Below are 144179 nucleotides of genomic sequence, written 5' to 3' on the forward strand. Positions count from 1 at the left end.
TCAAACTCAAAATAGAGAATTTAAAGAATCAAAAAGATTATTTTATCGTATTTTAATATAAAAAAATTCACATTTTCAATATATTCTAGCATCCCTTAGCACGCGATGCATGCATTAAAAAAAATTGTAAACGTTTTTAAAATTTATTAAAATAAAAAAGTAAATAGAACATGAGAGAAAAATGTAATGCAAACCTTTGATTAGATCAGGAAGAGAGGGTTTACACGCATGAGGGAAAATGCCGAATTTCATTTAGTAACCAAGTATGACTCCCCTGTTATACATCGCCTCTCTCGAAAATAATCAAAAAATTATATGTATAATAATCATTATTTTCAAGAGGATGAATGGTTCGAAGGCGAGTCAACTTGGTTACTTCACTGCCCTTTCTTTCTCATGCTACTCCTCTTCTCTTCTTCCCTCTATGATTTTCAAATGTCACAAAAAAGTAGACAGTAAAATTTAAGAATATCAAGACGGAAACTAAATTTTGCGCGATTTTTAAAAATTGGCTGTTATTTCTGCTATGATCAAGCCATATCTAATTATACTATCGTGAACTTTTTCGATAGGAACTTCTTCGAATAGGTCAATTTTCTCTCATTCATGGAATGCGATCAGGGATTTGTTTCTATTGTAATATTACCCATCTTAACTGAAAATTTTCTGGTTTTAAGAAAAATAATACCAAAATTTCCTTTTCAGTTATTTATTTTACATATTCATTAAAAAAATCAAGAAATAAATAGTCTCACAACATCCACGGTCATTTTTTTATTACTTATAATCGTCTTAAATGAAGTTAAATTACACCTACTGAATGTATTCATACTTCACTATATGCGCCATCGACGTTTGTTGTGAAATACAGAAACATTAATATTTGATTTTTTATTTAAAATTGTTTTGATTAGCATTGATTGATATGGTTGGTTATATATGAATGAAATATCTTATTCTTTTATTATTTTGTTAAATTAATATTATCAATTTAATATTTTGGCTTTCTAGATTAAAAAATCTTACTGATTTATCTCTAGATATTATATGATTTGTTTTTAATATGATTTTTATTTTAAAGATATTTTATCCTTATTTAAAAGAGTTTTATATGTAACGAAAATCTTGTTTTTATATTTTCAAGGAGTCTTTTATAGAATGATTTTTAGGTCAAGCATGAGACATAAATATAGAGGGACTTACAGCCGTGTGCGGCTTTTGAGCTGATCTACTATAGTTTTTTGAACATGCACGAATTTCAGGATTGAAGATTTTCGGGTGAAGACTTTGTGTGATTGATTCACATAATTGCGGTCTTGCTGATTGGTTTTGAAGACAATTGAAGAACAACACTGACGCAGAGTGTTTATCGAATAGTGTTCTTTATTTGTTTAAGAAACTTCATTCTATGCATCTAGTTTTTAGTTTGGTTTATTTTGATACATTTTAATTCCTTGGAGTGTCACGTAATTTGGTTTTGTTATTTTTACTAGTATTGTTTTGTATAAACGATTTACATATTCTTCTAGTGAATTTTGCCATGAGGCGTTGTACCTGTGTATATCATATTTTAGAGTTGTAGCACAGTGTTGTCAACACGAGTGCACAACATGTAGCGGAAGTTAATATATTTATTTCCTGTATTTTTATGATCAACAACGTCCTTTCAAGTAATATCAGAGCCAAATCTTGATATACTAAGTGACTGATTCTTGTTTACTGTTGGTTTTACAGGAAATTCAACTATAGCTCAATGGACGCATTGGCTTCAAGTGCTGCCTTTAGACCACCTGTCTTGGATGGATAGCATTAATCGTTTTGGAAAGTCAAGATGAGGATGTACATAAAACTCATCGAGGAAAGAGCTTGGCAACGGGTTCTAGACGGTTGGTAACCACCTAGAATTGTTGATGCGGATGGTAACAGCCGAGTTGACATCAAATTTCAAATCAAAGGCACTCAATGCCATCTTTACCTCTATTGATGTCAATATATTCAGCCTTATCACAAGTTGCACATCTGCCAAATATGCGCACTGTGAAGGATCAGAAAGTGTTCGCAGAACTAAACTGAGGATGCTGACCTCCGAATTTGAAAGCCTTAGGATGAAAGAAAATGAGACCATTTTTGAATATCATCTAAGACTTCGGGACATAGCTAATGATGTTTTTAGTCTCGGAGAACCTTTGTCTAATGAAAGGCTTGTCAGCAAGGTACTGAGATCCCTTCTAGAACGGTTTAACATCAAGATCTGTTCCATAGATGAGTCGAAGGACACATTTACATTGAATCTGGAAGATTTGATAAGCTCACTTAGGACATTTGAGATGAATTTGGATCTACAAAGAAGAGATAAGGAGAATGCCATTGCATTGCAAGCTTCTGATGACTCCTTCAAAAATCTGATTCAGGAAGCAAATGAATATGATCTCAGTGAGGAGTCAATCTCTTTGATTACTAAGAAATTCGGTGATTACTTGAAAAGAATGAGAGACAAGAAGAAAATTATACAACCACCGAAACCTTTTTTTGGTCCTTCTAACAGAAATAAACTACCTACACCTACTCAAGGGTATTTTAAACTGAGAAATGAAGTGATGACTCAACCAGAAACTCAAATATTGGACTCTGTACAGTGTAGAGAGTGTTCTGGATATGAGAATTATGCTAATGAGTGTGCCAATCGACTCCGAAGAAATAAAATCATGACAGTTTCCTTGAGTGATGAAGATTCTGATGAAGAACTTAAATCCAGTAAAGGAGATGATTTTACATCACGGTCTGTCATTTTGAAGAATACATGCAGACTGTAGGTCAATCCACTTGGTGTTGCTATAATTGTTGCAACACCGGGCCGCAACACTATCTCAAAGTCACTATGTCATAATGCAAAATCTCTTGGGAACTTGGAACTGTGAAGAATTCAGGAATATGACCAAGAAGAGCTAACTGTAGATATTGTCTAGATGATGTATTAAGAACTGTATGATGATTGGCTTAAAAGAAACGAGACAAATTCGATTCTTTCACAAGAAAATGTTGAGTTAAAAACAGTTTGTCTCGACTAGAAATCTTATTGAGTAGAAAGGATCTTGAACTGTGCAAAGTCAAGGATGATCTTGAGAAATTATCAAAAACTCTTGCAAAATTCAACTCAATTTCATCAAAACTTGACTCAATGCTAACAATGGGCAAGGATAGCAGAACTGGTATTGGATATGTTGAAAGCGCATATGAACATGGTGAATCTTCCAACTCCGGATCAAAATCAACTATGTTTGTGAAGGGAAATGAAGACAATTTGGTCCCTTTAATGGTTTGCCCTCATGTGAAGACTCTGTCAATCTCAAAGCTAGTCTCGGAACAAAGGCCGAAACATTTGAAAGTTAATCCTCCAGTGAAGATGTCACAATCCAAGAAGCTAGTGTCAATTTCCAAACAAAGCAAAGAAAACAACGGTTTATCTGCCACTATTGCCATAAGTTTAGGTACGTCAAACCCTTCTGCTATAAACTAAGAGCTGAATACTTGAATTATCAATCAAATCGGGTGTTGCACAACACGAAGCACAACACCACCTTGTGCAACACCGCAGCCAAGAAATCTCCTGCAAAGAAAATATGGGTACCCAAAGCTGTAATTCGATGTAATGTCATTTATACCTCCTTAAAAACTAACATTGAAGGTTCATAGTACTTTGACAGTGGGTGCTCACGCCACATGACCGGATCCAAAAAACACTTCACGAATTATGTTGAAGTAAAAAGTGGCGTGAAACATATGGTGGTGGTGCTAAAGGAAGAATTGTAGCGAAATGAACCGTTAATGTTGATGGGCTTCCTGAACTTCACAGTGTTCTACACGTTGAAGGACTTAATTCGAATTTAATAATCATAGGTCAACTCTGTGATGACGATTTGCATGTCAGGTTCAGTAAAAATAATTGTGAAGTTTTTAATGATATCAATGTTTGTGTAATGTCAGGTGCTCGATCTGCTGACAATTGCTATCAATTGAGAGAAGGCGATGAGTGTCGAAGTGATAAGTTAAGTGATTTGGACCTATGACATCAAAAATTGGGACACGTGAGCTTCAAGACTTTGAATAATCTGTGTAAGCATGATGCTGTGAGAGGTGTGCCCAATTTAACGTCGGGAAATACATATGTCTGTGGACCTTGTCAGAAAGGTAAACAAACCCGTGTTGCACACCCGGTGTTGCAATACTTTGGGACAACACGGTGATTTGAACTCTTGCACATGGATCTAATGGGTCCAGTGGATGTTGAGAGCTTGAGTGGTAAGAAATATTTGTTTGTTTTTGTTGATGATTTTTCCGTTTTACTTGGGTATGTTTCCTTAGAGAAAAATATGATACTTTTGATGTTTTTAAGAAATTGCATGCTAGAATAACCTATTTGCATGAAGTAAGGGTGGTTAAAATAAGAACTGATCATGGTAAGGAGTTCGAAAATTCTCATTTTATTTCTTTTTGCGATAAGAAAGGTATCACTCATGAATTTCCAGCTCCAAAGATCCGTCAACAAAACGGCACAGCGGAAAGAAAAAATCGAACCCTTCAAGAAATGGCTCCGGTCATGCTAAATTCCAAGAATATGTCAAAACATTTTGGGACCGAAGCTTTAAATATGGAATGTCACATTTCCAATCGTGTATTTTTAAAGAATGCATCTGCCATGACATCTTATGAAATCATCATGGGAAGAAAACCAAACCTTAAATATTTTCATATCTTTGGTTGTGTTTGCTACGTTTTAAATGATCGAGATCATCTTCCAAAATTTGATTCGAAAAGTTATAAAAGCCTATTTCTTGGACATTCGATGAATAGTCAGGCCTATCGTGTGTTTAATTTTAGAACTAGGACAACTATTGAATCAATTAATGTTGTGTTTAATGATTTTGTAGACCTAACAGGAAAAACCAAGGAGGATGATGCTGAATGACTGCTGGATGTAAGTGAGCCAATGACCATAAAGGTTGCCGAGTCTAGTGTTGAGACCAATGAGACAACACCCAGCACAACACCGCCTCTGAATCAAACAGAAACTTTAGAGGATGATGACAATGATGATGAGGTTAATAATGAAGGAAAAGACATTCCAAGCAAGATTCAGAAGAACCATCCTTCATCGCAGATTATTGGTGAGGTGCATGATGATGTGCAAACAACAAAGAAAGAAAAAGTGGACTACCGCAAAATGATTAGTTTAGTCTGCATGAGCTCCACATTTTCACAGATAAGTCACTTTTGTTTTGTGTCTCACATTGAAGCTAAGAACATTAACGATGCAATAAAAGAAAAATTATGGGTCAATACAATACATGAAGAACTTGAACAATTTGTGTGCAATGATGTATGTGATCTGGTTCCTAGACCATCAAATACCAATGTTATTGGAATAAAATGGATTTTCAAAAATAAAACAGATGAATCCGATAACATTGTTCGAAACAAAGCTCAGTTGGTAGCTCAATAGTATACGCAGGTTGATGGGGTGGATTTTGATGAAACCTTCACGCCTGTAGCCCGTATTGGGTCAGTCCGACTGCTGCTTGCTATAGCATGTCATATGCACATCAAATTGTACCAAATGGACGTGAAGAGTGCCTTTATGAATGAAATTTTGAATGAGGAAGCTTATGTTAGTCAACCAAAAGGATTTTTAAATCCACATCACATGGACCATGTCTACAAGTTGTAGAAGGCTCTATAGGGAGTGAAACAGGTTGCACGAGCGTGGTAGGTTGGCTGATTATTTGATCAACTTGGGATTTAAACGAGGTGAAGTTGATGAAACCCTATTTAATTCAAAAATTGAAGCACGATATTTTGATTTGCCTAAGTTTATTTAGATGACATTATCTTTGGTGCTTGATCACAAAAGCTTGTTAATAACTTTGTTGAGTGCATGTCATCGCAATTTTGAAATGAGTATGGTAGGAAAATTGAATTTCTTCCTTGGATTGTAAGTTAACAATTGCATGATGTTATATTTCTGTGTCAATTCAAGTATGCTAAGAATTTGTTTAAAAAATCTTCAAATGATAGTTTTAAGCATGTGAAAACTCCCATGGGGTCAAGTGAAAAACTATCTAAAGATGATGTTGTCGACGGTGTTAACAACATCATGTACCGCAGAATCATTGATAGTCTTCTGTATCTAACTGTCACACACCTCGATATTATGTTTAGTGTTTGTTTGTGTGCTAGGTACCAAGCAAATCAAAAAATATCACACTTAAAAGCTGTGAAACGCATCCTTAGATACATAGCAGATACATCGGAATTAGGAATGTGGTACACACAAGAAACAAACACAAATTTGGTAGGTTTTTCTGATGCTGACTGGGTCGGAAACCTAAATGATAGGAAGAGAACATCGGGTGGGTGTTTCTATCTAGTGAATAACTTTGTGTCTTTGTACAATAAGAAGTAAAATTGTGTGTCCCTATCCATCGCTGAGCCTGAGTATGTAGTAGCTGCTAGTTGTTGCTCACAACTTGTATGTAGGAATCAAATGATAGAGGATTATGGTTCACACATTGACATCATGACCGTATATTGTGACAACTCCAGTGCTATATACATCTAAGAACCATGTTCAACACTCTCGAACAAAACACATAGACATAATACATCACTTTATTCGAGATTTGATAGAAAAATGCATACTTCGACTGGAATTTGTTAGGACTGAATACCAGATGGCTGATATATTCATGAAATCTTTGGACTTTGAGAGATTCTCCAATCTTCGAAAGTCTCTCAGCATGTGCGTACAATAATTACACACCCATGTTGTTATTGGTGTTTCCAACATCGATGACAACACCATTTTTGCATGTATATTTTTAGGATGATAGGCATACTGCATAATCATAATCATCTCATTAAGTGTAATGTGTACAAGTGATGGCAATCTCCTAATTTGCATCCTGATAGAGATCAAGCTTCCAATCAAGTTTTGTAGGTGTTTGATGCTCCTCAAATCATCAAATAATTAAGGAATCTTGAGATCTTTTTGATCATGTCCAATATGAAAATGATGACTTGAAAAACTTGATAAGTTTGGTGAAAAACATAAAAGATGAAGAAAAGAAAATAATCCGATCAGAAGAAAACGAAAAAAGCTACCTAGAATAGTCTTTTGACGACCGTTCTTCTAGTGTGGGAGTTACCACTTCTAAGTCAAAATAAAAATGGAAAAAACTACATTTAAGAGTCATTTGAAGACCGTTCTTCTAGTGTAGGAGCTATCATATCTAAACCAAAACATTTTTTTGTGGAAGTATTGACTCATAAACAGTGGTCTTGTCAGAAAGTGTTGCCAACACCTAAGTTCAAACATTACACAATTTATACAATGTCTGACATTTTGATATTCATCATATTGGAGGCATATTTAGGATATGCATATTGATTTTGTTTCGTGAATTCATCATGTGCAGTGACATATCAGTATTTAACCTATGACGGTTGATAAAAACCTTAATTACCCAAAATTTGAATTTCTATGACTAATTATGTCAGTGAGTTATAGTAGATGTGGAGTTATATTGATATTATCCATGAAATTTTACTGGACAAAGTTGACATTTTCTTTTACCATTTGGATTTAATTTTGAAAAGTTACCGTTAGAGGTTACTGCGCGGCGATGCTTAGAAACGGAGATGCGATCATTGCTGATTTTAATACCGTTATACTTTAGGCTTATTTAGGTTGTGACTTATTAACGTTTTGATCATTTTAATGTCACCAGCATTTGCCCTGGAAGCCGTTCCTTCGGAGATTATTGCTCCAGGAGAACCTGGAAATGCATATGATGTGGATAATTGGCCTTTATATGAGGTTCCCCAAGAGTTTCCTCCACCACCACCAAGATGCTGATCGAAATGTCAAGCCGGGTATGGACTAGATTTTACTCTTGCGAAGAAATCGCGTGTCTCTCCCTTCTCCACAAATGTCCTCGATCCCGATTTCTCTTCGGGAGATGACTCTCATGATGAGGATATTTAGCTGGTTGCACGCCAGTGACCCGCTGTTGCCCCGAAGCCGTCCACTTCTACTTCTGCGGAACAGCCTGAGGACATTCCAGATCAACCACAAGAATTTGCTTTTTCTTCTGGGGATGAACAGTCCTTGGTAGACTTCCTAAATAGCCTTAAAGAATCCAAAATCAGAAAGTAAGCAGTACTCCTAGTCTGATGATGAGCCTGATGAGGAAATGGCTCGAGAATTCAAGGAGAATCGCCTAAATTCAGCCTCTAGTCCCTCATCCAATTCAGATTTTGAGAATGGAGAAGAACAAGTGGCTGAGTATAGACTACTACACGACGTCCACATCCACCTCCACTCCTAAAGGATATGTCACGCTCTCTGCCTCTCATCTACAGGCACAAATTGACTTTGGTTTACAACAGATTTAAAAGGACCAAATATGTCATTGTCTACTACAAAGAACAAGTGGCTGAGTATAGACTACTACTGGAAGTTGGCCTATATTCTGGCCAAAAAAAAAGAACAGAAAGAACCAAAAATGACAAAGAAAGATAAGGCTGGAACATCTGTTGGAGGAGCTAAGACTGATGGAATTTCAGACATCGAAGAAGATAAAGAATAGATGATTTTCTGTAGTCCGTATTGCTGCGTTTTTCTTTTGTTGGTTCGCTCTTATATCTGTTTGTTGTTTAATGAATTTTGATTTCATATATCTTCTTATCATATGACTTCTTATGTTTTTCAGTGTTCCAAGTTGGTGTTGACAACATTGTCAACAACACCAATGATCTAACATGTTTAATTCGGGGTAGAGAACTTTAACTCTGTGGGAGATACACTCTAAATCAGGGGGAGCTTAACTAAGTGCAGTAATACCAAGATTATCATTTTTAGATGTTTTGTACAGAAAGACAAAAATGAGGAGATTGAAAGAAATAATTTATTCTTTTATTATTTTGCTAAATTGATATTATCAATTTAAGATTTTTTCTTTCTAGATTAAAAGATCTTGTTTCATTTATCTCTAGCTATTATAGGTTTTTTTTTAATATGATTTTTATCTCTAAGATATTTTATCCTTGTTTAAAAGAATTTTATACCTAATGAAAATCTTGTTTCCATATTTTTTAGGAGTCTTTTATGGAATGATTTTTAGGTCAAGCATGTGATATAAATATAGATGGTCTTATAGCCGTGTGCGGCTTTTGAGCTGATCTGCTGGAGTTTTTCTGAACATACAGTAAGTTCAGGATTGATTTTCGGGTGAAGGCTTTGTGTGATTGATTCACATAATTACTGTGTTGTTGATTTGTGTTGAAGACACTTGAAGAACAACACTGACGCAGAGTGTTGATCGAATTTAAGCAACTTCGGTCTATGGATCTTCGAATTTAAAAACAACAGTGACGCAGAGTGAAGATTCACATAATTTTTCGAAGAGTGTTATTTTGTTTTAAGCAACTTCGGTCTATGCATCTAGTTTTTAGTTTGGTTTATTTTTGTTGAGGATCGGGTTGAGTTTAGAAGGGAGGGTTGAATAAACTCAACGACAAACATAACCGATTTTTCGGAATGATGTGCTAGAGTCCTGTTAAAGACACTAGCAGATTCTTGTTCAAGTTTAAAGACCAGCAGATCACAAGATAATGTGCGTAAACGATCTGTTGGTTAGTAGGTGAAAAATAGTGAAACATAAAAACAGTAGATGGCACAAGGTTTGTTTCTGGAAGTTCGAAGATGAATCTTCTACGTCTCCCCTTCTTCTGTTTCCAGAAGGTATCACTAAAAGACTTTGGTGAATACAATAAACCTAGTTGTACACACCCACTTCAACAGGACTTACCCTTCGCCTATCGAAACTCTTAGTTTTACAACTCAACTTCTTGAATGATCTTAAGTTCTGGAAAAGACTATTTTCCAGTTACAAATTCTTCTATCAATGAAATAGTGAAGTGAATAGCTTGAGAAGATATAACGAAAATAGCTAGCACAATATGATCCCAATGATCAAGAGTATGCAATGAAGCGTGTGCTACTTTTTCAGTGTTGAGCTTTTGGGATGACTGAAAGTTCTAACGATGCTCAAATGATATTCTTTGATTTAGATTCGTTCCACTTCCCCTTTGAAAAGTGCTTCGTCTCCATATATATAGACTTTATCCAACTGTTAAAATCTGAACGGCTCTTTTGACTTTTCAGTGGTTCAGCTTTATTGCCGAAAATGGACCCTGCCGAATACATTAAAGCAATCAGTCTCAGTTCATACTAAAAATGGTAAACCGTCTTAAATGTTTTTGTACAACATTTAATGGCATTTAATGAAGCAATAAATGCTAGTATCACGTTAATAGATCAACGGTAATATTTAAAGACTTTGAGATACGCAAAATTCTGTTAGTGTATATTTCGAGTTTTGTATCCCTTCTAGTTATGATTTTAGCTAAGAAGCAGTACTTGGGAAGTGCTGCTACTGGTCTTTAGCTCGATACAAATGCTTCTGGTTTTCTGTTATTTTACATCTACTGGTTTTGTACTAAGCCGGCATCTACTGGTTTTTACTAGCATCTCCACTTTTACTAGCATCTCCACAACAAATTTAAGTCTAACAATTTCCCCCTTTGTGGTGATGCCAAAACCTAGATGTTCCTTAGACGTTAAGATGAATAGATAAAACAGATTACGAAGCAGATAAAAACAGTTATTATCTAGAAAAATCACGTAAAGCACAAATTAGTTAAGACAAGAAAATAAAACTAATTTGTTCCAATATCTCTGAAAGTAGCTTCATCTGGATTTTGATCCCTTCCAGAAGAATGAGGTCTGCTGCTACTCGCTCCAGTTCTATCTCCAGTTCTATCTTCTTCCCCCTTTTTGGCATCATCGGCAATGACCCTAGCAATTAAGTCATCCATTCGCCCAGATAAGTTGTGAATGCCATTAGTCAACATCTCCAGATATGGAGCCTGATTAGAAACTCGATCATTTAGAGCGGTGAGAGATTGAGATTGAGAATCGATCTTGGCATCCATTAGGTCCATGGTTGTGGAGATTGAGCGAAAAAGACCATCATGCTCGGTGAGCCGGGTAAGTATGTCAGATTGAGCAATCATGAGCTGACTGGAACTTCTGGATATAGCTTGTCGAAAAACAATATTTTCAGCATTCATTTTATGCACAGATTCCGCCGTTTTATGTATTTCCTTGGACATACGGTCTCGGAAAAACTGAGCACCACTGATTTCCACGGCATTCTCACGAGATAGCCACTTGACTATATCATAAAGATTCTGTAGCTCCTTTTGTAGATTATCAATCTGAAACTCTAAATCAAATGGTTCCACAACTGGTGAAGGGGTTCTTGCAAGCAATCGTTGTTTAATGTCTTCCATTCTGGCGATGCACTCAAGAGACTGTAGAGAAGGAATAATAAGAGCAGTAAAGTGTGCAACTTCTGCTTGAGTGATAACAGCTGGTTCTGGTTCAGCAGAAGGTCCTTCTGAAGTAGTAGATTGATCTGTTGGCCTTTCTTCTGGTTGCTGCAAATCAGCAGCAGGTTCAGGTATGGCTTGTGGCTCAACAGTAGACGGTGAAGTATGCAACAAAGTTGCCATTTAAGCTTGATGAGCTTCTGAAAAATGCTCAAGCTCTGGAAGAGATGAAGAAGCAGTAGCCGTAATAGTAGCAGTTGCAGATTCAAGAATGGATTGGACTGGAGGATGATCAGCAGAGGTAGAAGTAACGGGCATTGTGTCATCCTGTGCTGTTTGAGTCTGTACAATCGATTCGATCACCTCATCAACCGATGCCAGATCATGAACAGAAATCAGAGAGGATGATTGAGTAGGAACTTCTTGATGTGCAGGAGTACTGGAGACCTTGACTTCAGAAGAAGCTTTGGCCGGTTCCTCAACTGACTGAGTCTTCAAATTGGTGGGGACAGTGGTGACACTGAATTTGGAGGCTGAGAAAAAGCCTTTTCCTTAGTAACAATTTGCTCAGATAGAATCGTCAGCTGCTCCGACAAATTTTGAATGACATTCTGATCATGAAAAGCAGTAGGACCAGTAGAGTCAAAATTTGACTTCAACGTTGTTAGAATAGTGTCTATCTTCTGCTGTTTGATTTTATCCAGAATGTAACTTCGGCGATTGATGGCTTCTATCACATTTTGTGTGTTGGCAGCAGCAAAAACCTTTTTCTCATTTTCCACAGTTTGAGTATAAACACCAGTAGTTTTCAAAAAAGTGATTGGATGGTAGACTCTTACCTTGAGCCAATCGTCAAAGAATTTCATGTCTTCTCTGGTTGAATTATCAATTTCTTCCAGATGAAGATCAATTGCTGTTTGAATGGTTGATGTTGCCACTAGCTGACTGAGACAACTCAGTAATCTTTTCTTTCCCTTTTTCAGAAGTAGCAGGGACTACTGGTTTAAAAGTAGAAGAACCAGTAGCAGATTTTCTAATGACCACACCAGAAGTTGGTCTGAAACTTGGAGCAGTTGAAGGCCCTGATTCAACGACTTTAGCTTTGGTGAATGGGACAACTGATGGAAAAACTTGTCGAAGAGGAACATTCTCTAATTCAGCAAGAGCTGCTGTTTTCTTGATGCGGATGGTGGTGCGAGGTTTCTTCTTGGATGGGGTGGGAGGCAGTGAGGCTTGTTGAGTGGGTGCTGCTGATTCTCCAGATTCCGTGCTCTTTTTCTTTTGATATTCTTCTGCCCCTCAGTCTGAGATTCCCCTAATCTCCTTCTTTATGGCCACAAATTCATCAACTGTTGGCTTTGGCCTTAAGGCAAGCACATTATCAGCATAAGTCATGGTGACCGAAGAGCCATCCTCTTCTGTTGTACCAGGAAAGCCAGCATCTTTCAACATCTTACTGATTTGTACAGAAAATCCAGTACCTTTCCTTAGAATCATATCCTTCATAATTCAAAACAGAAAGCGACCCCAATCTACTTTCTTTTCTGAAGTGATGGCTATCATCACTTGAACCTTTTCTTTGGTCAGTTTGTCGAATGTTCCAGCCTTAACCAACAAGGCTTTTGCCACGATATCAGCGAGTACCTGGTACTCAATTTTCAGTAGCTTCTTGAAGCAAAAAGGTGAGAGCTCTTCACCAGTAGCTGAAAAGATGGTTAAAGCAGTAGACATTTCTTCCTTTGTGATATCCGAAAGCTCGGAAGGTCCAGAAATCGGTAGAAAGAAGGTGGAACCGAGAAATGCAACATCAATGGAGATTGATGCATCTCCTGTGTATAGTTAATCTTTCCTTCGACAACTTCTGCTTCGGCATAGAAATCTAGAAGAGCAGACTTGTAGATAATAGCAGGCGATTCCAAGAATTGGCGAAGTCCAGATTTTTCCAATGATTTGAACATCTTAACAAGGTTCTCATCCTTAATGGTGAGAACAGATGCAAAATTCACGTGTCAATATGTTTAAGGTTGATATAGAGAGAGAAACAGGTGTGTCAGTTACTCTACTCATTTCAAAAAATGGCGGGCTATCCGAGGCGGTTGCTAAAAGAAAAACAGAAGAGAGTTTGTCGTTTTATGGTAACGTCTACTGCTAAAACCAGTAGACTTGTTGTTTTATCAAAAAGACAGACATTCTATCTAGTTTTCTAAAAAGGATAAGAAAATATTAGTCTGACTCGGATACTGTTCTCCCTCGATAAATGCAACTAATAAATGCAGGGATATGATATCTGAATCGCCGTCTCTTTAGTTTCCTCGAAACTCTATATAAATGTCTGAACATTCACAAACTAAGTCATTCATTTACTAAATTAATTCAAATGATAGGTGTGGATGATCTCTCGGAGTCTTCTCCAGAGTCAGAATCAGCAGAGGAATTCCAAAGACAACTTGAAGTCTTATGTAAGCAGATGTTTGAAGACATCTTTTTCCAATACATTGGCGCTGGCAAGACCCAAGTTTGCTGGATTCTTTTCGAAGAAGACCATCCTTTTCCAAGTTATAAGGATTAGGAAGAAAATCCTCAGTTTATAAATCCTTAGTCTTTAGATAGGTTATTGCTGAAGTACTTTGCAACAAGAAAAGTACTTCAAGCTGCTGATATCCACAAAAGTAGTAGATAAACTCAATGTAATGCTTATGGTTTTATGAAAGAATGTTCTTGTTTTTGACATATTTTGTTTATCTACTGCTTTTAATGAATGTTAGACAATAATAATGAAAATAATAAAAGATAAGAAAAACTTAGTCTGTTTAAATCAGAAGACGGTTATGTAGACTTGAGATTTTTCACTTCTGCATCGTTTAATGTACTGGAATGGTTTCTAATAAAATTTCAGTTGAAGTACTTGGTGTTCCTTTATTCCTTTCTGCAAATAACTCAATGTTAACTGAATAAAGTAAATAACTGATAGATAATGAGATAAATTCAGAAGGGAGTTGGTCGTCCTATGATAGCTTCTACTGGAAGATAAAGAATGCCTTGTTTTGTTAAAAAGACAAATCACCTTCTGCATCTGACAAAAATCACATATAATCGGAATAAAGTTCCCCCTAAATTAATGTAATTATTAAATATCACATCTTGGTAAGTGAACTGTCGATGGCTTGATTCAGAACGCTTCGCATTTCATGCTAAAGTTATGATTACCTCGATCTCTGGAACCTAGTTTATCATCTATAAATATAGGCATAGAGGTTAGCCATACAGTCACTTTTAAACAAAATAGCAAGAGAGAATAGTCCTGATTTGGCCGAGGAGTTCATGAAAGAGGTGACCGCTGCAAGGAAGCAAGCGATTGAAGACAAGGTGCTGGAAAAAGTACTTGCCACCTGGACTAAGGTTCAGGAGCTTCAGTCCGCCTTTGAAGATGGGTTGTTGGCTACTACCAAACAGCTGGTAGCAGTGGAGAAGTATTATCGACGTCTCCATAGTGCTGACAGCGAAGACGTCTTCTCTGATGATGGCGTCTACCTCCTCATGCTCTTAAAGGAGCAGAGGACTCTGAAAAAGATTGCTTTTTCAGAGGAGTTTCTACGTACCTCCACCGGAGAGCTGACCACTTGGTTGGCATTCTGGAGGGAGTACGTTAAAAAAGAAGTAAAGAATGTACGCCCCGCTTTTATTATTTATGAAATTTTACATTTTGTCTACTGATTGTCTCTTTCGCTCAACTTTTATTTTCTGCAAACTAAGACTGAACAACCAAACAAAATTAAGCCACAATATATATAACTGAGATGAAGATAACAAATAATTAAGTTAAGTCTATCAATCCAAGTGTATTTCGAAAATAAGAAAACTTATTCTCAGGCAGAGGTTTCGTAAATATGTCTGCTGCTTGCTGATCAGTAGGAACGTATTCTAGACGAATGTTCTTCTTTTGCACATGATCTCTAATCAAATGATATCTGATATCAATGTGCTTAGTTCTGGAATGGAGTACTGGATTATGCGATATAGCAATTGCACTGGTATTGTCACAAAATATAGGTGATTCAGAGGCTTGAACTCCATAGTCTTTAAGTTGTTGTTGTATCCAAAGTATTTGAGAACAACAGCTTCCAGCAGCAAGATATTCTGCTTCTGCAGTAGACGTGGCTATGGAAGTCTGCTTTTTGCTAAACCAGGAGATCAACCTATCACCAAGAAATTGACAAAAACCACTTGTGCTTTTCCTATCCAGTTTACATCCTGCATAATCAGCATCTGAGTATCCAATAAGATTAAACGACGAGTCCTTGGGATACCAGAGGCCTACATTTTGAGTTCCTTTCAAGTACTTCAAAATACGTTTAGCATCAATATAATGAGATTGTTTGGAGTTAGATTGAAATCTCGCACTAATACAAACAGCAAACATAATATCGGGTCTACTGGCAGTAAGATATATAATGAGCCAATAAGACCTCGATACTGAGTTACCTCTACTGGAGTTCCCCCTTCATCTTTATCAAGTTTGGTAGACGAACTCATAGGAGTGGAAGCAGCAGAACATGCTTCCATCCCAAACTATTTCAGTAGTTCCTTTGTATACTTAGCTTGATTTATGAAGATTCCAGTATCACGTTGCTTGATTTGAAGTCCTAAGAAAAATGTTAATTCTCCCATCATGCTCATCTCGAACTGTTCATGCATTAACTTAGCAAACTTTGCACATAATTTGGGGTTAGTTGACCCAAATATGATATCATCAACATAAATCTGAACTAATAATATGTGCTTGTTTTTTACTAGGGTAAACAAAGTCTTATCTACGGTGCCGACGGTGAAATCATGATTAAGAAGAAATTGTGATAGTGTGTCGTACCAAGCCCTAGGTGCTTGTTTCAGACCATACAATGCTTTGTGTAATTTAAAAACATGATTCGGTAACAGATGATCAGAAAAACCTGGAGGCTGTTCAACATAGACTTCCTCTTGTAGTAAACCATTGAGGAACGCACTCTTCACATCCATCTGATATACTTTGAAATTTTTGAAAGCAGCAAAGGCTAAAAATATTCTGATGGCTTCGAGCCTAGCTACTAGTGCAAAGGTTTCATCATAGTCTATTCCTTCTTCTTGTCTGAATCCTTGTGCAACCAGTCTTGCTTTGTTTCTTACAACTGTTCCTTCCTCATTTAGTTTGTTTCTGAATACCCACCGGGTTCCAATGACAGCTTGGTGAGATGGTCTAGGTACTAGAAACCAAACTTTATTCCTCTCAAATTGATTCAGCTCTTCTTGCATAGCTTCTATCCAACTGGGATCCAGAAGAGCTTCTTCAATCTTCTTTGGTTCATCTTGAGAAATAAAAGCAGTATGCATGTATTCATTCATCATTTGTCTTCTGGTCCTTAGCGAAGCTGCTGGATTTCCAATCACCAAAGATGGAGGATGAGATTTTCTACAAATAAAAGGATTTAGATTATCTTCATACAAAGCATTAGATTGTTTTGGAATATCAGTTGCTGGTTCTCGAAGTTCAGTTGCTGGTTCTGGAATGTCAGCTGCTGGTTCTGAAGTGTCAGCTGCTGGTTCTGAAGTGCCAGCTGCTGGTTCTGCTATATGAATGTCTGGTTCTGGATTTTGAATATCCTTAACTCTTGCTTCTGCATCATCTTCACTGTCTAGTTTCAGATGAACCCTGTCTAACCTGTTACTTAGATTATATATATTAGTAATCTCGGGAGCACTGCTGTCTTCATCAAAGACAACATGAATAGATTCTTCAACATTGAGTGTTTTATTATTGAAAATTCTAAATGCCTTACTAACTGCTGAATATCCAAGAAATAAACCAGTGTCAGATTTTGAATCAAATGCAGCTAAATGATTTTTATCATTATTGTGCACAAAACATCTACAACCGAAAACATGAAAGTAAGATACATTCGGTTTACTTCCTTTCCATATTTCGTAAGGAGTCTGATTGTTTCTCTTGTTGATCATTGTTCTGTTTTGTGTGTAGCAAGCAGTATTAATAGCTTCTGCCCAGAAGCGCTGAGAGATGTCTGCATCTGCTAGCATTGTTCTAGCAGCTTCTTTAAGTGTTATGTTTCTCCTCTCAGCTACTCCATTTTGTTGAGGCGTCCTGGCAGCTGAATATTCATGATGAATGCCCTGTTCGTCTAGATATATCTCAAGAGCCTCGTTAGTAAATTCAGTACCTCGATCACTTCTGATTCTAATGACAGAGACTGATTTCTCATTTTGAATCTTTTTCAGAAGTTTGATCAGGAGGCTACTGGTTTGATCTTTTCCAGTAAGAAAGATTATCCAAGTAAATCTAGAGAAATCATCAACAACAACAAGGGTGTATCTCATTCCCCCTAAGCTCATGATAGAAATTGGACCAAATAAGTCCATATGCAATAATTCTAAACATCTTGAGGATGATTTGCTGCCTTTATTTTTGAAACTAGATCTTACTTGCTTACCAAGTTGACATGCAGAACATACATGATTCTTAACAAATTTTATGTCTAGCAATCCGTCGACTAAGTTCTGCTTTTTGAGATTGTTGATAGACTTGAAATTCAGATGATTCAATCTCGTGTGCCACAGCCAGTGTTTATCACTTAGATATGCAACTAAACATGTAGGAGCAATGATATGATCTATGTTCCATGAAATTTTATAGGTGTTGCCTTTTCTAACTCCGGTTAGAACAGTAAAGTCATCAGCATTTTTGACTGTGCAAGTGTGCTTCTGGAATGCTACTGAAAAAGCACTATCACATAATTGACTAATACTGATCAAGTTATAACAAAGATTTTCAACTAAGAGCACATCCTTAATAGTGATGTTACCATGGATAATCTTACCCTTACCCACGGTTCTACCTTTTGAGTTGTCCCCAAAGGTTATTTCTGGACCAGCACAACTCACTATTCCTGATAGTAGACTTTTCTGTCCAGTCATATGTCTGGAACATCCAGTGTCCAAATTTCATGTTGAGCTACTGATCTTGGTTTTCTTTACCTGTACCTGCAAACACAAATTTTATTATCTGGTACCCAATCTATTTGGGTCCAAACCTTATTAGTCCCTTTGGAACCCACATTTGTACAATTCTTGTACTTCGGGTATCCATGGAGGTGTGTGCAACGAAGGGTCTGTTATTTCTCACATTATGCATCTTAAAAAGTTGTTCTTCCCTTCTGTTTCTATTGTCTGTCCTGTATCTCTTTTGAACATGTCTAGAATTAGTAGTACTGGTAGCTGTTAACCTTCATAGAAAATTGTCTTCCTGAGTTGAATCCTCTACTGGATCCAGAACTCTGGTCAACTCTTTCCTTAGCTTTAACATAACCCAGAACATAATGCATCCTGTTGTTCATCTAATTTACATTCCTCTCAATTGAAGCAGTAGGTACTTCTGGTTTCTGTACCACACTGGATTTCACAAAGTGAATGTACTTCCCTTTGCACATATCCAGTTTTGGCTTAGTATTCGTTTCAGAAGAGCCTTCATTATTACAAAATCCGAGACCACTCCTATCTCCAGATTGTTTTTGTAACTCTTGCATCTTTTCGAGTGAAATAGAGGACTTGTTCCAAGCATTCACCAGTAGCGATAGCTTCTGATTTTCCGAAAGCATCGTATAGTAATCTGCTATTACTCTTTCATTCTCAGTTTTTAATTTACTCATCTCAACTTGTAGATCATTACAGCTGTTTACTTGCAAGCAAGTTAACTTACTGTTCTGATCTCTTAAGTTCTGATTTTCAATTTTAACTTCCTCGAATGATTGAGAAAGTCTAGAATACTCTTCTACCATGTCGTGTAATGCATTGACTAAATCAGTGAGTGTAAATTCATCAGAGTCAAAGTCAAATACCTCTCCGGATGTCGAGGTTGACTCAGTATTTGCCATCAGACATTTGATCTCATCTTCATCACTTTCACTTGAATGGCTTTCAGAATCAGAAGATTCAGAACTTGAGTCTGCCCATTTGGACTTACTTTCTTCTGCAATCATTGTCTTTCTGTCTCTTCTGGTCTTTTTATCATTGCGTTTGACACTCTTCTTCTTCTGGTCATCCTTCTTTAGTTTTGGACAATCAGCAATAAAATGTCCAACTTTTCCATAGTTAAAGCATGTTCTGTGATTCTTTTTCATGAATCTGGAAAACTTCTTAACAAATAATGACATTGTGTCATTGCTTATCTGTTCAGCACTTCTCTCAGAAGTATTCTCTATAGCAGTAGCAGATGATGAACTTGGGACAACTGTAGCAGTAGTAGCTGCGAGAGCTTTGGTTGGTAGAATTGCTAAGGGCTCTTCTCCACTTCGAACTTCAAGTTCAAACTCATATGCCTTCAGATCTGAGAACAAGTCATGCAGTTCCAACTTGTTTAGATCCCTGGAAGCTCTCATTGCCATCGTTTTGACGTCCCATTCTCTGGGTAGGGCTCTCATTACCTTTAATGCAACTTCCCTGTTGCCAAAATCTTTCCCAAGAGCTGTGAGTTCATTGACAAGGCTGCTGAAGCGTTCATCAAACTCATTCATAGTTTCTCCAGCCTTCATCTTCATATTCTCAAACTTCTGCATGGCTACAGAAAGTATGTTTTCCTTAGTTTCTTCGTTTCCTTCACAGATCTGAATCAATTTTTCCCAGATTTCCTTTGCAGTAGGACACATCTTGATTTTGCTGAAGGTATTTTTGTCGAGTGTCTTGTACAGAATGTCCTTCGCAACGTTGTCAAGATTGGCTTTCTTTTTGTCCTCACTTGTCCATTCCTATCTTGGTTTTTCCAGCATCTGAGGTGCGCCTTCGGTGATAGCAATAGCTGGATTTGGCTTTAAGATCTTTAATGGACCATCTGTGATGACATACCACTTGTCATCATCTTGAGCTACAAGATGGGCTTGCATTCTGATTTTCCAATCATCAAAGTCCTCTTTTGAGAACATTGGAATTTTGCTGAAGTGAGCCATGTCTGTTAAATATTTTTCAGAACAAGAATAACATGCTCTGATATCACTTGTTGAGGATCGGGTTAAGTTTAGAAGGGGGGTTGAATAAACTCAACGACAAACTTAACCGATTTTTCGGAATGATGTGCTAGAGTCCTGTTAAAGACACTAGCAGATCACAAGATAATGTGCGGAAACGATCTGTTGGTTAGTAGGTGAAAAATAGTGAAACAGAAAAACAGTAGATGGCACAAGGTTTGTTTCTGGAAGTTCCAAGATGAATCTTCTACGTCTCCCCTTCTTCTATTTCCAGAAGGTATCACTAAAAGACTTTGGTGAATACAATACAACAGTTGTACACACCCACTTCAACAGGACTTACCCTTCGCCTATCGAAACTCTTAGTTTTACAACTCAACTTTTTGGGATGACTGAAAGTTCTAACGATGCTCAAATGATATTCTTTGTGTTAGATTCGTTCCATTTCCCCTTTGAAAAGTGCTTCGTCTCCATATATATATAGACTTTATCCAACGTTAAAATCTGAACGGCTCTTTTGACTTTTCAGTGGTTCAGCTTTATTGCCGAAAATGGACCCTGCCGAATACATTAAAGCAATCAGTCTCAGTTCATACTAAAAATGGTAAACCGTCTTAAATGTTTTCGTACAACATTTAATGGCATTTAATGAAGCAATAAATGCTAGTATCACGTTAATAGATCAACGGTAATATTTAAAGACTTTGAGATACGCAAAATTCTGTTAGTGTATATTTCGAGTTTTGTATCCCTTCTAGTTATGATTTTAGCTAACAAGCAGTACTTGACAAGTGCTGCTACTGGTCTTTAGCTCGATACAAGTGCTTCTGGTTTTCTGTTATTTTACATCTACTGGTTTTGTACTAAGCCAGGCATCTACTGGTTTTTACTAGCATCTCCACTTTTACTATCATCTCCACAACAAATTTAAGTCTAACAATTTTGATTCATTTTAATTCCTTGGAGTGTCAAGGAATTTGGTTTTGTTATTTTTAAATTATTGTTTTTTGTAAACGATTTACATATTTTTCTGGTGAATTTTTTTCATGAGTCGTTCTACAAGTATAAATACTTGTACATAATTTAAACATGTCCTTTATTTATTAAAATTATATTTGTGTGTTTATAATTAACTTCTGCTGCATGTAGGGGTGTCAATCGGGTCGGGTGGGTCAGGTTTCAGGTCAACCCGCGGAATTTTTTTATTTTTTTCAACCCGAACCCGAAGTAACCCGAAAACCATCAACCCGAACACGAACTCGTCTAACACGACTCAATCCGTCTAACCCGCCTAACCCGAATTTTATTAATTTTTTAAAAAAAAATTAATGAAAAAAATTCGAAATAATAAAAAATAATAATAATATTTTAATTTAAACACATAATAACAAAATTTTCGATTTAAATTTGAAAGTTTAATCGTAGAAAATTAAAGTATATTTACTAAAACAAATAAACAATTGTTAAAAAATAAAAATATACAAAATAAATATTAAATGATGAAAATTTATCATATAAAAATACAATAAATTTTGTTCAAACATACAATATATAAAAGTATAGGTAATATTTTCAAAAAAAAAGTTTTCGGGTCAATCCGCGACCCAACCCGAAACCCGTCTAATCTGGCACTAACTCAAACCCACCCAACCCGAACCCGAAAAACATCAACCCGAACCTGATTTTTTACATGTTGGGTCGTGTCGAGTTGACGGGTCGTGTTGGATTTTGACACCCCTAGTTGCATGTTGTGCACTCGTGTTGACAACACTGTAGCGCAACACTAAAAATCTAATACACACAATATATTTATTTCATATACTTTAATGATCAGCAACGTCCTTCAATATACTAGAATGATTTTTGGGATAAAGAATTTATCACAATATTTATATAAAATATTATTAATTTATTATAGGTAGTTAAGTGTTTTATTACGATTTGCCTATAATTTCCCCCCTTACATAAAAAATTATCGTCTTCTTCCAATTCCATTTCTAATTATTCAATTTCCAACTATCGATTCTATCTGGAGATTATAACTTACAATTGAATTATAAATTCGAAGCTATCGTTCACGCCCAGAAGTTTCATTTCAAGGACCATATCGAAAGTCGAAACATAACCTAAACATTTACACATATTTGCTCAGTTACTAAGGCAATTGTCAAATTAAATGACATTCATCATCAAATTTTACTATATAGTAATATAATTTAATTACTATGTTGTTTTAGAAAAATAACTAATTTTTAGTATTAGTGTTACCCTAATTATTTTATTTTATTTTTGAGTGGAGTGGTACAATAAAAAGGTTTTCAAGGAAAATATAATCTTATTAATTTAGTAAAACTTTAAATTTAGAGTAAGTATCTCATGATCCTTGAGACCTGTCGACCCGGTCCATACCTACAGTAAATATTTTTAACATAAAAATTAATAATGTTTATGAGCTCGTTTGAATATCTGTCCCATAAAATTAACTCGTGATACATGAGTTTTTGTGTAAACTTATATAGATTATATATTGTATTTTGAATTTTTTTAGTGATATACCATGGGCTTGGACTCTTGATCCATCCATATCTTATTCGAAAAATATATCTAAATAACAATAATAATAAAAATAAATAAACTTAATATCTATATATTATATTTAAGAACAATAACTTTTATGAAACCGTCTCACGAGTCAATTTTTTGAAAAAGATCACTTATCCGACCCATGCCATTAAAAAATATTACCTTTTAAGTAAAATTATTACTTTCACTCTGGATATGGATTAGATCGACATGTTTCATGAATATATATCTTTGATAATATTTTACATGAGACCCACTCATATTTAAGTTAGAGAATTCTATGATCAAAATTATTCTGAGTCTTTAATAATAATAATAATAATAATAATAAAAGAAACAAACTTTTCCATCAATTGTTTACTTCCATCATATAAAAATTATTTAAAAATTTAATTGAAAAATTGTTTAAATATAATTATAATTTAATTTATAAATATATGGTGATATATTTATATACGGAAAATTACAATTTTGATACGCTGACATCATACATTACATTAGAAAAATGACCAAAATTTTCAAAACAAATGTAACGAACTAAGATTGAAATTTGAGACCACATGACATGAATGACCAAATCCATGAATGACCAAATCCAATATATATATCGTGTCATATGGTCAAATTTCAGTTTTAGTTTGTTATGTTTGTTTTGAAAATTTTGGTCATTTTTCTGATTTAATGCATGATGTCAACGTGGAATAAATAATTGAAATTATTTAAAAAATGAAAGATGCATAACTATTATTTAATTTTAATAATATAGAGGTTGATTAATATTGTAAAGCTACTTGGATTCTGTTAATGTTGCGTTTGGATAGATGAATTTCAAATATAATTTTGTTGTTCAGCGGATAGAGTCATTGTTTATTAGGGTTTAAGGTTATAAGTTCAATTCTTATTCAGGTAATTTTTTTATTCTTTTATTTTTCAATTTATTTTTAATATATATCAAAATTACAGTATAGTCCCTCATTATTTTTTATAATTATATTTTGATCCTCATTTAAATATAAATCAAATGAATTATAAAAAATATTATACAAGCACGCAGCGCGTGCGTCGGTGTACTAGTATGTAAATAAGTAAGAGATGTATTTAAGATTTGATCTATTATTTCATCATAAATAATAAAATTATAATCGAAATCCATCGATTTCAAATTCTTCTTTTCAACTATGGCGATCTATTATTTACTTATCCCATCACACATACCAAACGGAGCGTAAAAGTTACGACGATCCAGTAGCTCCCGTAGAATCGGAAGTAAGTAGAAATTATTTGACGAGTTCTCCGACATGTTGGAAAGAGATATATCCGATCCCCGAGTGTACATGGCATCAGCTTCTTTTTTGCAGAATACACGCATATGACTGGTTTTAACTTATGTGTTGAGGTCGAATCTTGCCGACATATATTCCATATTTTCTGAATTTTTCTTTTCCTTTTAGCGATAATTTGCATGGGGTTCGTTTAATTTTTAGCGATAGAAATTACATGTAAAATTTGATATTTTTGGACCTCAAATTGGTTAATCATTTATATGTATCGTCTTGGGATCTATAGCTAATTAGCTATATGATCATATATATATATATATATATGGTAATTTTGGGTTCTTACGAAAACAAAATAAAGAAGACTCCAAAGTATTGGCCGTAAAATTCTCGAGAAACTATAATTAATTGTGGATGAAAAGTATATCACTTATGTATACGTATAAAATGATTTTTGTATCTCATTTTTTGGTCATTCAACTACAAAAACTCATGACCCCGAGCACAACAAAAGGTAAAAACAACACAAAATAATGTATCTTTGAGTCCGAGTCCACGCAAATTGCGACGGACGAACAATCGACTCTTATATCAACTATTTCGAATCCATGGCAGAAATGGTCGGTCGATCTAATTTGCTTAAATCCTTTGTAACCATATGTTTCAAACATTCATTTTAAACAGATGCAGAAGAAGGGCGTTACATAAATTTCGTTAAACGAATTAAGTAAAAACACAAACTTTTCAATTATATTATATATATATATATATATATAATAAACAAGACAAGAAAATATTTCACTATATAAAATAATTTACTCTAAATTAAATGCATATCGTTATAATATAGATTCTAAAAATGATACAAATTGAAAATACTGCTTTGCTTTTTGTCTTCGATCGATTCTCGATAAAAGAATATTTGATACGAAGTAAAAGCAAAAGGACCACAAAGCATCTTAACGATAACAGTTGTTTCGGTAAGCTGAAATACGTCCCATCGAGTTGAAATTTGCATTGCAATAGACTATGTGAAAATTATTATTTCTTAACTTTATGTATAAAACTATTTACATTCAATGAATTTCAACAATTAATTATAAGTTTAAAAAAGAGATGAAGAACAATTTAAATTTTTTTAAGGGAAAATAAATTTTTTTTGTTCATTAATTTATCCATTTCGGTTTTTGGTTTCAAAGTTTGATTTCGATACACGAACTTTTAATTCTCGATTATTTTGTTCTAATTTCTGACGTGATATCGGACAAGTCAGCATTTTTCAATGTTACATAATCATTTTTCGATTTTATATCATATTTTTTTGGTGCCATGTCAGCACTCCGACAAAATATAACTGAAAGTAAAAAAAAATTTACTAGTTCGAAAACCAAACTTTGAAAACTTAGTAGATCAAAATTTTAAATAGAGAAAGTCAATAAATTTGTTATTTTATCTTGTTTTAATATAACATTCTTCTCATGTTCTATATGTATAAGACCTCATAAAGAATACCCTAAATAATGATACATCAATTTGTGCAAGTGTGAAGGTTGACATTCCATTTTATGGTATGAATGAATATATTCCTACAAAATCTGCAACAAAATGCACCACTTTATTCAAGGAAATGGATAAAGGGATAAAGTTTCGGATAAATCGACAACTTGGCCAAGGGTTGACAAAAAATTTGAAGATGAGAATCTAAAAATGAAATTCAAAAATGTTGGCAATATAAATAGAGATCATGATTCCAATGAAAAAATTCATCACCATGAAATATATCTGCAGGCTTCAGGAAGAGAGGGTTTACATGAGGAAAAATACCCGAGTTTTGTTTAGTAGCCAAGAATGACTTGCCTGCTATCTCGTGAAAATGATATTCGAAATATTATATATATATATATATATATATATATATATATAGATAGATAGATAGAAGCATTCTTTTGAAGAGGATATTGCATGGTTTTGCAGGCGAGTCTGATTGGTTACTTGACGGGTCTTTCTTTTTCATGCTAGTCCTCTTCTTCCCTAAAAAAGAAGATATATCAAGAGGGAAAATGAATTTTGCCCCAATTTTTAAAACTGGTTGATATTTCTGTATAATATTGTGAATTTGATATGAGCGACTCGGGCTTGGTCATTTTTCTCTGTCTCATGGATAGAATGCGATCAGGTATTTGTTTTTACTTCAATGATATTTACATTATATATTTTATTAATCATACCCCGGTTTTACTTTTAATATTTTTAATACAAAAAACACTATTGCGTTAAGCGTGCATGTATAAACGTAGTACTGAGATGAATGACCACTAGAGAAGTTCTCGTCAAGCTGCTGACGTTTTGTCGCTTGATTTGGTTGGCTAGGTGAGTAGTAAAATAATGATGTCAGATCTTAACGGGTGATAATATTTCTTCTGAGAACAAGACTGATGGTAGAGTTATGATCAGGCTGATCTCTAAAGGATTTGAGACGACACTAGAAGATAGAAACGCATCTCTCCCGGCCTAGACTCATAGACCTAGCAGCTCGACCCTTTAAAACCTAAGTATGTGTACTTTGCGCTACCACATGTATAAGGAAATAAAGTTGCGCCTTGGCTAACAGCGATAGCTTTTGGCCTAGTGGTAAATGTTTGATCATAACAATTGGTATCAGAGCGATGTCATATGTTCAAATTTCCCAAGAAGCATTTCGCTTTGATTAACAGTAATAACTTTTGGTCTAGTGGTAAACGATTGATCTTAGCAATTGGTATCAGAGTGATGTCATAAGTTCAAGTCTCCCAAGAGGTATGTATATATACTTCTTGGGGGTGGAAATGTTGTGTTAAGCGTACATGAGTGAGAAAATGTAAGACTGATCTCTAAAGGATATGAGACAATACCAGCAGATAGACAAACACCTCCTCGGATCCATGTGCCTAACCGACCGACTCATTGACACCCAAATAGATATACTTTGCGCTGCGATAAATATAAAGAAATAAAGTTGCGTTTTAACTAACAACTGTAGTTTTTTACTTAGTGGTAAACCTTTGACCAAAACAAACACCATTAGTTACTCCTTTAGTCTTAAAATGGAAATGATATCTCAAATCTTTGAGAAATTTTATTTTAACAAAAAAATTAATTTAAAACAATTTTTGAGATTCATTCAAGAAAAACAAAAAAGAAAGGGAAAATCATAATAAAAAATAATAAAATACTTATTGGTTTTTTAGTATTTAAACAAAATCGAAACTTCAAAATTTTCATGTAAGGTGGCTTTCTTGTTTAATATTATATAAGCTAAAATCAAATTACTAGTTTAAGCAAAGATCTATATAAGATTAATAAACTAAAATCAAAACTAGTTTAAGAAAAAAATTATATCAATTAAAAAGATTATTTTAGTGAAACAATATCATAAATTTTAACTATCTATTGTAAATTTTAATTTTGATAAAGACACTTGATTATTATTTTTTATGATCAAAGTTAGTAATTGATTGTAGTTATCTATTTATAGTATATACCATTGGTGTTCCAATAATTTTAAAAAATAATTAAGGGGTACTTTTGTCAACTTCTAGTACTAAAATATAACTAAGGAGATTAGTAAAATATGGAATGTAAATAACATTATCTATGTTTCTTATAATAATAATATCCATTCTCTCAATTCAAAATTTTCTATTATTTTAAACAATAATACCAAAATGTCATTTCATATATTTAATTTTCATTCATTAAAAAAATCAAAAATAATTAGTCTCACAAGTAGATATGTAAATGAATCAAACTGTTTGTGAGCTATTCGAAACTCTATTCGATAAAAGCTCATTTAATGAAACTCGTTAAAATAAATAAACCAAGCTCAAACTTTATAATATTCAGCTCGCGAACGTGTTCGTTCGTAAGTTTTTGAGTCATCTCTTAGATGAAAAATTAATAATTTTGATATTTGATTTATTAATTTTGTACATTATTTATGAAATATATAGAAATATCTATTAAATTTATTTATTATAATAAATGTACAAATTTTAATAATAATGTTATATTTTTCTCTAAATATATAATTTATTTTTAATGATTCTAATGAAAATTAAAATATATAATTCATATTTATTAAGCTCGTTTAGGCTCGATAAAAGCTTGAATAAGCTCGTGAGCCATGAATATATTCGTTACATAAAGCTCGAGCTCGGCTCGATTATAAACGAGTCGAGCTCAAATATTCAATAATTCGGCTCAACTCGACTTGATCACTGTGGGGACCCGGACGCTAATCATGTTCTTAATCATCATTGGGACTAATTAATCAATTATAATAAACAGGGTATAAATTTTTTTTAAAAATAATGCGGAACGTAGTGACATAAAAACATATATACATCTCAGTACATAAAAGTACCAATTCTGTACCACATACATTTATTTAATTAAGGTTTAACAGCTAATATCAAGTGTCCAACCCTATCTCTAATCCAAGTCCGGAGCCGCCACTCTAATCACGATCTCTCTCTTTATCTCCATGACCCTGAACCTGTCCCACCTGTTGTCATGTACACATACAGACAAGACAACAACCGGATAATTCCGGTGAGAATATAATCCCAGTATAAATCAACGAAACATGCAATCATATAAACAAATATAAAGCATGTAACAGGTAACAGCAATATGTATCAAAATCTGAAACATAACTAATATCAAACTGTCGACAATACTCGTAGCTACACAATTTAGACTATACTCAATCCTAGTCTAGGGATCCCGGTTTTCAGAAGTTGGCATTCCTATATCGACCAACAGTAATAGAAAAGACTCCAGTTCTATCCACGTCGATAAGGTATCGATCACCAGAAATAGAAAAATGTCTGATTCTATCCACACTGATATGGTATCGATCACCAGTAATAGAAGAAACTCTAATTCTATCCACACCGATATAATATCGATCACCAGTAATAGAAGAAGCTCTAATTCTATCCACACCGATACGACATCGATCAACAGTAATAGAAGAAACCCAAATTCTATCCACATCGATAGCCAATCATCCGGTGACAGACTTTGGCACTATCGCCAATACACTATCTTGTGACATCGTGCAATGTGCCCGTGGCGATCCCGCCACTATCAGGCACTTCTGTCACAAGATTACTCGTCTAATACCTGCTATCTATAAATCAAGAGAACAAGTACCTCAATCAAATCAATGCAAATATCGATGCAATAAAGTAAAGTATGTGATTTAGGGAAACTCAAGTCTAAACCGACTCAAGTCGATCTCCCAATACCACATTGACTTATACCTTTCGTTTGTAGTTTCGGTCAGGAATTCAAACTCTGTCAATCCCTCGATGTCCAGTTGTAGCCTGCGTTGATATGAACACAATACTGCAGTCAGATTCAAAATCAGACGGACGGATTTTTCACAAAAGGCGTAAGGATTTTTCACAACTTTCCCCTGACCCTTTCTCGGTTTTCTTCTGAAGAAACGAATTGCATTGTGTGTGTGTATATATATATATATATATATATATATATATATATACGTAACATGCATCAAGGCAAATGGCGAACTCTACGCGCAACACGTCTCGCGCATATGCGCGACCCTTCTCGGCGCATATGCGCGAGACAGTATGTCTCGGCGCGAGTCTTTCCAGCCGCTCGCGCATATGCGCGCCTCAATTCCGCGCATATGCGCGAGGCCCTCTGGTCTCGACCTGTGCAGCTCGCGCATATGCGCGCCCTCATGTCGCGCATATGCGCGAGGTCTTCTGCCCATTTGGCGCATGGGCGCGCACCACGTCGCGCACGTGCGCGAGAGGCACTGTCCTCGCACATAAATTATCACACGCTACTTCAAATCGTGTCTCGGTTAATCCTTTCATAATCATATCATATTATAAATCAATAATTACAGATTACTAGGATTAAATTTCCGGGCATTACAATCACAACATCCACGCACGAAAATTTTTGTGGTGATATCCGACGTTTGTTGTGAAACAAGTAAACATTAATGGTTGAATATTTAATTTTTTTAAAATTATTTGCATTGATTGATGTATATTTCAATCTACCACCTAAAAATTCTTGAGAATTAATATGATTTCGACGTAAAATAGTATAATGATTTCTGGGATTTATGGTTACATTATTTTATTTGAAAGATTGTCTTCGGCATTTTTCAGGAAAATTGTACATTTCGTCCTTATTGAGAGCCCGATTGGTTAAATAAGCTCATGGATTAAAGCATTTTTTTAAAAAATTATTTTCTTAAAATTGTAGTGTTTGGTTACAAAATTTGTTTTAAAAAAATCACTTAAAAAGGTATTTATTTAGAAGCTGAAATTTATGGCTTTTTAGTTTTTACTTCTAATTCTTTTTAAAAATTTAAAACAATCGTATTTTTTAGCATATATCCAACCGATAAAACCGTTTTTGTTTTTTTTAATAAAAACACTTACGAAATTGGATTTATTAAAATGTTTTTTAAGGTACTATATAGCTTTAGAAGGAAAAAAATTATTTTTTAGTGTATTGGTGGTACAATAAAAAAAAAAAAATTGTGAGGAATGATACGATAAAGTTGAACAAATGTTTTCAGCAAAAATATTATTATTTTTATAAATTTAGAAAAAAATAATTTTGGATGGAAACAATTATTATATTTTAAACTTGTCTGTTCATCAATATTAACATGACAAAAACTTGTCTGAGACAGTCTCACGGGTCATATTTTGTGAGACGGATCTCTTATTTGGGTCATCAATGAAAATGTATTACTTTTTAAGATAAAAGTATTATTTTTTATAGTGAATATCAGTAGGGTTGACCCGTCTCACAGATAAATATTCGTGAAACTGTCTCACAAGAAACCTACTCTATTAACGTTATGCAAATTTGAACATTTTTTGGTGATATACAATGGTGTCTTGACTATACTATTTGGTGATTGAATGCCACTTAAACTCGAGATGGAAGTTCTTGGCTATCTTCTCAGTGGTCGACGTCTCCTTATGACGAGACGGGTAGATTCACTAGAACTGAACTTGCTGCTGGTTATGCATTTGTTGCAGCATATGGCTGTAAGTCTTCCCAACCATTTCGCTGATCATAGCTCTTTCTTTTTGTTTCTGTCAAGATTCAACATCAGAACAAAATCTTACTTTTAAAGTCTCCATCGCCATACAAAATGTTTATGAATAACTTGCATATAAAGTGTACAACAATCTACCAATGAGGACATCAAATTTAGCTATGCTTCATATTATATAAGGAGAAACTTCACAATGATGGAAGAGAGACAATTTTGGGTGATGACGACTGAGGACGACGATGAGGAGAGCTTCATGTAGCCTAACCATGACGATGTGGATTTCCAATTTTCTATTGATACAAGGGATCTTATACATGGACAATGCCTTTTACGTGACTTGGCGTTGCGCTTGCGGACCAATAACATGGTAGATTATAGTTTTCTAGCACCTTGATAATGATCGTTGGGGCAACAACATTAATCGCATATTGTTAGCTCCTTATGAAGTGTGTTGTATGCATGGTTTGCTGAAACTTCCGGCTGTTCCGAAACGGGAACGAGACTCACCTTGACGAAGTTCCGGGGTGTGAACGCTGATGCTTTTGGGACGGCGTTACATAGATATAAAACGTCGTGTTATCAGTGTAACGATATGGATCGACGAAACGGCATGAAACGGAACGGTAAAAAGAAAAAAAATGGAATACATGAGCAAAGTATTCTGGAATTGTTTTGGGCATCGAGAATTTGGAGACTGTCATCGGCGTGATGAAGCGTTATCAAATCCACATTCATTATACCACTCCGACTCGTTTCGTTTCCCCGATTCAATCAATATCCTTGTGGACAATACGACACTGATTTATATCCATGACCACATGGTGAAGATCGATTTTCTCACTTAAATTTCGAGGGAGAATATACTGATGATTTATTTCCCGCATGTCACTCTTCTTGTATTAGTCTCGATGGTATGGCATTTGTAGGTATTTTTCTATATTAATATTTTCATATAGTTATATGTCAATATATCATTTTTCAATCCATTTATATTTCAGTTATTATTGTCATTTTATTATCATTGATCTCATATACATTGTGAAAACCTACACATGCAACCCTAATTTAAGATAGACCACTAAAATTTTGGTGTACATATTTTAGATGATAATATTTTGTAATATTTTGGAAATACAATCTTTAATTAAATGGTATTAGTTTATGCATGAACATGCATCTTTTCGAATTTGTGGGATATATTGCACGCTTGGGACCCAAGGCTAAAAGAATTAAGGCATGAATATTGCTAGAAATTTTCGAAAATCCTACTAGATTACATGCCTAATGATTGAGATGGATAGATACAAGGTGAATTGGAAACAAATCATCAAACTTTTGCACAAAAATCCTTACACACAGCCACCATATTTTCGAACCAATTAGGGGCAAGAGATTAAGGAATAAATCCAACATTTCGGGTAGCTAAATAACTCAGTTTTGGGAGGGGATTTTGGAGCCAAAAACGTGAGATTTGAGGCCAAATATGGACATGATTTGACTTTTTTGTTTAGCCTCCTCCCCTCATCTATAAATAGGTCATTACCCTCATTCCACAACACACCACCAATTTCGAAATACTAGCTGCAAATATACGAAATTCCAACAGCATTCCGCCAAAACTCTGCTCAAAAATCGTCCCAAAGTTAGGCAATAAAGTGAGCCGAAGTGCCGCCAAAGTAATGAACGATGAGTGATCCAAGCCAAGCAATCATGCACCCACGTTTTAGCACTCAAAAACCAAGGTAAGTGGGCTTGTTTTAAAGTTGAAATTTCGAATTTATGCATATGTTGTTTTTCGAAAATTCGTCGAGTACAATTATTCTGTTACTCCTTTCATGTGTTGATTGTCATACGGATTTTGAGCACTTGTGATGAATCGACTGTATATGAGTGGTAATCCCAACCATGACATGACCCTTACGCGGTGTGGATGTAACCGCTATATGGCCTCACCTCCTTATAGGAGTAAAAATTAGGGACTGATATCAGTAAACCATAGAAAGTAGATGAATCTCAATGCTTGGTAAATGTTATGCATGTGATACGAATGTTGTTATGCAAGTCATATGTTTTCGAAATTTTATGCATGTTGTTATATAGTGCTCGAACGTCCCTCACTTGCTGAGTATCTCCCAAAATACTCACCCCTTTAACAATCTTTTCCCAGATAAGCCTGAGGAAGAACTCGAGGAGGAAGAGTCGGACCAGTTTTCGGGCTAGGTGAAATTTGAGACTTCAATATTATAGATTAAATTTGAACTTTTACTTCAGTATTAAATTTTCCGCAATTAAACTCTGTCGTTTTGATTTTTGAGTTGTAAAACACATTGTTATCTATTCGATATTATGATATAAACTGGTTTTCGATTTACACTGTGCTACAAGACTTGTTGTTTTCGATTGTGTGATTGCTAAACAACGCCGGTGTCAACCCTGAGTTTTGGGGTATGACATTTAGTGGTATCAGAGCCACCGGGTTCATAATCAGGTTGGGGAAAAATGAGAAAAAAGTTTACAAATAAATTTCGGTGGATTATTTGATAAAGGCAGATGCTATCCCCTCCGAAAAGGCCTCCGAAACGTCGTTTTTGCAGTTTTATGAGATATTCGTAGACCCTATAACTTCTCAAAGAAAATTCCGAATTCGATTCCGTCGATTGTTCTGGAATCCTCTCGACATATGCTTCAAAGCTATGTGTCAATTTCCAAACTTTTCATTTTTGTAAAAAAAATATTTATATACTTTTCGAAAAGTTGCATGTATAGTGCATATTGTCCCTTGTTCTATATTGTCTCTTTCCGATTCTGAGCGTTTCCATTTTTGATTTCAGGAAATGGCTTCACCGACTCCCCTACGATTCCGCACTCGTGCCCAGGCTGCTATTCATATGAAGCAGCTTGCCCTTGATTACCAGTCGTGCCAGATGAAGCGACTTAGAGCCAGACTAGGCGAGAGGAGACGAAAGATTGAGACCCTAGCCACAGAAAAGGAGGAAATACGGGTCCAGCTCAACAAGGCGATCTATCAGTGAGAGCTGGTGAGAGGAGACAACATGTACTTGAGGAAAGTCATAGAGCAGAGTCTGTATCGAGAGGGAAGACTACGAGAAGGTATCGAGCGGTACCGAAAGGAGCTGGATGAAGAGAGGCAACAAAATGCTAGGGGTAAGAAAAGACTGGAGAATTCATGTGAGGCTATGAGCAGCCTTGTGAATGTGACCCACCGTCTGACACAGCAGGTTGAGACTCTAAAGATCCAGGTCAAGCAGAAGAAGACGGAGCGTGAGCAGCACCAATAGCATGCCAGCGATCTGTTGGACGAGGCGGATGCAGAGATACAGGAGTTGAAGGCGCAAGTGGCACAACTTACTGGAAAAAATGCCCAACTCACACAGATGATAGAGCTATTTAACGAAGACGAGCCGGAACAGGAGCCAGAAGAGGAAGAGCCCGTAAGAGATAGAGGCAGATCCCATAGGAGCAGTGGATGGTGAAGAGATAGTAGACTAGAGTGTCCTAGTGACCTTTCTTTTATTACTAGGAGTTTATTTTTTCATGTTGCTATGTTATTTCATTTAGTACGATTCGTTTTTTTGTTTTTAATTCAGTTGTTTATCTATATTTGAAGAAATCAATAAAATAATATTTATTTATCCATTGATTTCAGTTGTTTCCAGCATAACTTATTCATTCAGTCATGTCGTTATACACAACAAATTCTTAGAAACGTTTCAACTGTAGGAAATGGCCGGTAGACCCCCGAGACAAAACCGCAACCCCCGCTAGGCGAACAACAACAACGCCAACGAAGAAGATAATGGACCACCGTCGGGGTTCAGTCTTAACCAGGCAGACTTGATGGACATAGCCATGATCGTGGCAACAACACTTCAAGGGCTAGTGAACCCAAACGCCAATCAGCCACCTCTACCTCCACCACAGCAAGTAATCATGTTTCACTACGAATCACTTCGCAAGGACAGGCGTCCAACCTTCAGTGGAGCTGCCGACCCTGAAGTTAGCCAGAGCTGGCTGAAAAGTGTGGAGACTCAGCTGCGACTATTGGAAGTTCCCGAGGCACTGAAAGTGGACGTGATTGTACCCTTCCTGGAGGATAAAGCACGCAAGTGGTGGGAAGAAATCTCGTCAGCCATGACAGTGGTGGGACCAATCACATGGCAGCATTTTCGAGAAGCTTTTTTGAAACAGTATTATCTAGCCGAGTCAGGCTGCAGAAACTAAGTGAGTTTGAAAATTTCATTCAAGCTCCGGATATGTCAGTTGTGGAATACACCTCCCAGTTCAATGCTCTTGGATCTTATGCTCCGACAATCATGGCGGACGAAGTTTTGAAATTGCACCGCTTTAAAAAGGGGTTGAACAACAGGATCCAATCAGCTCTAGCAGTCTACCAACCTGCCAACTTTTCAGACCTAATGGGCGCGGCTATTCGAGCCGAAGGTGATATTCGTCACACGAATTCAAAACTACTGCATACAATTCATTGCCACTACTAAGTCTTATCCATTTTAAAACATGTGACAAATCAAGATTACCAACAATCAAGCTTACCATATAAAACTTTTCACAGCACTCACATCCGTAAAGATTAGACACGATAGTAAAACTTAAATCATATTCCTTAATATCACATTGGTAACCCTGTCTCCAAACTTTTCAAAACAAAACAACCAAAATTATGGTAAAGAAGCAAGTCATACATCATGGTCGTTTTGTTGGCAACTAACCTTACCACATCTCGATTGCTTCTTAATTCAAATGGGTCAAAAATAGATGGCATTCTCCCACCATCAACACTTGCTTGCCTCCCCATCATGACGCCTCCAGAATCCTACAAAGAAGAACTAACAATGCTCGAGATTGAACCAGCTATATCATCACAATGAGAATAAATTTTTTTGTACAAATTTATTTTAAGGGGTTTATGCAAAAACAAGTAATTCTCGATCTCACCATTTTTTGCCAGCAATTCATTTTTCTTTTCTTTTTTTTTTTGACCTCTTTTTCTTTGATCTCAGTTTTTTCATCAAAATTTTTTATTTCTATGGTCATCTAACTTTTTTGCTCACTCTTTCTTTCAGTCATTTTAAATTCTTTTTCGCTCACTTCAAGAGATTTAAATTGACCTTCAAGAACCACATTTGGATTCAATTGTAAAATAGATACACATTTTTTTCTCAAGACACATTCATAATCCAAAATTGCACCATGTCTACTCTCTTCCTCATAATAGACAACTTAGGCACTTCTTCCATACCTAAGAATTCATTCTCCACATATCATCATTCAACGACATTCGAATCATCGCCTAGTGGACTAGCATCATCAATAACTACAATCTCAACTTCAAATTTAGGCTCAACTACAAGCTCAATCTCAAAAGTACCAGAAATTGACGTTTTAGTCGTACCTTGATAGTCATTCTTAGGAACTACATGTTTTGACTCAATCATTGTCCTATCCACGATTTTCTCCTTCTTGTTGGACCGCCAGGTGGATGCCAATGAATCCTCATACAAGCCACATTTATGTTTTCTATCAACTCCCCTATCGTAGTGATTAGGAACAAATTGCTTCCTCGTTGCTCTTTTCATTTCATCCCACTTTCCTATAGGGTCCTCATTGAATCTCTTCCTATCCCGCACTAACTTAACCCACCAAGTAATAGCATAGTCTGTAAACTCGCTACAAGCTCGTCTTACCTTCATTGTTTCCATATAATCCCGGCTCTCAAATACACATTCCATCCTCCCCTCCCACTCAAGGTATGCATTTGGATCGGCTCCCCCACTGAAAAATGGAACTATCATCTTTGTGCCACTCAGTCTATGCTCTCCCTGACTTCTACATTTAGGACTCTCACCACGTTGCCTATCATCATCCCGACTCAAGTACGACACTCTATTCAGATCAACTCCTCTTGTTATCATATCCCCACAAACTTTCCTATAACATAAAGGCTTAAATTCCTCCTCATCTTCGCCTCTACCCACATTCTTAAGCTTAGACCTACTCCCACTAGTACTAACCTCAAGCCTACCCACTCTCTCGCATAATGGCACCAACTCGGCCCTCATCATCCTTATGATATCATCTAACAACGACTCAATTTGGACGTTGAAAATATTTGTTTCGAGTCATCTCCTACCTCCTTCTCCATTTTTCTTTCGGACATTGTACCTGCAAGAAACGTTAGTAAAATAAATAAATAAAAATTCGTCACCAGAATTCTTACGGTCACTCCAAAGAAAATTTACTCGACTCTTTTTTTTTTCCGAATTCAAATACTCACCAGTTACTTTAAAGAAATAACGCTCGCACTCAAGTATTTTAACTAGAATTTTAGAGTTCTCTCGAAGGTGCGCTCAAGCTTTATATTTGTATATATCAAACCTTCATATTCAACTCATAGACACTGGTAACTATCTTGCTTGGATTGTGCAATGCCAAGAAATTTGAAATAATTTTTTTTTTTGTGAGAGACACTTGAATATGGCTTAAAATAAAGACAATAACAAAATTTAATGCTAAATAATAACACAAACTTTTCGCTTTTTTTTTTGGATTTTCACAAGAGGGATTTTGCAACTCGAAAAACGAAGAATAACTCACAAAATTTCGAGAATCACAAGATTCACGAAACGACGAGAAATAGTAGAATCACGTAGATTTAAAAACAAAACGATAGAACAACGCAGACCTGATAATTAAAAACGAGATACTTACTTGAATCAAACAAAACCAAAAGCTCTGATACCAATTAATGCGATTCTTCAAACACGAAAAGCAAAAGCACTCAAAAACGGAGTCACACCCTCGATTCGATGAAATAAACAAAGTGGGGTTGTCCCGATCTTTTTGAAAAAATTAAAAGTTTGTGATTTTCACCTCTAAGCTACGAAAAATTTAGCAACAAATATTCACGAAGATAAACAACTTTTATCAAACGAACTTTCAAAGAACTCGTCTTTGACAATCCGAGTGAAGAACAATCGACAAACACCACAAAAATTAAATCTTTGTTAAGTTTGATTTTGTATGTACAAAGCAAAGCTTCGAAAATTTTGAGAGAACTTACAAAAGTGTATCCAATCTTCAATTATTTGTTCAATAATGTTTTACAATCTTTTTATATGGAAAAATACGACAAAAATCGTGATCTAGGGTTTTCAACTTCAAACCTGCACTGCAGCGCGCTAGGGCGGCTTGTTTCAGCCGCTGAGGCGCAAGACGCGCTGAGGCTGGATTATTACCCACTAGGGCACGTTGCCCTCGGCCCTGGCGCATCTTGGCTACCTCCCAGGGTCATTTTGCACTCAAATGATTTGTTGCTCGATACGTCTTCATGAGAAGTTTCATTGAACTCCTTCAAGCGTTTTCGAATGCGCTTGATTATTCATTTTTAATCATCATCATGCTTGTACAATCGAGACAACACACCTGTATCTATCTCTCTCCAAGATTTAACACGTCAAGTCCGGTCAGATTCGTAATTGTAATATCCTATCTCACATTGGAATGCTAGGACAATGTGCATGGGTTTATAAGGGTGAAGAATTGGCTATTTTAGGAGTTTGATTAGTTATTTTCTCAAAACGAAGACGGATGTGAAATTGCACGGGCCAAACCCAATGAGCACAAGAAGCCATTGGTCGTGGGGCCTGACATAATAAAACAAGAAAAATAGCACTCTTTTCTTAGTAAGGAAATTAAATAACAACAAATAAATTATTGGTTAAATTACTAATACTCAAATTTTTGCGAACAAATATTAGCTATGCCACAAATTTATGACCAACCATGCATTGAGAATTTTCAAACATTTTCACTTAGCAAAATATTTGCAGCTGTTCCTCCTCCGTAGGAACAGCATATTCCTCCACAACAATTTGACCCACAAATATTCCTTCGATCTCTCATCAGATGAGATTCTAAATAGTCTCGAAAAATTCTCACGAACTTGGCTATATCGTTTTCGCGATTATTCAAGAACATAAAAAATATATTTTTGGTGAAATATACATTTAGTTGTTTTCATTTGCTTGCATTCCCCATGTGTTATGTTCTTTGCCCCTAAATTTTTTTGTACCGAATAGGTCGGCGTGCATGCTCTAAACTTCATGTGTACGTAATAATGGGGTGTGGTGTTTCGCGGATTGATGGTAATGGGCTAGCGATTCCGGTCAAGCTCCAGCCACTCTTCCTTAGCCGGTTAGAGGAGATCTCAAAAAGTAGGCATGGTCGTCCCCTCAAAGATCCCACACCTTCGAAGAAAGAGTTGCTCTTGCATGAAAAGGACGACGACGATGACGATATCTTGAAAACCGCACCCTCATCTCCTAAGGATACCGTCTCCGATGGCACAAAGAGCGAGGACACGAAGAGAATAGGGCACGGAACCGAGGCTGGCGTCATCGCGAGCCTAGGTAAAAAAGATGGCAATGAACATGAGGTGAGTAGAGAATGTAGCACGAAAGGAAATTGCAAAGATGTCATGAAAGAGAGAATGGTAGAAAACATGGAAGCTAAGGAGAAGGATAGGCTAGACAACATGTTGACAGATACCGAAAACGAGGATGACCATGATGACGATGAGAGAATGATCGGCCAGGAGATCGACGATGATGCCTTTCTGGGTTCACCGAGTTTTCGAGTATATTTCAATGAAAACGAAGAAGACGACCACCATGATAGTGGTGAGAAACCATATCCATCTCATATGAGTTGTATCTAATATTGTTTGATATATAAGAATTTTGATTTTGCTTAGTATTTTTTTATCATAAATCCAGGGAACCATGATGTCTTGAAGGATACAACTTCAAATGACGATACACCTTCATCAAAGGTATATTTATGACAATTAGAATCGCAGAAATCTTATTTAATGAACAAATTAATCTCTACATTTACACCATTTTTTCAAATATCAATAATCCATAGTCTTCGGCAAGCAGGAATCATCTGAAAAGCAAAAGGCCAAGAGAGGAAAGAAAAGGAGGAGCTTTAAGTTGCCTAAAGGAGGACAAGTCAAGAATCTATTGAATGTTAAATCATGCTACATGCCATCTCACTCCGCTCCCCACGACCGCGCCCATCTTCTCCTGGCGCCAAAGGCGACTACTTGAACCTTACTGGATCGCGCGAGGCCAGTCAGGGGCGGAGCCATGATTTCGTACGAGGGATACTAGACGGGGTTGGTCTGAAACGAATCAGTGGACTTCGATGACCAATTTTTTTCTTTTATTTCGGTTCGCTATGTTGATCCACCTCCGAGCCTAACGCGAAAAAGGTGGTATAAGAATTGTTGAACAGATCACAGCAGAAATTACTAAACATTGCCTTTGTAGCCTATGCTTTTGGGTACTTTAGCTCTTTTCTTGTGATATAAATAGTGCATTTTCTTACATCGATGCACGCATTGTGTGCTTGTATAATATTATTTATAATTCATTTGATTAATATTTAAATAAGGATCAAAATATAATTATAAGAAATAATGAGGGAGGACACCGTAATTTTTACATTTTATTAATATATATAATTATTAAAACAGACCATGATATCAAAGTTAGTTACTCTAAATATCTCAAACTTAATAAAATAGTATAGATGTTTTATTTCTTTTATCATTTTTCTCAAATATACAATATAATTTCTATATTTAGTAGCATTTTTTTACCTAATATATTCATATTAAATAAATTTTAGGAAACATGCAAATATTTTTTTAATGAATTAAGTAACAATAAAATAAAAAGTTTATTTACATCAATTTAATATTATTCATTTTTCATCAAAACTTAAGTCCAAAATTTTGTCTTAACAAATATTATGGATAAATATAAAGAAATAATTTGTTAGGATATGATAGATATAGATAAGATGCATATTAAAATAGGTTAATATATTTTTATTAAATAAACTAGAATATTTTGTAATTTGACAAAAACAAATATTTTTGTTTTATAAAAAAATATCATACATCAAAATTAGTTATTATAAGCCCATCGACTTTGATAGTATAGCATAGATATATGTAATAAATAAACACACACAAAAATGTCATTTTCTTAATTATATTACAGTAAGAAAATACCTTTGATGGTGTAAGTTTCTAAATAAAATTAAAAAATGTTGTATTAAAAAATTTAAGAAGAATAAACTATATGAACTAAATAAAGTAGATAAATAAAAAGATTTCTATATCAATAAAAAAATCACAATTATTTCAGCGAAAAAATAATAAACAAAATGAACTATTTTATTATTTTTTTTACATTTTTGAAAAATACTGAGTTATTATATTGTAACTGTGAGGACCCGGACGCTAATCATGTTCTTAATCCTCATTAGGACAATTTAATCAATGATAATAAACAGTGTCTAAATTTTTTTTAAAATACAAAGCGGAAACGTTATGTAAATCAATCTGAATTACATATTAAATACAAACATACAAATCCTGTATTGTCTACAATAATTCACTAGGTTCAACTAAATATCAGTACTGACTCCTAATTTACTTCTGAGCTCGGATCTCCACGCTATCTAGTTCAGCCTCGTTCTCTTCTTGACCCTGATCTTGTCCCACCTGTTGTCATGCACACATACAAACAAGACAACAGCCGGATAACTCCGGTGAGAATTATATTCCCAGTATAAATCATGTATACATGTCTTTCATATAAACAATATAAAAGCATGAAATAAACATTCATAACATGTATCAAAATCAGAACATGAATCAAATATTCATCACATGTATTATAATCCTAAACATGAATCAATATCAAGAATAAATTATATTCTAAACATATATCATCATCAAGAACATAATTCCATATCAAGCAATGAATCACTCTCCGTGATTCTCAGACTCGACTCAGTCATAATCTAGGGATTCCGATCGGAATAAGAACATACACCCACCTACACTCCCGATCGGGGTGGTGGCATGTTCTTATTCACGGACTTTGGCTCTTTCCATATCGAACACCAGTAATAGAAGAAACTCCAATTCTATCAACTCCGATATAGCCAAACGTCCGGTGTCTTGACATAACCGTCACAGACTTTGGCATTTTCACCAATATCCTATCTTGTGACATCGTGCAATGTGCCCGTGGCGTTCCCACCACTATCAGGTGCTTCTGTCACAAGATCACTCGTGTACGACTAGACGTATCCGCCTATGACTGCGTACATCAATCAATAAATCAAAGATATCAATATCATTCAATTGCAAATAACAATGCAATAAAATAAAGTATGTGATTTCGGGAGACTCAAGTCAAACCTTACTCGAGTTGTGCAATCCCAACTCAACATTAATTTATACCTTTATCTTCTCGGTCTGACGAAGTCGAAGTCTCAGAGTCAAATCTGTCCATATCAATCTGAAATACAATATCGCATAGGCACAATCTCAATATGCAACTCAATTCAAAATATAGTCTGATCAATACTCAAATCAAACATAATCTGATCAATATCGAATCAAGATACAATCTAATCCATATCGACGATATCACGATATAATCAAAATCACTACCGAATCTGATCAATATCAATTTACTGATTTTCGACGGTATAACAATACAGTCTCGATAACCCCGTCAATCTCAACATCACAGATATAATACCCGAATTCATAATCAATATCGGTACAACTTATAATCAATAACAATACAGTTCTGATATCGAATCTCAATCAAATCAACTCCGAAAAATCATAACTGTAACGCCCCGAAAATTTTAAAGTCCACGCAAACCACGTACATGCAATTATTAAATTCTTTTGTATTTTAATTAAATGTTTTAATTGCATGAATTAATTATGTTTTGCACACTTGCATATTTAAAATATATTTTTCTACATGATTGCATAAAAGTTGTATTTTTTAAGGAATATTCAAGTGGCGATCGAGGAACGGGGACCGAGGGCTGAAAAATGTAAAATGTTTTTATTAAATAATTATTTTTAATTATTTAAAAATATGGTTGATGCTTTTTAGTATTTTTGAAAATAAGGGGTTTTGAGGTGATTTTATACGCCGGGATGAAAATTTTATCGGTGTTGGCTTTTCAACAAAATGCGATCTTTTTGGCAAACCCGGCTAATAAATTCACAAAATTATTTAAACAAACTATTTTTAAAATTCTAATTAAGCACTAATGGACCTAAATTATCTACTTAATGGGCCTAAGCTTAATTAAAGATTAATTAACTATAAAATATTGTAAACCCCATCCCAAACCCTTGAATTTACACGCCACTTTCAGAATTATTTCACCAAAGTTTTCCCTCAAGGACACGGCATATTGATAGGAAATTTTGAAAGTTTGAAGGTTTCAAGGAACTTCTAGGCCAAGGTCGTTCGTCGCCGTTCTTCAATCGCCAACGGTTTTTCGTGCGTAAAATACGCAAAGGCACTCCATATTCTTTCCTTCAAACATCTATTACACTATAGTATTTATTTAATTGTATTTTGCATGAAAAATAAGGGAAACTTGGTTATATTTTCGTTTTTGCATCAAGAAGGGTTTTTAAATCATGTATGTTGATCCAAAATTTATGTTTAACATGATCCTAAGGGGCTGCCATGATTAGGTAAGATTTAAGGATGGTTTTACATGAAATATAGAGTCCTAGGATCACACCTAATACGTTGCAAAACAAGTAAACTACAGTTGGAACCAACTTGCTGTCCTAGTGTTGAAGGGTTCGGTTCTATGGGATTTTGCTGGCTGGGCTTGGGTTGGTTGGGACCAGGGCCTGGCTAGGGTAGTGCCTGGGTCAAGGGAAGAGTCCTAGCCCCGCTAGGACTCGAGTCAAGAGGGCTGGGGAGGAGTCCTAGCAAGCTAGGACTCCAACCCGTGAGATTCAAGGAGAAAGCTGCGCAGGTGGGCAGGAGATTGTGCAGACTTTGTGGCTCGGCCAGGGGCTTTGGGGCTGAGCTGGGCTAGGTCCTTAGGGTCATAAGAGGGTGCACGATGGTCTGGGCAGGGGCTGGAGTGGCTTGGGTAACTGCTGGCACGAGCAAGACATGGAAACGTGAGAGGAGATGGAGTTGAGCGAGGCTGCTGCCACTGGTTCAGTGGTTTGCTGCTGTTGTCCAGGGGCTTGGGATGGTCTGGGCTTGGGTTAGGCGCCCTCCAGGGAAGGGTAGGGTCATGAGGGGTCAGTGGTTAGATGGCTGGAAGAGTCCTAGGCAACTAGGAAACCCAATTCAACATGGACACTACCAACACACACACGTGCAGAATTTTATGGCGATTTCCAGGAAGATTTTGATCGGGCCAGGGCTTATTTTTCGGGCTGGGCTTATACAGTAGGGTCCCTAGATGGGTTGGCTAGGTTTTGGTTCAAGGTGGCTCGGGCGTGGCTCGTGTAAATTAGGAGATGGCTCGGTGTGTTCGTCGAAGGGTCAAAAACGAGATTTTAAAGACAAAAATTGAATCCATGGGTCCATGGGGGTGGCTCATGACTTGGAAGGGTAGAATAAATCTTAAAAATGCTATGTTTAAAATTTGGGATCAAAATAATGAGTTTTGGATTTATTCGGGATTTAATCGCCACATGAAACGCTAATTAAATAACTAATTGAAACACCTAGTTTTATGCCTTATAAAATTATGAAAAATTAGGGTTAAGCTTAAATAATTATTAGAAGTCTAAGTTTTTAATTTGAAAATTTTATATTAAGGTTTGGTTTAATTCGGGATTAAAACGTATTAATACGTCTTATTTAAAGATTAAATTAAAAGTCCTCGATTTAAGCTAAATAAAAATATGAAAAAATTCATGTAGGCTTAAATAATTATTTGGAACATGTTAGAGTCATGAAATCAAGATAAAAGTCAAAACCAAGGAATTTTACGTCTAGGGTTAAAACGGTCTTTTTACACCTAGAAATTAGTAAAGGTCATGGCAGTGCCCTAAATGCTATTTTTACTAAAATATGATTATTTTTAAATGTTTATGAATTGTTCATGATTAAATGATGATTGTTAAATGTCTAAGGGATTTTTATGATTTAAGAAGACATTTAAAATACATGTTGCGTGCTTGGTTTCAAAAATGAAAAACGTAATGATATTCATGATTTTTCTAAAGTGATGTGAATGAAAAATGTTGAAGGATGTGAAACAATTGTGACTAATTCGTTAATGTTGGCGACGTCGTGAGGGTTATGGTCCCAGTGGGAGCCCGACGATCGTGTTTCCATCATTGCGAATATGTGGTAACGGATATGTGGTACCGGTTTTGTGGTAACGGAAGAATGGGAATATCGTGAGGGAAAAAGGCCCCAGAGGGAGCTCATTTATGGGAAAAGGCCCCAGAGGGAGCCCCGACGATCGTATTTCTATTCGAATCATGATAGGCCAGGGCCCAGTTGACCCGTGATAGTGTTGCTGGTGTCCCCCGCCGCCCAGTACTATGGTTTTATGTAGATGGATCCATCGACCCTCATGAGCATGATCAGGAAAGTCACAATTAATGATCTGAATTCAACAAAAGAAAAGAGGAAAAGAAAAGGAAAATGTTCATGATCATGTTAAAGGTTTTATGTCATGTCATGTTGAGGAAAAAGGAAAAAGTTAAGGTTTATGATTGCATGTCATGGAAAAGTATTTTATGAAAATGTTATGTTTAAAGTTTTATGCATCATGAAAATATTTACGAAAATGTTTATGTTTATGCGTCTTCATGAAAACGATATTTTAAGTACAAATATTTTTCACCGTTATATGTTGACTGTATTACGTATTACTCCTTATCAAGATTATGGTGTGTTGAGTCTTTAGACTCACTAGGTGTGATGGATGCAGGTGGTATTGAGGGAGGACTTGATGGGTGATTTGACTGGACTGAAGGCGCACACAACCCGAGGACCAGCGCTTCTACTTTTTCCGCATTATGACTTTTGACTCATGCTTTATGATTAAAGATTTTTAAGATTATTTATTTATGTTTTTGAGAGATTTTTGAGAGGTTTAGTATATATATATATACATCTCGTGCATGTAAGGCAAGTGGCTAATCCTTCAACCTGCACGTCTCGCGCATATGCGCGACATCACTCGGCGCATATGCGCGAGACAATATGTCTCGGCGCGTTTGACTCACGGCAGCTCGCGCATATGCGCGCCCCATCGTCGCGCATATGCGCGAGACCTACTGTCTCGTGCAATGCAACTCGCGCATATGCGCGCTTCCATCCGGCGCATATGTGCCAACTTCTCTGGACATTTCGCGCATGTGCGCGCCACTCTCTGCCTACCTCGCGCATGTGCGCGGCTCACGTCACGCATGTGCGCGCAATGTTCTGTTCCAGCCCCTTGGCTACTGGACACCTCGCGTATATGCGCGCCCTCACGCCGCGCATATGCGCGGGGTCTTCTGCCAAATCCGCGCATGTGTGCGCACCAGATCGCGCATGTGCGCGGATGGCATCTCCCTCGCACATATTTCGCGTCTTTTCTTGTCTTTCACGGTCTGATTCATTCCGTCTATAATCGCATCAATTAATCACTAAATCGTTTCAGATTAACAGGATAAATTTCTCGGGCCTTACAGTAACACTAATCCAAATTTATCAAAATAACTTTATCCAATAATTTCTAAACATATTTGACATGTAAACTAAAAATTTTATTTTTCCAAGTAAAATCAAGCATATGTACACCTTTTTTTCAATAGTAGGTCTCTTGTGAGACGTTCTCACGAGACAAAACTAAATATTATGACAAAACTCTATGTTTAAGTTTTAATATATATATATATATATATATATATATATATATATATTATATGTTTGATATAATGTTCACTCATGTATATTTGCATATTTTACGCCAGTATTTTGGATCGATAGATTTCAAATTAATATATTTAAATATATTTTTTTTAGTTTAGATAAAGAAGATCATAAACATCAGATCAATGTTTTCGATATTTACATGATATTTCATACTATTTATGACGTAATTCAAGTTCACTCAATAACTAATGTTTTCGAAATTCATTCTACTGTGTGTTATAACTGTGTAAATAAGTTAAGTGTCGATTTAAGAATTCATTTATTATTTTATTATTAACAATAAAAATATAATCGAAATTCATATATTTCATATTCATTCATCCAAATACAACCTAAAATAATTTATACAGAAGAAATAGAAATGATCATATTATAATTATTATCTCTATTTCTCATCAACACAAATAAACCGAAAACAAAGATAACGATCCAAAACTATGGTTACATAGACCAAAAATGTAAGAAGAATACGAGCAAGTTAACGAGGGTTCAATACATACGAACTAAAATGGTTGCCAATCGAAATAGGCTATGACACATATCCATCAAGCTTCCTTATTCGGAAAATATCTGATGCAACTATTTTACTAGCATCCATCCATTCACATTTACACACACTAAATCTTAGGTCTTTTCGTTCCGTCATCAATTGACGATTGCTTATTTGATCTATACATACGTATTTGATTTTATGAACTTGTGTGATTATCGTTGACCTGAAATTGATATCCACGTGACGGATGTATGTATATATACGTTCAAGGCTATCTCACTTTGGACAAAACTACTTATAGTTTTACCAAAACAAAAATCATTTTTAACATATGTATATATTTGATTTTTTGCGCACTTACGTGAATATCGTTGATGTGAATTTACATACATACCTTATACATGTATATATATACACATTAAGTCTCTCTCACTTTGGACAAACTACTTTTAATTTTACCAAATCAAAAATCATTTGTAACCACTTGCATTCATTGTACCATTATTATTATTATAATAGAAATTATATAAAATCCAGGGCCATGCATGTTCCATCACCAAGCTTTCCTCTCTGTCTGGGAAGAAATATGGCCACATTCAAAGGAACTGTTTTCTTCTTATTTCTCTTGTCAGTGATTGGCCCTCTCTCAGGCTTCGCTTCATTACAAGAAACATAATGGGAACTTTCAGGTTCTTGATGTCTCTGCCTCGTTACTGCAAGCTCGCCGAGTCTTCTCCTCGGAGAAACCTGCTGCAGACGCTGTAAATCTTCAATCCCTTGGAGTTAGTACCGGTAATTCTTCCTTCATCCTCACTCTCCGGTCGAGATCCTCACTGCTCCGGCTATTTCACCGTACTTTAAAGAATTATACTTCGCTCACTCTCTCCCGACTCGCCAGAGATGAAGCTCGAGTCCAATCGCTGCTCTCCAGGCACTCGCTCTCCGTTTCGGGTTTTTCGACTTCAGATCTCGAGCCGGAAGGGCTGGAAGTTCCGGTGACTTCGGGGATTAGCCAAGGGAGTGGGGAGTACTTTGCTCGGGTGGGGCTCGGCTCGCCCGCGAAGGAAATCTATATGGTTATCGACACGGGGAGTGACATCAGCTGGCTGCAATGCCAGCCTTGCACCGACTGTTACCAGCAGACGGGCCCTATCTTCAATCCTTCTTCTTCTTCGACTTACCGGAAACTCACCTGTGACTCGCATCAGTGCGCCGCCCTCCAGGTCTCCGCCTGCCGTACGGACACATGTCTTTACCAGGTCTCCTACGGGGATGGCTCCTACACAGTTGGGGATTTCGTCACCGAGACGATGTCCTTCGGCGGTGGCTCGGTTTCTAACGTGGCTCTGGGGTGCGGCCACGATAACGAAGGGCTGTTTGTCGCCGCCGACGGGTTGCTGGGGCTGGGCGGCGGTTCTTTGTCTCTAGCTTCTCAAATCAGAGCTACATCGTTCTCGTACTGCCTAGTACACCGCGATTCGAGCGCATCCTCCACTCTTGAATTCAACGCCGCCCAACCCAGCGACTCGATCTTGGCACCTCTGCTGAAGAACTCTTTAATCAGCACTTACCACTACGTGGGCCTCACCGGTATAAACGTCGGCGGCCAGCCGGTGAACGTACCAGCGTCCACATTCGAAATCGGAGGCGACGGTAAAGGTGGAGTGATCGTCGACTCCGGCACGGCCGTGACGCGGCTGAGGACGGAGGCGTACAACGCCATGCGAGACGCTTTCGTAGCCATGAGTAGCCAGAATTTGCCATCCCCCACCACCGGCTTCGCCTTATTCGACACGTGCTACGATCTGTCCTCCAAGACCTCCGTCAGCGTCCCGACGGTGTCGCTTCAATTCGCGGGCGGCAGAGCTCTGCGTCTGTCGCCGAGCAACTATCTAATTCCGGTGGACGACGCCGGGAAATTCTGCTTCGCATTCGCGCCGTCGTCGGGTTCACTGTCTATCATCGGTAACGTGCAGCAGCAGGGGACACGTGTCAGTTACGACCTCGCCAACAAAATTGTTGGGTTCAGCCCCAATAAATGCTAGTCAGTGGCAGCGGACATAAGCAAATTTGGCTGATAATTAGTTTTTTAATATTATTATTATTAAATATTGCATGTGATTTACCTTTAAGCAAAGACAAGGAAACAAAGTTGTAAAATATATTAAACTTCACTACCCGACTCTTTCCTTTCTTTGCCCTTAAAAAAGTCGAATAATAGGTAATGTGAGATGATTTTACTAATTTTTATATATGAGATTGTCAATATTATTGATATTCACACTAAAAAGTAATATTTTTAGTATAAAAAGTAATATTTTTTATGGATGTTTCAAATAAGATATATGTCTCACAAGATAAGACACGTGAGACGTCTCAAATAAGTTTTTGCCGAATCGAATTAAATCATATATTTAAAACATATAGCATATGTACTTAAATAAGGTCAGGTTCGTATTATTTTATATTAAGATAATTGAATTTCACCCTATACTGTACTTATGAATTTTAATATTATATATTTTATTTGTTAAGAGTTTGTTTCAAGTGTTTTTTAATTTTTATGTTTAATTTTCTAATATTTTATTGTTTAAAAACTTGCAAGTATTTTAAATGATTATGGTTCAAGTTCGTTAAACAAAAATGGTTTTAGAGTTCATCGAATATTTTTAATTAAAAATAACTAATAAATGAAATTTAAAATGTATAATTCTCATTTCATAAGATTCAATAATTTACATTTCAATCAAATAGTAACGTGAGCCAAAAATTCATGACCAATAAACTAGATCAACAAACTAGTCGAGTTCGGGCACGGTCTCGGGAACAGGTTCGCAAGCTTAGGAGACAAACAATTTTTAAGTTTGAATTCGGCTCGATAAAATTGTCGAACTCATCAACTCGATAAGCATAACGAACGATCTCAGACGATCTTTTATCAAGTCAAGTTCCGAATAGCTCGTGAACAGTTTGGTTTAGATATACAATAAATACCATAACATTGTGATCTATTAAGTTATGTTCGAATGGGATATTTGATTTGAAGAAAGATTTTATGTATGTATTTCAAATGATGTTTATCTCGAGACAACCGAAATGAAATCATTGACTATGGTGTAAACAGAAATAAATGCTCTCATTTAATTAAGTACCATTTAATTTGGAAGTGAAAAATTGGAGAAGAGGAAGGAAAATAAGTGATTTAATTAATTAATTAAAAATCTGTTGGGGGGGAGGAGTTGTGGGTGTGGGGCAACATTTAAGCCGACGTTTGTTTGTTGTTGGCAGAGAAGAGATATTCAATGTATTTTCCTTTTATATTGAACTGTTTTACGTGTGGTTAGGTACACATTTAATGTAATAATAATGGCACCAAAGCTGCGAGGTCCATGTGATATATATAAGTTCGAAAGTGGATTTGTCTCCTTCCATTCGATGGAGACTTGGATTTCTATTTCACCTTGTTGTATTATATTATATTTTATTATTACAAAAAGGTTAACAATGTTTGTAAATATATTAATTTTAATCATATATATATCTTTTCAGTTTTGAAAATTTTAGTTGTTGGTTTAGAAATTTTTTTATATATATATAGAATGTTGAGGTGACATTATCGTCATTTCATTCCGAGTGAAAGATAATTAAAATCGTAAGAGGTGTATTCAATGTAGGAGATTTATTAACTTTTAATGGCTTTTGTAGATTTTAAAAGTTTAGATGTATTCAATTAAGACTTTTACGGAATATCTCACCCTACCTCATGGGGCACATTGCCCCCATGAGAAGATCAAAGGTCCCAGTTTTAACCACACATATGCGGGGTCCACCAATTCATATGCGGGGTCCATCAATTTCTTTAAAATCAACGGGCCAGATCCTGTGAGGGCACTGCCCTGTGTGGTAGCATCGACACTACCGACTTTTACATACTCTAGAAATCTAGTGGTATTCAAAATAGACTTTCGTAGAGTTTTAAAAAGTCAAGTGGTATTCAACATTGACTTTTATAAGAGTTTTAAAAGTCAATAGGTATTTAAATTTTCAATAGACTTTTAATAACTTCATGGAATTCATTAACATACAAACATTAAAGAGTAAGGTACAACTATAAATTGTAAAAATTGTATTTGGTTCAACCAAAGATTTGGATTGATTTTTAAAACTTCTAACTCATGCACAAGCTATTTATTTCTTTCTGTGTCACTTCACATCACATCTTCTCATATCTTCTCATATCTCATCTATCTCTATCACTCTCTCAAATTTTCGAAGTGTATTTCTATATATATTTTCATATTTTCTTTTCAAATTTTTCATTTTTGACTAATTGTTCATTTAATAATTTTTTATTTTAATATAATACGAAATTTTGAATTCTAAAATTGATTTTATGACTTTTAATTTATGATTTATACAAATTAATGTAATATTCAATAATAATAAAAGATTATCCAAAATTTTTTTGCTTAGTTCTTAATAATTGAATAGCCTCACAACAACCATGATTTTTTAAATTCTTTTTAACATTTTCAATTAACATGTAAGCTATGATATTTTTACACAAAATTATATCCAGATAATGCTAAATAATATTTTTTTTCACATGTATATTATCTATTCAAAAACAATGTTACAGATTAATCAATTGATATATTTTAAAAAATTTACAAACATGAATACAAACCCACACATATATACATGTAAAGATTAAATTATTTAACTTTTAAATAAATAAATTTATTTATTAATATAAATATTGAAAAACTATTTCAAACTGAATATGTTATATATGTCAATTAATTATTAGTTCAAATAAATTAATAAAAAATAATATATTATAATTAAGTACAAAATTTATAAAATTCTATAAAAGAAAAATTCACAGAAGTTTATAAAAATCTTGCAAAAAATTATAAATGAATCCACATAAATCTGTTTATAAATCTGTGATATTCCGTAAAAGTTAATAAAAATCTATCAAATTCATAAAAGTCTATCATTTGAAAAAATCATTAAAAATCATCAAAACTCTCAAGTGAATTTGTTTCACAAAAAATCATCAAAATTGTGATGTTTCCATATGTACGTGGTCGTGTACACATGTTGTGTATGTGTGCAACCCGTTTGTAATAATATTGTTTTGGAAAGAATTTTATGTAATATTTTTTTATGCCTAATTCATCCACCGATTTTCTTATTTCTTCCCAAATTCGTTTAGACCAAACGTTGACGGGGCCATCGGCTATTCCTTCCAAATCAGTCATGAAATGCCGTCCCAAAAATTTGACAACTTCTCGCGTGGAGTGATGTGACACAAATAATTATAATTTCCAAACATGGATGATATATATTGATGTTACTTGATTTTGATAACATAATATATCAAAATTGAAAGTTATGACTATAGATAACCTTTTTTATAATATTTATAATATGATAATTTCTCGTATAAAAACCAACTCTTGTAGTATATATATTGGTTTTTTTTTTTTTTTTTTTGTGAAGAAAAAAGATTTAGATATTTACTATGAAAAAGTAGCCATGGCTTAAAAAAGTATCATCATTTGCAACTAAATTACAAGTTTCTTTGAATGCTTATCGGGGTTGTGACAATAAAAATATTGTATCCGAGAGCTCTCAAACTAAGAAATGACAGTAGCTAATTCCTTTTCTGAAGTAGAGCATCGCTTCGTGATAAACAAATTGACACGCCATGTGAGAACACAAAGCCTTAAAGTGTACTAATTAAGAAACATGAATGAATTCCTCCATCACAGGGGAAAGTTATCGTTCACAAGAAGTAAATAATGCTGATGGAAGATCAATCGAACAACTTGTAACAAGTTCGAAGAAGATGCTATGAAAGAAGAAATTGCATTTTCTGGGGTGGCGAAGGAGTTTCAGAAAATATTATGTTGTCCATGGAGAAATATATTTGCGGTAATATGAAAAAATGACCAAAGCTTTTACTGCTGTCATTATAGACTTTATGATAGAAACAAAAGAATGGAGAAAATATTGGAATGAGGAGAATAAGTCTCCATAAATTGTAAACCTAAAGAGACTGAAAGTAAGTTGTGTGAGGACCAAAGCAAGGGGTCGGGAAGTTATCAAGCAGGTGAAAACCATTGCTTGGAGGAAACACCGATTCTGAGATCTGTCATGAAAGGAAAATATACTCCTCTGTACATGAGGTAAGATGAATTGGGGCTAAGACACCAAAACTACAATAATGGTGAATGAGTGGCATAGGCCAATATATTCCCCACACCCATTACGACAGACTTTAGTCCTTGATTGTGAGACTGTACATGATGTTATTCAAGAGTTTAATGGCCCAAGGGTGGGGCCAATCAATCGAATAGTGTTTCACAAGTCACACCCTGATTTTGTTGATCGTGATAATCCTTATCCACGAGGATACCGCATTCTGACTTCACTTTATATTCGGCGGAAGATGGTCAGTCTAGCGTAGAACATGTAACAAGGCTTACGATATAATGCAGTGAATTTACTATTTTCAATATTATAATCATATTTGATATATTTTGAGCTCATTGTAAAGAAATTTTTACTCATTTTTAGTTATAATTAATTAACTCTAATCATTGCATTGTAATAAAGATTAGGAGTTAAAGACCTCACATATTTTTCGGAACCCATGGACCTTACAGCCTGACAGATAACTCTCAAATAAGTGCATTCTGTGTTGCCATAAGTATGATGAAATAAAATTATGTCTTGACTAACAGTTATAACTTTTTACCTAGTGGTAAATATTTTATCATAAAAATTAATTAATTTAATAATTTTTCTTTTCATCTACCTCTATCAAGCATCAATAAGTTTATTTTAGCATATTCTCTGTGTCATCAAATATAACTATAATTTCCTTTAGACCATTACATCTATCACAAAATTTATTCTAAAATTTTATATAAGTTTAATTTATATGATAAAAAAGTTAATTAATTTAAAAATTAATTTTGTTCGCTTAAATAATTAACTTAGCTATTTATATTAATAAAATATTATAATAAATTAGATATTACACATTAAAAATAATAATAAATTCGATATAAAAATTAAAAATAAATTTAAATTTTTTATATCATGTAATAAAAATAAATTTATTTTTTTATATTGATAAATGAATTAATATAATCATTATTTTCTAAAAAAATAAACTAACAAAAATATTATTAGTTTAATTCATACAAAATAATAAAAAATAATTAATTTTTTTAGTATAACTAAAATAATAAATAAAAAAAATCATAAGGAAAGGTTTTTAGCGCATTATTAACACTCTTCCCAGCTAGATGACATCCAAAAAAAAAAATTTGAGTATGAAAATAAAATTATTCATGTAACATTTTTCACTTTGCAGTTTAAATAGAATTATGATATATGATGTTGGAAATCGGTTTTTTCATGTCCAAAACGTATCATAAGTTTTAAAAATTTTAATTTGACGTTCAAATAACGTCTTCGGATACTCGAATGGTTTGAATAAAATAAACATTCATATGGTATATATGAATATATTTTTAATGAATAAATCACTTGAAACAAGCTATTCCGGGATTGGCAGAGATAGCTCTTGTAGTATTCTCTGTGAACGATTTTTTTGAAATCTTATTTCTTCAATCTCCAATCAAGTACACTATTGAAATAATTGTTCATCCTCTAAATTGCATTAGAAAATTTAAAGGAGATTTAACGTTGAGATAAAAAACAAAACGACGGCTCAAACCATAAAATATTTTGAGATGGCCGAAATTTTGGAGAAGTAGGAAGAGAGTTTTTTTTCGAAAATTTCATTCCATGGAGGCTAGGCTTTGTGGATTTTTAATCCATGAGTCCTTAACCTAATTTTTTTTAATTATAGGTTTATGGTTCCTTAATTAAACAAAGTATTAATGAGCTTTGTAAATTAATTTGACTAGTCCAACTAGTTTAATTAATTAATTTAAAAGTCCATTAAGAACTTTAATTATTTAACATGTTGGACTTATACTCCTAGGAAAGGTTCTCCGGTACAATCATCATATTATTACCCTGTTGGGATTTGTTTTTTTCTCGTGTCCAAATCACAGCGGAAATTTAAAAATTTTTATTTTGACTATCAAAATATTTACACTCTTATGATTTAAATTAAACATAAACATTCATAGGATGTTAGAAGTTATACCTTTAGTGAATTAATTCACTAGGCTCCAACTATTCCGATATTTGCGGATATAGCACTTGTCGAATTTCCCTAAGAAATATCTTCGATCTCCGAATCAAGTCCACGACTGGAATATTTATTCATCTTCTAACTTGAACTAGAAAGCATAGAAAATATTTTGTATTTGAGATCAAGAAAACAAATTGGTTCAAAAGCTTTTGAGAGCAAGAGTGGCCGATTGAAATTTTTTTTTTCTTTTCTTCTCAAAACTTCGGTCCTCTTCTAATCCTCTTTTATTCCCACCGAATGCATGCTCTTTAATAAGGATAAAAAATCTTTATTTTAATACTAATCATTCATTTAATTAATTAAATTAATGAAATATTCTTATTACATGCCAATCATGGTTCTCGAATCAATACATATATATTGAGAATATTATGTATCAATCTTATTTTGCTTTGTGTACATGGTTTTTAAAAATTATGGTATTATGAATATTTTCATATTACATAAATCAATATCATATTTTATAAAAATTAATGGGCTATATTTTAACTCATTTAAAATATAATTTAATTATTAATGCTCATTTAAACTTTAATAAATTATCATGACGTACTTATACTCTTACAAACTCATGATTCATTCTCCCATTATATTAATATTATCATAATCTCGATCGACGATCAACATCATCGATGTGACAATTTTAATTTATTTGTTATTATGATGCACACTTTAATTTCGAGATCACAAATTACAAATTAAGACAGGTGTACTCCTTTTGACTGTTTAAGCAGTCATGCTATCAAAATTTCTATAAGCTTTTATAAAATTTATTTATAAGTTTATCGATTTATCATATCAAACTTATTTCTTATAAATTCAATCTCAACGGGAACAAGTAAACCAGTGTTTGTGTGACCCTCAATGGTTCAGGGATACAGCTAGCTGTGGGTTCACAACTCTCTATGATTCAGGACAATTTTTTTTATTTGGGCTTACCATAATTTGCCCCATTCCATGCACCAACATTTGATCATGATAATGTCAGAAATCATTTTCTAATTAAACCCATCGAATCATGCTAAGAGTGTCTAGTAGCAGCGTCCCAAATTCCCTAGATATCACTGATAGTGCCTGCAAAAACCAGTCGGTTATGGTTAACGTACAGTATGGTCCCTTCATATCATATATCCCGATCGAATCTGGAACCATTGGTTCATCGAAGATTGCATATTAATTCGATAGCTATGTGATACAATTATGCAATATTCATAGTGTCATCTCATGCACAACTAACGAACTCTTTCCCTAATGTACATATCACACTTTGGTCAGAGATTTCATGCACTATTATTTCATTAGATCACATAGGATATCCATACACGTAGATGAGCGGTGAATCCCCGACTACAATGCACCGGCTCCTACATATGTCGCAATTGCACCCAACCTCGCCACCTTGTGACCCTCGCGGAGTCGGTAAACGAGTCAAAGCACAATCCTAGTATGTAGAGCCTCAGGTGTTGTCCCAGGTTGTAAGGACTAATCATGTACAATCACAACCACGGACTTTTTCTCTCGATGAATGATAACCACTTGGAAAGTCCGATGGAGCGTTGTCTAGTACAATCATCGTATGATTACCCATATGTATGATTGGACATCTCTATGTCCTTACCATAAAGACGGTACACAACATCATAGATGCTAGTCTCAATTTCAAGCGACCTTTATCCTTGTTTTAGGCGGCTGAATCGACTAGGAACGAATTTAGAATATACAGTGTTTACAAATGAGTTTCAATATCGAATTACGATTCATTTGTATTAAAGTATAATCAAGGAATTTATATAAGCTGATTGAATGGGTACACAAATAAAGTAAAATGAAACCATAAAAAGTTAAATTATATTAATATAAAGATTGTTTATTACACTTGAGTCGAAATTCCTTAGCTAACCTATAGCCAAATACTTTAACAATCTCCCACTTGCCCTATAGCCAAATATCCATAAACTTTAATCTCATTGCTTCGCGATGCTTATCAAACAATTGTCCTGGCAAGGGCTTTGTAAGTGGATCAACAACATTATCTGCAGAGGTTACTCTGTCGACTGATATATCGCCTCTTCCCACAATCTCCCAGACGATGTGGATTTTCCTCAGTTTATGTTTGGATCGCTGATGAGACCTTGGTTCCTTTGCTTGTGCAACGGCACCAGTGTTGTCGCAGTACACCTAGACTGGATCAACTCTATTAGGAATGACGCCCAACTCTTGGAAAAAATTCATCATCCAAACTGCCTCTTTGGCTGCAGCAGATGCAGCAATATATTCAGCTTCAGTGGTGGAATCCGAAACAGTGTCTTGCTTGGAACTCTTCTAATAGACAGCCGCACCATCGAGCATGAATACAAAACCAGGTGTCTATTTCGAATCATCTACATCACTTTGGAAGCTAGATTCATTGTAGCCTTCCAATTTTAATTATCCACCCCCATAGACCATGAACAAGTTCTTAGTCCTCTTTAGATACTTAAGAATATCTTTTGCGGCCTTCCAATGCATTGGACTAGGGTTCGTATGATATCTGCTTGTAACACTCAGAGCGTAAGCCATATATGATACTACCAATGGCTGACGCATATGGAATACGTGTCATTATCTCTATCTCTTCATCAGTCTTGGGGCACATTGCTTTAGATAGAGTAACATCATGATACATTGGTAAGTATCCTCTCTTGGATTATTCCATAGAGAATCTTTTCAGAATGATATCGATATAAGTCGCTTGGGTGAGCCCCAGCATCCTTTTCGATCTATCTCTATAGATTTGTATTTTCAATACATAGGATGCTTCACCCATGTCTTTCATGGAGAATTTACTTGCTAACCATACTTTAGTTGATTGTAGTAATACTACATCATTCCCAGTGAGTAGGATATCATCAACATAAAGTACTATGATTGTCACTGCACTCCCACTAACTTTCTTGTACACACATGGTTCCTCGGGATTCTTGACAAAATAAAATTCCTTGATGGTGTTGTCAAATATGAGGTTCCAACTTGTGGACGTCTGCTTGAGACCATATATTGATCTCTAAATTTACATACCTTATGCTCACTTCCACTAATGTGTATCCCTCAGGCTGAGACATATAAATATCTTCTTTAATGTCTCCACTGGAGAATGCAGTCTTTAATCCATTTGCCATATCTCATAGTCATATCATGCTGCTATGACTAGTAGTATTCTAATGGATTTAAACATAGCTACTTGTGAAAATTTTTTCTCATAGTCAATTTCTTGCCTTTAAGTATAACCTTTTTCAACCAGTCTTGCTTTGAAGGTCAATACCTTCCCATCCGCCCCAAGCTTTCTTTTGTAAATTCATTTGCATCCTATGGGAACAATTCCCTAAGGTGGATCCACTAATGTCTAGACTTGGTTTGAATACATAGAGTCCATTTCATACTGCATAGCTTCAATCCATTTGAATGAATCAGTATCAGATAATGCTTCTTTGAAGTTCATTGGATCACATCCAACACAAGGCTCATCATAGCCTTGTTCATGAAGAAGCGTATATCTAGCAGGTGGTCTAATAATTCTATCATACCTTCTAGGTGCGTGTATTTCAACTACTGGCTGTTGGGGATCATGTTCAACTTCTATTATTGAGGAAGTATCTTGAATTTCTTCAAGTTCTATCATCTCACATTTTCTATCTAATAGAAATTCCTTCTCTAGGAAGGTGGCATTTCTTGAAACAAACAATTTTGCTTCATTGGGATGATAGAAATAGTATCCAACAGAATTCTTTGAATACCCCACAAAATAGCACAAAATGAATTGACTATTCAATTTGTCTACCCACTGTCTGTTTTATGTAAGCAGGACATCCTCATATTCTCAAGTAAGAATATTTGGGAGTTTTTCCCATCCATATTGTTCAACGGAATATCTATTAATTTTAAGTTATAGAAATCGTTTGCTAATTCACCAGTTCCTACCAAACATTCATTCTTGTAAATATTGCAAACACCTTTAGCAAAAACACAATAATAATCATCTCTATCAAGCATATAAATAGAAATAATATTTTTAACCAATTCAGGAACATATAAAACATCTCTCAAAAGTAACTTAAAATTATTGTTCAAAATCAAAGTAATGTCTCCAATAGCAGTTGTAGCTACCCTTGCTCCATTCCCCAATCTTAGAAATGTTTCGCCATATTTCGCCATCTCTAAGTCTCCTGCTTCTTGCCATCACCTGCACCGGTATCCAATACCCAAGAAGAGGAATTAATTGAGACATTTACTTCTATGTAAAACATACCATGGTCAGAACGCTTCTGGGAAATATACTCCGTGCAGTTACGCCTCCAATGTTCAGGCTTGTTGCAGTGGAAACAGACATGTTCTGACTTGTTGGGCTTTGAGGGCCCCGGAGTGGGTTTCCTGTATGGCTTTTTGTTGGGCTTGTTTTTCTTTGGTGGGGCAGAACGCTTCTTGCCTTTATTTTGGGCTCCTTTTTTTGTACCGGACGATGAGCCCACTAGAATAATAGGCTTTTCTTTCTTGATTGTGGCCTCATAAGTAATACGTATATTGACCAACTCTTCAAGGGTGGCCTCAAGCTTATTCATGTTAAAATTAATCACAAATCCATCGAACGAGGGGGCAGTGACAGTAAGAGAATATCAGTCGAGAGCTCACTAGGAATAACCACGTCGAGTTCCACTAACTTCTCAATGAGCTCAATCATCATAACACCATGCTCATAGACCAAAGTCCCATCTCGCAAACGTGTAATCATGAGTTCCTTAACAGTAGCATGTCTCTCTGAGCGAGTTTGTACACCATACAATTCTTTCACATGAAGGTGAATGTCAGCATTCACCGCCTCCTCGAACCTCCTTTAAAGTTCATTCGAGATAGAAGCCAACATGTATCTCTTAACTTGGAGATCATGGTCCCACTGTTGTAACATTTCGTGTTCGTAATCTTGTTTTTGATGTTAACAAAACTTGTTATTATGTTTCTAATGATTTACCGAGTGTGCAGATGTTGTAACTGATCGAACTGATCAGTTATCGAGCCTAAACTGAAGCTATCGAAGACGTAAACTGAAAAGTGCCACATAATTGATCGAACTGAACCAGTACAACTGAAGTATCAAGAGCAGTTCAACTGATTGTCCAGTTGATAGGTGGTTCAGCAGAAGACCTTCAGAAGCCCGGTCAGCTGATGAAATGTTCAACTGATGAAGAACCCAACTGACCAGTTCAACTGAATCAATGAAATCAGTTCGGCTGACGAGTCAACTGATTTCACCTCACCAGTTCAAGACCAGTTCAGAACATCAGTTAGGAGCGAACTAGTTTGCAGATACGACAAGCTTAATCCAGCTGTCCACAAAGGTACAAAAGCTATTGTACGATCATAGTACAATAAGAGACGTTGCAGCAGCACTTAAAGCCAAATGTTCCAGATATCTATTTGGGGGAACAAATTCAAACTGCAACGGATTCATTCAATGAGTCTCACTGTACGTTCAGCCAAATGCCTATAAATAGAAGCCGAAGTTCAGTGAAGACGATGATATGAGTTGATGGAAAATACAGAGAGGGCACGCTTATTGCATATCAGCTTTAAAGAAGCAATCAACCATGTTTTCCGACGGAACACTTCAACGTGTTAGCAGCTTAAATTAGAAGCATATTTCTCTTAGTGTGTGAAAACACTTTCGGGTAGTTCACAGAGATCAGTTCTCACACACGCACACACCACCACTCAAATTCCGTCTTGCACAATGACGTAAAACATGTGTATGTAGTCTTTCTCACATAGACATTAAAGATGTGTTGGTTGGAAGGTGATGCATTCAGTCTAGACTAGGAGTTCAGTTAGGTAGTGGGTAAGTCCTAAGCTGGGTAGGTTATTACAGTTTGTGTAATTAATCAAAGTTTTCTAGTGGATCCTACCCGAGGTTGTAGAAGGGGTGACGTAGGAGCAGTTGAAGCCTCCGAACATCTATAAACATATCTTGTGTTATTTCTGTTTAACTGCTTGTTTTTGTTCTTAACTGATTTGATCAGTTCAGCTGATATCAGTTCAGTTTTGTCCATAACTGAATTGATATAAGCGATAACTGATCCTTAACTATTTTCAGTCATTCAGTTACACAAGATATAAAATATATTAGTGTTTCTTAACGAAGGATTATTTCGAGTATTTTCCGCTTGGTTTTTATACCAAACTCGATCTGATTCATCGATGTATATTTTCTTAGAACACGAGCTATTGCAGCTCATCATCGTTTTTAGAGGATTTTCCCGATCCAACAATTGGTATCAGAGCTAGCTGTTCTAAGAAGAACATTTGAAAACTGATATTTTTTTTAAAATATGTTTTTAAAAGGTTTTCAAAACCCTCTTATGATGTTATATATGTCTGCCGTGCTATTTTGTTGTTTAGTTGTGTGCAGGATTTTTGAGTTCAACTGACAGTAGGATAACTAAACTGACCAGCGGACAAGATTTTAGTTGCCATCTTACCAGTTAAACTGATCAACAGACGAAAGCCAACTACCAGCTGAAACTGATGAGTTAAGTGGAGCATAATCATCATAAGTTCCGCCGCTTCATTGCCATATCAGATCAAAGTAGATGATCAATGCGGTTCAGCTTCAGTTGAGTTAAGTTTGCATCAGCTAGACCAGTTAGTCAGCACAGAGATCAACTCCAAGGCAATTAGTTGTTCTTATGGCAAAAGAAACTCAAAATCGATGCAGCATTCTAAGCATTCTAGGCGATCAATTGTTGGTACACTCAGTTCTATTTTATATAAACTGACTGATACTTGATGTTATTTGATATGTGCTAAGTGTAGTAGCAATTCCCTTACATAAGATGGTGTGCTTTATATTAATACAAGGGACGCGTAATGGATTAAATTAACATCATATGTATCCAGTTAGTTTGCATGTAACTGAACTGATTTTTCCAGTTTATATGTTGCCTTAACTGCTTGAGTGTTTATTGCTTAAACTCTTTTTAAATCGCGCCAACGATTATATTTTTTAGGGGGAGTTTTATTCAGTTGTTGAGGGGGAGCTTTTCTTTCTGCTATCCCTCGAACTGAAAGTTCTTCTATTCGCTTTATTGTTTTTAATCGTTTTTTATTCTCACAAAGGGAGAGAATTATTTACTGTTAAAATTGTATTTTAAATCGCTTTAATTGTTCATGTTTTGTGATCATCAAAAAGGGGGAGATTGTTGGAATATTTCATGTTCACAATCTTGTTTTTGATGTTAACAAAACTTGTTATTATGTTTCTAATGATTTACCGAGTGTGTAGATGTTGTAACTGATCAAACTGATCAGTTACCGAGCCTAAACTGAAGCTATCGAAGACGTAAACTGAAAAGTGTCAACTGATTGATCGAACTGAACCAGTACAACTGAAGTATCAAGAGCAGTTCAACTGATTGTCCAGTTGATAGATGGTTCAGCAGAAGACCTTCAGAAGCCCGGTCAGCTGATGAATTGTTCAACTGATGAAGAGCCCAACTGACCAGTTCAACTGAATCAGTGAAATCAGTTCGGCTGACGAGTCAACTGATTTCACCTCACCAATTCAAGACCAGTTCAACAGACTAGTTCAGAACATCAGGTAGGAGCGAACCAGTTTGCAGACACGATAAGCTTAATCCAGCTGTGCATAAAGGTACAAAAGCTATTGTACGATCATAGTACAATAAGAGACGTTGCAGCAATACTTAAAGCCAAATGTTCCAGATATCTATTTGGGGGAACAAATTCAAACTGCAACGGATTCATTCAATGAGTCTCACTGTACGTTCAGCCAAACGCCTATAAATAGAAGCCGAAGTTCAGTGAAGACGATGATGAGAGTTGATGGAAAATACAGAGAGGGCACGCTTATTGCATATCAGCTTTAAAGAAGCAATCAGCCATGTTTTCTGAGGGAACACTTCAACGTGTTATCAGCTTAAATTAGAAGCATATTTCTCTGAGTGTGTGAGAACACTTTCGGGTAGTTCACAGAGATCAGTTCTCACACACGCACACACCACCACTCAAATTCCGTCTTGCACAATGACGTAAAACATGTGCATGTAGTCTTTCTCACATAGACATTAAAGAAGTGTTGGTTGGAAGGTGATGCCTTCAGTCTAGACTAGGAGTTCAGTTAGGCAGTGGGTAACTCCTAAGCTGGGTGGGTTATTACAGTTGATGTAATTCATCAAAGTCTTCTAGTGGATCCTACCCGAGGTGGTAGAAGGGTGACGTAGGAGCAGTTGAAGCCTCTGAACATCCATAAACATATCTTGTGTTATTTCTGTTTAACTGCTTGTTTTTGTTCTTAACTGATTTGATCAGTTCAGCTGATATCAGTTCAGTTTTGTCCATAACTAAATGGATATAAGCGATAACTGATCCTTAACTATTTTCAGTCATTCAGTTACAAAAGATATAAAATATATCAGTGTTTCTTAACGAAGGATTATTTCGAGTATTTTTCGCTTAAATTTTATACCAAACTCGATCTAATTCATCGGTGTATATTTTCTTAGAACACGAGCTATTTCAGCTCATCATCGTTTTTAGAGCATTTTCCCGATCCAACACCCACCATTTCTCAAGTTTAGCCAACTCAGTCTCAGTGATGTCCGAAGGTGCTTCCCTCGGTGGCTTCTTATCAAGCACATACACAATCTTTTCCGAGTTCAGAACAATCTTTAAGTTTCGAAACCAGTCATTATAGTTAGGGTCAGTCAACTTGTTTTGATTGAGAATGATTGAAAGCGGGTTACGAGTCATCATCATAAATATACTGAAAACGAAAACAATAATAGTTCCTGATTATTTTAAAATAATTTTAAGATATAAAATATGAATTTTTATTTTATAAATTTTCCTCCCACTATTTTGACATTTCCACCACCTTCTGTTGAAAAAGAGAAATCGTATTTCCTTAGTGGGCACGTAGAGCCCAATTAGACAATTATGATCCCGAATAATATCAGCCAATTATAATTTCTAAAAGTTAGAATCCAATTGCATCCCTATGCAAGCTCTCCGTGTTTTGCCTCACGTTTAATAAGGGCCCAATAATATGACGCCGTTTATTTACGCGTGTCAAACCGATCCGTCAATATTGAATTGTAGTGGACGGTCGCCATGAGTTCCCCCAATAATATGAGCTGAAGTCATGGGAGTTACACTCAATTCACATCATATGTCCAGTGGAAGTCAAAGCTTTCCGGCGTCCAGGCCTCCTCAATAATATAAGCCAGACACTTGCTGCAAGGTAGCTTTCAACATGCAACCACGGTTGATGGAAGGCAAGAACAAATTAAACTTCTTTAATTTTTACTTTTGCGATTTGATATAATTTTGAATCTTATTCAAAATGAGGGATTTTAATTTTAAAATTGTGTGTCATGTTTGTATGTTTGTTGGATTCATGCAACTATATTATTTAATAATATACATACATGCATATTATTATATATCACATAAATCATAATATGACATTCAACAATAAATAAGGATGATCGATCACCAACACTATTAGATCCGTGCGAGCCAGACATGGATATAGGTCCAAAATCTAGGTCAATGCAGGAATGCAAATGCAACTTATTACAAGAGCTTCCAATATTTTACATGTCTTCATCTTGTGTATCGGACCCACCATCTTCCAGTTTTGATTTCCCACTATTTCTAATAATTACATTTAAATAACCATGACACATAAGTGTTACATCTAATGGGGTGGGAACAAGCTATAAACCAGACTCACTTTAATAATATCAAATATTAACAAAATGAATAAAACAATAAAATATCATAACATACACCTAACACATTGGTCAAGGCCCTCGATAATCCTTCATGCATTTAATATCACATATTAAAATCAATTAATTAAACAATTTTAATTAATTGATTAAATCATCCATCTAATAATTTTATTATTAACCACCATAATTATTAAAAAAATAATAAATTAAATAAACACATTTATTTAATTTCCAATTAATTCAATAATAATTGATTCCTTGTAAAACTCACTTTTACCATAAATAATTAAAATGATAATCTAATTATTTATTTTCAAGAAAATTATTAATTTTTCAAAAATTAATTTTCAAAAGAAAAATTGAACTAATTTTCATAAAATATCAATTTTGTCCAAAATTTTGAAAAATCAGAAAATCGCACCCTAGGTCCGAACAATTCAAGCCCATTACCCAGCACGGTGCCCGAGACGTTTCCGGAGCACTTGCCTACGCCGCCCGCCGATCGGGCAGAGGCGGGCACGCTGTGCGTGCCATATGCGCACAGTTGTACGCCCGCTTGCGTGCAGCTCACGTGCGCGCGCTGTGCGCAGCCGTGCGCGACCCGGCGCGCACTGTCTGCCCGTAACAGTTCCGGGCAGATCCGAAAATACATTTTTTTCTTCGAAAATCTGATAAAAATAAAATTTTTTATGGTGCATCAATTTTCTAAAAAAAATTTCTTGTGCGGTTAAAAATATTATTCAAAATGATTTAAACCACACGATAAAGAGAACCTGACTCTGATACCACTGTTGGGATCTCGTCTTTTTCTCGTGTCCAAATCGCAGCGGAATTTTAAAAATTTTATTTTGACTATCAAAATATTTGAACAATCGTATGTTTTAAATTAAACATAAACATTCATAGGGTATTAGAAATTATACCTTTAGTGAATTAATTCACTAAGCTCCAACTATTCCGGTATTTGCGGATATAGCTCTTGTCGAATTTCACTACGAAATATCTTCGATCTCCGAATCAGGTCTACGACTGGAATATTTGTTCTTCTTCTAACTTGCACTAGAAAGTATAGAAAATATTTTGTATTTGAGATCAAGAAAACAAATTGGTTCAAAAGCTTTTGAGGGCAAGGATGGCCAATCGAAATTTTTCTTTTCTTTTCTTCTCAAAACTTCGGTCCTCTTATAATTCCCTTTTATTCCCACCGAATGGCATGCTCTTTAATAAGGATAAAAAATCATTATTTTAATACTAATCATTCATTTAATTAATTAAATTGTATTGATTAAATTAATGAAATATTCTTATTGCTTGCCAATCATGGTTCTCGAAATCAATAGATATATATTGAGAATATTATGCATCAATCTTATTTTGCTTTGCGTACAAGGTTTTTAAAAAATATGGTATAATGAATATTTCCGTATTACATAAATCAGTACCATATTTTATAAAAATTTAATGGGCTATATTTTAACTCATTTAAAATATAACTTAATTATTAAAGCTCATTTAAATTTAAATAAATTATCATGACGTGCTTATACTCTTACAAGCTCATGATCCATGCTCCCATTATATTAATATCATCATAATCTCGATCGACGATCCAACATCATCGATGTGACAATTTTAACTTATTTGTTATTATGATGTATACTTTAATTTCGAGATCACAAATTACCAATTAAGGCATGTGTACTCCTTTTGACTGTTTAAGCGGTCATGCTCTCAAAATTTCTATAAGCTTTTATAATCTTTATTTATAAGTTTATCAATTGATCATATCAAACTTATTTCTTATAATTTCAATCTCAACGGGAACAAGTAAACAAATGCTTGTGTGACCTTCAATAATTCAAGGATACAGCTAGCCGTGAGTTCATAACTCTTTGTGATTCAGGACATTTTCTTTTGTTCGAGCTTACCCTAATTTTCCTCATTCCATGTACAAACATTTGATCATGATAATATCAAGAACACTAAAAGAAAAATGCTAAACGACAACGGAAAATCCGTTGTCGTAGGCCATTTAAAACTGTTGTAACTGAGGGTGTTGTTGAAAATGCATTCAACGACAATGGTTTTAAACCGTTGTCGTAGCTATCATATTGCGAACGATTTTTTTTTTTTGAAAAACCGTCGCTAATTAGCGACGGTTTATGATATGGTTTCTGTCGCTAACTCTTAAACCGTCGCTAAAATTAGCGACGATTTTTGACTATGCCGCCGTTAATTGACTAAGCCATCGCTAGTTAGCGACGGTTTTTGACTAAATCAGTCGCTTTTTTTTACGTAAAATAAAAAAATTACTTTTGTAATTTAATAAATCTACAAAAAAAACTTACAATCTGACAAAATAATAATATTCATGATCTTAACTATCACTTAAAAATTTACCAAGAATTGAAGCGAAAAAAACTTATCCTATTTCGAAGTTAAAATCGTCTAAAAATGAAAAATTTATCGTGTGAAGAAAATGGACCGAAAATCCGGATATTTATAGACAATTTGCGACGGTTTTTGGTTAAACCGTTGCTACCACTATTAATGACTGTTATTTAATAAACATTCGCTAATTTAAAAATTGCAACAGTTTTATTAAACCGTCGCTAAATAACAAAAACCGTCGCTAATTTAAAAATGCGACGGTTTTTGAGAAAACCGTTGTCGTAGATACATCAAAGACAACGATTTTTAAAAAACTGTTGTCTATGAGCGGGTGTTTTTAGGCTACGACAACGGTTTTTGTAGAAATCGTTGTTAAAAGAAAAACACAACGGATTAAAACCGTTGTCTTTGATGTGTTGTTGAATATATATTTTCTTGTAGTGAAATCATTTTCTGATTAATCTCATCGAATCATGGTAAGAACGTCTAGTAGCATCGCCCCATGATTCCGTAGTTATCAGTGATAGTGCCTGCAATAACCAGTCGGTTATGATTAACGTACAGTACGGTCCCTTCATCTCATATATCTCGATCGAATCTGGAACCATTGGTTCATCGAAGGTTGCATATAATTCAATAGCTATGTGATACAATCATGAAATATTCATAGTGTCATCGCATGCACAACTAGGGAACTCTTTCCCTAATGTACATCGCACACTCTGGCCAGAGATTTCATGCACTATTATTTCGTTAGATCACATAAGATATCTATATCCGTAGGTGAGCGGTGAATCCCCGACTACAATGCACATGCTCCTACATATGTCGCAATTGCACCCAACCTCGCCAACCTTGTGACCCTCGCGGAGTCGGTAAACGAGTCAAAGCACAATCCTAGTATGTAGAGCATCAGTGTTGTCCCGGGTCGTAAGAACTAATCATGTACAATCACAACGACGGACTTTTTCTCTCGATGAATGATAACTACTTGGAAAGTCCGATGGAGGGTTGTTCGGTACAATCATCGTATGATTACACATCTGTATGATTGGACATTTCTATGTCCTTACCATGAAACACAGTACACAACATCATAGATGATATTCTCAATCTCAAGCGACCTTTATCCTTGTTTTAGGCGGCTGAATCAACTAGGAACGAATTTAGAATATACATTGTTTACAAATGAGTTTCAATATCGAATTACGATTCATTTGTATTAAAGTATAATCAAGGACTTCATCTATGCTGATTGCATGGTATACAGATAAAGTAAAATGAAAACATAAAAAATTAAATTATATTAATATAAAGATTTTTTATTACACTTGAGCCAATAAATTCTATAGAAAAGCGTTGGCTTGCAGGGCATCTACTCTAACATACCCATCTGCATGATTGGACATCTCTATGCCCTTATCATGAAACACGGTACACAATATCACATATGCTAGTCTCAAGCTTCAAGCGACATTTATCTTTGTTTTTAGGCGGCTGAATCGACTAAGAACAATTTAGAATATACAGTATTTACAAATGAGTTTCAAGATCGAATTACAATTCATTTGTATTAAAGCATAATCAATGTCTTTATTTATGGTTTTAGCATGTCTATATAGATAAAGTAAAAAAAATGAAATGTAAATTATATTAGAATAAAGATTGTTTATTACAACTGAGTCAATAAATTCTTTAGCAAAATGTTGGCTTACAGTGCATCTACTCTAACATATGCATCTTCTATGAAGTTATTTACCTCGATTGTCGTATATAAACCATCGTCGTAGCTACTCGAATATTCGGTTGTTTTTATAATTGGCGAGTTATGTGTTCTGATTTCAATAAATATCTTTGGACTTGGTGTGACCTTGAACGATGACGTGTCTGAGACTGATATATGGTTATGGCCGACGACCGACGACATTATAGCGATTCCGGGAATATTAACCAGTTGGAGGTGGATCCATTGTACAGTACTGCTGTAGTTTAGCTATTTTAATGCAGTATTAAAATTGCATTGAATGCATGAATTATATTCTAACCATGCACTAACTCAATGCAGCTGGATTTCATGTTATGATACTACATATGGATTAACTAAACTTTAATACTATTTTAATACTGCATTGTTTTCATTTAGTGATCTATATACGAAAATTTGAATACTTGTTGAGCAATATTAATATTAATTTCCCGTGATGCATGTAATTGAACTTGACATAATGTTAAAATATATATTTAGGTAGCAGCCTTATATTGACATTTTTTTGGTTCGATCGATGGCAAATGGTTTTATATATAGATATATATCCGTATGTAGACCAGACATTTGGAATTCAAACATGCATTATTCATGTACGACAAAACTATGGAGCAGTGGTCTTCTAAAGTTAATCTTTCTTAGAATGTTAATATTCTTGAAGATAAAGATATATAGGAGAATGCCATCGTACCTCATGCTAGATGATAAGTGTTGCTTATCTTGTTGTTTTTGCCTATATTCGGTTGGAAAATGAGCTTTTGACCCAATTAATCTTTTTGAAAAACAATTCGACAGGACTTTGTCTGATAAATTTTGAAATTGACCAGAAAACTGAAATCTACACTATGAATAGATATATTTGGAATATTAGTTTGCTCAAAATAGCTCAATTGAATAGCACAATATATAGTGTTGAAGAGGTTTTGTATATGTCCATTTTGGGATATTGTGGAAAGAAACTTGGCATTTGCATTATCAATAAATAGAGCCCTTGGGGGCTTGGTATATATGTTGGTTTGATTTTTGCGAAGTCATGGCTTGGTTTAAGTGTGGATCATAAGTCATGTTTTCCTATAAAATTGTGGATCTATATATATACCTATAAAAGTGTTGATCATAAGTCATGTTTTTCAATTATCAACATATAAAAATGACATTTTTATCAATACAAATCCAAAAACTAAATAATGGTATATATGTAAAATTCTAATTTTGTAAACACAAAAATGAAATATCAAAATTTTATATTTATTCAAATTAATATAAAATTAATTAGTAGTCTAACTATTCCACCTAAAATTAATTAATAGTTTAACAAATGCTAATGAATTATCGCTACAATATACATTGATCGTAGTAATTTATATCACTTCAAAAATCAAATGTAACTCCTATATTAATTTTCTCAAATCCATATTTATACTGCATTTAAATCTTTTATCCTTTTAGTTTTCTCTCTACATGCTATTTTATGATTTTAATGCGATTATATTTTTAGTGCAACTTCTAAATAAATTATAGTATTACAAGAAGATATATGAATAAAAACAATTATATGTGCAATAATAGAATAACATGATAAGTATATAATATATGAAATTTAATACTAACATATTTTATAGTTTTTTAACTAAGAACTAGAAGTAAAATGTTTAATAAATTAATAGGAGAATTTATATAAATAATTATGAATCTTAATATATTAATAATATCATAACATATGAATCTCTTATAAAAATTTCGGAGAGTTTGGTTATAATAAGAAAATTAAAAATTTTAATGACACTTTTAAAAAAGTATTATATCAGTCAATTTTTTAAATTTTTCATTAAATAAAATTTGATAGTGTTTGAAACATCTACTAAGAATATTTAAGATTCAAGCATATGAGTAAAACGGTAAACCCAACCATCAATTTCAGAAACAATGAAAAAACAGATCATAATAACATTTTAAAAAAAATTTATATCTCAAACAAATTTATAAATTCAATACACAAAATTTGGTAATGCGGTCTTTTGAATTTAAGTAACATAAATATTGAATATAATTTAACTATAAAACAACTCCAGAACTTTAAAAATAAGTGATTTCAACTGTTCAATATTACAGTTTATTTGATATTAAAAATAAATCATATAAAACAAATAATTTGAAATGTCCAATATACATACATATATATAAGATTACTAAGAACACACAAATATACAAATACACAAATATATATATGTATGTATGTATATATATATATATATATATATATATATCTTAAAGTTTGAAAACAAATATAAATTATATACTTTTAAAAAATTATTTACTAGGATAAGATTAATTTTAGATGCATTATCGCAAGCATATGTAATATTTGCAAATTCTATGAGAGAAAGGAACAGCCAATCAGAAAGATACTGGGAAAGAAAAATGCGTTTTTACATATAAACTGTTTAGGACTTCGACGAATGCCCATGAAATACAATTTTAACAAAAATTTATGTGAGACGATTTCACATATCATATTTTGTGAGATGGATATCTTATTTGAATAATCTATGAAAAAATATTATTTTTTATACTAAAAATATTATTTTTTATTGTGAATATCGGTAGTAATGACCCATCTCACGTATAAAAATTCATAAAACCGTCTTACAAAAGACATACTCTTTAAATGGACCTCAAATCGACATGCTCAGACAATGCCATCAAGTATAATAGTACTCGAAGCAGCTTCACCATCAACGCAGTACTGTTTGCTATAAAATTATGTGTGTCCATTCATTCATATTAACCTTTGTTTAAAGACACGAGTTCTGCATTCTGTTTCGGGCAGCTAATGTGTGTGTGTATACACATGGTACGCGTTATGTAACCGAGTCGAGTGCTATCTCCAAAGTTCAGTCTCTTGCTACTGTTAGTTGTGTCAACAAAACCCATCATCACTGGAGCTTTACAACTTCAGTGCATCTTTTAAAGTTCCTGCCCTTTACCAATAATGTCAGATATATATATATATATATATATAACGGCTATACATCATATACAGGCAACCGCTCTTCGATGCGAATTCGACAGCTCGGGCATTTCTTACATTTCTCTGAACAAGTGCTGTATGAAATTAAAGAAAACTTAACATTAGTATACAATAAAAAAACACATAAGATGACCAAATTTTCGGGAATGATTCAGTTAAAGTCGCATTTGGATGTAGGGAATTGGAATGAAAGGATTTCAAATCAATTAAATGAATCCACTCAAGTTTGTTTAATCTCTAAATCTATGGATTTGAAATTCTTTAGCTGTTTATATCGCTAATTTTTTTATCACAGTGATAAATTTCAAATTCTTAATCCATGGACATTTAAAATCAAATCCTCCAGAATCCAAATGGAGCTTAAGATTATACTGCAAAATATTCAACTTCGTAGCTTACCCGCATAAAATGCGATGCCTGCATGGAAGAAGTACAACACTGATCTCTCCTTCGAAGCAGACTCTGCACGTAATTTTTTCCTGGAAGCAGCATTAGGACAAGCCATTAAGGTGGTGGTACAAAAATTCACTTGTGTTGAGAACCGTTAAAAATTTTACTAAATTTTTACTGTAAATAGCAATATTCACTAAAAGTGAAATGATATGGTTGCCCTTCACGTTATTTTTTATATTCTATCGCGAGGAGTGCGTAAAATAAATCAGTTCACATACCAAAAGCATTAATCATTTCCACAAACATGACTTAGATGGCAACAAGATTTTCATGAGACGCTCTATGACCATTGTACATAACACAGAGCAGCTCACATCAAACATATAAAGAGATCTCCCTCATTATATAGTAATCTTTCATTAATTTTTATTTTGCAGAAATTCGGCCACACTTCAAACAATTTAAACTTCCGAATACACAGAGATTTGGGGTGAGGATAATTAAAGAACCATATAAGTTACCACGGATAACCAAGTGTGCCAAAACCAAAAATAAGGATTGAGATCGTTACACGTTGGAGTTTCTCATACTCCTGCTGGCTGAATTTCGTAATTTGAGTTTGCTCACCGAGTGCTGCTTGAAGCCTCCAAACCTAAAAACAAACGACGAAAACGGTGATGCATTTTGCAGTACATTCAAGGATAGAAACCAATAAGAAAAACCCTGGCTAAGTGTGACCGTGAAACAAAAGATTTGTAATAAAAAAGGTGACATATACCTCCTCCACGAGATCCTTCTTAGGCATTTTCTTCACTATCTCAGGTGGATAACCACAAAAAGTGTTATAACTGATTCATCAGTAAAAGCAACAATCAGAATGTTAAGTCATCCCATAGTATCCTTTTGTTACACCTTCGTTGCATTGTTCAGACCAAAAAAAGAGAAGAAACTGCAGTGTAAGAATTAACTCATAATAAAAATGTTCCAACTGTCGAAGTAACTAGTGCAGTTCACATAATGTCACAACCTTACTGATAATACTAAGTTGATGAAACTATACCAGGTCACTGCGACAAAACCTATAAATTCATAGCTATTAAGTCGTAGACATGCAACTGATAGGTGTGGTTTTTACGTGTTTTATTGCATTAGTTTTGTATGTGTTTGCATTGTGCATGCGTATATTTCATTTACATTTTGTTCGTTTTAGAGTAAGCGTATGAATATGATCATGTCTCCCCTGTGCGTGATGAATTTGCAGGTAAAATGACCGGAAAACTGAAATCGGAGCAAAAGGTGCAAGCCAAGAAGACAATGGGCAGAAAGGCTGGCGCCCGAGCGGTAGAATTTTACCGCTCGGACGCGAGAGGTGATTCGAGGAACTAAATTCCAGAGAGCATGGCGCTCGGGCGGTAATATTTTACCGCCCGAGCGCGAGTGCCGCACTTCCCAAGCAAGATTACAGAGGGTTTGGCGCTCGAGCGGTAATATTCTACCGCCCGAGCGCCACTTAATTTTGGAAAGATTTTTTTGGCCGATTTCTTCCCTTATTTCTGAATGGGAGAGGATATGGAAAGGATTTTTGGACGAAAATTCAGACATTATTCAGCAGCCAAGGAGTCTAGAGAAGGAGAAAAGCTTGGAGCAATTGCTTGAAGTTGAAGATTAGATATTTCCGGGCATCGTTCTTCGCAGATTTCGTCACGTCTAGTATTTCGAGTTTATTTTCTCTTATTTAAACGTTGTTTTGCATATTTCAATCATGACATCTTGTAGCTAATTTACAATATTTGTTGGGATTTAAGGGGATCCTACCTCGAAACTGAATTAACTTATTTAGTTAATTCGTATTTCAATTGTTGGTTTATTCTTGATTATGCTACTGTTTTCATTATAATTATTAAAGTATAGCTAACTTTAATAATAATCTTATATTGCGAGTGAGTTCGAGAGAATAGCTTGTGATAAGAACGAGTAGAATAGCCCGTGGATCTACAATTTACATAGACATGTGAAATTGGAAACGCGCCGTTAGTCATAGTCTGGTCGGGCGAAAACTAGGGGATTTCATAGATCGATATGTGATTCACTTTGGATAAATAATTAAAGACATTTAATTACTTCACTGAGTAGAATTAATTTGGCATAGCTCGAGAGGGCGTGTTCCATTGAATAGAAAATCATGTCAGAAGCATACATCACTATCGAACGAATTAATTAATTAACGAGGGGAAGGTGAACTGAAATTCCTAACAAATCCATTTCTCATCGAAATCTATTTAAGTGGTTTAGAGTTTATATTTCAGTATTTAATTCTTGACTTGTTCATTGAGTTTTTATTTAATTTTAGTAGTCATAAACAACCATTCAAATTTCGTTGCTAAAGATTGGATAACTGAAAATAATAATTGCAAAATACAGGTCTTCAATGGACAATACTCGTACTCGTGTACATTATACTATTACTTGACATCGTGCACTTGCGATTAATTTTCGAGCATACAAAATCATATTTTTATTAAGGATTCCACAGTGCAAGTTTTGCTCCATCAAGTTTTTGGCGCCGTTGCCGGGGACTGTTAATTCACAATTTTATTTTAGTTGTTTTCTTTAGCATTGTTTTATTTTTCTTGAGCTAACACTCCATATTCTATTCCAGATATCTTTTCCAGTGCATGCCAAAGTCACTTGACGTGGAGCTTGAGTAGACCTTGAATTGAAAGAACTTTCCGCAGAAGAAGACAGCAACAGAGACTGAAGGAACTGATGGAGAGGCACGAGCACGAACATGAGGAGAAACACCATGAAGACAGACATGTTGAGATGCCACGCCGCATACCAATGCTAGAGTATGCCCAGCCTTCTTTGGATGATGTACGCCCCAGCATTGTGAGGCCTATTGTGCGGGCAAACCACTTCGAAATCAAGCCAGCTATAATTCAGATGATTCAGAATACAATCCAGTTTGGAGGATCTGCAGTAGATGACCCAAACACGCACATCGCAGATTTCCTTGAAATTTGCGATACTTGTAAATTTAATGGAGTTTCTGATGATGCTGTTAGGTTGCGTTTATTTACTTTCTCCTTACGTGACAAAGCTAAAGCATGGTTAAATTGTTTGTCTGTAGGTTCGATCACCACATGGGAGGACATGGCGAAAGCGTTTCTCATTAAATACTTTCCTCCATCTAAGACCATGAAGCTGCGGGCAGACATAACCATATTTGCTCAATTCGAGCAGGAGTCTTTATATGAGGCATGTGAGCGTTTCAAAGATCTATTGCGAAGATGTCCTCATCACGAACTGCCACTTGGGTTAGTCGTTCAAACCTTTTACTATGGCTTACTCACTCCTAATCGTACTATGATAGACGCTGCTGCTTGTGGAAACCTACAGAGAAAAACTGCTGAGGAAGGATATGAGTTATTGGAGGAGATGGCCGCTAGCAGCTATCATCCTCAATCTGAGAGGAACAACCAGCGAAGAAGTGCAGGAGTTCACCAGGTAACTGACCTTTCCGCTATTACTGCACAACTTGATGTCTTGAACAGGAAATTGGACGGCTTGAATATGGGTGGCACGGCTATGCGTCTTCAAGAGATATTCTGTGATAAGTGTGGAGGTGAACACTTTGCGAAAGAGTGTCAAGATGACAATCCCTTTTATGTGCAAGAAGGGGCACCAGTGAATCAAGTGAGAATCCAAAACCGTCCAAGGAATGATCCGTATTCGAACACAAACAATCCTGGATGGAGGCAACATCCCAACTTCTCATAGGGTGGCCAAAACAGTCAGAATCGACCACAGGGAGGACAACCATATGTGAAACAACCAATGTACAGATCTTGACCCTCCTAGAGAAGAAAAGTCCAATTTGGAGCAGATGATGTCTAAGTTCATCTCATCTACCGAAACTAGACTCCAAAATCAAGATGCATCGATAAAGGGGCTAGAGAATCAGATTGGACAGTTAGCTAAGATGATAGCAAGTAGAGACCCGAGCACCTTGCCAAGTAACACAGAGATCAATCCAAAAGAGCAAGTGAAGGCCATCGAGTTGAAGAGTGGAAAAATTTTAGAGTCTAGAGGGACAGAAAAAATCAAGTATTGGATGAACAGACTGAATCATCAAAAGGTAAGTCTTATAACTCTACACCATCACCCACTGCACAATATAAAATTGTTATCCCTCTACCTTTTCCTGCAGCATTAAAAAAGGCGAAATTAGATGCGCAATTCGGTAAGTTCTTAGAAATATTCAAGCAATTGCACATCAATATTCCCTTTGCTGATGCTCTGATGCAAATGCCAAGCTAAAAATTTGAGGATCACATGACGGGTGCAAAACAAGATCCCACCGAAACTTAAGGATCCAGGGAGTTTTTATATTCCTTGCGTTATTGGTGGTATTCTTTTTCATAAAGCTTTGTGTGATCTTGGTGCGAGTATTAATCTTATGCCTTTATCTGTATCTAGGAAACTCGGATTAGGAGAACCTAAGCCAACAAGGATGTCCTTGCAACTAGCAGACAGATCTGTCAAATATCCGCGAGGAGTCGTAGAGGACGTCCTAGTAAAGGTGGACAAATTCATATTTCCTGCAGATTTTGTAGTACTTGATATGGAGAAAGACATGGAGATGCCCTTGATTCTGGGGAGACCATTCCTTGAGACTGGCAAGGCCCTGATTAATGTTCAAGAAAGGAAGTTGAGATTGAGAGTGGGACGAAGAAGAAATTACTTTTGACGTTTTTAATGCTCTTAAGCACACACTGCACACGAATGACTGTTTTAGAATTGATGATGTGGATTCAAATGTATGTAATTTTGTTCAGGATTCTATGAAGGACCCATTGGAAGCCACCCTCACAACTGAATTGAAGGAGGATGACTTGGACGAAGAGAAAGCTGAAATAGTGGCATACTTTAATGCCAATCATCCATGGAAAAAGTCAATGAGGATGATACTGGAGGATTTGGGAGAGCGAAAAGATTTGACCCCTCCAAAGTCAAGCATCGAGGAACCACCGACGCTTGAGCTCAAGCCACTGCCTCCGCACCTAAAGTACGAATATCTAGGTGAGAATAACACTTTACCTGTCATTATTTCTGCAGCTTTGACTAGATGCCATGGAGGAAAAATTGTTGCAAGTTCTCAAAGCACACAAAAAGGCATTTGCCTGGAAGGTGACAGACATCAAGGGAATAAGTCCATCAATCTGCATGCACAAAATCTTGATGGAAGAAAAGTACTCACCCCTCGTGCAACCTCAAAGACGACTCAATCCAAAGATGCAAGAGATAGTGAAGGCTGAAACTATTAAGCTTCTCGATGCAGGTATTATCTATCCTATTTCAGATAGTGCATGGGTAAGTCCTGTTCAATGTGTGCCTAAGAAAGGTAGGATTACGGTGATCACTAATGAAAAGAATGAACTTATTCCCACAACCAAAACGTGAACCAAACCACAAAGTGAAAGTACTAAAAACAACTAAACTGATGGCGAAACAGCAAACTGACATCTCATGCCTCAGCGGGTTTTTGAACTACATCCAATTAGTCAACTCACAACATCTATTAACACCCCCTTTCAAAGCATCTTATAGCATTTTGATTTGACCAGAAAATGTGGCCGTGTGTGTGTGCTGTGGGTTTCACGAGCTCGTGCTTCAGATAGTTTCATTCGCGAATCATGCAAGTCATCAAATCAACAATTCAACGCAAGTTTCTCTATCCTGAGTTCTGTTTCTATTCGTGACCAACAAGTAAACACAAAGCGGCAGAATTTCATAGTTGTACAACAAGAATTAGGGAGTCAATATCCATAAATGTTTCAAACAGTTCAAAAAGATAGGAGTACATTATTCATTTTCATTATACACTTGTCTGCATTTTTAGCTGACATTCCTCAACGCCTTACATCTCCATCTTTTTAGCCTCGGGATAGGATTTCATCCCTTTTTGGCTCCCCCACACTTTACATCCCTTTTTTTCTTTCACATTCTAATTCTCTTTTTTTTTATAGTGCATAATTTTTACATGTATACTCCCTGGGCTTTGAATATAAGATATGTTCATTTATCTGGCCTAGAGGCGACTTTTGAGGTTCGATGCACGATTGGGACGAATATTATTCCAGGTGGATTAAAGTTTCTACTCGAGTGTATGCCACAGGTCAGTCACGACTGTCAACAATAATTCATTCAAGTTCTACTCGCATCTCATGTTTTTCTAGTTTCCCCACAGATTTTTAAACTCAACTGTCATTTACACTACTACCAAAACCCACTATGTGTGCATATACAAACTTTCAATTCACCGGGGGATTCATAATGAGTGACAAGACTAAGCAACATACAGTTCATTTAACCCAAAATCGTCATTAGCTACCAACTCACTTGTTTCATCATCAACTGACACACATGCAAGACACAAACTAAATGACCCCCTCATACTAAGAGTGTGCAATGTCCCCATTGCACAAAGAAAAAAACTGAAACATATAAACGAACATATGAATGCAGAACATAGGCACAAATGCAAAATAAATGACGGAATGAAACAACAATAAGAACCAAAACCAGAATGCAGTAGAAAATTAAAAAAATAAAAGAAGGGGAAACAGTGAACTCCTCTGATCACGGCTCATCCTCGTCATTCTCTGGCGGTGGCACTCCCGGAGCATCCCCTGCTGCTAATAGTCATACTGAAAATGGAACGGGGGAATGAATGGCGGAGGTGGTGGTATGGTCCCTGGGTCAACGCCCCCGTGCTCGAGCATAGTGCGCATCATGGATTCAACGTAAGCAAAATGGTCATTGACGTTCGAGTTGACCTGATCCGAACCATTTTGTCATTTTGGGTTCGCCTGCGGGGCTGCGGCCGGCTACGTGAGGCTGCTGTGCTCGATCCACCGACATCTCTCTCGCGAGTGGGGAAGTCTATTTGTCGTTTAGCGCTCTTCCGCTGTAAGTCTTCCACATAAATGGGTTTCACCGGTTGCAGCCATTCCTCATCATCCCGAAAAACAACCCCTGCCCTTGCACACAACTCCGAGATGATGGTGGGGAAGAAGAGACAGACATGGCTGTTGTGAGCACTCATTATGATCTGAGAATTCATAAGTTTGCCCACATTGATGTTGTACCCTTCGGTCGATGCAAACAGTAGCATCACCCGCTCTTTTTGCACCTCGCTCTTATGCGAGATCGGCATCATCCTTCGGGCCACAAATAGATATCATAAGGCAATTCCGGCTTTCAAATACTTCTCGTCAAAACAGCTTGGAGGTCTGCCCAACGGTTTCCACATCGCGCCCAGATGGCACAGCGCTGCGAGTATCATATCATAATTGGGGTCGGCTACCAATGCCTCAAATCGAGAGTCATCAACTTCAGCCGTCTCTAATAGTGCGTTAATTGTAACAGAGTCACACGGTACAAATCGACCTCTAACAAAAACCTTACCATCCTTCCCTTCCGCTGCATTGGCATAGAATTCCCGAACCACTGAGACCACTGCCGCCGTAGGTTGATTTCCAAATTGTTCCCATCCACGCCTCTCCAACTCCACAAGAGGATCTAAATATCTATCTTCCATTTGCCTACGGAATCCCGTAAAATGGTCCTGAAATTTCTAAAGAAAAATATTTTTAACAGGTTGGGACATCACGAGCAATCATTAGTGATGGTGGCACCCATTTTTGGAACAAACTCTTTGAAAAACTTTTGAGCAAATACGGTGTCACACATAAGATCTATACCCCCTATCACTCCCAGACGAGTGATCAAGTGGAAGTGTCGAACCGACAGATCAAGCGAATTTGGGAAAAGTGGTAGGTGTCAGTTGGAAAGGCTGGTCTGTGAGGTTAGATGATGCTCTTTGAGCATATAGGACTGCTTTCAAAACACCTATAGGCACACTACACCATATAGGTTATTGTTTGGTAAAGTATGTCATCTACCTGTATAGTTAGAGCATCGGGCATATTGGGCAACAAAAGCCCTAAACTTTAACTTTACTGATGCAGATGAACGACGTCTGCTTCAATTGGATCAGTTGGAGGAATTCCGGAATCCTGGCATATGATCTCGCACTGTCATACAAGGAAAAGACAAAGAGGGCTCATGACAGGCGAATCATCGAAAGGGAATTCAAAGAAGGCGAAAATGTCTTACTCTACAACTCCCGGTTACGACTGTTTCCCGGGCTGGTCCATTAATGATTTCTAAAGTTTACCCATCGGGAGCTGTAGAATTGCAAGATGGAAAGGATGGGACATTTACGGTCAATGCCCAGCGACTGAAGCACTACATGGGTGGCACAGTTGAGCCACAACTTGGAATCACCCGGTTCCAAGACAGTCCGAACTGACATTGACCGACAGGTCAAGCTCTCGACTATAAATTGAGAACTACATCTCTTTCCCTTATCTTCTACTTAATTCGACTTTATTATTTTAATTCATCTACTAAGTTACTTAATTGTTTGTTAGTTTGTTTTTTTTTTGTTTTTATCTCTAGTTTTAATTATTATTTAAAAAAAAAATTGGGCGAAGGTTCGCGACCGAGCGGTAAACATTTACCGCTCGAGCGCGAAAAGCCTCTGACGGGATAAAATTTCCAGAGAGGTCGGCGCTCGAGCGGTAATTTTGTACTGCTCGAGCGCGCCTGGACATAAAATCGGCCTCCCTTTTCCCCTTTCTCATTTTGCAAATGTCTTCCCTCAATCCCTAATTCTCACTTCCACTCACTCTTGTTTTTTTGCAAGCAAAATTCACTCCCAAAATCAAGAATCAAGCACCGTGGCTCACCCTCATCCGTAAGAATCAAGCATCTCCCGCTCTCCGGTCATCTTCTTCCCTCCGGTCACCATCTCCATCATCTACCACCCTGGCACCCAAGAAACAAAAAGGTAATCCCGGCTCTTCCTCTTCATCTTCGTCATTTGATAGACATCGTTTTGTGAGTGAGGCGGCTAGAGCTCGATATGATCACGCTAAGATTCATAGAAACCCAATTGCCGAGATGGGATTCCGTAGGCAAATGGAAGTTAGATATTTAGATCCTCTTGTGGAGTTGGAGAGGCGTGAATTGGAACAATTTGGAAATCAACCTACGGCGGCAGTGGTCTCAGTGGTTCGGGAATTCTATGCCAATGCGACGGAAGGGAAGGATGGTAAGGTTTTTGTTAGAGGTCGACTTGTACCGTGTGACTCTGTTACAATTAACGCACTATTAGAGACGGCTGAAGTTGATGACTCTCGATTTGAGGCATTGGTAGCCGACCCCAATTATGATATGATACTCGAAGCGTTGTGCCATCCGGGCGCGATGTGGAAACCGTTGGGCGGACCGCCAAACTGTTTTGACGAAAAGTATTTGAAAGCCGAAATTGCCCTATGGTATCTATTTGTGGCCCGAAGGATGATGCCGGTCTCGCATAAGAGCGAGGTGCAAAAAGAGCGGGCGATGCTACTGTTTGCATTGACCGAAGGGTACAACATCAATGTGGGCAAACTTATAAATTCTCAGATCATAATGAGTGCTCACAACAGTCATGTCGGTCTCTTCTTCCCCACCATCATCTCGGAGTTGTGTGCAAGGGCAGGGGTTGTTTTTCGGGATGATGAGGAATGGCTGCAACCGGTGAAACCCATTTGTGTGGAGGACTTACAGCGGAAGAGCGCTAAACGACAAATAGACTTCCCCACTCGCGAGAGAGATGTCGGTGGATCGAGCACAGCAGCCTCACGTAGCCGTCCGCCACAGCCCCGCAGGCGAACCCAAAATGACAAAATGGATGAAACCCTCGCCTTCATGGCGCATCAGGATCAGGTCAACTCGAACGTCAATGACCATTTTGCTTACGTTGAATCCATGATGCGCACTATGCTTGAGCACGGGGGCGTTGACCCAGGGACCATACCACCACCTCCGCCATTCATTCCCCCGTTCCATTTTCAGTATGACTATCAGCAGCAGGGGGATGCTCCGGGAGTGCCACCGCCAGAGAATGATGAGGATGAGCCGTGATCAGAGGAGTTCTCTGTTTCCCCTTCTTTTATTTTATTAATTTTCTACTGCATTCTGGTTTTGGTTCTTATTGTTGTTTCATTCCGTCATTTATTTTGTATTTGTGCCTATGTTCTGCATTCATATGTTCGTTTATATGTTTCAGTTTTTTTCTTTGTGCAATGGGGACATTGCACACTCTTAGTATGAGGGGGTCATTTAGTTTGTGTCTTGCATGTGTGTCAGTTGATGGTGAAACAAGTGAGTTGGTAGCCAATGACGATTTTGGGTTCAATGAACTGCATGTTGCTTAGTCTTGTCACTCATTATGAATCCCCCGGTGAATTGAAAGTTTGCATATGCACACATAATGGGTTTTGGTAGTAGTGTAAATGACAGTTGAGTTTAAAAATCTATGGGAAACTAGAAAAACATGAGATGCGAGTAGAACTTGAATGAATTTCTGTTGACAGTCATGACTGACCAGTGGCATACACTCGAGTAGAAAACTTTAATCCACCTGGAATAATCTTCGTCCCAATCGTACATCGAACCTCAAAAGTCGCCTCTAGGCCAGATAAATGAACATACCTTATATTCAAAGCCCAGGGAGTATACATGAAAAAATTATGCACTAAAAAAAAAGAGAATTAGAATGTGAAGGAAAAAAGGGGATGTAAGGTGTGGGGGAGCAAAAAGGGATGAAATCCTATCCCGAGGCTAAAAAGATGAAGATGTAAGGCGTTGAGGAATGTCAGCTAAAAATGTTGACAAGTGCATGATGAAAATGATCAGTGTACTCCCCATCTTTTTGAACCGTTTGAAACATTTATGGATATTGACTCCCTAATTCTTGTTGTACAACTATGAAATTCTGCCGCTTTCTGTTTACTTGTTGGTCACGAATAGAAACAGAACTCAGGATAGAGAAACTTGCGTTGAATTGTTGATTTGGTGACTTGCATGATTCGCGAATGAAACTGAAGCACGAGCTGGTGAAACCCACAGCACACACACACGACCATATTTTCTGGTCAAATCAAAATGCTATAAGATTCTTTGAAAGGGGGTGTTAATAGATGTTGTGAGTTGACTAATTGGATGTAGTTCAAAAACCCGCTGGGGCATGAGATGTCAGTTCGCTGTTTCGCCATTAGTTTAGTTGTTTTTAGTACTTTCACTTCGTGGCTTGGTTCACGTTTTTGTTGTGGTATGTAACCTATTTTGCTTGAGGGCAAGCAAAAGGTTAGTATGTGGGGGTTGATAGGTGTGGTTTTTACTTGTTTTATTGCATTAGTTTTGTGTGTGTTTGCATTGTGCATGCGTATATTTCATTTACATTTTGTTCGTTTTAGGAGTAAGCGTATGAATAAGATCATGTCTCACTTGTGCGTGATGAATTTGCAGGTAAGATGACCGGAAAACTGAAATCGGAGCAAAAGGTGCAAGCCAAGAAAACAATGGGCAGAAAGGCTGGCGCCCGAGCGGTAGAATTTTACCGCTCGGGCGCGAGAAGTGATTCGAGGAACTAAATTCCAGAGAGCATGGCGCCCGAGCGCGAGTGCCGCACTTCCCAAGCAAGATTACAGAGGGTTTGGCGCTCGATCGATAATATTCTACCGCCCGAGAGCCACCTAATTTTGGAAAAAAAAATTTTGGCCGATTTCTTCCCTTAATTCTAAATGGGAGATGATATGGAAGGGATTTTTGGACGAAAATTCTGACATTATTCAGCAGCCAAGGAGTCTAGAGAAGGAGAAAAGCTTGGTGCAATTGCTTGAAGTTGAAGATTAGATATTTCCGGGCATCGTTCTTCGCAGATTTCGTTACGTCTAGTATTTCGAGTTTATTTTCTCTTATTTAAACGTTGTTTTGCTTATTTCAATCATGACATCTTGTAGCTAATTTACAATATTTGTTGGGATTTAAGGAGATCCTACCTCGAAACTGATTTAGTTAATTCGTATTTCAATTGTTGGTTTATTTTTGATTATGCTACTGTTTTCATTATAATTATTAAAGTATAGCTAACTTTAATAATAATCTTATATTGCGATTGAATTCGAGAGAATAGCTTGTGATAAGAACGAGTAGAATAGTCCGTGAATCTACAATTTACATAGACATGTGAAATTGGATACGCGCCGATAATCATAGTTCGGTCGGGCGAAAACTAGGGGATTTCATAGATCGATATGCGATTCACTCTTGATAAATAATATAAGACATTTATTTACTTCACTGAGTGGAATTAATTTGGCATAACTCGAGAGGGCGTGTTCAATTGGATAGGAAATCCTGTCGGAAGCATACATCATTATCGAACGAATTAATTAATTAACGAGGGATAGGTAAACTGAAATTCCCAACAAATCCATTTCTCATCGAAATCTATTTAAGTGGTTTAGAGTTTATATTTTAGCATTTAATTTAATTTTAGTAGTCATAAACAACCATTCAAATTTCGTTGCTAAAGATTTGATAACTGAAAATAATAATTGCAAAATACAGTCTTCAATGGAACGATACTCGTACTCGCATGCATTATACTATTACTTGACATCGTGCACTTGCGATTAATTTTCGAGCATACAAAATCATATTTTTATTAAGGATTCCACAGTGCAAGTTTTGCTCGATCTGCAACCACAGAAGCGGTACAATTTTTAGTAACATAATTAGCATATTACTAATTATTAAAAAATGTTAAATGCCTACATGTATCTGAACCTTTTTACATTCCTGCTCGTCCACGAAGATGTCATTTCTCAACAAATTACTATGGTCCAACAAATTTCGCAGAATATAATACAAAATATCATTTTTGAGGTACTCATATTGTGAATATATGGAGTCTAACTGTTAATTTAAGGAAATTTATGAAAACTGGCACATACATTTGTAACCCTAATATGACTTGTATGTATGGGTCACAAGAAAATAGTTATGAGCTCAGACATGTCTTGTAAAATTCTCTTTATATTATTGGTTTCATTACATTGGAAATTTGCAGCACCGGCTGCAAATAGACGTAGCTCTCACATCGAGAGAGTGAACCACTATAAATCTTGTGTATTCTTGTGTTTATTTTTCGCCAACTTTTATTGGTTTCAGTTATTTAAACCAGGACCACAATTCCTAACAGTTTGATCAAGGATGGATGCTATAGTAAGTTGATTGTTACTCACAGAAGTGAATGCATTTAGTGTGTGCAAATTTTTAGCTGATCCTGTACGCAAGATGGATGGTCAAGGCAAAAGTATTACCCTGAGATGCCATCATGGAAAAGCCGGACCCGTTCTTCTCTTCTTGTTTGATCAATGGACCACCAACCAAGCAGCCTGAAGATCAAAATGCACACTAAATTTAGTTGCCACAAGAAACATCCCCAGATGATTTTTAATCTAAAACAACCTATCATCAAATAGTATGTCTATATACACTACCTGGAGCCATGGTGCAGGAAACCAAAGCAGTCACGAACTCTTGCAGAGTACATAAAATACAATCCCCTGCCAGCTTCACTTCGTAATAAAAGAACAACTTTTTCCACCAGTCTAGATGTAGCAAATAAAACTCCAGCACCTTGCACTAGCAAAATAGGAGAGAAGAGAACTGGAAGTGGAACATTTCTAGCACTGGGTGGGGTTCCCTAATTCAAAGCCCCTGGTCATTTAGTTGAAAAAAATCTCAAGCATTACAACTGCTCCAATTACAGTCTGCATAAGCAATAATCAATACCTCAAGCCACATGCAAAGGAGGACTTGAAAACCAACAATAGGAATTTTCATGATATGGCCACCAATGACTTGCAGACTGCAGATTCTATCCGTTGAATGATCCTCAGAGGAGATCATCAAGCCACTGTTCCAATCAAGGTATCTAATACCAGTAGAAGACGAGCTTTCCTCTCTAGTTTGAAAACTTCTATGAATTACTGGATTAGACCATTTGTTACAGACAAGAAACGCAAAGCATTCTGCGATCCTGTAGAAATACAAATAAGCCAGCTCTCACGCATGTAAAACAATGACAGACAAAAAGAATTATGGAGGAGAAAAAGTTTTTAAATGGAAAAGGTACCCATAATTAATGAACAAATCCCACCAGCCAAAAGGGACATCACCTGCAATGTATAAATATTTTTTAAAAAACAAAAATCATAACCCAGGAAAAAATATTATGGCACGCATGCAGAGCAAAAGCAAGTTTAACTTGATAAAGAACTCAGAGCAATCAACATTCTCTCTTTTTGAGATCCTACCAGAGACTTGTATAACTCAGACAAAACCTGAGAGGAGGAAAGAGAGAGTTCTTTACCACTCAGCTTCAGGAGAGTGAACACAGTTGCCGCAATAAAGAAAACCATTGAGATTGCGACCCAGAAGTGCTAACCATAGTAAATTGTCATTAGTAATAAATCCTCAAGTCCTTGGTAAACTGAACACAAATATAAGCATGATACATAAAAGAAGAAAAACGAACAGATCCTGCAAGAGACCTAAATTCATGAACTGTTTAGCAGAAATAAAAGTCAAAAGAGGAAATGACAACAAGACTTAAACTAGAGAAACGACGACAAATAAAGTGCGACCAACATCAGCACCACGAAAGAAGTGCAAAAGGTAAAGCCCTCCTTTTGTTCATGGTACTTCGTAATGTTTACAAACAACCCATGTTTCCAATCCTCTAGAAATGGACAATTTGGGGGTCTTACGGTCTCATCTCTTTTTATTCCTAACATACTCATTTGAACAAAGCACCAAAAGCAAATCATAACTCTCCATCTGTCCTAAAGAACTTATTCCAAACATCCACTGTGCCACCTGAGGCAGTCCTCGCAATCCATGTGAGTATTATGAAATTGGACATACAACTCCACCAGTAACTGGTGCTCATCAGTTCTTTAGACATAACTTGAAAACAACCAACCTTTCCCTCTCCCGCTTGATTTGAAATCCACATCAAGGCACATAGTAGGTGCTCAAACTTCTGGAAAAGCATGCATAACATGCACGCCTCCATACGGTGTGTGATACTACTTTTTTATAGTACTCCACTAGATACAAACGTTTTGTTACACGAGTAATATTTTACTCCGCAAAAACCAACAAAGTAACAAAATTTTTTCACCAAGTGGACAATCTTTAAAGCATAACAGATAAGCATGTGGATGCAATAACTCAACTCAAAAGTATAAGACAATCAATCTGAGACGGTTATACAGAATGCTCTTTTTTTGCAGCATATAGAGTTCCCAGGTGGAATCTCAATTATCTGTTACGGGTGATGAGAAAGTAGGGAAAACTATAGAGGTACAAACCTTACTCCTTCCTAGGGAATATTTGTTGACATGACAAGAGTTAGGGGTGGCAAAATGCAACACGACCCGTCAACCCGACACAACCCAACACGAAAAAAATCAGGTTCGGGTTGGGGTTTTTCGGGTTCGAGTCGGGTTCGGGTTGGGTGGGTTCGTGTTAGTGCCAGGTTAGACAGGTTTCGGGTGGGGTCGGGTTGGGTCGCGGGTTGACCAGAATTTTTTTTTTTAAATATTACCTGTATTTTTATATATTGTATGTTTGAACAAAATTTATTGTATATTTATATGATGAATTTTCATCATTTAATATTTATTTTGTATATTTTTTATTTTTTTAACAATTGTTTATTTGATTTAGTAAATATACTTTTAATTTTCTACAATTAAACTTTCAAATTTAAATCGAAAAATTTTGTTATTATGTGTTTAAATTAAAATATTATTATTTTTTATTTTTTCGAATTTTTTGCATTAATTTTTTTTAAAAAAATAATAAAATTCGGGTTTGGCGGGTTAGACAGGTTGAGTCGGGTTAGACGGGTTCGTGTTCGGGTTGGGGGTTTTCGAGTTGCTTGGGTTCGGGTTGAAAAAAAAAATTGTGCGGGTTGACCCGAAACCCGACCCACCGACCCGATTGACACCCCTAACAAGAGTCCAATGCATATCTTACTATTTGACAAAAGCATCTATTAAGAAATTTGTTTACCCTTCTCTAAGGCAGAGAAGTATGTTATCAGTTAATTTTGATGATTTACCCACAATGGACCACTCTGAAAAGATGAGCACAGGCATGCAACGACAGCGGCATAATCTTAAATCATGTACTAACAACTTAGTCACTTTCTTCACACTATTTAAGGGAAAAATAAATTTGTTTTATTAGTTAACCCATTCGATGGCTATATTTACTCACAGACTGCAAAAAAGATGCATAGAAGCAACAGGTCAACTATTGATTAGCAGGAATGTTTAAAAGGAACAAAGAATGCAACTGTTCGACTAAGAGCAATAAACTCACAGGAAGTGTCTCCCATATTGCCTCATCACTCATGTTTTCATCATCTCCAGATAAAGCCTTGCACATTCTGTATCATCAATGCAAAAGGGAAAAAAAAAGTAAACTTCTAATACCAATGATAATTCTAAATGAATTATGATCATGTGTCAAAAAATATGGTATTCTTTGTCAATTTTATGGCAAAACTTCCTAGACAAGGATCATTTACTATAGACACAAGATAGGAACAGAATCCACCTAAAATAATTAGAAACGCAATTTTTTTAACCCTTGTATTCATACATTTATAATGTTCAATAAAATAAAGTAAATAAAATTTGTATTCCCCTTAAAACTTTATTCAAAATAATCTGTTCCAGCTCCCACATGCTTTATCTACCATATTGATGAAAAATTAAAATCACAGCGCATGAATCTAATTAGTGCTCTTTCTTTCAGATAATTGTTTCCAGGCTCCAGCTCAACTATACTTTGCCTGGCATATTAAGGAAATTATGGCACATAAATCAAATTATTGTTATATATCCCAAAATATGTTTTTTGTTTTAACCAGGGAACAGCCTGAAATCCTAGAGCCCTCAAGTTAAAGTTGTACCTAAAATTGTCGACAAGGACAATAACTTCAAAGGCCAACAAAGGAAGAAAGACGATTTTCAGATTCACAGCAGCTAAACCATTAACTGCACCAAGGAAACAAGTTAATACTAAAAACATTAACAACTGCTAAAGAAATTATTAGATCATTGTCTCAGATTTGTGACAAAGAGGGCTGAGCGGATTAGAGGCATGTGCACAAATCTTCCTTTTGCTTTCATGAAAATTAACACAATTGCATATTAAAAGGATAGATATAATCAATTTATTAGTAAGACTGAGCGTGCTAAAATTCATTAGAGGTTGCATATTAAAAGGATGGAGATAATCAATTTATAATTAAGACTAAGAACATGCTAAAATTCATTAGAGGTTTTGCTTCCTTACCATTTGTACTCTCGAGATATATACAAAGAAGCAGTTCGAAAGCGACGAGTAGTGGCACAGCAACCACCGCATGGCATGGGGCCCACTATTCACAAGTTTCAAAACAAAACTTAATTAGAAGAAAAAAACAGAATTTAAATTCATCATAATTTTTAGTTAATATTGCAGAAAAGACGCAACCTCTGCCAATCTAACAAAGCTGTATGATATCATAAATACATTCCTAAAAATCTCATTTGATGTATCGTCATACATGGCGACCATGAGGAACAGATGGGGCAGGTAGAGAGAATCTCCCTCGAGCAACAACTGCATGAAATAGCCAAAGTGGAAAAAAGATCACCCTGCACAGAAATGCCCAAACATGAGGGGTCTCTTTGAAGGTTCATGTTTTATCTGCTTGGGTAAAATTATGCAGAAAGTTAGGTTATATCACATATAGATGAAGACAATAGCAGAGTTTAGCTAGATCCAATGGTGAGAATAGTTGCAGATAGATACTCTAATGATACAATAAAGGAATAAGTACGTGAAGAAGAAGTGGAAAAAGAAACCAGACCACCAAGAGCAGGTAACTATGAGATCAAGCTTCAGAACTAGCAAAAGAGTGAAACTGAAAAGTAATGTGTGTGCGGCCACTTGCTGCAGTGACTTTCCTACTCTTCTCCAGCTCATTTCTAACCCCTGCAATTGTTACGCCCTTCAATTGTTACGCACCAGGAACTCATGAGAAAGAGGGAGATTTTCATGAAAATAAAAGCAAAATTAAAAGGAAAAAGAGAAGGAATAATCATATGTATATATCGTTGTACTGAAATATATCAATAAAGAGTGTTTCATAAGAGTTTGTTTCTCATAGCACGACGGCATAGAGGAGCTGTACTATGTGATGAAAGTTGTGAGCTTCACAGCACAAGAAAATGAACAATCGTGTCTACATCATTACACTTGTATATATCTATCAAGAATATCTCACAAGAGTATGTTTTAGATTACCAAGGCATAGAGAAGCATTATTAAGTCACGCAAATTATAATTTCAGACAAATTCCAGAATAATCATCTTTAACTAATGAAAGGGATGAAATTGGATGAAGTAGGAAATTTCTTTCCTTCCCAAATATCGGCACTTCTTTCCTATCTCCAGTTTTTAGAACAGTGTGTGAGTTTTCAGGCACTTGAGATGCTTTGCAGCCCAATGAATAGAAAAATATAACGCAGCTATATGCCCTACCAGAAACTAAGAGTTTATTAGACAACATGACTACGTTTTGTGCAAGTGATCCACATGAGCACATAAGCTCTCAAGTCTCCACATATCCTTTCAGCTGAACAAGAGATTTCTATCCAGAAATAAGAGACCTGGTGATTTTCTTCACTTTATCATTTGTTGATGACATTACTACTTCATACAATGATGCTACTCTTAACTCCATTTATATCTGTTGTTCATTTCAAATCGTCACTAAGTCCGCATGACTTAAACTCCTGTTACAATTTTTGAGACATGTACTCATGAATCAAAGCATAAGGAGAGCCCACAACAACTCAGCCTGCATACTTTCTGATAAGTTTAAGAGATGAATACCGGGACTATTAAGTATTATTTAAATAAAGATAGAAAGAACAAATTATACTTTCCAATAGGAGATATTGTCTCATGGAAACATAATTGGGAATGTGGTCAATCTGCAAGTGTCATGTAACCCATACCCACGAGGGATGCCATAGTGCCTAGTTATACGTAACAATTATTAATAAATAAAACATGATAAATTAAAATGAAAGCAAGCACATTTACAAAATCAACTTAACACTTAGTTTTATATTCGAACATTAAAAGTAATTCCATATAAATTATTTAAAGAATGTTAAGTTACTTAATCACTTATTCGAAGGATAAAAAGATGTAGATGAAAAATGATGTGATCATCACTCTGAGGTTAGCTGGGCATACTCATACTTGAGAGGAAATCTGAAATTAATCCAGTTTTTAAGCCACACACTCCTACACACAACAAACAGCGCGTAATTCATCCCAATCAGTTCACGCATATATTTCTTTGAGTATCAACGGTACCTTAGGACTACAGCACTGCAATAAAGATTACAAATTGATCCACCACCACCAACAACAAAAAATCTCTAGAAATTCATCCCAGTCAGTTCAAAGCAATACATTTCTTTGATATTGGTACTTTAGGACTACAGCACTGCAATAAAAATTACAAATTGACCCATCCACTATACGATATGTAAAAAAAAACTCTTTATTTAATTTGAAATTTCCGTTATTTGGAACATGAAAACCTCTCTCCTTCCCGATTCTCTCAAGAAAACGGACAAATAAATGTTTAAATATTACCTTACAAAAACAAGAGCTAGCCAAAACTTCAGTCTCTGCCGGAAACGGAGCCTCCTATCGATTACAGAGAAATAGTGAGATACTAATTCCAGATGGGGCTTCCAATTGTTGCAGATTTGACCTTTTCCTTCCTCTTTGTGAGTAGTTAGCGCATGCAGAGATAGAGAGAGAGAGATTGACCAAGCTTAGGGTTTTCAGCCACCTTCTTCCATGGCAGAGAAAAAAAGTGGATTGGTGTAGACGTAGAGAGTAACTACAGTCCCCTCTGTTTTATGGATGTACTTAGGACCTGTTTGGTCTCAAATATCATAAATAAATATAATTTATTTTCTGAATGAAAAGAAATATATAATTTTAGAAAGAATGAAAGATCATTATCTGTGATCCCATATGCACATGTTATATCTATTAACCTATCCTATCGTAGACATATACGATGTGTTTGTTTCGTAAAACAATAAAAAAAAAATTAAGTAATTTTTTGATTTAAAATAAAAGTTATCAATTTTTAGATAAAATGTTAAGAATGAAATAAAATATAAAGAATAGTTTAATAAAATCACGTAATTAGTTAGTGAGTAGGTCTCTTGTGAGACGGTCTCACGAATATTTATCTATGAGACGGGTCAATCTTATCGATATTCACAATAAAAAGTAATACTCTAAGCTTAAAAAGTAATATTTTTTCATGGATGACTCAAATAAGATATTCATCTCACAAAATACGACCCGTGAGACCTTCTCATACAAGTTTTTGCCTTAGTTTGATAAGATGAATGTGTTTTAAGCAAATCTAAAATTACAACATGAATTCATATAATTAATATTATTTTTGTATTATATATGGTACTGGATGTATATATAGATATGTTAGTTTTTTTAAAATAATACTTTTGTGTTAATTTATTTTTTTTTGGAAAAATTTAGAGATTATATAAAGAATTAAAAACTATATATATTTTTTACGAGATTATTAATAATTAATAATTATTTAAATAAGTTAAATTTTGTTGTTTTATAAAATTATCTGAGACTTGTGATCAGAATGAGGAATCTGATACGTGGCTTTGTTTTACCAAACTTTTCTTTAGTGGCTTTCGCACACATGGAGATTATTGGTTTCCAGCCTATATACCATATTCAACTCTGATTGAGCTAAGAAAATGAAAAATTTAAATCTCAGAATAATAATGAATATAAGATTCTTATTTGGAACTTTTACAAAACATAAAAGGATTATAAAAGATATACCAAAGAAATTAAACAACAGAGGATTTTACCGAGGTCCACCTCAGAATCATAAATTCATAAAAATCACACATGAACGCCTTAAACGCCATCTCTCGGCTAAGCAGGCTAAAGGGCTACAACATGAATTTATTTTTTCCTGGTTAAACTCGAACCTTGTGTTTACCATTTCCTGGTTCATCTTTTTACCTTATGTTCTAACCAAAGACTCTTATATTACATTAAATTCCAAAAATTTAAATAGATCTTTTATTATCTCAATCTGATCTCAAGAACAAATAAATATAGATCATGTCATAGTAAGGTAATAATTTAGCACGAATGCTTTAGCCTGTCATACAGGCTCAACTTATGAAATATAAAAATTTAAAACAGTAAATAAAAACAGAAAATAAAAATAGTAAGAATTTACAAAGTTGTTATCAAAACTTCAAACTTTTATTGATATACTTCAGAAGGGTTTTTACAATAGAGAATAGAGAGGGGAGCAAACTCAACCGTGTCCTTCTAAAGACACAGAATAAACCTATAAATAGATAGAAGAGCCGGACATTAAACCCCGGATTCCATCTTAAAATAAAAACAGTACAATACTTTATTAAAGTAAATAATACAATGCTTTATTAAAGCAAATAGTAGTCAAAAAGTCTATAGTGATATACCACCTATTTTTTGTCATATGATGAGATGTGATATTCCATCTAACTGTAAATTATTCTCCTGACGATTTTAATTATCTTTAATATTATCTTTTAAAGAATTTTTCAAATTCTCAAAAATGTCATCTATCTGAGAAAATTGAGGAATATCATCCTCAGGGTCTTGAGCATCCTGCATCTTCATTAGATGAATAAATTGATTTTCACTAGATTCTGACGCCATAGATTTGTCTGATTTTGAATCAGAACCTCCAATATTCTGGAAAAGATCTTTTTTCATTTCTTCAATATAGATCTCGATCATTTTTTCTTTTGAATATATTTCAGAATATTTCTGAGTAAGAATCTTGAAAGGACTCATAGAGGCTTTTTCCTTTTTCTTGTTGATTATTAATTTTTTTCTGGTATAAAGAAATTTTTTCATCCATTTGATGAAGAGTTTCATAACCATATGGTTTTTCAGTTTCCGGATCATCTCTTAATAATTTGTCCCAAAATTTTGTGGAACTGACCCTCCATATGCAAGGGATACCTTCATCAGTGTAATCGAATTCTGGCTGCCATTTCCAGATCCATGGGATTCCAAATTCCATGAAAAATAGACATAGAGTCTTACCATCGATCCAATGTTCAGAAAATGATTTTTTAATACTTGGAGAAACATTTAACCAAGTATTCATGGGTTTTATAAAAACCTCTGGCAAAATCTTTGCGGATGGACCAAATATCTTCCACCAGATTAAAAACCAATTTGGAACTGGATAGTGAAAAACATTTTCACAAATCTTTAAAAACCAAGTATGTTTTCTTTTTTCATTTTCATAAAACAAGGTTTTATTAAAACTTTCAATATAATCCCAAAAATTGAATTTAAAACTCATTTTATGATTTTCAGAATAAAATTCTTTTTCAACTAATGGAGATATACCCCATTCTTCAATAGATATGATCTTTTTGATGATAAACTTTGAAAAGTTATAACTTCCTTTCTGCTGAGTATTACTGAAAAAGTGAGTTATGTCAACACTTTTTGTAGATATCAGAAGATTTTCATAAAATCCTCTTTGCTTATAAGAACCATATACATATGATGTATTGGTTAAATATCTTTCCATGATAGTCCATGGAGTTTTTTCCCATTGGGTATCTCTTTCTTCTATAAGAAGAATCAATTCTCGATGTTTTGTCTCTGTATATAGAGCTGAATCATTATCATCCTCTTTGATAATATTAGCATATGATGCTGAAGATTGAGAATCTGTATTATTTCTCTGCTTTTGTTTTAAGAATCCTTGAAATTCATTGTATAACTCATTATTTTGCTCAGTATTACTGGCTGATGAACTAGATAAGTTCTGAGCTATAAGCCTCTGTTTACCATGCTGTGCAATGGTATTAGGGGGTTTTCCCCTACCTCCTCGCCCTCTATAAGAGGACTCTCCTCTTCCTCGGGAATACATATCTGTAGATAAAAACATTATGATAAATATTCTCGAGTTAAGAAATCTGGTAAGTGATTATCTTCACCTTTTTTATAAATGATTTCAAAATCAAAAGGAGCTAAATGAGCCTGCCATCTTGCAAACATTTGTTTAGAAACATCATGTTTAAAATCTTTATTAAACATAAATTTTTCAGATTTGCAATCAATTTTTATAATAAACTTTTGTTTATATAAATCATCTTGAAATTTCAAAATACATCTGACAATAGCTAAAATTTCTTTTGCTACCGTGGAGTAATTTTTCTGGGCATTATTCCATTTCCCAGAATAAAATCTAATAAGATATTCTTGTTTATTTTGGGGATCTTTCTGTTTTAAGATTCCTCCAAATCCTATATATGAGGCATCAGTTTCAACTATTTTATCCCATTGGGGATTGGCAATCATAAGACAAGGAAGATTTTTAACCTTTTCTTTAATATTTTTAACAGCTATTGTATGTCTTTCAGACCAAGGGAAATGATTTTTCTTTAACCTATCATATAAGATAGCAGAATCTTAAGTAAGATCTTTAATATAGGGAGAAATATAATTTAAACTTCCTAAAAATCTCTGTAACTGAGTTTTATCAGTTATAATATCAGGAAATTTTAAACCAAATTCTATACTTCTCTGTATAGGAATTATTTTTCCTTTCTCAATCATATGACCAAGAAATCTAATATTTGTTTGAAATAAAATCATTTTAGATTTTGAGATAACAAGTCCATTTTGAATAACAATATTTTTAAACATATCTAAATGTTTAAAATGTATTTCAATATCATTAGAAAATACTAAGATATCATCAATATAAACAATTATAAAATTGCTGTAATTATAAAAAATATCGTTCATAATTTGTTGAAATTCAGAAGGGGCATTTTTAAGGCCAAATGGCATTACTGTCCATTCATAATGTCCTATTGGAACATTAAAAGCAGTTTTATATCTATCAGATTCTTTAACCTGAATCTGCCAAAATCCTGATTTTAAATCAAATTTTGAAAATATGATAGCATTTACAAGTCTATCTAATAAACCTTTTTTTATTAGGAATAGGATGTCTAATCCATTTTAAAACCTTATTAAGAGGTTTATAATTTATGACTAATCTTGAACACCTCTTTCCTGTTCAGAATGTTTATTAACATAAAAAGCAGTACATGACCAAGGAGATTGAGAAGGCTTTATCAAACCTTTTTCTAATAAAGAATGAATTTCATTCTTACATAATTCTAAATAATCAGAATTCATTTGACAAGGACGAGCCTTGGTAGGAATATTTTTTTCATCAAAATTCTCTTCATATGGAAGAGATATAATATGCTTCTTTCTATTCCAAAAAGCATTAGGAAGATCATTACATATTTCTAATGAAAACTTATTATAAATAAGTTTAATTTTTTCCTGTAATTTAGGATTTTGTAATTTATCATCTATAGTTAATATATTAACTTCTTCTTTTAAAGAATTAATCTGAAAAGTTTTTCTATCAATCTTCTCTTGTAATTCATTAAGAATTCTATGAACAGGTTTAGTTATGAACTTAAAGGAAATAGGATTACCTTGAAAAGTTCCTATAATACCTGTTTCATCAACATAAGTTAAAGGATAAATTTGATAAATAAAAGAAAGATCAAGTATAAGTTGGCTATAAATATCTTTTGCTAATAAAAAACTGGTTTGAATACAGTTTTTATCTTTGCAAATATAAACTTTTGGTAATTTATAATTTATTTCTAGTGGTTCTCCTCCTGCATGAGAGACAGAATGAGTAGTTTTATGAAAATATTTCGTAGGAATTAATCCTTCCTGTATAACATTTAAATCCTGCACCACTATCAATCATAGCAATGAAATTCTTTTTATAAGAATTTTCAATTAATAAAGTTATATCGGTGTACCATTTTTGAGATATAATCATGCTTAAAACAGATAAATGTTTTTTATCTGGATCAGGAAAAAAATATCTTTAAGCTTATCAAAACTATCAGAATTATTAACTGAATTATTATTATTAGTTTCAATGATTGAAACACGATAATTTAAACTTATTATTATTGTGTTGTAAAATTTTTACTTGTTCTTTAAGATTTTCTATTTCTTTAACTAAATCCTGTATAGTAACTGGATTCTGTTTACTATATTTCTGTTGTAGAAGATTTTTAACTTCTTTCATAGAATAAGCTTGTTCTTGTTTAACAAGAATATTATTATTATTGCTAGTTGAAGCAGTATTCTCCATTTGATCAATAATTGTGGATTTTAATACTGTATCCTTAATCATTTTAAGAAATTCTAAAATATTATTGTTAGTTAACACATTAATATTTAAATCATTGAATTGAGACATTAGTTTATAAAATTCATCATTTTTATCTTCTATATGATTTAAACAAGATTTTCTTGTATACAATTATTACATTCATTTAAATCATCAGAAATATCTGATTCACTATCTATTATTTCTTCTGAAATATAAGATTCCGAAGAATTCTCAGTTTCACTGTCAGAATTATTATTTGAATCCATTATTATTTTAAATAATGTCTCTTTTAGATTATCATCTATATCTAAATTATTAATTTTATTTTTAGCCCAACATTGATTAGCATAATGTCCTGGCTTTTTACATTTTCTACAAATTATTAATTTATTTTTGTATTTTTCTTATTTCCGTAAATCACGGCTTTCTTTTCTTTTCTTCTTTTTATCTCTTTGTCCATCAGACAAATGTCTTTTCTTTCTATAAAGTTTTTCATCTTTTTCTTTAATTTTCTTCTTACCTTTATTAGGTAAGTCCATACCAAATTGATCATAAAATTTACCTAATTGTTTTTTCTCAAGTAAATTCTGTCTTTTAATTTGATTATTTAATTTTAATTTATTACAGAGAGCTAAACCCTCTTTAATGCAAGTATTAATTAAATTCCCATAAGTATAATTATCATATGGAATATTAATCTCATCTTTTCTTAATACTTTTCTAATTCTTTCAGCAAATAGAAAAGGTAAACCATCTATAAATTTAGCTTTCCAGAAACTATTATTACAATCTGGTATCTCATATATACGAGATAAAAAGGTATCTTTATACCATCTAAAATCAGTAAGTGTTTTACATTTTAGATTACTTAATAAAGTACGAATCTTTTCACTATCATCAGTGAATTTACCAGTAAAATGTTCAATCATAGTCATTATTAAAGAATAAACAACATTTTCTGATTGAATATTATTCTCTATCTTTATAGAATTAATAATGTCTTCTTTTTGGAATTGATTTAAATAATTATCCCACCAACCTTTAAGTTGGCCAGTAAAACCTGATATAACCATCTTAACAATATTTTTATCAGTATTGCATGAAGTTTTACACACAGTACTATACATAAGCATTCTGTGAGCAGTATTATAAATTTGTTTATCACTAAAACCATCAATATTCCATTCATAAATACTTTTCCCATTATAACTATTAGCAAATATATATTCTTGTTCTTCAATAAGAACGTCCATGGGAGTAGGTCTATTATAATAATATTTATTTTGGTTAGGTCTATCTGCCCATTTAATTTTATTAATTTCTTCATCAGAATGATTCTCATTATTATCTAACTCTTTATTAAGAGTATTTAAATTAAGATTTCTAAATTTTTCTTCTAATAATTTTTCTATATCAGAAACAGAAGATTTAAATTTAAAATTCTTTATATCTGGATGGGATTGAATAGAAGAAGTAGCAATATAAACAATATTAGTTTCTTCTTCTTTTGTTTGAATATGAACATCTGGTTTAATTTGATTAATGGCCAGAATTATTTTATCAATACGATCCTTAAGAAAAACTATCTCTTCTCCTATTATCGTAAGATACAAATTTGTATAATTCTGTTTTTCAATTATCTGATTAATATGTTTAACAGTTATTTGTAACATATCATTTTCAAATAATTTAGAAAAAGCAGTAAAATTTAAAATTTTATTATTCTTTTCTATAATAAAAGATTGTTGAGGAGGATAAACAGATTTTTGAATCTGTCCAGAAGAAAGTTTATAATTTCTTTCAAGAATAGAAATATAATCTATAATAAATGTTTTAAAAACCAAGGAACAAAATGAATTAATTTATTCTGGTTTTCACAATATGTATGAAATTCTGAAACAATATACTCAAATTCTTCTTCAGAAAAACTTTTAAAGTACCAATTTCTGAAAGATTCTCATTTGGGTAAATAAAATTCTGCATTGATCCTTGCTCTAGCAAGAGATCCTTTAGTAAAATCAATTTTAGATTTACTATCCTATTTGAGGAATATCCACCAAATAATTTGAAAGCGAAATAAAAGAATGACTAGATCTTGATCTAGTATAGATAGAAGATGGCAATAATCTTCTTTGTTCATTATTAAACTGTATTTGAACAGATCCTTCATTATTTTGTATAACCTGATGTAAATCCCTATTTATTATAGGATTTCTAGGAACAACTTGTTCAATTATCCAGCTTTCTGGAAATTCAATTTCTTCCCATTTTATAGATCTACGGGTTGTAATATTAGATCTATTAAAATTAGTTTCTATAAGAATAGTTTCATTTAATTTTTTATCTATTCTTTTACACATAGGATTCAGTGTAAATAATGGTTTATAATAAATACGATAACAGATACATATTACTTCTGTACCAGTAGTTAAAACTACAGAATCTTCAGTACCTCTTCATGATAATGAAATGGTTATTAGATTGTTAAACAATAAAGATATTTTACATTATAGGAAAAATTACATATTCATGCATATAGGTTTAATTCAAATAGCTTTTAGACCTTTAACATTAGAAGGACTACCAGAAAGCTTCATAGCAGCTTTAAGAGATGGTAGAAATTTGAATTGAAAACAATCCCTTATGGGAATAATTCAATCTAGTCTGGCTCATGGTCCAGTATATTTTGATGTTTATCCGAATTTATCTTTATCTTTGTCTGATATTAATATATTAGATTCTTTAACATTAAATGTTAAAACTCATGGTTATAATTATACTACTGGTACAGAAAGAATATGTATCTGTTATCGTATTTATTATAAACCATTATTTACACTGAATCCTATGTGTAAAAGAATAGATAAAAAATTAAATGAAACTATTCTTATAGAAACTAATTTTAATAGATCTAATATTACAACCCGTAGATCTATAAAATGGGAAGAAATTGAATTTCCAGAAAGCTGGATAATTGAACAAGCTGTTCCTAGAAATCCTATAATAAATAGGGATTTACATCAGGTTATACAAAATAATGAAGGATCTGTTAAAATACAGTTTAATAATGAACAAAGAAGATTATTGCCATCTTCTATCTATACTAGATCAAGATCTAGTCATTCTTTTATTTCGCCTTCAAATTATTTGGTGGATATTCCTCAAACTTCTAAAGCTTCTACTTCTCAGATAAGAGAAGATGTTGAGTCTCCTGTACAAGATACAGTAGATGAATTAATTATTAATCAGAATAATATTGTGCTTAAAAGTAACTTTCAAAAAGTTAGAGAAACTGATACAGTTTCAGATATGAATTTTAGTATTTAATGGATAGTAAATCTAAAATTGATTTTACTAAAGGATCTCTTGCTAGAGCAAGGATCAATGCAGAATTTTATTTACCCAAATGGGAATCTTTCAGAAATTGGTACTTTAAAAGTTTTTCTGAAGAAGAATTTGAGTATATTGTTTCGGAATTTCATACATATTGTGAAAACCAGAATAAATTAATTCATTTTGTTCCTTGGTTTTTTAAAACATTTATTATAGATTATATTTCTATTCTTGAAAGAAATTATAAACTTTCTTCTGGACAGATTCAAAAATCTGTTTATCCTTCTCAACAATCTTTTATTATAGAAAAGAATAATAAAATTTTAAATTTTACTGCTTTTTCTAAATTATTTGAAAATGATATGTTACAAATAACTGTTAAACATATTAATCAGATAATTGAAAAACAGAATTATACAAATTTGTATCTTACGATAATAGGAGAATAGATAGTTTTTCTTAAGGATCGTATTGATAAAATAATTCTGGCCATTAATCAAATTAAACCAGATGTTCATATTCAAACAAAAGAAGAAGAAACTAATATTGTTTATATTGCTACTTCTTCTATTCAATCCCCTCCAGATATAAAGAATTTTAAATTTAAATCTTCTGTTTCTGATATAGAAAAATTATTAGAAGAAAAATTTAGAAATCTTAATTTAAATACTCTTAATAAAGAGTTAGATAATAATGAGAATCATTCTGATGAAGAAATTAATAAAATTAAATGGGCAGATAGACCTAACCAAAATAAATATTATTATAATAGACCTACTCCCATGGACGTTCTTATTGAAGAACAAGAATATATATTTGCTAATAGTTATAATGGGAAAAGTATTTATGAATGGAATATTGATGGTTTTAGTGATAAACAAATTTATAATACTGCTCACAGAATGCTTATGTATAGTACTGTGTGTAAAACTTCATGCAATACTGATAAAAATATTGTTAAGATGGTTATATCAGGTTTTACTGGCCAACTTAAAGGTTGGTGGGATAATTATTTAAATCAATTCCAAAAAGAAGACGTTATTAATTCTATAAAGATAGAGAATAATATTCAATCAGAAAATGTTGTTTATTCTTTAATAATGACTATGATTGAACATTTTACTGGTAAATTCACTGATGATAGTGAAAAGATTCGTACTTTATTAAGTAATCTAAAATGTAAAATACTTACTGATTTTAGATGGTATAAAGATACCTTTTTATCTCGTATATATGAGATACCAGATTGTAATAATAGTTTCTGGAAAGCTAAATTTATAGATGGTTTACCTTTTCTATTTGCTGAAAGAATTAGAAAAGTATTAAGAAAAGATGAGATTAATATTCCATATGATAATTATACTTATGAGAATTTAATTAATACTTGCATTAAAGAGGGTTTAGCTCTCTGTAATAAATTAAAATTAAATAATCAAATTAAAAGACAGAATTTACTTGAGAAAAAACAATTAGGTAAATTTTGTGATCAATTTGGTATGGACTTACCTAATAAAGGTAAGAAGAAAATTAAAGAAAAAGATGAAAAACTTTATAGAAAGAAAAGACATTTGTCTGATAGACAAAGAGATAAAAAGAAGAAAAGAAAAGAAAGCCGTGATTTACGGAAAGAAGAAAAATACAAAAATAAATTAATAATTTGTAGAAAATGTAAAAAGTCAGGACATTATGCTAATCAATGTTGGGCTAAAAATAAAATTAATAATTTAGATATAGATGATAATCTAAAAGAGACATTATTTAAAATAATAATGGATTCAAATAATAATTCTGACAGTGAAACTGAGAATTCTTCGGAATCTTATATTTCAGAAGAAATAATAGATAGTGAATCAGATATTTCTGATGATTTAAATGAATGTAGTAATTGTATACAAGAAAATCTTGTTTAAATCATATAGAAGATAAAAATGATGAATTTTATAAACTAATGTCTCAATTCAATGATTTAAATATTAATGTGTTAACTAACAATAATATTTTAGAATTTCTTAAAATGATTAAGGATCCAGTATTAAAATCCACAATTATTGATCAAATGGAGAATACTGCTTCAACTAGCAATAATAATAATAATATTCTTGTTAAACAAGAACAAGCTTATTCTATGAAAGAAGTTAAAAATCTTCTACAACAGAAATATAGTAAACAGAATCCAGTTACTATACAGGATTTAGTTAAAGAAATAGAAAATCTTAAAGAACAAGTAAAAATTTTACAACACAATAATAATAGTTTAAATTATCGTGTTTCAATCATTGAAACTAATAATAATAATTCAGTTAATAATTCTGATAGTTTTGATAATCTTAAAGATATTTTTTTCCTGATCCAGATAAAAAATATTTATCTGTTTTAAGCATGATTATATCTCAAAAATGGTACACCGATATAACTTTATTAATTGAAAATTCTTATAAAAAGAATTTCATTGCTATGATTGATAGTGGTGCAGGTTTAAATGTTATACAGGAAGGATTAATTCCTACGAAATATTTTCATAAAACTACTCATTCTCTCTCTCATGCAGGAGGAGAACCACTAGAAATAAATTATAAATTACCAAAAGTTTATATTTGCAAAGATAAAAACTGTATTCAAACCAGTTTTTTATTAGCAAAAGATATTTATAGCCAACTTATACTTGGTCTTTCTTTTATTTATCAAATTTATCCTTTAACTTATGTTGATGAAACAGGTATTATAGGAACTTTTCAAGGTAATCCTATTTCCTTTAAGTTCATAACTAAACCTGTTCATAGAATTCTTAATGAATTACAAGAGAAGATTGATAGAAAAACTTTTCAGATTAATTCTTTAAAAGAAGAAGTTAATATATTAACTATAGATGATAAATTACAAAATCCTAAATTACAGGAAAAAATTAAACTTATTTATAATAAGTTTTCATTAGAAATATGTAATGATCTTCCTAATGCTTTTTGGAATAGAAAGAAGCATATTATATCTCTTCCATATGAAGAGAATTTTGATGAAAAAATATTCCTACCAAGGCTCGTCCTTGTCAAATGAATTCTGATTATTTAGAATTATGTAAGAATGAAATTCATTCTTTATTAGAAAAAGGTTTGATAAAGCCTTCTCAATCTCCTTGGTCATGTACTGCTTTTTATGTTAATAAACATTCTGAACAGGAAAGAGGTGTTCCAAGATTAGTCATAAATTATAAACCTCTTAATAAGGTTTTAAAATGGATTAAACATCCTATTCCTAATAAAAAAAGGTTTATTAGATAGACTTGTAAATGCTATCATATTTTCAAAATTTGATTTAAAATCAGGATTTTGGCAGATTCAGGTTAAAGAATCTGATAGATATAAAACTGCTTTTAATGTTCCAATAGGACATTATGAATGGACAGTAATGCCATTTGGCCTTAAAAATGCCCCTTCTGAATTTCAACAAATTATGAATGATATTTTTTTATAATTACAGCAATTTTATAATTGTTTATATTGATGATATCTTAGTATTTTCTAATGATATTGAAATACATTTTAAACATTTAGATATGTTTAAAAATATTGTTATTCAAAATGGACTTGTTATCTCAAAATCTAAAATGATTTTATTTCAAACCAATATTAGATTTCTTGGTCATATGATTGAGAAATGAAAAATAATTCCTATACAGAGAAGTATAGAATTTGGTTCAAAATTTCCTGATATTATAACTGATAAAACTCAGTTACAGAGATTTTTAGGAAGTTTAAATTATATTTCTCCCTATATTAAAGATCTTACTAGAGATTCTGCTATCTTATATGATATGTTAAAGAAAAATCATTTGCCTTGGTCTGAAACACATACAATAGCTGTTAAAAATATTAAAGAAAAGGTTAAAAATCTTCCTTGTCTTATGATTGCTAATCCCCAATGGGATAAAATAGTTGAAACTGATGCCTCAGATATAGGTTTTGGAGGAATCTTAAAACAGAAAGATCCCCAAAATAAACAAGAATATCTTATTAGATTTTATTCTGGGAAATGGAATAATGCCCAGAAAAATTACTCCACAGTAGCAAAAGAAATTTTAGCTATTGTCAGATGTATTTTGAAATTTCAAGATGATTTATATAATCAAAAGTTTATTATAAAAACTGATTGCAAATCTGCAAAATTTATGTTTAATAAAGATTTTAAACATGATGTTTCTAAACAAATGTTTGCAAGATGGCAGGCTCATTTAGCTCCTTTTGATTTTGAAATCATTTATAAAAAAGGTGAAGATAATCACTTACCAGATTTCTTAACTCGAGAATATTTATCCTAATGTTTTTATCTACAGATATGTATTCCCGAGGAAGAGGAGAGTCCTCTTATAGAGGGCGAGGAGGTAGGGGAAAACCCCCTAATATCATTGCACAGCATGGTAAACAGAGGCTTATAGCTCAGAACTTATCTAGTTCATCAGCCAGTAATACTGAGCAAAATAATGAGTTATACAATGAATTTCAAGAATTCTTAAAACAAAAGCAGAGAAGTAATATAGATTCTCAATCTTCAGCATCATATGCTAATATTATCAAAGAGGATGATAATGATTCAGCTCTATATACAGAGATAAAACATCGAGAATTGATTCTTCTTATAGAAGAAAGAGATACCCAATGGGAAAAAACTCCATGGACTATCATGGAAAGATATTTAACCAATACATCACATGTATATGGTTCTTATAAGCAAAGAGGATTTTATGAAAATCTTCTGATATCTACAAAAAGTGTTGACATAACTCACTTTTTCAGTAATACTCAGCAGAAAGGAATTTATAACTTTTCAAAGTTTATCATCAAGAAGATCATATATATTGAAGAATGGGGTATATCTCCATTAGTTGAAAAAGAATTTTATTCTGAAAATCATAAAAAGAGTTTTAATTCAATTTTTGGGATTATATTGAAAGTTTTAATAAAACCTTGTTTTATGAAAATGAAAAAAAAAAAACACACTTGGTTTTTAAAGATTTGTGAAAATATTTTCACTATCCAGTTCCAAATTGGTTTTTAATCTGGTGGAAGATATTTGGTCCATCCGCAAAGATTTTGCCAGAGGTTTTTATAAAACCCATGAATACTTGGTTAAATGTTTCTCCAAGTATTAAAAAATCATTTTCTGAACATTGGATCGATGGTAAGACTCTATGTCTATTTTTCATGGAATTTGGAATCCCATAGATCTGGAAATGGCAGCCAGAATTCGGTTACACTGATGAAGGTATCCCTTGCATATGGAGGGTCAGTTCCACAAAATTTTGGGACAAATTATTAAGAGATGATCCGGAAACTGAAAAACCATATGGTTATGAAACTCTTCATCAAATGGATGAAAAAATTTCTTTATACCAGAAAGAAATTAATAATCAACAAGAAAAAGAAAAAGTCTCTATGAGTCCTTTCAAGATTCTTACTCAGAAATATTCTGAAATATATTCAAAAGAAAAAATGATCGAGATCTATATTGAAGAAATGAAAAAAGATCTTTTCCAGAATATTGGAGGTTCTGATTCAAAATCAGACAAATCTATGGCGTCATAATCTAGTGAAAATCAATTTATTCATCTAATGAAGATGCATGATGCTCAAGACCCTGAGGATGATATTCCTCAATTTTCTCAGATAGATGACATTTTTGAGAATTTGAAAAATTCTTTAAAAGATAATATTAAAGATAATTAAAATCGTCAGTAGAATAATTTACAGTTAGGTGTAATATCACATATCATCATATGACAAAAAATAGGTGGTATATCACTATAGACTTTTTGACTACTATTTGCTTTAATAAAGCATTGTATTATTTACTTTAATAAAGTATTGTACTGTTTTTATTTTAAGATGGAATCCGGGGTTTCATGTCCGGCTCTTCTATCTATTTATAGATTTATTCTGTGTCTTTAGAAGGACATGGTTGAGTTTGCTCCCCTCTCTATTCTCTATTGTAAAAACCCTTCTGAAGTATATCAATAAAAGTTTGAAGTTTTGGTAACAACTTTGTAAGTTCTTACTATTTTTATTTTCTGTTTTTATTTACTGTTTTAAATTTTATATTTCATAAGTTGAGCCTGTATGACAGGCTAAAGCATTCGTGCTAAATTATTACCTTACTATGACATGATTTATATTTATTTGTTCTTGAGATCAGATTGAGATAATAAAAGATCTATTTAAATTTTTGAAATTTAATGTAATATAAGAGTCTTTGGTTAGAACATAAGGTAAAAAGATGAACCAGGAAATGGTAAACACAAGGTTCGAGTTTAACCAGGAAAAATAAATTCATGTTGTAGCCCTTTAGCCTGCTTAGCCGAGAGATGGCGTTTAAGGCGTTCATGGGTGATTTTTATGAATTTATGATTCTGAGGTGGACCTCGGTAAAATCCTCTGTTGTTTAATTTCTTTGGTATATCTTTTATAAATCCTTTTATGTTTTGTAAAAGTTCCAAATATGAATCTTATATTCATTATTATTCTGAGATTTAAATTTTTCATTTTCTTAGCTCAATCAGAGTTGAATATGGTATATAGGCTGGAAACCAATAATCTCCATGTGTGCGAAAGCCACTAAGGAAAAGTTTGGTAAAACAAAGTCACGTATCAGATTCCTCATTCTGATCACAAGTCTCATATTTTTTAAAATAATACTTTTGTGTTAATTTATTTTTTTTTGGAAAAATTTAGAGATTATATAAAGAATTAAAAACTCTATATATATTTTTTACGAGATTATTAATAATTAATAATTATTTAAATAAGTTAAATTTTGTTGTTTTATAAAATTGTGGTATTTTATAATAATAAGTTTTTAGATTTTTTGTTTATTGTGGATGATATAATGATTTTGTGGTCATTCCATAAACCGTGATGATTATTCTATACCATTTCATCTGTATTATACAGTATGCATACATAATGCATATGTCGAAAATTCTTTATTGTATGTATCACCAAAATATAAAATGTTTAAAATATTGTCTTTGGAATTGTCATACAATAATAAATAATAATAATAATAATAATAATAATATGACTATAGAAATTTCCAAAATTTAATAGAATTAACATGCAAATATGCGTAAAAATTTTAAAAAAATTGATCCAAGTGAATGGCGTCTCCATTATTCGTGTTGTGATAGTGGTTAAATATGTTGAAAATAATATTTAAAATGTGTGTGTTGAATATTTGAATGTTGAAAATAAGAGTTGTAAATATTGAAAATTAGTGTGTGATGATGTAGGTAATGATATATTTTATTTTTGGATTATTTGTAAAGAAATTCAATAAATAGCATCACCATTTGTGAAGAAATTCACAATCGAGTAGAGAGAAAAATATTATAAAGTGTGTAGTTTGATAAATTTTGAGAGTTTGAGATTTTTACTTTTTACCATAAATTTTTACTTTTTCACAACACGTTATCAGCACGAAGCTCTAAAAGTCCTCCATACTTTTTCAAGCTCCAAACAGAAGAAAAAGGTAACAAAAGTAATAATATTTATTTTACTGTTATTTATTTATTGTGTATATATTTAATATATAATATAATGTTATTATTGAAATAATAAAAATAAATTTTTCAAAAACTTGTTATAAATCCTGGGAGGATGTTCAGACGACATCCCACACTCCCGGTAAGAGATACGACAAGTATAAAAGCCTATAAGATTTTTAAACAAAATAACTTATGACATTTCATTATAATAATGTGATATGATATACATAATTATTTAAACATGACTAATATTATATACACCATATTGTTACCATAAAATTATACAAATACATACATTTATTTTTTTGTATACCAACGGTCATAAACGGTAACGAAACGGCTAGTTTTTGCCCTATAAATATGATCTCACAAACTCTTTCAATCACTCCAACTTTCTCCTATTCTCTAAAAATTATTCTTCATCAAATTTTCAAAGAAAAAAGAAGATAACTTTCTCAAGGTTATTTTTAATTATTTTGGTTATCATGCTCACGAGTTTTTTATTTATCGGAGAATATCCTTCCTCGTGCGTTTTCTTTATTTTTACAAATGCTTGTACTTGTTGTTTATCCATTACTCTGTATTGCAATATTCATTAACTAATAAAATGCATCGTAATTTTTTAGTACCACCATGTCAAATTTGACAAAGCTCGAATTTGTTGCGCTCGACATCACGGGAAAAAATTATATGCCATGGACTCTCGATGTAGAAATGCATCTTGAGTCATTGGGTCTAAGCGAGACCATTAAAGAAAATGGTATATCTTCATCACAAGAAAAAGCAAAAGCTATAATATTTTTGTGTCGACATCTTGATGAAGGTTTAAAATGTGAATATCTCATCGAAAAAGATCTCATGACTCTGTGGAAAGGATTGAAAGAAAGATTTGAACATATAAGGGAAGTTATACTTCCGACCGCCCTTGATGAATGAAATATGTTAAGATTCCAAGATTTTAAGAAAGTCAGTGATTATAATTCAGCGATGTATCGAATAATATCGCCGCTAAAATTTTGTGGACATGAGGTTACAGAATCGGAAATGCTTGAAAAAACATTTTCCACGTTTCACGCATCAAATATAACTTTACAGCAACAATATAGAGTGCGTGGATTTGCGAGATATTCTGAACTCATCGCCTGTCTTCTTGTGGCGGAAAAGAACAACGAGCTGCTAATGAGAAATCATCAGTCCCGACCTACTGGATCAACAGCATTTCCAGAAGTAAATGCTGTAAGTAAAAATGAATTTAAACCTGGAAACCAAAATCAAATTCAAAGACAAGGTTTTGGTCGAGGTCGAGGTCGAGGTCGTGGACGTGGACGTGGAATTGGTCGTGGTCGTGGTCGAGGCCATGGTTTTGAAAACAATAGAGATAGTTATTTTTATAACTCATCTCAAAAGGGCGTCACGAACCACCCACAGAAAAGGCATCATGAGAACATGAGTGTTAATGAAAATCACTCGAAAAGATTTGAAAGTTCTTGTTTCAAATGCGGCATTCCAGGACATTGGTCTCGTATTTGTCGAGCCCCTGAGCACCTTTGCAAGCTCTATAAAGAATCGATAAAAGGGAAAGAAAAAGAGACAAACTTCACTGAACGCAGTGACCGTTTGAGTGATTCAACTCATTTTGATGCTGCTGATTTTATGAATGATTTCTCTGGAAATGATCAATATGTTGGTGGGATAGAAATGAACAATATTGATGCTACTGATTTTTTCTCAATGATTTCTCTGAGAATGAACAATATAATGGTAGAATATAAATGTACAATAATTTATTTTTTATGTATTCATATAATAATGTTTTATTATGATATGTGTTATATTTACATATGTATTGTCAGTAATCTTATTTCAAATATGGAAAATGATATGAGCAAAGCTGAAGTTTGCATACCCGATAGTGGTACAACGCACACTATCCTCCGAGATAAAAGATATTTCTTGGAAATAAAACCAACAAAAACAACAATGAATACAATATCAGGTCCTGTAGACTTGATTGAAGGATGTGGTAAAGCACTAATTTTTGTTACCTAATGGTACAAAATTTTTGATCAATGATGCTTTATATTCACCACAATCGAAATGAAATTTGTTGAGTTTTAATGATATATATTCCCATGGGTATGATACTCAAACAATGAATGAAGGGAATGAGAAATATATGTGTCTTATCACATATAAATCAGGAAAGAAATATGTGATAGAAAAACTACCAATGCTCCCTACTGGATTGCATTATACACATATAAGTCCCATTGAATCAAACATGGTAGTAGATAATTCTTCAATATTAACCAATTGGCATGATCGATTAGGACATCCTGGTTCAACGATGATGCGAAGAATTATAGAAAATACACATGGTCATCCACTGAAAGACCAGAAGATCTTTCAGAATAATAAGTTTCAATGTAAAGCATGTTCTCTTGGAAAACTTATTATAAGACCATCACCAGCCAAAATCCAAACTGAATCACCAATGTTTCTTGAACGTATTCAGGGTGATATTTGTGGATCAATCCATCCACCATGTGGACCATTCAGATACTTTATGGTATTAATTGATGCCTCCAGCAGATGGTCACATGTATGTTTATTGTCAACTCGAAATGTTGCATTTGCAAGATTGCTTGCTCAAATAATAAAATTGAGGAATCAATTTCCCGATTATATAATCAAGAAAATTAGACTTGATAATGCTGGTGAATTTACTTCCCAAACTTTCAATGATTATTGTATGTCTATGGGAATCATTGTTGAGCATCCCGTTGCTCATGTACATACACAGAATGGATTGGCTGAATCATTGATTAAACGTCTGCAAATGATTGCTAGACCAATGATTATGAAAACAAAGCTCCCTATTTCTATATGGGACATGCAATTTTACATGCTGCTTCATTAATTCGCATCAGACCAAGTGCATATCATAAATACTCCCCATTGCAGCTTGCATTTGGTAAAGAACCAGACATTTCTCATCTGAGAAATTTTGGATGTATGGTGTATGTGCCTATTGCACCACCGCAACGAAATAAAATGGGACCTCAAAGAAAGGTTGGAATTTATATCGGTTATGATAGTCCATCAATCATTCGATATCTTGAACCTCAGACAGGCGACGTATTCACAGCACGTTTTGCTGATTGTCATTTTAATGAGGAAATCTTCCCAATGTTAGGGGGAGAACAGAAACATACCGAAAAGGAAATTACATGGTATGTATCATCATTGTTACATCTGGATCCAAGAACAAAACAATGTGAAAAGATGTACAACAAATTGTACACTTGCAAAGAATAGCAAATCAAATACCAGATGCATTTGCAGACACAAAAGGGGTAACTAAATCATATATACATGCTGCAAATGCCCCTGCTCGAATTGAAATTCCGAAAGAAACAAATTGAAGATACTCATGATGTCATTAAACGCCTGAAGCGTGGAAGGCCAGTCGGTTCCAATGATAAAAATCATCGAAAAAGAAAATTCATAGAGAAACACGATGATCACAAAATAAAGAATGACGTTTCCTGAAGAAACACATGATGAATCACAAAATAGAGAATGGTGTTCCTGAAGAAACACATGATGATGAAAATGTTCTGTCAGAACCACAAACTGACGAGAATCATGAAATCTCTATCAATTATATTAATACTTGAAAAATATGGAACCGAAAAGATATAGAATGAAATTGATGATATATTTTCTTATAATGTGGCAATCGACATCATAAATGATAACTGAAGATCATGAACCAAAATCTTTTGGTGAATGTAAAAATCGGCAGGATTGGATAAAATGGAAAGAATGCCATCCAGGTTGAATTGAATTCGCTAAATAAACGTAATGTTTTTGGACCTATAGTCCTTACACCTGAAGGTGTAAAACCTGTTGGATACAAATGGGTTTTTATTCGAAAGCGAAATGAGAAAAATGAAATAGTAAGATATAAAGCTCGACTTGTTGCACAAGGTTTTTCTCAAAGGCCTGGAATTGATTATGAAGAAACGTATTCTCCTGTGATGGATGCAATTACGTTTCGGTATTTGATTAGCTTGGCGGTATCTGAAAATTTAGAAATGCGTCTTATGGATGTTGTTACAGCTTACTTATATGGATCACTTGATAGTAATATATATATGAAAATCCCTGAAGGATTTAAGATGCCTGAAGCACAAAGTTCAAAACCCAGAGAATGTTATTCTGTGAAATTACAAAGATCATTATATGGGTTAAAGCAATCAGGTCGAATGTGGTATAATCGACTAAGTGATCACTTGATGAAAAAGGGATATGTAAATAATTCAATATGCCCTTGTGTTTTCATTAAGAAAACAACATCCGGATGCGTAATTATTGTTGTATATGTTGATGATTTAAACATCATTGGAACGAATAAAGAAATTCAAGAAGTTGTGTCATACTTGAAGGAAGAATTTGAAATGAAGGATCTTGGAAAAACCAAGTATTGTCTGGGTTTACAAATTGAACAAAAAGAATGTGGAATGTTTGTTCACCAGACAAATTATACAGAAAAGATCCTTAAACGTTTTAATATGGATAAAGCAAATCCTTTTAGTACTCCAGTGGTTGTTAGATCATTAAACATAGAAAAGGATCCATTCCGTCCATGTGAAGATGATGAAGATATTCTTGGTCCAGAAGTACCATATCTAAGTGCCATCGGTGCCCTTATGTACCTTACAAATTGTACAAGGCCTGATATATCTTTTGCCGTGAATCTGTTGGCAAGATTTAGCACATATCCAACAAAGAGACACTGGAACGGAATTAAACATATATTCCGTTATCTACGAGGAACGACAGACTTGGGACTTTTGTATTCAAAAGATGCTAATCCAAGTATAATTGGTTATGCTGATGCTGGATACTTATCTGATCCACACAAGGCACGTTCCCAAACTGGATATGTATTTACTCGTGGAGGCACTGCAATATCTTGGCGTTCTCAGAAACAAACGCTCGTAACAACTTCATCAAACAATGCCGAGATTATTGCACTACATGAAGCAAGCCGTGAATGTGTGTGGTTAAAATCAATGACCCAACATATCCAAATCTCATGCGGATTATCATTCGACGAGAAGCCTGTGATACTATATGAAGATAATGCTGCATGTGTTGCTCAAATGAAAGAGAGATACATAAAAAGCGACAGAACTAAACATATTCCTCCTAAGTTCTTCGCATTCACCAAAGAGCTAGAGAAGAATAAATGTATTGATGTTCGTCACATTCAATCAAGTGAAAACTCATCAAATCTCTTCACAAAGGCACTTCCTACGTCAATATTCAGAAAGCACATATATAATATTGGGATGCGCAATCTACGAAATTTGTGAAGAATTGTTCGTGTCAACATGAGGGGGAGTTTACGTGACTGCACTCTTTTTCCCTTACTATGGTTTTTATCCCAATGAGTTTTTCCTAGTAAGGTTTTTAACGAGGCAGTACAAAAACACGTAATGAAGACATCATCGTATCATGATCATCATCACAAGGGGGAGTGTTTAAAATAATATTTAAAATGTGTGTATTGAATATTTGAATGTTGAAAATAAGAGTTGTAAATATTGAAAATTAGTGTGTGATGATGTAGGTAATGATGTATTTTATTTTTGGATTATTTGTAAAGAAATTCTATAAATAGCCTCACCATTTGTGAAGAAATTCACAATTGAGTAGAGAGAAAAATATTATAAAGTGTGTAATTTGATAAATTTTGAGAGTTTGAGATTTTTACTTTTTACCATAAATTTTTACTTTTGCACAACAAAATAACTTTTTCCTTTAGTTTTCTTAAAGTAAGGTTTTTTTTTTTGTGGGTCCTTTTTGGGAGGAATAAGGATACAAAATTGACCTTTGCTACCACTTGATTATTTTGTCAATATAAGTTAGGTAGTTTTAGGTTCCATAAAGGAGGCTAGTGGAGAAGTACGCGTCAATCGGATTGTACAAATAATTTAATCATCATAAACTAACCTAAAAATGATCGTATTGGCATGCAATAATGAGACTTTTCCTTCAGATTTTTCAGACATGAAAACGAGAGTAAATTTACAATGAAACCACCCAGGTGACCAACATAGTTGCTATATATAAAGCCCTCCTTCCTCAATTACATAGATTGTTTAGATGACATGAGATACATAGGATAATAGAGTGGTAGCAGCAACATTCAAGGGTCATCGCCAAATAAGCACAGACAGATGTGAAGAAGCTTAAAGATCAGATTGACAAAATTGAACCAGGGTATGAAGAAGTTAGATGTTAATGGTTGCATCCCACAACCTAAGCATCCCGTTGCGTCCCCCGCTACAGATTCTCTTCCTTTCAAGATCCGAAGAAACACATCTAACCTGAAAATCCATCACGAGTGAATTGTAAACATCAAGATTCTGTATATTGATATCATTTTAGTGTCACAGAGAGAACATGGAGTAAATGCAGTTGGAGTAAACTTTTGATGTTCAATGAAAGACATTACATACAGCCAGCTTTTTGCAACTGTACAACCACCCTTTATAATAGGAAAAAGACCAAATTATATGCAACCGGGGACCAGGGGACCTGGGCTGGTTAGATATGCTCACAGGATGAGTTCTCAGAAGTTGATAAAAATGGATTTAACATGGACTGCTAGATAGTGGTGTGTAATTTTTCCCAACAAATTTGTGCATTTCAGGATTTTAGTTTGGGAAGAATGATTGGAACTGCTGCGAAGAACAAAGGCAACTAAATGTGAACAAGCTCTGGCATCAAAGAGTGAATTATGTGTCAAGTCTAAACAAAGTTATGTGTGGCATCTTGGTCACGTCATCCTAGTCTTCGAGTATATCTAGATTCATTTCCAACCTTGTTTAAAAATAAAAATACCACTTGTTTCCCATGTGATACATTTCACTAGCCAAGCAGATACCACTTCGCATGACACTCAACAAGCTCATTGTGACCCAGTTTATCACATCTTAAGCCTTAAGGTACCTGACACAACTCTATGGAAAAGGGTTGTACTTCAGAAAAAGAGAACAAAAAGGAATCAAAGTGTTCTACAGTCATAAACTGGCAGGTTCAACTGAAAATAGAAGTCACCTTGGGTTATGGTACAAGAGCATGGGGTAATTTAGTGACAGGAGGGAAAAAAAGAAAAACAAAGTGTAGTGACTCATAGCAGGGCAAAACCAGAGCCTAAAGCAATCACACTTGGAATATGTAAGTTGATTTGGCTTAGACTGGTTGTTCACGAGGAAAAGTTGAGAAGATGTCTCCCATGGAAGTCTATTATGATAACATAGCTATCATACATAACCCAGTGCATCGTGACAGAACCAAACACGTGTAGGTCTACATGCACTTCATTGAGAAAACAGTATGTCTCACGCTTGGAGAATAACACACAGGATATTTGTTCAAAAAATTAGGAATCACAAGGGCTTCAGAGCAAAGATAATAAAGAAAATAGAGAAAAAACCTTACCATTGCAACTGTTTTTTGTGGGGTCCTGTAGAGTTGCCACCCAGCCATCCTTGAACTTGAGTTAGAGAGTCCACCAAGTCTCTCTTGAGGCCGATGGAAGAGAGACATCGAATTATCAGCTGCTCCTATTCCTAACCAGTGTTCGCCCGCATTGATAGATAATATGGAAGACGTGTGAATAGTAACATTCTTGATACATTTTATGCCACCTAAGTTTATCATAAATGAAGTGTTAGGTACATGGTGGTAGTTAAAATAATAAGATAGACAACTACAATATATATTATAAAATACTAACCTATGTGATTATTAATTTGCATTCCACAATTCTAAACAATCCCAATACACTTTCGATTTCTGGAAAAACTTACAAGCCACAATAGCAAAACGAAGGGTATTTTATTACATCTGGGGCAAAGTTGTGTAGCCCTAGAATGCACTATTTGTGTCAAGCATCTCTTGGCAATATACAAAAGTACACCCGGAGAGGGCTTTACTTCTGTAAAATGAAAAGTAAATGATCCAAATTTACACAAGTGCTGACCGAGTAGGATAGATTATTGATAGGAGATTAAGCCCTCAATACAGAAATTCTGCAAGGGGCAACCTAGCAGTTTCTAAAATAATCTGATGCAATTTGTCAATATCTTTAACCTCAATTGCAAATCAGGATATTACCATTTTAGATAAGTTACATTATCTATAACTCTTACCATCATCATTTTCCCAAAATCGTAGTAGTCCATCATTTGATCCTGAATATATAAAAACGGCATAAAAAATTAGTGCATAAATTCATTACTTGAATCATTTCGCAAGCAACACAACCTTGACAATATCAAATGTAAACCACAAGTATCAAGCAAATATTATTAACCTGTTACAATCCCTTTATCTGACACAGAATATTCAACACATAAAACTGGGCCGTCATGACAGGCTAGGACAGCGTCGCATGTTCCTTGAGAGAGAGACCACATTCGAGCAGTCCAATCATCACTACCTGTTAGTACAGTGTCTCCAACCATTCTGATAGACCTGTTCAGATGGGCAGAGTCTGCCTAAGATACCACACTTTTAACATGCTGTGACAAATGATTCATTAAAACATTGTGACTTACCTAATCCATTTTGAATGTCCTAAAAACTTGTGCATCTGCTTTCCAGCACGAATGTCCCAAATGTTTGCAACCCTTTAAATGGATATTCGAATATGTCAGGGGAGATAAGGCCACCATGGTGATAATACCTGTGTAGTTGCATATATCAAAGTATATGAAAGTTTAAGTGGCATACGTATCTCGGCCTCCAGCAGCCAAGATCCCAGTGGAATCATCATATTCCATGCAGAGAACAGCGCCTGAACAGCGACCTACAGTAGCCACACAGGTATCTGTCCTTACATCCCACATCTTCACAGTTCCATCATGTGCAGCAGTGAGGACACGCTCACCAGAGAGCATTCGTACAACGCTGACCTAAAAGAGAGCATGGCAAGCATTAGCCAAAGTAGCAAACGAGACATCAATGCACCAATCTGCTTATCAATCAGATGGAACTACAGAAACATTCAATAAAAGTAAAGACAAATGAAGATTTATTTAACACATATCCATGCATAAAATGCCCTACCTGACAAAAAGATGAACAGAATTATGTTACAACACTGACTCCAAGTATCAGTTACACGAAGTTTAAAAATACAATATCAGATCACAGTGATTAGATCATATATACTTCACATTCAATATTCAACGAACAATAGATAAGAAATAAGAAAATAAATACATAAAGAGTAAGAGTAAGAGTAAAATATTTGACCCAAATGAGTAGCATTTCAAGTAGAGGCTAGGAACAAGTAGGTAATGTAAATCATCTGCATGAGCTGTTCAGTGATAGGTTCAGGTTATCCTGACTAAAGCCATTGTTAAAGTCCACCGTTACATTCAGGTGAAAATGATGAATTATGAGTTGTCTGTTACTAAGCCTATCAAGACTCGTGTCTCCAAATTCAAGACAATGTTTTATGTGTTACATCACCAGTTTTGACAATACCCAACTACATAATTCCTTGAGTGATTATGAAATCCCTAAAATCATAGAATAAGCACTGATGTTACAGAAATAGATGTACTCTTATGTTTGGCAAATATGAAATTGACTGAAAGGGGATACATTGCACAACCCAATGACGAATGAGTTCATCACTTTTTCAATTCAAAATAAGCAAAATTAAGCACATATTTTTACAAAGAGATCTACAATGCGTTCACAAAAGGTAGTTAGATTCAAGAAATCAGAAATGACTGATCTCCAGATTCCCAGAACTACCCTATCTTAACGTGACGTTGAATGAGTTCATGTGTTTCCATTTTCAAAATATTAACAGCTCAATCTGATAACCCTCCTCAATGTAATTCTTTTCCGTTGCACGTTGGTTATATTCTGAACTAAGTGCATCATTTAATGATTTTTTAATAGAACCATGTGCCCAGAAATACAATACAATCTATACATATTCAGGCATAACAGAGCTCCCATACCTGTGCATCATGCCCCTTCAGTTCTTCTAGAAGCTGAGTTGTCTGCTTATCCCACACAAGAACAGACTGGTCATCAGATCCAGAAACCACCTTCCCTCTATCAGAACTTATGGCTCGCACAGTTCTGTGCAAAAAGTATAAAATAGAAAATGACAATATCAACCCTCAAACGTTTCAGCACAAACTGTATTTAGTACGGCTTTAGTCATTGGCATAGATCATTCTGTAACTGCATGCACGAGAAGATCAAACCATCCATATCCAAACAAACATACTCAAAAAAAACAAGCATTGCAGTTACCTAGTATGCCCCTTCAAAGTTGCTCTGAGTTCAGAACCACGAAGACTGGGATCCCATATCTTAACCTGCGATAACAAATACAAAATCACCTCTAAGATTTGCTGAGAAAATGCCTGATGCTCAGAATTCTCAAGTGTTGTAGACATCATGGTCAAAAGAAGCTTTTGTCTCAAAAAAACAAGGGGTGGTTGTGCATTTCAAGGAAACAAAAAGTGGAAGAGAATGAACACCCACTTAGAATAGCTTCTATAAATGATAGCATGGTACAAAAAAAAAAAATTCATGGCCTAACTTCTAATATACTATTTTATCTCACCGTGCAGTCTGTGCTTCCACTAATAAAAAATCCCGCATCTTCACGGTCACCAACTAAATCCCACACTTCTCTTTTGGTCACACAATGTAAGGCAGTGACTGCTCCAGTGTGACCTCTTAGCATGCGGATATTGGTTTGCACCTTCTTCTGCCCAGCTGCATGTACATCTTGCTTGTACAGAGATCCATTCTCATTTACGTCTGCAAAGGCATAGTATACAATGGTCTCATTGCAATATAATTACGTGATGTCACATTCTACTTAAGAAGCCGGATGTCTACCTAAACTGTCGCTATCAGATGCCCACTTACGGACACGACTAAAAGAGCTGGCTCTATCCCGGCTAAACATGCTCTGGACCCAGCTTCTTCCAACAACAGAAGCCTCGGAAGATTGCTGAGTGGTATCAGAAACATCCTGTGGACGTGGAGAAGGCAATCCGTATGAAGGGGCAGATTGGAATTTTCCAGAAGATATTCCCCAATATCCACTGCAAACTTGTCGGATATGAGACAGGAATCCTCGGAGCTTTATCTGATAAATATTTGTGAAATAGCAAAATATAGACTATTAAAAAATTGTTCTAAACTGCAAAAGGAATAACTTATAGAATCTCCATTATTGGAGGTAAATTTGAGAGTGATATCTAGACTGCAGTACTTGTGTACCTGCTTGATACTGAGATACTAACATTGCAAGCTTTGTATTATCAACAGACATTTTCACACAGATATTAGCAGTACGATATTTTGCTGATGCGCCAAAGATTATAAATGTACAATTACACATCAACATATGACATTTTTAGCTTTTCAAAAACTCGTGAACATTTAACGACCCTCTTTGTATGCAAGTTCTACCATCCAGTTCCGCTACAGTCTTCCAGGCCTGGATAGCATTCATGAGGACCCATCACATGAGAAGCCATACTACTTTGTTCAGAGATCAACTTATGCAGCTTCGACTATCAAATATTGTTGAAAGTTTTAATATAGACCAACTTCAGCAAGTTACCAAGAAGTTTGAAACCTAACAAAATCCCGAATGTCTAGTTCTAGTCTAGAAAAAATTTGGATTTGTCGGCTTTATAGAAGGAAAGGTAACAATGAAACTTTTAAGTTGTGAGTATCACTTAGTTAACATTGATTACTATTGTAACTCATCAAAAAATAAATAATATGAATTGGGAAGCGAACAAGCCAAATCATACACGTTTTCGATAGGTTGCTGCAAATCACATAATTTGAAGGATGCAAGGCATCCAATTGAAAGACAAAAGCTATACTCCAAGCCATTCATTTTAGAACGACAGAGTGCAAGCAAACTAAGTCCATCTGAGAAGGAAGGGAAAGTAACTTACAATGTGCTTGTATCCAATGTTATTCTTTCCTGCTATCGTCTCAATCATGAACCAAGCATCCGTGTCAGGAAGTCCCAAACCAGCCTTCATAACATTACCAAAGAGAATTTGACAGTAACGAGAGTAAGAACAAAAACTTCAAGAGAGGGAATAGAGTGAGAAACCATGGGACAGCAGGCAGAAGAAATACCATATGTGTCGCCACAATGATTAGCTGTGCTGTAACTAATGTCGCATAATTGGTAGACCTGAGACAACAAAAGCACAAACAAAATGTGAAGCACGCGCCTTTCACTTTTCATTTTGGTCATTACTTGTTCTTCTACCTATTTTTCCTTATGGGGAGAGAAGATATGTCAGAAAAAATTGTGTGAATGAGTCCTCTGGCTTGACTACAACCAATGAATATTTCACACATAACAATTAATAAATGATTGAAGTTGCAATCTTGGTATGGAAAAAATTCTTTTCTCCTACTTCACCCCTGATATAATCCCACTTCTTGCCGCCAACTTAAGCAGCAAAGTAAGATACCAGTGTAAATTAGATTATAGGATCTTCATCACTAGAAACCAATGCAAGCTTGGTGGCTAGGTCCTGATTGCTTGGAGCTTGATTTATCTTCTCTCTTGTTTTACTCAAGTGAGTTTGACATCGTTTATTCCCTTCTTTCTTTCTTCTACGACTTTTTTCTAACAACACATCATTTACATGTCAAATCATCATTTTTTAACATGGTAACTAACCAATCACTTTTTTCATAATATCTTTGTATACATGCAATACCTGCATGAATCATTGCCTTCCACATTAACTTTCAAAATCGTATTATCCAAGCACCATTTTGGAACTTTTCACTTTGTCTGTCTCCCTCGTTCCTAAATATATAATGATGCATTAAGGCATCTATATTGGGCTTATATTTGACTTGAGACTTGCTTACTTCTTCATAAAGAAGCAGATCCTTGTACTAGAGGTTAAACGCCTTCCTCGGTAGACCGTAGACCACGCAAAAACAGAGTAGAGACCTCAATAAATGAGTTTCAAATAAAGAAAACTCTTGAGCGAGCATTTTTTAGCTTTAGTCAAGGAACACAATCAATCAGAATAGAAAATACAATTTTATGCCAATAAGGGTCATAATAACTTGCTTATTTGATTGCATGAACCGTTTCCTAGAAAGGAGCATCAAAATAATGATATCCTTACTTGCTGGAGGAGCAGTCGAGCAGGTAGTCAAAATATCCTTCCCAAAAGCTGCAACAAAACCGTAGAGCAAAAGTTTTTCATGTAAAATATATGTAGTCAATCTTTGGCACAAATATCAAATGAACGGGTATTTCAAGTATTTGAACCAATGTGCTTACTGGAATTAATTTTCTTTGTTTTGAATCAGAACCTATCCAGTAACCAATTAATATTTTCCCAATGAATACTAATTATTTGTGGATGTAATTCAATACATTAAAACAGAAAGTATACAAAAAAAAAATTCATTCCCTTAACAGGAAGAGTGTCAGCATTAAGGTGCAGTATAAAAGTCGGGGATCATAATTAAAGTTCCAGTTGCCATGTTGTGATCTCAATCAGTTTCGTCTCAAAGTCAACCTCAGAGTTATTTGTAAACTTATCAAGTAGAGCGCCATTGGTTTAATTTTTCATGATGCATCAAATAATTGGACCCAGATTTTGGATCCATTACAAACCGAAATGAAATCAACTAACATTTCTGTTTTTGCAAAATCTCCTCCATTTTCCGGAAAGTTCTTAAAGGTTTCAGAAATTTTCCTACAATTTTACAGGGTTAAAGAGAGATTAAAAGAATTTGAAATATTCCACTAAACGGTCTAGCGGGGCGGGCTGACCGACAACCCACCAAAACACGTTTTTGGCCGGGCGGCCTAGGAAATTGTCAACCAAACCCCAGGAATCTTCAAATATAATCATATTACTGCAATTGCCAGTCAATTTGGCAATGAGTAGTTTTTATTTTATTTAACATTTTCCTTAAATTCACATTTCTTATTTTGTTATTAACATCGATAATTTATAAACTTATTTTCCAATTTTTGAATGAAAAAGGTCACAAATTTGTTTGAGTTTTTCTAACAATTTCCACAATGATATTTGGAATTGAGGATAATTATGAGTACTTGTCATTGTAGGTAGCTGCGTCATACCAAAGAAGAATGCATACCGTAACTCCTCCCAGATTGTAAGAGACCGTAGGTGTCTCTGAACATAATGTGAAACATTGTTTACATCCTTTTTATGCATCTCAGAAGACACTTCCAGTGCATCTCTAACAGTGGCCATGTCATTCCGGGCTGTAGCAAGATTGATTGCTGTTTTAAGCTGTGATTATGCCAAGCAAATCACTTTCAGGTTAGCAAGGTGCCCTTTTTCACTAGCCAATATGAAAACCTCATACATGTTAAAATTACTCATCTATTCAATTGTGGGCTAATTCAGATACTAGTCGACATTTTGTACACTTTCTACCAAAAAAGAATGTTGAGTCATAAAACATGTGTGTTCCGTAAAAGCGCTCACATTAAACGACTGGAATTGAGGTAAAAATTTAGAGTATGCGTTGCCAGCCAGTCCACAAGGTTGAATCATACGTTACTTTCAGGAAAATAAAATATAGTATCATTTTGACTGCCACTGTTCTTTTCATACACATCTTGTGATGGCATCTAGTTGCAATCAAATGAATGCAAGCACATTTGCACCTAAATTCAAGAGTCTGTATTTACAAGCATATCATTACTGAATGTTCGCCAATTTTCTGTAGCCTATACATTTGTAAAGAATCACCAACTGTCAAGTAGATTGAATCTGCATACAAAGGAGACGGTCATCGTCCTGATGCGTTATTTAAAAAAGGAATATCCTGAAAAACATAAACGGTACACGTTGGTTCTTATTATTTGTGGATGATCATGTCTGTCTTGGGTAATTCTCACAAAAGAAAAGAACGAGGCTTCCACGATTTTTAAAACCTTACACGCTATGATCTGAACACAATTCTCCACCAATATCCAAATCTTCCGCACTGATCCGGCAAGAGATTTCTTTAACTCTTACTTGGGTGATTATCACATCACTCAAGGGATCATTCTTCAAAACTCTTGCATTGACACTCTGATGGGAGTCATATTTACGTGTTTTATTGTGTTGATTTCAATCTATTTTAGTATGAATTCGTTTGTCAAGTTCGTATTTCATTTATGTTTGTTGTTAAATGTTGCATATGATCACGGCTTACCTTGATTTAGTGATTTGCAGGAAAGTTGGCTAGAAAAGATGATAATTTAGGAGATTTCATGAAGTGGGACAGAATAGGTCGCGCTGGGACGGTCTCGCGAGTACATGAAGTATAAGGAAGCTGGACAGTGCAGGTCGCGCTAGAGCGATTACTTTTTACCTCCCCAGCACGAGAAAGAAGAAAATTATGTGCGCGGACAGAAGATCTCGCGCTAGGACAATCACTTTTTACCGCCTCAGCGCGCCCGAGGAATCTGCAAGAACACGGACAGTTAATGTCGCGCTAGGGCGGTCATTTCTTACCACCCTAGTGAGACGAATTATGAAAATTTTTGGGGACGCGATTTCTTTACTTCTCTAGTGGATTATTGGACACAATTAGATGCAAGCAGCCCTAATACTCGAAATATTGGAGGAGATTATCACTTTTCAGCAGCCACAAGCAAAAGAAGTAGAGAGAAAGACGCCCGGAGTCGAGGAGGCAAGCGAAGAACTCGTGATTTTCACGCAGTGTTTTCTTTCTTCTTTATTTCTTTTAGTATTTCTAGTTTAAAAACATTGTTTTGATAATTTGATGATATCGTTTAGTAACTAACTTTTCATATTTGTTACGATTTAAGGAGAGGTTACACCAATATGTTGTTTTAGTTAATTTAATCTTTAACTTTTGTTATCCTGCTTGATTGTGTTATTGTTTTCTTTGAATTATTAATGTCTATCTAACTTCTTTAATATTCTATATTGTGAATTAATTTGAGATAATAGATTCCAATAAGAACGAGTAGCATAATTCGTGGATTTACAATTTGCATAGACATATAAAATTGAATACACGATGATAGTGATATTCCAATAGGTCAAAAGTTAAGAGATTTCATACACCGTGTAAGCAATTACTTTTGATAAATAATCAAAGACCTTTAATTATTTCGTTGTATTGAATTAGTTTAACATAGCTTGAGAAAGTTTGTAAACAATTTAGGGAATCTTGTCAATAGCATGAGAATTGTGAAGATTAATTAGCTGAAATAAACGAGGGGTAGTAGGTGAACTAAAATTCCCAATAAATTCCTTTCTCACTTGATTTTAATCTACATTTCAAATTGCTTAGTTTATTTTTCTTTGAATTACAATTTTACTTTGAATGCAATTTAGACTTGTAACATTCCAAAATATCGTTTATATTTTACTAAAGATCAATTTCTGAAAATAAGTATATTATAACTTGATTCATGCACTTGCGATTTATTCGAGCATAAAGATTTAACTTTATTAAGGATTTTCAGTGCAAGAAAATCTCGATCACACCCCTCAGCAAAATGGTGTCGCCGAACGCAAAATCGTCATCTCCTTGAGGTTGCTTGTTCTCTGTTGTTCACTTGTAATTTCCCTCATCATTTCTGGGATGACGCCGTCCTAACTGCCACTTACCAAATAAATAGGACGTGCATATTTGGTTGTTGAGCATTCATGCATATCCATTCCCAACATCGGGGCAAACTTGATCCTCGTTCTCTCAAATGTATATTTCTAGGGTATTCTCTTGATCAGAAAGGATACAAGTGTTATTCTCAAATCACCGGAAAATTTTACTACTCCATAGATGTTACTTTCAATGAAGCTCAACCTTTCTTTCCACATTCCTCGGTTCAAGGGAAGATTGTGATGAACGAACCTCATAATCTGGAGCTCATCGACATACCAAATGACTCCCAAATTGAAACAATCCACTAAATCCCACCAGATACCTCTCAGCCACATCCAGAACACCCTATTCTATCTTTTGACCATGTTTATTCTCACAGAAGATCACTTCACCTTGGGACAATCAGCCAACCAACAGTACTTCCTTGCCGCCAAATTCTCTCATTACTTCCTTGCCGCTAGATTCTCTGAACCACAATCAAGGTATGTTGAGCTCTTACTCACAAATATTGATGAACTTGATGGCAGGTCCATTGCCTTGAGAAAATGAGTTAGATCATGCACCAAACATACTATAAGTAACTTTGTCTCACTTGATCATTTATCTTCTGCATATCGAGCCTCTGTTGTGAATTTAGACAAAGTACAGGTTCCATCAACCATCGTTGAAGCTCTCCAAAATCCAAATTTGAAGATTGTTGTCTTTTATGAAATCCAGGCTCTTGAAAAGAACGACACTTGGCAGATCACAGAACTTTCACCTGGGAAACGAACTTTTGGTTGCAAGTGGATCTTCACATTTAAGCACAAGACTGTTAAAGCACGACTAGTAGCAAAAGGATATACCAAAACACATGGGATGGATTATCAAGAAACCTTCGCACCGGTAGCCATTCTAAATACGGTATGTGTATTCCTATCCATTGCTGCAAATTTAGACTAGCATCTATACCGGCTCGATGTCAAAAATGGGGATTCTGGAAAAATAAACTTACATGAATATACCTCGAGGATTTGAGTCAGAGACTACTGTCAACAGTCATTCTATGGTCTGAAAGCAATCTCTAGAGCCGGGTTTTACAAGTTCACCAAAGTCTTGAAAGGTAATGGATAACTGATTTTTTCAAACACTCCAATAAAGATCCTACAAAGATAGGATCTTTATTATCATCGTATATGTTGACAATATTAAATTCTTGATGAAGGACTTAGGACTCTTGAAATATTTATTGGGAATGAAAGTGGCCAGATCAAAGCATGGAATCTTGATTTCACAAAGAAAATGTCTTGGACCTCCTGAAAGAAACAAAGATGTTGGGATGCAAGCCTGTTGATACTCCTATGGACCCAAATATAAAAATTGGAAAGAGGGAGGATAATCCACTGGTCGATAAAAGAAGATATCATAGATTAGTGGGCAAGTTGATATATATCTCTCACACAAGATCTGACATTGGATTTTTTGCAAGTGTCGTAAGTCGGTTCATGAACAATCCAACATAGGAACACTTGGAGGCCGTTCTTCGGGTATTGAAGTACCTAAAGGGTCCCCTGGAAAGGGACTATGTTTTCGCAGAACCACCACAAGAAATATACATGTATGTTGTGATGCTGATTAGGTAGGATCTTCTACTGACAGACGGTCCACATCTGGGTATTGTTCATTTGTATCGTGTAACTAACATGGCGTAGTAAGAAGCAAACTGTGGTGGCAAGAAACAGTGCAGATGCAGAATTTCGCTCCTTGGCCGATGGGATTTGCGAAGAAATATGTCAAAGATTGTTGACCAAGTTGAAGTTGGAAGGTAATCTGACAGTTGAACTAAAGTGTAACAATCAGGTTGCGACAAGTAACGCCAAGAATCCAGATCATCATGATCGTATCAAACTAGTTGAGGTAGATCATCATTTCATGAGTGAAAAAATGATAAGGGAATCTTGAAAATCAACTACGTTCCTAGCCATTCACAAGTTGCAAATATCTTAACAAACCCCTATTTCGACCTACATTTGAAGACTTGGTGTCCAAGTTGGTACGATCGACATATACCCACCCCACTTGAGGGAGAGCGTTAAATATCCGAAATTAGATAAAGATAGGCATTTGGATTATTATATAAACATTCATCTACTGTTTTATATTCTAAACATTAAATTAGATTACATTGTTATCTTTCGATTTATTATGTATACGTAAAGGTTTTAATTCTCAGTTGATGGCAGGAATAAGAATTCATCTTCTTCAGCATATATTTTTCTTATATCAAACTACACAGACATTTGATAAAACAGATAGGTGAGGTTCAAATGGGGAATTTGCACACAATAGTATTATCCTGCTCTGAACTAATTCACCAAGATGGCAGTCTTCAAACATGCCAGAGAAGATAACATGATCTAAGCCAAAAATGAAAAAACTCTCACTTGTGGATTATCAAAAGTAAAGAAAGAGCAGTAATCATCAGAGATCAAAACTACAACAAACCTAGTAGCATGCTTGATGAAAAAATAACTTGCAGTATAAATTCTAATGAAGCGAAAAATTGTCATATACAATTATTTTAAAAATGAAAAGATCTAAACGTTTGCATTGTGCGAATGTGTCAAGAAGTGGAGGCTTAACTGACCAATTCTTTCACTGCAATGAACTGCTCTTCAGTCAATTGACAGGGCCATCCCTATAGGGGTTGGGGTTGGGGTTGGGGTTGGAGGGAGAGTACTTGAGTTAGAACGTCAACATGCAGAGGATATACTTATAATTGATTGTGCTTGTTGAGACAAAACATACCGAATGAATGTGCTCTCTTATACATTCAACAAAACCACTACCGCCAATTCCCTCAGCATCAGACTCAATTAAAGCTGACAGCGTAACAAATATGTTCCAAGTAAATTTACCTGCCATGCTGAAGAAAACATATTTAAACTCGGTGGTGTCACAAAAGCATACCGATGATGGTTCCATACTCAAATGACGAAAGAGGATCATCAGTAGCCCCTAATTTCAGAAGCCTGAGCCACAATCCCTATATAGAAGAAACAAATTCCATAGAACACAGAACAGAATAAGATATTTTGCTGAGAGAGAGGCAATTTCTTGCAAGAAACATTGAGAATGATAACAAATACATAGGGATGTAAACGAACCAAACCGTTTGTGAGCTATTCGAAGCTCGATTCGATAAAAGCTCGTTTGAGCTCGTTTAATGAGGCTCGTTAAGATAAACAAACCAAACTCAAGCTTTACAGTATTCGGCTCGTTAGCTCGTGAACATGTTCGTTGGTAAGTTCATCAGTAATTTTTTAGATGAAAAAATAATAGTTTTGATATTTGATTTATTGATTTTGCATATTATTTATGAAATACATAGAAAAATCTATTAAATTTATTTATTATAATAAATTTACAAATTTTAATAAGAATAATATATTTTTCTTTAAATATATAATTTACATTTTAATTAATTTAATGAAAATTTAAATGTATAATTCATATTTATTAAGCTTGTTTAGGCTCGATAAAGGCTTGAATAAGCTCGTGAGCCATGCATATATTCGTTAAATAAAGCTCGAGCTCGGCTCGATTATAAACGAACCAAGCTCAAACATTCAAGAGTTCGGCTCGGCTCGACTCGATTACATCCCTACAAGTACACATATAGAGGTTGTCGAGTTACAACTACATCCATCTTGAAGTCAAAAGATGGTGATTTGAAGAGTGTCACAGTCCTATCTAACTAGTATGACATAATGATCCTCTTGTACTTTATCACACATAAAGATCACGCCACAGAAAATATCCTGCAAACCCAAATAACATGTATTGTGATCTATAGTTTGTTTGCCAAATTTGTTTTGCATATAATGATCAGATTAAGTATTCAGAAAGTAAAGGATACTTGTGTTACCTGACATAGGTCGCTCTTTGCAAAAATTCAAATAGCAAAAGATAATTAGCCAAAACTCTAATACCAAAGAATAGTAATATTCAAACACATGCAGCACAATCCATAAAGCATTTTAAAATACAGAAGATGAATGTCCATAAATGCCTGGCTAGGATGTAGGATAGGAGAGTGTGAACAACCAGGGTGACCTAGACACCGAATAAGTCTAACTTACACAGCCATATCAAATATAGTAAACCATAAGTGCATATAACTGTGTCAGTGAAATAAATAGTTTCCACCACCAAACAAGCAATATCATTAAAGTTGCTCACAAAGAGAATCTTTGGTAAAACCAAGAGGTCTAGGTAAAATACAGGAAATGCATTCAACCAAGTAGGGATATATTTTAGAGAAAATGAATACATAAAAACTAATGCACCACCTGTAGCTTCACTTTAATGTCTAAAACCATGCGCTCTCTTTCAGCCTGTAAGAAATAGAAATTAATCCAAAAATAACAATGAATGTTGGGTTGGTTTGTGCTTGACCGCTATATTGATATATTAGGATACTCACAGCCCTCTCCCTTGGACTCAAGCTTTCAGGCTTATTGTCTTTACTAACAAAAACTGAAGGTGAACTACATGTCATAAAACAAAACAAAATTAGTTTCAGTAAGTAGGCAAATTCATCTAGTTAGAAGTATAACATAAAGTCTCATCTTAATTTATACACAGTCTACCTTGGAGTATGCTTATATTCAAGAGCACCACTTGCTGCAGCCAGTATCTGCTTCCTCTTGTCTTCCAGCTCTTTCGATAGGATATTTGGAGGAAACCTATCATAACAATATTTGGTACCTGGCCCATTAAGTAATTAGTACCACATCCAGCTCACAATATGCAAGGAACCTCTTTGTATATATGTCTAATCTAGTAGCATCCAGTTCACAAAACATCAAGATTACCTGGCGTCGCCACACTGGGATCAGAAATAGTTATGATCTCAGGCTCTATTAAAAGCGTGGGGAGAATTGTCATAGGGTTTTGTCCCCGCCCAATAGCATCTTGTAACTTGTCAAGAAGATTGTTTCCGTTTGCTTCCGAACCAAGACCTCTCTCCAAATAATCAAAGAAACCTTGGGACTCTACAAACTGGCTAATCTGTAGTAATTGCACAAATAGAAAATTAAGAGATTTTATTTTTTCATAATAAAAAATATAAATGTATGAAACTAATAGAAATTTCATAACTAGCTTATTATAATTACTAATTTGTTCCAGTGAAAAAAGATGAAAAGACTCACCATTGGATCCAGAGGCTGGTTCGTCGACCGAGAACGCTTTTTCAAAAAGGCCTGGCTATTGAAGACATGAGTTGCGGTATTTTCCTGACAAGAAAACAATTCAGTAACTTTGATTCAGATTATTGAATAAACTATTTAAATTTAAATTATAGAAATGTAAGGCAAAAGCTCCATACTATAAAATTGCGATAGCCACCTAATATTGATGCAAAAAATTTCAGGAATATAAACCTGCAAGAATAAAAAGGTGTTACAAGGTTGAGATAGACATATTAAATGGTGGGAAGTTTTTGCAAATCAGCACATCTGCTCGTTGAGGCAAGGAAAATAATTGTTCAGCGGGAAGATTATAGTAAAAAGAAGGTAAAAGCTCACTGAGTATCACTCACACACTCACACATGCACACATAAAAACATGTGCAAGTAAAATGATTAAACATCCAAAAATTTCATTCCCTAACCAAAGCATAAGTATGGTTGAGGGCTCATTAAATGTGTGGATTCCAACTAAATGGAACAACGATCATACAAATCTTAAGACATACAAATTCACCCAAAAAAAACTGCCACCATATATAAAGTCATCTGATCAAGTTCACGGAGTTTGAACAAAATAGAGCATACAAGTACATACCTGAATCTATTATCACCTTGAGTCACGACCAAAAAAAATATGTGAAATGAAGTGTGGAGTATGATATACGTAAGTATAATTCAACTATGAAGAGAATCTGTAGGAGAAAAATAGCTCACTAATTAAGTAGTGAGATCCATTATCCCATGACGTCATGATGTGCTTTACAAAGACGAGCACATTCATAAATATGTATGGAGGACATTGATAGAAAAATTGCCCATTAAATGTGAGTACGGATAATTACTAGTCAAAGAGGTAACTATCTGGGTTCCTAGCAGATATATGATTATGATAATATAACCTCAAAATTATCACCTTACCAGATTTCCTTGTCAAAAATATTCAAAAAGTTTTACCCATTCAACCAAATCAATGTGAAAAATAGTGGTACTGTGTCATGTAAGAAATAAAAAATTGAGCACCAAATGTTTTCAAGAAAAATGGCGATACTACTTAATGGTCACAAAAATCTTCAACTGAAAAGGGCATAACCGGTACAGAGAATGTAGGGTAAGAACGAGATAAATTACACCACAATCTATATTCAGTTACGATGAAAGCATAAGCCCATCGATGATTATATTATGAGAGTTCATATAGGTCAACAAGAATCACCTAAGATGGAGATCATGATCCTCTCCCCAAGTCCTACCGCCACCTCTTGGGCATTGCTCAAAGAAGGAACCTCCCTTCATCTGGTCGATGCCAACAACATTTGGATATAGCAACTTCATTATTTCTCCACGCAAAAAGCTATACTCTGGTTCAGGTATGGGAGGAATTTCCTCCGTTGTGGTGATGAGATTATGCTTGAGGTCAACCACCACTACCTGCAACAAAATGAAGGAAACAACACCTAATATCAATTACAGGCATGCCACTGAATCAGAATTCATCATAATTGTTAATGATGAAGCAGTACTAATAAAGATAAGAGATTGACCGATGTAGTCAATAGCAACTTTAAGCACCCAAGCAAATACTACATTCTTCCAGCGACGAAATGTCACGTCAATTTTACATCATGATCGTGAATAAGTCAAAAGAGAACAGAACAAAAGTCATACTGTAAATAATTAATCTGAAAGCTTAAAGATTTACCAGAGTGGAGAATAATCCTTAAAAAAGTTGATAACAGAGTTAGAGATTAAAAAAAATCGACATGAAATCATGCTTGCAAAGTTCACGTGACGTCCCATTATACTCATAACACATAATGACAATTATCTTCTTATGGAACCTAATGTTGTAAGCCCGTGACAAAACAGATAATATTCAAATGCTATGATTAGCAATATACAATCAATACTTTTGAACACTGCCCACTATGATTGATGGAAGAAGAAGGGATGAGCAGTCACCTACTCTGAACTGAAATACCTATAATGTTCCTGCATAATTTATTTAGAAACGTACTTTCATATCCTTGTTTACTCAGGTATTATTCATGAGAACTGTAAGCGGCTTAGCCCGTCCACTAACTTTCAGTTATGTCCCTGCTTAACTGTACTCTTATAAGGGAATCATACGAATATTTATATCAACCAACAAAAACTATTTCATTGTTCCTCGCTAGAATTGACATTTCTTCCAACAGTAAAAAATGCAAATACTCGTCAAAAGAGTAAAACAACTCAGCCAACCAGTTTTATAGTTATTTTACAAAATAACTGTCCAAATAAATTAATCATTGATTGATGTTAACTCCAAATCTGATCATGGCTCAGGACGCCAAAGCATACTTAGGTTTTTAAAGACCAATGTTCCATTTTAAAGGCACCAAGACTGGTGCACTTCATGCACCAAACCACAAGTCATATTTACATGTGAAAACATCTGGGAAACCATTAAGATAAATGATTCTGACAATTAAGTATTCAATATAAACAACAATTAATGCGAAAATCTATTTTTTTTTCAATCCCTTCAAACAACCTTTAGTTACTCCCAACTGTTGACTTAGATATTTCAAGCAAAATTATGAAAAAAAATTCAAAGAAATAAGATATAAAATGCAATAAAAGCAACAACAATGGTGTGTGAACTTGAAAACAATCTCAAAAGGAAAAGAAGAACTAAAATATTTATACAGAAGGAAGAACATACCCCATCCATGACAAGCCCAAAAGTATCAACACCTGAATGAAGGCCCATCATATACGGGGTGGGGGCATCGATGTAGTCAACTCCACTGAAAAATAGTAACGGAATGTAGACATGCTTCAGAACAGCAAACATCAAATCATTAGAAAGCATTCATTTGAAAAATTCAAAGAATAAAAATCATATTACTTAGAGGTACTTGGGTGTTTCTCAAACAGAAAAAAAATCTCCTCATAAGCAATGGTTAAAAAAAGTATGACACACCTGCCACCGAAATGGATATATTAAATGGCATACAGCTTCTGATACAAGGGTTAAAAGAGAGTATCTGCAAATACCATACAGATAACACAATTAGCACCGACAAATATAGTTAGAAAACACTAAGTCAACTGAACCAACGTCCATAAAATTCCCGTCATATGGGACATTGCCAGGAACCTCAATTTGCACTTTCCATATCCTGGGCCATGGAAACCCATGCATGCAGCAAACAGCCCAGGAAAGCCCATTGTATACAAAAGGCTCGCACATGGTAGGTTCAAATCTGAAGAAGACAATTTATATAGGAATTGGGATCTAGTTTTAAGTTCATCTATTTTGATTAAGGATCTCACTTCGTTATTTGTGGACCTATGGTTCGCTTGTAACTTATTTTGTTAATCAATATAATATCATTTCTTCTAAAAAAATCCGAAGAAGCCAAGAAATGAAGGATCTAAGATGATCTTTTGTTAGAGGATTTGAGATATCTAATAAATATTATCCCTTCAGAGAGAAGCATTTAGCTTATCATTATCCTTAGGATTTTTTAAATTTTGGTTGGTTGAATTAAGAGAGAACTCTTGTATATAACTATTACTATTTATTAAGAATGTGAAACCCATAGAAACTATGATGGCCTCTTTGGTATGGCCATTATAAAAAATACCAATATAACCTTATATTTTATCTAATCTTTACGTTACTGTTGAATAAAAAAGGAAACACGTTTCATTTCCCTTAATTACCAATATAACCTTAATATTTTATCCAATCTTTACATTAGTGTTGGATAAAAAAGGAAACAAGTTTCATTTCCCTCCACTCCCTCACATAACAAAGATATCCAAATTCTTTTCTTTAAAAAAACACTGCTTCTGATTTTGTTCTTTTTAAAAGAAACTGTTTCATTTGCATGGAAAATAAATAAAAGATCACTGAAGTCTCAAATTGTAAGTGTTAAGAGAGATCATGATATTTCCTCATGACGGTCCTTGAATCTAAGAGATAGTGAGATTCTCACTAACGAGCCTTAAATCAAAAAACATCAGATCTTCACAATCATCCATAAATCGCCCCATCACGAGATCCCATAACAAGGGACAGTAATATAACTGGCAGTGCTGAGAGTCATATTACATTAGAATATATATTTAAGTTTATAAATAGATAGTTGGTAATATTTTTATTCAGAAGGATAAATATAAATCTTATATAAATATGTAGCATTTAAAAAACAATTAAAAGAAAAAACAGAACTCTAAGCAACATAGCTAAGGTATACCCCTTTAATATTAGCTAGAAGATTGACACCAAAAATAATAGTGATCATGAAGTTCATAAAAATGATACTTATGCAGCAAATAACTCCAAAGGAAACGGGATAAAGAAATACTTGTCTGAGCGAAGCAAAATCCTCCTTTCAAGCAGTACAGCTGTAAATAGTTTGATAAAATTATCAACGTCCAGACACTGGAACAAAGGCTGGAAGGATATCTGTCATGACATGAAAATAGAGTACGGGTAGGTACAGACCAGAAAATTAAAAAATTCCATGGAAAAAATTTTGAATGAGAAAGAAATTCGGTAACACACATCAACATGAGGAAGTCCATCCTTGGGTGGGACCTCAACAGCGAGCAGACTATTTTCAATTGCAAACAACACCCGGTCCTTTCCAGGTTCAGGCAGAGGTACTTTAGAGACTAAACAAGCTATAACATCCCAGAGTGGCTTGCTGAAAAGTTTTAAAGCTGAGCACAGTAAAACACTCTTCAAACAATAGTCATTAATACGGAAAGGAAAGCAAATAGACAACATTTTCATTCTACTGCATTTGAAGTGATCTTGTAGACATGTACTCAATGACTGTAAAATTTATTTGACTTGGTCATCAGATCATCTACGGAGCCTCATATCCATCAGTAATATAAACCTAGCAAAAAAGTTGTAATTAAGGGTGTGGAAAAACCTTAATCACTTTAATTTTGACATTTAATATTTCATAGAGTAGGATATCATTCACCCATCATTTAACAGGGTCTTAACTAATGATCCTCATTTCTCTTTGTGGTAATGGTTTGAAAAGAACCAATGAGGCCACTCCAAAAAACCATGATGGCAGCCAATCAAGGAAGTATGAAGCCACAGATATATAGTATATATACCTTTGCCTAGAAGATGCATATATATATAAAGAGACACGAAAACATGTATAATTCACAACCACTAGTTTGAGGACTACATTGATGGATAACTTGGAAATTCAATGAGCTAAAACTAGGCAAGTATGATAACAGCTAGAATATGATCTTGTGAAGTAATTTGTCACTTATTATTGAAAGATCTCTAAACACGAGCTTTAAGCAACTGGGTGCACCTAAAATTGATATAAACTCAAAAACATTAATATCATAAATAATCCAAACAAACAAAAAACAAGCAACCTGGACGAACCATTAGTACCTGCTTCCCGAAGTCGAGAAACAAAGTAAGAATATTTCCTCCAACGCATCCCGCAGAATGCGAAAACTAGGCGCCCGCGAGACCAGACAAATGCATTTGTCCGCGAAAGAACCAGCAGTAATGCGATACGCCTCAGCTATGTCCTCACACACTCGATCCCTAAACGCAATGCAACTGACATAAATCTTGGATCCATCCCCCTCAGTTAACACAATTGGATAGCTCCTGGGATCGGATGACGGGTGATTGGAATCATAGAACTGCACGCCGGCTGGCAAAACGCAAGTGGGCAGTTGAGGAGGAGGTGGAGGATAAAGGGAGTGATTTTGAGGAGGGTATTGATCTAACAGAAAGGGCAAGTACATGACGCCATTGCCATGGTATCCTTTGTTCCCATCAAGGGTTCGGATTTCTGGCCCGATTCCGCACACCACGAAGTACTCGAAGATTCGGGCCATTCGTTAACCAGCTGAAGCTTTCCGATTACCTCCAGATCTGCGAAGAATAAACCTGGTTGTCGTGGCAGCTATATTTAGGAAAATAAACCTTTTTTTAAAAAAAATATATATATATTAAAATAATTCTCAACAAGTGTATACATATGGGATGATCGTTTTCTTATATGTATACATATTTTTTCGTGAAATTGTATTTATGTAAAAAAAATCTAAATAACTTATTTAAAATTAAAAAAAACTATTAATTTAGGATTTGATACCTGAGAATCACCCAAATATGGGATTTAAATCTCTACAAAATCAAATTTTCATTTTTGGGATATGAAAAAATTAATTTGGGATTTAATTCTCTACAAAATCAAATTTTCGTTTTTATCCTTTAAATTATTTACAAATATAATTTAGGATTCGATACCTGACAATCACTAAAATATAGTTTTAACTCTCTACAAAATCAAATTTTCGTTTTTACCCTTTAAATTATTTACATAAATATATAAATCTACTTCTCTGCAACCAAATCTAAATGCTCATCCCCCAAGAGCATCTCCAACCCATCTCTAGTTTTGAAGGAAATTTCCAAAATAGAGTATGGGTTGGTGCTCCAACTCAACTCCACCAAATTACTGAAATGCCATCATAACAATTGCAAAATAGTCATTTTGTATTTTTATGTATTTGTTTTGCTCCATTTTATATTATTACATTTTAAATTATTTAATTAATTAATTTTAATGTTAAATAATTTTTATACTTAGTTAATTTATTTTAATTGTTTTATTATTTTCATGAATTAATTAAAGTATATTGTTTATAATAATCATGAAATGAAAATAATAAACAAGATAATGATCACAAAAATTAATAACATAATTTATTAGAAACACTTATTGTCTATTTAATTTATTTAACTTGATAAACATGCGATTTTTTTAGATGATAAACAGTAGACAATACTAAATGACATCACAAACAATTAAAAGACATCACCAACAATTTAAAAAACACAAACAACAATAAAGTTAAATGTCGATTTTTTATTGTATTATGTTTATCGAATAAATTGAGTTCGGTTATATAATACATAATGTAATTATATAATTATATGTGTGTGTTTTTGAAAATGAAAAAAAAAAGAAATGAAGTATTTTGTAATATTTTTAAAGGATATGGATTGGAGAAGGTTTTACGGATCTCTATTTTAGAGGATAGATGATGAAAAATAGAGGATATGGGTTGAAGATGGCCTAAGCAAATCCATCTACCTGACCTATCATCCTCCCTTCTGGCTTCAAAAAAGATGATTAAAGGTCAAGATCATTACTACAAGTAGATTGTTGTCAATATGTTTTAGTTATTTTGAAAGTCGAGTTTAAATATATATATAATTCAATTTATAGAAAAACGATATTCTGATTTTTTTTCTCCACATTTATCGTTTTTATCTGTTATTAATGAATGCGAGATTGTTGTTGTTCATCTACCTACTTATTTAGAAGTCTTGAAAGATTTGTGTTTCACTTATATGCCCAAACAAATAGCGGATATGTATTTTCAAGAATATGAGTCTAATTAGGGCGATGGGTGATCGCCGGTGCCATCAGTTGCACGGACAATGAGCGGCTCCTGGTAGGCTTCTAGGTGGAGGGAACATGAATGAACCGACCCACACGGGAATGAGAGGGATTCCGAAACTGTTCAATGTAATGGACTGTACAGTTGAAGAGGGCTTAAAAGATTTGATTTGTACCTACTCATATCACGAAGGTGCATCTTCTTTTCGGTAGCTCATCACATAAGAACTCCAAAGTTAAGCGTGCTTGACTTGGGGCAATTTTGGGATGGGTGATCTCCTGGGAAGTTTCCCAGGGTACGTGTGAGTGAGGACATAAGCACGCTGGAAAGACTCGTCTTAGTACAGTGAGGACAGTCGTCGAATCTGGGGCGTTATAGTTGGTATCAGAGCCGACCTCTCTTAGTACGGTGTGGTTCGGGGACGAACCAAGCGGAAGCTGGTGGGCATGTGAGGCCCGGGGCCGAAGAGGGCGGGGGTAATCGCCGGTGCCATCAGTTGCACGGACAATGAGCGGCTCCTGGCAGGCTTCTAGGTGGAGGAAACATGAATGAACCGACCCACACGGGAATGAGAGGGATTCCGAGACTGTTCAATGTAATGGACTGTACAGTTGAAGAGGGCTTAAAAAATTTGATTTGTACTACTCATATCACGAAGGTGCATCTTTTTTTCGGTAGCTCATCACATAAGAACTCCAAAGTTAAGCGTACTTGACTTGGGGTAATTTTGGGATGGGTGACCTCATGAGAAGTTTCCTAGGTGCGTGTGAGTGAGGACATAAGCACGCTGGAAAGTCTCGTCTTGGTACAGTGAGGACAGTCGTCAAATTTGGGGCGTTACATGACCAGTCAAGATCATTACTATAAGTAGATTGTTGTCATTATGTTTTAGTTATTTTGAAAGTCGAGTTTAAATATATATAAAATTCAATTTAGGATTCGATACCTGACAATCACTAAAATATAGTTCTAACTCTCTACAAAATCAAATTTTCGTTTTTACCCTTTAAATTATTTACATAAATATATAAATCTACTTCTCTTCAACCAAATCTATATGCTCATCCCCTAAGCAAATCCATCTATCTGATCTATCATCCTCTCTTCTAGCTTCAAACAAGATGATTAAAGGTGAAGATTGTAACGCCCCGAAAATTTAAAAGTCCACACGAACCACATGCACGAGTTATTAAAATCTTTGTGTATTTTAATTAAATGTTTTAATTACATAAATTAATTATGTGGTGCATATTTACATGTTTAAAATATACTTATCTGCATGGTTGCATTAAAATGTATTTTTCAAAGGTTATTCGAGTTGTGATCGAGGAACGGAGACCGATGGCTGAAAAATAGAAAATATTTTTATGGAATAATTGTTTTTTATTATTTAAAATAAGGGTGATACTTTTTCTTATTTTTGAAAATAAGGAGTTTTGAGGTGATTTTATACGCCGGACGTAAATTTTATCATCTGTTGGTTTTTCAACAAAAATACGAACTTTTTGGCAACCCGGCTAATAAATTCTTATTTTAACTATTTTAATTAAATTCTAATTAAGACTAATGTGCCTAATAGGTAGGCTTATTAGGCCTAAGCGTTATTTAAGGATTTAATTAGTATATAATACATGTTAATCATCCCAAACCCTACACTTGGACACAAAATCACACGCCTCTTGTTCTGAAATTCTCATCCAAATACACGACACCACACCCCACCAAAATTTGGAGAAAAATCGAGGATAGCTCAAGGAAAAGCTCTAGCCAAGGTCTTGCTCCGTTCTTCGCAAATCTTCAACGAAAAATCGTGCGTTAAAAACTGCAAAGGTACGCCATATTCTTCTTTTACTCATCATCACACCATATTATATAATTGTTCATGAATTTGCATGAAAACAAGTCACACCATCTGTTATTTTCGTAACCATGAAGATACATGTTGTAAACTCTTGAATTTTGGCTTCAAAATCATGATCTGTAGTGTTTAAAGGGCTGCCTTGAAATAGGATTTGATCAAGCATGTTTTTACAAGAGTTAGGGCTCCAGGAACTCAACCTAACAAGCTGCACATCATGATAGAAAAACAGTTGAAACCATCGGGTTTCACAAGCAGGTGAGGGGTTCGGTTTTTGGGAGTTAAGGTCTTGGCTTTGGTTCGGTTGGGAAGAGGGCTGGGCTAGGGTCATGTGTGAGTCAGGGGAAGAGTCCTAGCCATGCTAGGACTCGAAAACCAGGGGCTGTGAGGAGTCCTTGCCAACAAGGACTCCACCCGAGAGCCCAAGGGAAATCATGTGCAGGGTGTTGCTGCTTGTGCAGGGAGGAAAGGCTCGGCCAGGGGGCTATGGACTGGGCTAGGTCGACGCTTTAGGGTCCTAGGAGGGTTGTAGAGGGGCTGGTTCAAGGGCTGGTCCGTTGGTTGGATGGCTAGCAACAGAAACCGGGAGTGCATGTCAAGGTGATTCTCGGCCAAGCATGAAATCTGGTGCATTGCTTCAGGCGCGAGTTCAAGGGGCTGGGTCAATCTGGGCTTGGTCTAGGTGTGGTCCAGGGAAGGTTATGGTCATGAGGGGTCAAGTGGTTAAGGGCTGAAAGGGTCCTAGACTAGGTGGGTGTCTTATTGCTCAAGGGTAACACACGCACAACACATGCAGGTTTTTGGGTCAAGTTCCAGGAGGTTTTTGAGCAGGCCAGGGCTGGTTTTTCGGTCTGGGATTGGTCATTATGGTCTCTAGGTGGGTTGGCTAGGTTTTGGCTCAAGGTGGCTTGGGCGTGGCTCGAGTAAATTAGGAGATGGCTCGGTGTGTTCGTTAGTGTGTCAAATTCGAAAATAATAAAGCTAAAATTGAATCCATGGGTCCACGGGTATGGCTCATGACTTGGAAGGGTTGAATAAATACTAAAAATGTTATGTTTAAAAATTGGGATCAAAATAATGAGTTTTGGATTTATCTGGGATTTAATCGCCGCACGAAACGCTAATTAACGAATTAATTGAAACGCCTAGTTTTAAGCTTTATAAAATTATGAAAATTATATTTAAACTTAAATAATTATTAAAAGTCTAAGTTTTTAATTTGGAAATTTTATATTAAGTTTTGATTTAATTCGAGATTAAAAAGTTAAAGAATAAATTAAAAGTCCTCGATTTAAGCTAAATAAAAAATATGAGAAAATTCATGTAAGCTTAAATAATTATTTGAGACATGTTAGAGTCATGAAATTAAGAAAAAGTCAAAAACATGAAATTATAGTCCAGAGGTAAAACAGTCATTTTACGCCTAGAAATTAGTAAACGTCATGGCAGTGTCCTGAATGCTGTTTTATATGCTAATATGATTATTCCAAATCTTCATGAATTTTTATGACATTGATTTTAAATGTTTACGATTTATTATGTCAAAATGTTATTTTAAAAGGTTATGATTTAATATGTTAAAATATTTATTTTAAATGTTTATGATTTAAATGCATATTTTAAATGTTTATGATGTTGAAATGTTTATTTAAAAGATTTATGAATTTTATATGTTAAAAGGTTTCTTTTAAAATGTTTACGGATTTTTATGAGGAAACGGTAACGTTAAAAGAAATGTTGCATGCTTGTTTTTTTAAAATCAAAAGGATATTAAATGAGTGATTTTTATAAAATGATGAAAATGTAAAACGTTGAAGGAAGTGAAGTAATTGTGACTATTAAGGATATGAGGATAAGAATGGGGATATCGTGAGGGAAAAGGCCCCAGAGGGAGCCCATTTATGAGAGAAGGCCCCAGAGAGAGCCCGACGATCGTATTTCCATTCGATGAGGATAAGCCAAGGCTCAGTTGACGATCTTATATCGCTGATGTCCCCGCCGCCCAGTACTGTGATTTCATGTAGATGGATCCATCGACTTTTGAGGATTGAGGAAAGTCACAATTAACGATCTGAATTCAATAAAAAGGAAAAAAAATGTTTATGATCATGATGAAAGGATTTATGTTATGAAATGAGGAAAAGGAAAATGTTGAGGTTTATGTCATGCATGTTCATATGAATACGTTGAGGATGATATGAAAATGTTTACGAAAATGTTTATGAAAAGCTTATGAAAATGTTTATGTTTAAAGTTGATGCATCATTAAGAAAATGTTTTTATTTAAAGTTGATGCATCATGAAAATGTTTACAAAAATGGTTATGTTTAAAGTTTATGCATCTTCATGAAAACGATATTTTAAGTACAAGTATTTTTCACTGTTATATGTTATCTGTATATGTATTATGTTGTTATCAAGATTATGGTGTGCTGAGTCTTTAGACTCACTAGGTGTGATTGATGCAGGTGATATTGATTATGTATATGATAATGGAGGTTTTGATGATTGACTTTGCTGGACTGAAGGTGCACATAACCCGAGGACCGACGCTAGTTTTCCGCACTAGTTATGATTTTAAGTTACGTTAAAGATATTCTATGATTTTTACTTATGTTATGAGAGATTTTTGAGAGGTTATAGTATGAGCTATGCTTTTCAAATAATATTTTTGGGTCTGGTAAAACGTTGAACGATTTTATGATTCAAGCTATTCTCCTTTGGATTTTTAAAGGTTAGTTGGATGTTTATTTTTAAATGATGTCAAAAATATTTTATACAAATATGTGTGGTTCGGCCGATGCTATGTAAGGTTTAAAAAAAATCTAGTACAAGTTAAGAAAATGAATATCAGACGTTTCAAAGATCATTACTATAAGTAGATTGTTGTCATTATGTTTTAGTTATTTTGAAAGTCGAGTTTAAATATATATAAAATTCAATTTATAGAAAAATGATATTCTGATTTTTTTTCCCATATTTATCGTTTTTATCTGTTATTAATGAATGTGAAATTGTTGTTGTTTATCTACCTACTTATTTAGAAGTCTTGAAAGATTTGTGTTTAACCTATATGCTCAAACAAATAGCGGATATGTTTTTTCAAGAATATGAGTCTAATGTTGGTCAAATGTCACATGTATTTTGTGTGTTTGATTATTTGTTTTAGTTGGGACAAGCAAATCAGTCAATCCGTGTTTTATTGTTATGGGTTTGTTTCGAGTAGATACTTATTTTGATCTACAAAGTACATAATTCGAGTTTCTGGATATTTGTTTTTGTCCTTTGAATACTCAAAT

General features: G+C 34.6%; 5 protein-coding genes and 1 non-coding gene across 15 annotated transcripts; 2 read left to right on the plus strand and 4 right to left on the minus strand.

Annotated features, from left to right (window-relative positions):
• Positions 1-26097: 26097 nt before the first annotated feature.
• On the plus strand, positions 26098-40839 carry LOC142539060 (uncharacterized). Of its 2 annotated transcripts, none has more exons than XM_075644354.1 (4): positions 26098-26492; positions 39536-40135; positions 40232-40287; positions 40397-40839. In XM_075644354.1, the coding sequence occupies exons 1-4, from the start codon at positions 26438-26440 to the stop codon at positions 40565-40567; spliced, it is 882 nt and encodes a 293-aa protein (XP_075500469.1). In that variant the 5' UTR covers positions 26098-26437; the 3' UTR covers positions 40568-40839. The 2 variants fall into 2 exon arrangements, with proteins under 2 accessions (XP_075500469.1, XP_075500470.1); XM_075644355.1 differs by lacking the exon at positions 26098-26492 and adding an exon at positions 39257-39450.
• A 7555-nt stretch (positions 40840-48394) lies between these two features.
• Positions 48395-49933, plus strand: LOC142538543 (protein ASPARTIC PROTEASE IN GUARD CELL 1-like; the record flags this gene model as incomplete). Its single annotated transcript, XM_075643859.1, has 1 exon — positions 48395-49933. A coding segment is annotated over one exon (1410 nt), but the record flags the coding sequence as incomplete, so codon positions are not given.
• Positions 49934-60610: 10677 nt separating this feature from the next.
• Positions 60611-64800, minus strand: LOC142538544 (uncharacterized). The gene is made up of 2 exons (XM_075643860.1): positions 64613-64800; positions 60611-60869 (listed from the first exon to the last, which is right to left on the minus strand). The coding sequence occupies exons 1-2, from the start codon at positions 64798-64800 to the stop codon at positions 60611-60613; spliced, it is 447 nt and encodes a 148-aa protein (XP_075499975.1).
• A 7797-nt stretch (positions 64801-72597) lies between these two features.
• Positions 72598-93353, minus strand: LOC142540931 (uncharacterized). 8 transcript variants are annotated; one of them, XM_075647404.1, is made up of 16 exons: positions 93071-93353; positions 92786-92918; positions 91236-91390; positions 90960-91050; positions 90707-90791; positions 90321-90405; positions 89726-89792; positions 87705-87774; positions 87468-87510; positions 87125-87371; positions 86830-87035; positions 86650-86724; positions 74145-74214; positions 73938-74018; positions 73373-73452; positions 72599-73047 (listed from the first exon to the last, which is right to left on the minus strand). In XM_075647404.1, the coding sequence occupies exons 3-16, from the start codon at positions 91379-91381 to the stop codon at positions 72969-72971; spliced, it is 1425 nt and encodes a 474-aa protein (XP_075503519.1). In that variant the 5' UTR covers positions 91382-91390; positions 92786-92918; positions 93071-93353; the 3' UTR covers positions 72599-72968. The 8 variants fall into 8 exon arrangements, with proteins under 8 accessions (XP_075503525.1, XP_075503519.1, XP_075503517.1 ...); XM_075647408.1 differs by having other exon boundaries at positions 72603-73047; positions 91266-91390; XM_075647402.1 differs by lacking the exon at positions 92786-92918.
• On the minus strand, positions 76569-76674 carry LOC142541214 (small nucleolar RNA R71). The gene has a single exon (XR_012819280.1). It is a non-coding gene; the product is annotated as a small nucleolar RNA R71 (small nucleolar RNA).
• A 22260-nt stretch (positions 93354-115613) lies between the features above and the next one.
• LOC142540932 (DENN domain and WD repeat-containing protein SCD1) lies at positions 115614-137529 on the minus strand. 2 transcript variants are annotated; one of them, XM_075647411.1, is made up of 29 exons: positions 136990-137529; positions 136120-136261; positions 135920-136020; positions 134527-134590; positions 134266-134379; positions 132775-132989; positions 131699-131753; positions 131523-131606; positions 131184-131379; positions 130959-131076; positions 130793-130856; positions 130659-130703; positions 129277-129352; positions 129115-129188; positions 128954-129004; positions 123829-123986; positions 122841-122888; positions 121822-121879; positions 121632-121715; positions 120553-120805; positions 120272-120471; positions 119956-120020; positions 119655-119778; positions 118408-118589; positions 118233-118304; positions 117989-118149; positions 117825-117866; positions 117112-117320; positions 115614-115994 (listed from the first exon to the last, which is right to left on the minus strand). In XM_075647411.1, the coding sequence occupies exons 1-29, from the start codon at positions 137445-137447 to the stop codon at positions 115899-115901; spliced, it is 3609 nt and encodes a 1202-aa protein (XP_075503526.1). In that variant the 5' UTR covers positions 137448-137529; the 3' UTR covers positions 115614-115898. The 2 variants fall into 2 exon arrangements, with proteins under 2 accessions (XP_075503526.1, XP_075503527.1); XM_075647412.1 differs by having other exon boundaries at positions 136120-136277; positions 136990-137266.
• Between the last annotated feature and the right edge of the window lie 6650 nt (positions 137530-144179).

This window comes from Primulina tabacum, chromosome 3, assembly GCF_025594145.1.
Source record: "Primulina tabacum isolate GXHZ01 chromosome 3, ASM2559414v2, whole genome shotgun sequence".
NCBI lineage: Eukaryota > Viridiplantae > Streptophyta > Magnoliopsida > Lamiales > Gesneriaceae > Primulina > Primulina tabacum.

Excerpts from the sequence above, each read along its gene's own strand:
- LOC142539060 (XM_075644354.1), top strand. The coding sequence starts at position 26,438 with ATGAGCGACTCGGGCTTGGTCATTTTTCTCTGTCTCATGGATAGAATG. Across the intron at positions 40,136-40,231 it reads AGACGACCACCATGATAGTG|GGAACCATGATGTCTTGAAG; the intron begins GTGAGAAACCAT and ends TCATAAATCCAG. Across the intron at positions 40,288-40,396 it reads ACGATACACCTTCATCAAAG|GAATCATCTGAAAAGCAAAA; the intron begins GTATATTTATGA and ends TTCGGCAAGCAG.
- LOC142538544 (XM_075643860.1), bottom strand. The coding sequence starts at position 64,800 with ATGACTCGTAACCCGCTTTCAATCATTCTCAATCAAAACAAGTTGACT. Across the intron at positions 60,870-64,612 it reads TTGGCTAAACTTGAGAAATG|GAGGTTCGAGGAGGCGGTGA; the intron begins GTGGGTGTTGGA and ends TGAACTTTAAAG.
- LOC142540931 (XM_075647402.1), bottom strand. The coding sequence starts at position 91,381 with ATGAGCTGGAGAAGAGTAGGAAAGTCACTGCAGCAAGTGGCCGCACAC. Across the intron at positions 90,792-90,959 it reads CTGTTCCTCATGGTCGCCAT|TGGGCCCCATGCCATGCGGT; the intron begins GTATGACGATAC and ends ACTTGTGAATAG. Across the intron at positions 73,048-73,372 it reads AGGCATCGCATTTTATGCGG|CACTTGTTCAGAGAAATGTA; the intron begins GTAAGCTACGAA and ends AATTTCATACAG.
- LOC142540932 (XM_075647411.1), bottom strand. The coding sequence starts at position 137,447 with ATGGCCCGAATCTTCGAGTACTTCGTGGTGTGCGGAATCGGGCCAGAA. Across the intron at positions 121,716-121,821 it reads TCATTGTGGCGACACATATG|GCTGGTTTGGGACTTCCTGA; the intron begins GTATTTCTTCTG and ends AATGTTATGAAG. Across the intron at positions 115,995-117,111 it reads CACAAAAAACAGTTGCAATG|GTTAGATGTGTTTCTTCGGA; the intron begins GTAAGGTTTTTT and ends ATGGATTTTCAG.